Source organism: Rattus norvegicus, chromosome 3, assembly GCF_021556685.1.
Source record: "Rattus norvegicus strain SHRSP/BbbUtx chromosome 3, alternate assembly SHRSP_T2T, whole genome shotgun sequence".
Taxonomy (NCBI): Eukaryota; Metazoa; Chordata; class Mammalia; order Rodentia; family Muridae; genus Rattus; species Rattus norvegicus.
The window spans coordinates 145,832,838-145,973,974 of NC_141536.1; the positions used below are offsets into that span (position 1 = coordinate 145,832,838).

Genomic DNA, 141,137 nt, shown 5'->3' on the forward strand with positions numbered 1-141,137 from the left:
CTTTAAATGGGACTTAATGGGCTGTCCTAGTAAGAATATGAAAAACTTTGTTGTTGAGATTGATTTGAACTGTGCAAACCTGGCCCAAGAGGTTTCAGTGGAGAAGAATTTCAGTTTGTGGCCTAGAGACTGTTTTTGTGGTATTTTGGTGAAGAATGTGGCTACTCTTTGCTCTAGTCTGAGACTCTGCCTGAGGCTAAGGTGAAGAGACTCAGAATAATTGCACTGACAAAGGAAGCCTCAAAAAACTCCAGCAGAGATTTGGTGTCTGGTTAAGTCTCATGAAGAGCGTTTTGAACAAGCGTAGGAAGCTGGGAAAGGAAAAATATAAAATATATGGTTTGAGTATTAAAGAGACCCCAGGAAGTGAAATGGAGCTGAATCCTATGTTTTAGGAGATAACAGATTAAAGGATTTGGGGGCAAGATCCTACCCATCTAAGTTTTGATCCAGGCATGATGGTACAAACCTTTAGTCCCAGTGTTACAGGAGACAGAGCCATGCAGATCTCTGAATTCATGGTCAATAGACAGAAGAAGTTGCAGGATAGCCACGCTTAGGCAGTGAGAGAGATGGAAAACAGAAAGCTGGTAATAGAATAAGGGGGGGGGGGCATGTTCCAGCCCAGCAAGGAGCAGAACATGGCAGCTTCAGCCATGTGGCTCTGGCTGTAGAGTGAAGAATAGAAGGGACTACTGGGACAATTGATGCTGGTTAGATGGAGCTAAGAAATGAGTGGTGATTAAAAAGAGACCAGCAGGGGCGGGAGAGATGGCTCAGAGGTTAAGAGCACTAACTGTTCTCCAAGAGGCCCTGAATTCAGTTTCCAGGAACCACATGGTGACTTATGACCATCAATAATGGGATCCAATGTTCTCTTCTGGTGTGTCTGAAGACAGCTACAGTGTACTCACAAGCATAATACTAATAAATCTTGAAAGAAGAAGAGGAAGAAGAAGAACAAGAAAAAGAGGTGAAATCTTCTGGGAAGTGTTTTTTTTTTTTTTTTTTTTTTTTTTGGAGCTGGGGATCGAACCCAGGGCCTTGTGCTTCCTAGGCAAGCGCTCTACCACTGAGCTAAATCCCCAGCCCCTGGGAAGTGTTTTCTAAGAGCATAAAGTGTGTTCCAGAGATAGATAAGGCTGTACTTGGTGCTGCAGCTGTACTTGGTAATGTGTAAGAATCACCCAGGTAGGGGTTGGGGATTTAGCTCAGTGGTAGAGCGCTTGCCTAGGAAGCGCAAGGCCCTGGGTTCGGTCCCCAGCTCCGAAAAAAAGAACCAAAAAAAAAAAAAAAAAAAAAAAAAAAAAGAATCACCCAGGTGGTATTGGTTTTGAAGGCATGAAGCGGGTCATGAAGAGGCCTGACACAGTGAGAGGCCAGGGAAAGTCATTGGTAAAGGTGCAGCCTCAGTTGTAGTTGACAGCCCAGGACTAAAAGGGTCATGCAAAGGATCTGTGGCTTGGCACCATGAAGACAGGCTATGAGAAGCTATTGGTGAAGCCTAGTTGCATTGGAGGACCCCAGAATATTGGAGATGCCAGTACCATGTGATGATCTCCAAGAACAGCAGCAGCAGTGGAGTAGATCAACCTGAGCTTAGAGTGTTACAGAGCTGGAGAAGTGAAGCCAGCCCTTACAAGGAGCCCAGAAGATCATGTGTGGATCTCAGACATTGAAACAAGAAGCTGTAACATTGAAGTTGCCTTAGAGACCCCAAGATGTTCTAGATGCCAGAGCCGTGGGCTATCTGCTGAGGAAAGCTGCTAACAGGGAGCGGAACCAGCCCGGGGAAAAAGAAGTTTGTTGCAGTCAACAAAGATGAAAAAGGAGCTGGAGTTCTGAAGGCTGCTTTGACGTCAGCCATGGAGATGCCGAGTCTGGAGTTTGCCCAGCTGGTTTCCTGTCTTGCTTTAGGGATTACAGTAAAGTGATTGGATAGATCTCAAAAGAGACTTTGAACTTTGGACTTTTGACATGTGTTTGAACAAGCCTATGGGGGCCAGGGAATGGAATGTGAAGGTTTGTAAATGTTTGGCCCAGGGAGTGGCACTGTTGGGAGGCGTGGCCTTGTTGGAGTAGGTGTGGCCTTGTGGGTGTGGGCTTTAATACCCTTGCCCTAGCTGCCTGGAAGCCAGTATTTTGCTAGCAGCCTTCAGATGAAGATGTAGAACTCTCAGCTCTGGCTGCACCATGCCTGCCTAGATGCTGCCATGTTCCTGCCTTGATGATAATGGACTGAACCTCTGAACCTGTAAGCCAGCCCCAGTTAAACGTTGTCCTTTATAAGACTTGCATTGGTCATGGTGTCTGCTCACAGCAGTAAAACCCTAACTAAAACAGTTCCCAAATAAAATGCATAAAACCTTTGTATTATAAGAAGCCTTAGGGGTTGGGTATTTAGCTCAGCGGTAGAGCGCTTGCCTATTAAGCGCAAGGCCCTGGGTTCGGTCCCCAGATGGGGGCGGGGGGAGCCTTAAAGCACTAGAGCTGGCCAGATATCAATCCTCTATGCTATTTTGTCTATTTCCCTGTCAATAACCCTAAGATATCTCTTGCCATGTTCTGCCTGGAAGCTCCACCTTTTCCTCTCTCTCTCTCTCTGTCTCTCTCTGTCTCTCTCTCTCTCTGTGTCTCTCTCTCTCTCCCTCCCTCCTTTTCTCTCTCCCTCTCTTCCCCCCCTCTCCTGTAGTCTGTCTCTGCCTCAGATCCCAAGCACAAGAACCCAAGCCCCACCTACCTTTCTTCTGCCCAGCTACAGGCTGTAGGCATCTTTATTAGCCAATCACAGATAACTTGGGGGGGGGGCAAGGTTAATACAACAAAAGCTGAACTATGTGAGGATCTCCCAGTCTTGGAGCAACACAGAATTTAGCATTTGAATACAAGCAGCATTAGACCAACCCAGTAGAGAAATGAACATTGTGCTAGGAGCAGATGGGTCTGGTCCAGAGAGATGGGGCCACACTGGCACCTGCATCAGCCTGTGAAGTGTTCTTTAGAGAACTGTACACAGGCGAAAGGGTTCCTGACTTCCCTGCAGTAAAGAATTTCAGGATGAGCCTGTGTGAGGCAGGGCTGGAGTTTCTTAGCAAGAGATTTTTATGAAGATTGGTATAGAGGGGACCGGGAAAAGTGCACACACAAGTGTAAGTCTGGGCTCCAGTGTCTCAGTGGTACCACATACATTATTTTAGCATCTTCTGAAATGGCAAATGGCATTGTGTTGTTGTAAAAATATAAAAAGTAGGGGTTGGGGATTTAGCTCAGTGGTAGAGCACTTGCCTAGCAAGCGCAAGGCCCTGGGTTCGGTCCCCAGCTCCGAAAAAAAAAGAAAAAGAAAAAAAATATATAAAAAATAAAATGCTGTCTTTTTACCAGCTCTAGGTCTGGGCACCGCAGTGTCCCAAGATATCTGCTAGATATCTTAGTCTCAGTCAGCAAAGCCTCTCACCTGCTTTGCTCCATCCCATATCACACTGCTGAAGGCCTCTCTCTGAGCCTGGCAGCAATCTTTCTACCTATCTAGTTCCCAAGGCAGGTTTCCATGTCAGCAACACACATTCCCAACTCCGAGGCATCCCACACATTCTCCCAAATTCAATTCTCCACGTGAAAGACCACACAACACAATAACCTCTGATCCAATTGATAAGATATAATCGCCCATCTAAACATACAAAGCCTGGTACACACCCATCCCCTTAAGAGCATTCATAACAACCTGTAAAGGTAAAGCGTGGAATCTTAACGTCAGCCTCCATGTTGTCTCTCTCCAGCTACTCTGCAGTCTCCTCTCTTCCATTCCTGTCACCTCCACTTCCTTCAAACTTTTCTCCCGCCCATCCTTCCTTCTTGTCCAATGGCAGGCCTTGTTCTATCCTGTACTGGTTCTCACCTGTATTTTACAAATTAAATGGGGAGAAGGTTCTGAGGAAGTCACTTGAGTCCTGAGTAAGTGACTTGAGGCAGTGAAATTAGCATCAAAATACAGATAACTCCAGGGCTAAACACAGCAGCATTGTTTGAAAGCCTTCTAATGTATGCTTTTATTCACCCTCCCCCTTTCTTCCCTATCTATCTATCTATCTATCTATCTATCTATCTATCTATCTATCTATCTATCTATCTGCGACAAGGTTTGTTTGTGTACCCCTGGCTGCCCTGGAACTCACTAAATAGATTAGGCTGGCCTTAAACTCAGAGAGATCCGCCTGCCTCTGGCTCTGGGATTAAAGGCACATGCCAATACCAATCCATCATTTCCCTCTTTTTTGATAAATAATATCATAGGATGATCCAAGGCTTTCTTGAATGGGGTTACAAACTAATAAAGTAAAACAGAATTTGTACAAGAAAGTCATGTCTTTTTACTTGATTGGAGTTTATAGCTTTGTTTATGAGATATCTAGAATGTAGTATGCTTTCACCTGGGAAAGGGGGAAGGCCACACTTAGTCATATACAATAGTGTGGGTCACTGCTATTTTAACTTTATTTGAGATATCACTGTCTAAAAGGAATTCTGACTCTATGTAGGTAACTTTCATGACAAATTTTGATACTCATACTGGAATTTTTGATGCAAGAGGCAAGAGTCCAGGGTGAAGAGACCCTTCTGTTTCCTGCTATCTCCTTAATCTTAGCCATCTTTCTATTCAGGGATGGGTCAAGACTGGCCTATGGAAAACATGCCTTCTACCCAACTCTACCTTCCTTTCCTTGTATCCAATACATTGTTACTTTTTTTTTTCTTTTTTTTTTCCAGAGCTGAGGACCAAACACAGGGCCTTGTGCTTGCTAGGCAAGCGCTCTACCACTGAGCTAAATCCCCAACCCCACACTGTTACTTTTAATGTGCGTGTGCGTGTGCGTGTGTGTGTGTGTTCGTGTGAACGCACACATGCTTTGAGGAGTGTGTGGGCACTTGTGTGTTTTACAGGTAGTGGTTAAAGGGAAAACTGGGTGTTATTCCTCAGGAACTTTCCATCTAGTGTGTTTTGTTTTTGAAACAGTGTCTCACTATGTGGCCCTTGCTGGCCTGGAATTTACCAGGTTAGTTTTGAAGTCACAGAGCTCTGTCTGCCTCTTGAGTTCTGAGATTAAAAACCTGTGCACTGCGCCTGGCTAGGAATGAACATTCCATCCCCACCACCCAGACCAGCTCCACCTTTCTTTTTTAAGATAAGGTCTCTCACTGGTATGGAGCTTGTAAAGTAGTCAGGCTGGTGGGCCAGAGAGCCTCTGAGATCTGCCTGCCTCCACTTCCCAGCACTGGGATTGCACACTACCACACCCACATATTCTGTGGGTTCTGGTGATTAAACTCAGGTCTTTCTGCTTGTGTAGCAAGCACTTTGCTGACTGAGTCATCTTCTCAGCCCTACTACCTCCCACTTTTCACCACTTCTCAATCATCACCATCACATAGAAAGTTAATAATATATCACCCAAAGGATTACTCCATTGATGATAAAGTCCTTAAAATATACTAATTTCTCCAACTCCCCCGATACACCAACACATCAGGCTCTGGGACACATTTCATACCAAAGGACCGAATACCTCTACTTTCCTTCTCCTATTATCCTTGCTTGCAACTGTTGCTGTAATAAAATGCTCCGACTGAAAACAACCCAGGGAGGAGAGGGTTTATTTCATCATACAAGAAAGCCAGAGCAGGGGCTGGAGAGATGGCTCAGTGGTTAAGAGCACTGACTGCTCTTCCAGAGGTCCTGAGTTCAAATCCCAGCAACCACATGGTGGCTCACAGCCATCTGGAATGAGATCTGATGCCCTCTTCTGGTGTGTCTGAAGACAGCTACAGTGTACTTAAATATAATAAATAAATAAACTTTTTTTTTTTAAAAAAAAAGAAAGCCAGAGCAGGAACTCTGTCTGTCTTACCCTCTGGCTTGCTCACCCTCTGGCTCACCCAGTTACCATCCTAAGTGCACTGGGCCCTCCTACATTAAATACCAATCAAGAACATGCCTTTACAGACACAGCCACGGGCCAGTCTGATCGCAGCCATCCCTGAGTTAAGGTTCCCATCTCTTACATGACTCTTAGTTCGTGTCAAGTTGACAGCTGATTCTATGACACCAACCACCCAGGGCCCACAGAAAGCTGCCTTGGTTCAGCGTGTTTGTGGCATCTGCCTTGCACGGGTTGACTGTTGCGCAATGGCTAATGCCGTCTCTCTGAGGCCTTGAGGGACTTGCTTGGCTTTCCCAGCCTTAGCTTCCTTTACCCTTCGATGGAAAGGAGACGTAGCCTTTAGCAAGGCAGGATACTGATCAGTGCGAAGTAGTTGGGATCCAGTCAAAACAGAATAATCAACAGCATGTGAAGGGCTGGGGAGATGACTCAGTGGGTGAGGTACTTCCTGTACAAGCAGGAGCACTTGAGTTCCAATCCCCAGCACCTATGTAAGATGGTGGCTTGCATCTCTAATCCTAGCACATGGTGATCCTGGGGTCCTCCAGGCATCCATTTTAGCAAAAATGGCAACTTTTATGTTCAGTGAGAAACCCTGTCTGGAAAAAAAAACAAGGAAAGAAATAGAGGAAGATTCCAACCTTTGGCCTCCACATGTTCCACCTGCACATCCACATGCACACATATGTGTACACTGTACACAAACCATACACAGAGCTGGGCAGTGGTGGTGCATGCCCTTAATCCCAGCACTCATGAGGCAGAGGCTGGCAGATCTCTGAGTCTGAGGCCAGCCTGGTCTACTGAGTGAGTTCCAGGATAGCCAGGGACACACAGAGAAACCCTGTCTCAAAAACCACCACCGCCGCCGCCACCACCGCCAACAGCAACAACAACAAAACCAAATAAACAAAACCAACCAACCAAAAACCCAGACACAGAGACAAAGAAAACAAAACAAATCAAAGCAGCGCTCACCCTGTCCTGTGTTCTGAGTAGAAACATTCCTATCCCCATGCATTCTCTTTCATACTGCAAACACGCGACTGTGCAGACAGTAAAGCTAGAGACAAACCTGTCATAGAGCTCTGCAGGGAGCTAATGGAGGCATGTGGGGCACAGAGATAAACTCAGCCGGAGTCCTCTCAGGACTTCCAGAGATAAGGAAGTAGCTGAGCCTGAGGCAGCCACACTACACATCTTTCTATATTTGGAGACAGATAGTAACAGGCTTCAGAGTACACACATCAGCATATTACCTACACCACATGTGCCAGCATGCTCCCCACATTACCTGTAGTAGCACGCCAGGGCTGGGCTATACATGTCACACACTAGGTGACTTGAGCAGCAGACATTTATCAGTTCCAACAGCCAGGAGTCTGAAACCAAGTAGTCCGATGGCTCCTTGTGAAGGCTTAAGAGATCTGTTCTACAGCTATCTCAGCTCCCAGGGTTCCATGGGGGAATTTTGTTTTTTGGCCTATAGGAGCATCCCTCCGCATCCTCACATGTGCGTCTGTGTCCAAGTCTATTGACCTCATTTTTGTCTTAAAGTGTGTGTGTGTGTGTGTGTGTTCCTGTGTCTGCATGTTGTGGGAAGGGGCACTCATGCTATGCCAACCATGCGGAGGTCAGAGAATAACGTAGTGGAGTAAGTTCTCTCCTTCCATTTTTACGTGTGTTCTGGAGGTTGGACTCAGGCTCCCAGGCATACGTATGCAGTAGCATCTTGGCTGAATGAGCCAGCTCCTTGGCCCTCTTGTTTGTTTGTTTGTTTGTTTGTTTGTTTGTTTGTTTGATATAAGATTGCTTTATTTAGTCCTGGATCTCCTGCCTTTACCCTTCTGGTGCTGGGATTAAAGGTGTGCCTCCCCCACCCCTCGCCCCTCTCCAAGGTTTCTCTGTGTGTCCTGACTGCCCTGGAACTCACTTTGTAAACCATACTGGCCTTGAACTCACAGAAATCTGCTTGTCTTTGCCTCCCAAGTGCCAAGATTACATGTGGGAGTCACCAAGTCCAGCAGCTGATTTACTTTTATAAAAATCCTGACTTCATAACTTCACAAAGCTCATTTCCTGTCATGACAATGACTACAGCAAAAGGGTAGCAGACCTCACGGCCTACTTGGCCTCCAAAGAATAAGAAGGCCTGGACCACCCACCCCAGCAAGAAGAGGAGGGAGGGGCTGGAGAGATGGCTCAGTGGTTAAGAGCACTGACTGCTCTTCCAGAGGTCCTGAGTTCAGTTCCCAGCAACGACACGGTGGCTCATAACCATCTGTAAAGATATCCGATGCTCTCTTCTGGTGTGTCTGAAGACAGCTACAGTGTACTCATATATAATAAATAAATAAATCTTTAAAAAAAAAAAGGAGGGAGAGGCCCTGTCCCAACTCAGCACCCCCCAGCACCGAGCCCCATCACGGTTTCCATCCTAGACCCTTGGAAGGAGTGGAGGGGCTTAGGGAGCCCTGCTCTCTTGAATGCCATCCATAAGGTTTACTGTAACCCCTTCCCCCACAAAGATCCCATCTCTAAATAGAACCACATTCTGGAGTAGTAGAGGTCAAGTTCCAATGTATTGTTGGGTGGAGGGTATATAACCCATCTCATAAAACATCTTTTTTGGGGGGCAGGTATGGTGGCTCACACCTTTAATTAGGGAGATTAAATTAATTTAATTTAATCAGAGGTAGATGTTATCTCTGTGAGTTCAAAGCCAACCTGGTCTATATAGAGAGTTCCAGGCCAGCTGGAATGACACAGTGTGATCCTGTCTCAAAAATAAAACACCTCCAAACAAAAACCACTGTCTTTACCCATACATATTGGGCCCTTCAGGTCAGTCCTGTAGACATCATCTTTCTTTTTTTTTTTTTTTTTTTTGGGTTCTTTTTTTCGGAGCTGGGGACCGAACCCAGGGCCTTGCGCTTCCTAGGTAAGCGCTCTACCACTGAGCTAAATCCCCAGCCCCGACATCATCTTTCTTTAGCTTTTCTTCACACACACACACACACACACACACACACACACACACGCATGTACACATGCATACACACATATAACACATGCACACACATGTACACACATACACACATGTACACACATGTACACATACACACAAACACACGCTCATATATAAGAATGTTTTGGGGTTGGGGATTTAGCTCAGTGGTAGAGCGCTTGCCTAGCAAGACCAAGGCTCTGGGTTCAATCCTTAGCTCTGAAAAAAAAAATGTTTTGCCTCCATGTATGTATGTGTACCATGTGTGTACTTGGTACACACAGAGACCAGAAGAAAGCTTCTGATTTCCTGAAATTGGAGTTATAATAGATTTTGTGCCAATATATGGGTGCTGGGAACCAAACTGAGGTCCTTTTGTAAGAGCAGCAAGCACTCTTAACCACTGAGCCCTCTCTTGAGACCCTAGTTACTTGCTTATTGCTGTTATGCTCTGACAAAAGAAACTTAGGAAGTTTTGGCTCATGGTTGACAATTACAGTCTGCTGTTGGGAGGAAGTCACAGCAGCAGGAGTTTGGGACAGCGTACTTGAGGATTCATCCTCAGCATTAGAAAAGAAAAAAAAAGAAAACCCAGAAATCCATCTACTCAATTGATTTAGGGGTTGGGCATGGCTTAGTAGGTAAGAGTGCTTGTTGACCAGGCCTGAAGGTCTCAAATACCCAAAATAAAAAGCCAGGCATGGCTTCACATACATCTCGAACGCCAGTGCCAAAGCAGGGTGTCTACAGGATCCCTGGGGCTTTCCCAATCTCAAGGGAATAAGGTGGAATATAATAGGACACCTGATTGACTCCTCTGGCCTCAGCATGCATAGGCACGTGCACATGTGTGCATATGCCATACCCACCAACACCCACTCACCATACACATAATTAAAGGATTTAGGGGTCAGAGCCACATCAGCTGACATGGGACTGAAGGATGAATCCTAGAGATCATTTTATCTGCCAAGCTGAGTTGTTGACTGGAAGCTTGGCAACTGCCCATGTGAACCTATGTGGGACTTCCCAGGAATGGTCCAAGAGCAAGCAAAGAGGAAGTCACAATGTTTTTCTGTCTTCATCTCGGAACTCAAGCTCTGTATTTCCCCAATATCCTATGGGTCACATTGGTCGGCATGGGAGGAGACTGTAAAAGGCTAGACTATCAGGCACCAATAACATCACTGTCCATTATAGAGGCTGGTTACCACTCACTGCCTAAACTCGGCCTCCATTCTTAACTCATTCATCTCACTTAATCAAATACCTGTTATTTGCCTTCCAAACATTTATCACATTATAGATTCTATATCTACTATGTAACTTACTCTGACTATAAACTCCACGGAAATCAGAGATGTTCACGGGTCTCTTTTTAATTTATTACGGTGATTTGGTTTTGTCTGAATTATAGCATGTGAATGTGTCCTACCCCCTTATATTGTAGGTCTCTGGCTCAGATTTAGAACTGAGTTCTAAACAGTGTGGAGACCGTCTGTAATCAGAAAGGAAAATTGCTCCAAGTTCAAGGCCAGTAGGGACTACACTGTGAGACCTTGCCTCAAATCAAACAAAAATCCATTAAAGCTTCAACCTTCAGTGTGTATTTAGGAAACAGCAGGAGGAGGACCGCGAGGAAACCGTGGCTCCGATAAAGCCCGCTGAACGGAATCTGCGGCTGTCCGGGGCACATCGCTTCCGGGTCACAAGGGATCACTTCCGTTGCGGCGGCACGGTGTTACCGGAGGTAAGTAAGTATTCAGGTGCGGGTTACGGGGCCGGAGCTTCCTGGAGGGCGGGATCGGGACGGCGCTACGGGTTACAGCGGCTTCCTGGGGCTGTGGACGAAAGTTACTTGCGATGGCAGTCTGCGTTCCGAGGAGACTGGGACCTTTGCCCGGGCCCTCGCTAGAGTTCTTCAGGGCCAAGGCCCAGCCTACCCTCCGCCAGGTGGAGCCCGGACTTGGTCTGTCGGGTGTGCCCTGTGTTGCTATGTAACCTAGGGCATCTCGCGTTTCCTCTCCCGGTCGGTCTCCTCCTCCGCAAAGAGCGCACATAGGATAAGGATAAGGAGGCTATGAATGTATAAGTTCGTAGGTGCAGTGTGTGCTTGAGAGAAAACTCTTGTCAAAGAGAGGGACGGTGAATGCAATAGCCTCTAACTTATCTGCGGTTTCAGTTACCTGTCACCTGAATACAGAAAGTGGAAGACTCCAGAAACAAACAGCACAAGGCTGGCTTTTACTTGGTGTGTTTTGAATAGCGTGTTGAGAGCTCAGTAGTAGAGCCTTAGTGTGCTTGAGTCCCACATTCAAGCCCCGCTACTGTTCTTCCCAGCCCTAGGAAAGTTAGCGTGATGACGTTTTACCTCTTCCGTCCTTGCACATACATCATTTTGCTTGGAGTAGCCTTCTATATATGCTCCCTACTCATTAGTCACTTAGAACAGCCGCCTGAGTTCAGGTAACCCTTATATCAGCACAAGAGTAGTAATGATAGTCTTTGGGGTTTGCCAAAGCAAACCCAAACACTGCTACTGTTAAGTAAAAAGGTGCTTTTTTACTAAAAGAAACAGTTTTTGTTTTTGCTTTTAATTTAAAGATCCAAAGATCCTTAAGTTAAAATTGTTAAAAAATCTTTGGTGAGAACAAAATGTTTGTTTGTTGTTTGTTTGTTTTTCCAAGATAGGGTTTCTCTGTGTAGTCCTGGCCTTCCTGGAACTCACTCTGTAGACCAGGCTGGATTCACGTCTGAGATCCACCTGCCTGTGTCTCCTCAGTGCTGGGATTAAAGGCATCAGCTACCACTGTCAGGCAAAACAAATCTTATATCTGTGAAATTATGAAGAAGAAACACTTGTGTTGACTATGGTATTGCACCTCTGTAATTTTAGCATTTGCGACTTGAGGCAGAAGAATAGTGAATTTGAAGCCAGCCTGGGCCCAATTGTCAGACCTTGTGTAAAAGCAAATTAGGGTTGGAGCAATGGCTCAGTAGTTAGGGTACTTGCTGCTCTTCCATAGGGCCCAGTTTCCGTTTCCGCTGTTCACATCAGGCAGTTCACGATCACGTCTGGTTCCAGAACCAGGATGGCCAGTGCTTCTGGGACTCTAGGTCATGAGCACATACATGCAGTCACAGCAGCTACTCATAATTAAATATACATCTTTAAAAAAATTAAAAACTGGCCAGGTGGTGGTGGTGCACACCTTTAATCTCAGCACTTGGGAGGAAGAGGCAGGAGGATCTCTGTGAGTTGGAGGCCAGTGTGGTCTACAGAACAAGTTCCACTAGAAGCAGATCCACTAGTCTGCAGATCGAGTTCTAAGACAGCCAAGGCTACACAGAGAACCCTGTCTCAAAAACCAAAACAAGACAAAAATAAAAGTCGGAGCTGGTGGTGCGGCTGAGTTGGAAGTGTGCTTATGTAGCATGCAAGAAGTCTCGGGCTTTATCCGTAGCACCCTAAAACTGGGGGTGGGGGTGTAGAGTACTCCTACACTCCTTGGCTGCATAGCAAATTTGAGGGCTACATGGGAACTTTTCTGAAACATCAATAAGTAGTAGTTTTGCTTTTGTACCTCACATTGCCAAGGTTACAGCCATAGTGCGTAGTAGTAAATGTTTACTTAGGGTAGACAGGGCATCACAGTTGTGAACAGAAGACATGGACAAAGAAAGCCTTACTATATGAAAGCTTCATCCAGGCTTTCCCCTGCAGGAAACAAGAACACAAAGCCACTTGCAGTGAATAGGGGGTGGCCACACAGGGTTAGGGATGGATTTGTTCTGAAAAACAGAATCTCCATAGAGGCTGTAGCTGCCAGTGAAGAAGCTTCTGCTACATTCCCAGCAGAGGAACACATGAAGGTGATTATGAAGAGCCAGCAAGTGGGGAATTGGACAGCAGATGTTGCCGGTGTGTTTCAAATTCTACATACCCCAAAGGACGCCATCATGACCTTTGATCCTTGGATAGAACAGAGAAGCAAAGGCATCCATGCGATTACTTAAGGAGCATGTTCCCTGCAACATTGTCGATAGAATTAATAAGACAACTGCAGATTGGTATGCTGTTAAAGTATTTATTTATTTATTTATTTATTTATTTTTTTATTTATTTATTTTTAGACAGGCTTTCAGTTCTGGCTGGCCTGGAACCCAGTAGATAGACCAGACTAGTTTTGAAATCACAAAGATCTGCTTGCCTCCCTAGTGTTGGGACAAAAAGTGTATGCCACTGTCCCAAGCAACTTCAATGTCTTTTTGAACGGTTTTATTAACTGAAGTTTTTAGGGTAAGAGTCGGCTCTGGCAGTGCCAACAAGCTAGATTTGGCTACTGATGGTTAATATTTTGATTACTGAGATAACTAACAGTGAAGATGAGAAAAGGGGATGTATTCAGTGTGCCCCACATTGGGAAAAGGAAGGAAGGAAAGGATCCTCTGGCTTCCAAGCGCCTCCCCAAGCACTGTCAGGGGGTTAGGCTTGAATAGAGGGGTGGAGGTATGCTATGCAGTCCTGGTCAGGATGAGGCCCTGCCTGTCATCGGTCCATCACCCGCAAGGTGGTCTGATGCTTTGAAAAAAACTGAAATCTTTCTGGACAGGTTTCCCTTCGGACTGGCTTAAGTGCTTCATCCTTTCTCTTTCCCCGTGTGTCTTTGATTCCAGTGCCAGGGACGCAAAGGCAATTGGATCTCTGTGAGTTCAAGGCCATAGAGGTCTACGTGTCTTGTTCCGTGGTGAGATTCTGTCGTAAGCAAACAGAATATCTCCTGATGGTGCTTACAATAACTTTTTTTTTAAAAGTCCTCAGCTGTCACATTCCCCAACCACCATCCCCTCTGCCTCTGACACCCAGCCATCCCCAACATAACTTGGCTTGACCCCCTTTCATGCAGTGTCAGAAGGTCCGCGGCCACCTAATGCTGCCTCACAACACCCACACTTTTATTCCACCAGACAGGCACCGTGGCATCTACTCATCACAACCTGATGGTTTGCTTCTAGGGACTGATCCTGTAGCCTTTATCACAGGGTGTGTGGAGAGGAATTAGGGTTTAGTACTGTGCTTAGTACATCCTCTGGTAAGACAGAACAACTCCGTGGCATCTTAACCTTTTTTAATTTTATGTATGTGAGCACACTATAGCTGTCTTCAGACACACCAGAAGAGGGTATCGGATTCCATTACAGATGGTTGTGAGCCACCATGTGGGTGCTGGGAATTGAACTCAGGACCTTTGGTAGAACAGTCAGTGCTCTTAACCACTGAGCCATCTTTCCAGCCCTAGCATCTCATACTTTTAAATGACAGTAAATGAATCAGTCATATTTTGCAAGATGTCTGCCCTGGAGTTTCAGTACAGCAACTACCAACTGTGATTCCCCTAGGGCCTGCTCACCTCTCCGCTAGACTCTTACCAGTGTTAAACAGCTTTTGGGAATTGTTATGATTGTTCCAATGCAGTATCTACTGATACTTATCGATTCCCCTGCCTCTCTATATACATGCTATGTGGATGCTGCAGCTTGAACCAGGTCCTCTGAAAGAGCAGTCTTAACCACTGAGCCATTCATCTCTCCAGCACTCTGCCTCTTTACTGGAAGTCTCAGAACAGCTTTTGAAACTCTCCTCATCAGGAAGCAGGATCCCTGTCCATAGTCTGTACAGCACTGGGGAGCAATTGGGAGATCCCGAAACCTCTGCCAATTTGAAATCTACATTTTTAGAGTTAAGACTTGATAAGTATTGCAATCCCTACATACACCTGAAGTTATTTATCTTGAAATGGTGGTTTAAAAGTATCTTAGGGCCTGGGAATGTAGTGCAGGTGAAAATGCTTGCCTGGCATGCACGACAATCTATCTGGGTTCAGTCCTCAACACTGCATAAACTGTGGTTCATACGGTGATCCCAGCGCTTAGGAAGTAAAGTGGGAGGTTTGCAATCACCGTTAGATGCCTGCCGAGTTCAAGGCCTGCCTAGGATATGTGAGACCAGCTCAACAAATATTTAAAATCAATTTTAGCTTTATGGCTATTTTAAGATACTGTTGAATCTCTAGATAATGAATGAGCCCGTGTCAGGACAGTACCATTAACTGGAATTTCCATGTTCAGATCTCATTTCTGCTTAAAGCCCTGCCTCTGTACCCTCTCCAGGCTATCACAGTCCAGGCAGCCTTTGGAAGCTCCTCTCGCCGGCCGGGATGGTTTCTCAGAGCACCTCTGTTGTAGATGAGGGTTTTGAGGACTACTTGCCAGTTATTTTGCAGATGTCCCTTTTTCTTGTGAGCAGACTCAGCAAAGGCTCTGAGAAGGAAGGCCGTCAGCCTGCTGTGGATCTAAGAGACATGGTTGATGTTCTCCAGGGTCGCTTGGCTTCTCCTGCTTTTACACTGTACTTCTAAGAGGAAGTCACGATGTCCTTGAGACACTTCATCTGAGATTGTGGAAGTGTATGCTCCACACACACAGACAGAGTGGCTACATAAATAGTTGTAATTCATGCGAGAGATGTGTCTGTTCTCTGCCATAGACTTATCAGCCTTTTCTCTTATCAGTATTTATTTTATACCCTGAGTTCCTCATTCTTGTATCCCAACTTTGGCTGCTAACTCCACACTCTTAACAATTCCCTGGCAATGTTTGGTTTTGCTTTTTCTGTTTTTAAAGCACTTGCATGCTTTCTGCCCCAGGCTCATCCTGTTTATTTCTGCTTAGAAATTAGCCACTTCTGTAAGGACTCCTGGTTTCTTTTATGGAAAGATGGCCCAGAAACCAAGATCTGGACACAAGGTGTGGTCATTGCTCCTGGGACACTCTTATTTCTGTGCTCTCTCAGTGGCCAGAGTATGGTATCTGTGTGTACATGGCTCTAACTATTTCTGTATGTGTCTATATTAAGATAAGTACACTATGCTGATGTCTCTAACCCTCAATTATTACCCTGTGGATGACGGTAGCCTTCCTTTTCTTATCTGGAACCTTCTCCCCACGGCAACAGACCCATTTCTCCCTTTATTCACTTATAGTCAGTTCTGGTGTGTGTGTGTGTGTGTGTGTGTGTGTGTGTGTGTGTGTGTGTTGCTTCACAACTAGACCTAGCATACAACTAGATTTCTTTTGTTTGTTTTTGTTTTTTGAGACAAGGTTTCTCTGTGTAGCCCTGGCTGTCCTGGAACTCAGTAATCCACATGCCCCTGCCTCTAGACGGCTGGGATTAAGGCATGTGTAATCATGCCTAGCTGGGGAAACAGCTTTAACAGGTGGTGTAAAGGCATCTACAGCTCCTTCAGCCTCTAGTTTTAGAGTCGCCTCTTATCCTCAGAGTCACTCATGGCAGGACCGTGTTCTCGCCACCTCTCTAGTGTGTTTAGGATTATCAGATTCATAATGGTGCCGTGCATCCCATTGTGACCATTTAAAGCCATTTGTGTACCTTAAAGCTTCCTCTTTGTGCTGTGACTTTTGGTTTTGACCTTCCTGCTAACGTCTTCTGTTTATAGAGTCAAGCTGAGCAGTTTCCTCCATCCCCTCCAAGTGTTTGAACTTCATTCACAGTTTGTCCATCCATCCTGTTGTTTTTTTATTCAGAATATGTTGTAACCTCAGACTTATACTTCCTTGGCTCCTGTCAGAAGCACTTCTTGTGAGCGTCCTGTTTCTGTTTTTGTCCCCTGGTCTGCTCTCTACACAGCAACCAGGGAGATTGTGGGATTTCTTTGCCAAGCACCCCATAGTGGCTTCACTTTCACCCAGAGTAAGAGCCAGACCCCTTATAATGGTCCACATGGCCCTCCCCAGAGAGTTCTCTCTCCTTCTTACCTTGGAGCACATTCCTGTCCTGGGAACTTTGCCCTGACTGTTCCTCCACTCTGGAATATTCTAACTAGTGGTTAAATGATACTCTCTGCCTTCCTTTTTGGGGTGTGTGTGTGTGTGTGTGTGTGTGTGTATACTGAAGACTGAATTCAGGGGCTTGTGTATGCCTCTGAACTACCTCTGCAGTCATTTGCTCTCTTACCTTAGAAGAAACGTCCCTTTCTTAGCCCTTCTCTGACCACCCCACATAGAATAACATGGCATTTTAGTTGACACTGTATGTGACTATAAGCACTCCCTAGGATGGAGGCTTCATGGCACACCACAGTGGCACCTGTCCACTGCGATCCTCTGCTAGTGCAGCCTTGGCATGCCAGTGCATGCCAGTGTTATTTCATTGGTTAGACAGGGCTGTGGTCACTCTGGTGATACAGTTGTTTTCTTTTCTCAGTATTGCATTGCCAAACCTCCCCCAGCTTGTCTTGTGTTTGTGTGCCCGGTGTGCTGTCCTTTCAGTGAAGTCCCATGGTGTACATGCTCCATCTCCAGCTAAGGTTAGTGTCCCCTTCCTGCTGGACACTTCCTGCCGTCCAGTGTTAGCAGTGGTGCTGCCAAGACTGCTTTTGTACCTGGAGGCCCTTTCTTTTTAATTATTTCCTTAATCTAAATTCTAGGAAGTAAGTTATTCAGACAGAGGATATCATCCATTTTATGACTTGTTATATGTTGGCCTAATGACCACTAAAAGAAAAAAGGCCTAAGTATATTATGGCTTTGGGCACATTTTTTGATGGACTCCAAGTGACATCAACTCTCTAAGAAGTCAAGAGATAAGCTACAGTGTAGCTGGATGCCCACAGTCAGCTGTGTATACCACCCCCAGCCTCCTGACACCTGAAGTTTCCATCACAGTACCCTTAATCTTCAGAACAATGGCAAGACTGAGTATCGCTGCCCTCATAGACTCTCAGGTTTGAGCATGAAGCATGGACAAGGGCACTAAGTTTATGAGGTGCCATGGGAGGAGTGAAGCTTTTTCTTTAGCTTTGGCACTAGGGCTGGTGCCCTGAAGAGCCTTGTCAGTTCCTCCCCTGGAACTGGGCTGGGCTGCCTTGGAATTCACTTCAGGGCCAGCTTAGGAGCTGCTCCAAGCAGTCTGCGTGCCTCCAAGCCTCGTACCTTGTACATGACCAAAGATGGTATCCTTGAGCACCATGCCCCACCTGATTCACTGTAATTGGAACCAGCCGACACGGCTCTTTCCAGAAGCCAGATCCTCCCCGGGAAGCTCTGAGGATGGGGGGCAGGACAGTGAGTGAGGGGTGGCTCCTGCTCTGAAAGGCTTCTAGAATAGACTGAACTGATACGAGAATTGTATATCTTGCTAGCCAAGCACATGACCTTTGGGAGTGACCAGGTCAAAAGGAAAACAATAAACATTTGTGTGGTACCCACTCTGTTTGCATAGTCCGCCATCTTGTAATCCTTATGTGTTTTTCATGTTGGAAAATCATTTGAAGTAGAGGAGCAGCAGGGCCCAAATGGCGGAAAGCCATATGGACAGCCTCAGGGGGACAGGGCTAGTCTGTAGAGCCATGTACTGTATGCTTAGCTAACATGGAGAGGAGAAGAAGCAGGTAAGCCAGACACGAAGGTACGGTCCTGTAATCTCAGTATTCTGGAGTTGAAGACAGCAAGATAGGAGTTCAAGGCCGTCCTAGGCTATGTGGGAACCTATGTCAAAAAGTAAAATGAAAGAAATAGTAAACAGAGAAAAGAAGAGCAAAATTTTGTTTTGCGTTAAAATGAAGCATAAAGTTTGCCTTTTTGGGGGACAGTCTTGGATTGCCCAGGCTGGCCTTGAACTTGTGATTCTCCTTCATCCACCTCCCAAGTCCTGGAATCATAGATGTGAGCCTCTGAATGTAGCTCAAAGTTTTCCACTTCTAGGAATAAATTCAGTGTCGTTAGCCATTTGTATTGCTGTTGCCAGTACTTCTGGAACTTCTTCACACTCCTAGGCAAAAACTCTCATCCTACCTAGACACTGGTTTCTATGGCTGCTCTGACAGTTTATGCCTCGCCCCCTCCCCCCCATCAGCAGCTGTGGTGGTTTGAAGGAGAGTGGCCTCCATAGGCTCATATGTTTGAAAGCTTGGTCCCCAGTTGGTGAACTGCTGGAGAAGGATTTTGAAGTGTGGCCTCGTTGGAGGAGGTGAGCCACTGAGGTGGACTTTGAGGTTTCAGAAGCCCACACTAGGCCCAGACTCTGCCTGCTGACTGCGGGTCAGGATCTAAGTAAAGCTCTTAGCTACTGCTTCGATGCCATGCCTGTCTGCTTGCTGCCATGATGGTCATGGACTGGCCCTCTGAAACTGTGAGCAGGCCCTCAATTAAAAATTGTCTTTTATGAGAGTTGCCTTGGCTGTGGTGTCTCCTCACAGAATAGAACAGAACCTAAGGCAGCAGTGCACACAGCTTCTGCCAGTTTCCCCATCTTGTTACTGACACTTGGTGCCTGCCTGTGCTTCTGATATACTTTTTATAAAACATTTCAACCCCTACCGTGTGCCATCATATCTATCCAAGATCAAAACCAAGCTTCAGGCTTGGCATCGGGTAATTTTACCCCAGAAGCCCTGTCACAAACCCTGCCATCCTGGTTTTGAGACTGAATCTTATTAAGTGTAGCCCATACTGGCTGTGTTTGTAGCACAAGCTGCCTGTGAATTCGTCCAGCTGACTACTGGGATTGCAGATGTGATCTGACTGCCCTCCCCCAGTTGTTTATTTTGTTTTTAATGCTGATTTTTAGGGGTCAGAGGCACACTTGCTGCAGCATGTAGGTGATGGTTGGAAGAGGATTCTCCTTCCATCATGCAGTCCCTGGGATCTAATTCAGGTTGTCAGGCTTGGTGGCAGATGCCTTAGCTAGCTGAGCCCTCTCTGGCCTCTGCTTTGTGACTTACGTTTAATTGTTGCCGCGTGGAAGTTCTTTGCCTATCAGAATCCTAGATCTTTACCGTCAGTGTGATTCACGTCTTCATCCATTCTCTGGGCTGTCTTTCACTCTGAGGAAGGTCCTCTGTGAACAAAAGGTCTTGATCTTTTTTCGGAGTCTAATTGACTTCTTTCTTTTGTAACTTGTGCTTTTGATGTCACATCCGGGAAACCACTGCCAAACCCAGTACCATAGAGATTTCCCCCTAAGATTCTCCTAATGGTTTTATAGTTTGGACTCTTAGATCTAGATCTTGGGTCAGTTTGAATTAGTCTTTGTATGAGGAACAAGGGGACCGGCTACCTCATCGGTTTGTTTTGTGGGTAGACATTATTTGTTGGTACCGCTTATTTAAAACCTGTCCTCTCCTGCCTATGCGTGTTGATTTGAAGCTCTCTGTATGTGTTCTCATGTCAGTAGCTCTGCTTTGATTACCTTAGTTTTCTACTAGTTTTGGACATCATAAAATAAGTTCTCCAACTTTTTTTCCAAATTAAGTTAGATTAGTTTTAGTGGTTTAACAGTGTGCCATTTCAACATATAATCAGCATAAACATTGTTAGTGAGATTGTTTACATTCTTTCATGATAAGTCTTGAAATTTGTCTACATTTAATTTAACTGTCATTTCGGTTCAGACCAGCTGCATTTGGGGCCACATGAGCACCATATTGGGTAGCTCAGAGTTCACTGGTAATTACATGGTATGGCACAAGTCTCCCTTTGAAAACACAAAGGCACCCGTGACACCTGATACTACAGTACATTTGTCTCCTTATTGTTGGGGTGGTAAAAGAAAGCATTTGTAGGTGTCATGATAACGAAGAGGCAAAGGGGGAGGGTAACACAAAAGGCTTGATGGGGAGGGTGACCCTTGTGCTCAGGCTTGGCGTTAGAATAGGGTTCTGAATAGCAGTCATGGTTGGAAGGCTGTTCTGGGCAGATCGCAGCTTCATGGAGGGCTCGGCGTTCTTGGAGAGCCACAGCAGTTCTTCCAGCGTTACCAGGGTATTAAGAATGGAATAGGATGGGGTTGGAGTGATGGCTCAGTAGTTAAGAGCACAGGCTGTTCTTCCAGAGCACCAGGGTTCAACTTACAACTGTCTATAACTCCACTTACAGGGGATCTGACACACAGACATACATGCAGACAAAACACCAATGCATGTAAAACAAAAATGAATAAATCATTAAAGAAGAAGAAAGAAAGAAGGAAGGAAGACAGAAAGGAATGGGAACCAGAAAGAAAGAAAGAGAGAAAGAAAGAAAGGGAAGGAAGGAAGGAAGAAAGAAAGAATGGAATCGGAACCAGGCAGTGGTGGCAAAAGCTTGTAATCCCAGCACTCAGTAGGCTAATCTAGGCTAGCCTGGTCTACAGAGGAAGTTCTGGGACAGCTAGGGCTACGCAGAGAAACTGTCTTTAAAAAAGAGAGAGACTGGAGGGCTGGTGAGAAGAGAGGTGGGCTAAGGTCTGACTGGTCACCCTGTTACCTATCTACCAGCTTTTGTATATAGGCTGGGGCTTCCCTGTATCCACTTTGTCTCTCCATTCAAACTTGTAGTTAGAGCTGGGTATGTCACACATCTGCATGCCAGCCCTTGGGAGACAAAGTCAGGAAGGCAGACAGATTTTGAGTTCAAGACCAGCCTGATCTAGATATCCAGGACAGCCAGCACTACATAAAGAGACTGTCTCAGAAAACAGAACCAAAAACAAAACAAAACAAAACAACAACAACAAAACCCCAATAAACAAACAAACAAATAAAATAACAGCAGCAAAAAGTAATTAGAACTTAGCGCTTTTCTCTGCTTTACTTTTTACTTGGTCAAGTTTTAAAAGGGCCGGGTCTCCCAAGGCTTACACCAGGTTCCAGTTTCCCTTCCTAGCCATGTGGGTACCAATTTCCACCCTGGGATCTCCATCTGCTTTTCTTTCTATCTCTAATATTCTTCCCTCAGATTACAAGTGTGAGTCACTCCACTTCTACCCTGTTCTCATCTCTGTTTACTGAAGACCTGTGGCATCTACAGAGGTCTTCCCTCCCACCCCATACAAGCCCAAATGTCTCCCAGACAGTTTCTCTCCCCATACAGCCTGGCTCCGTGGTTCCCTGTCTGCCTCCGTTCTTCAGTCTTTGGTATTCCTAAGTGTAGTTTCACTAGGTGGGTGACTAGATAAACCGAGTCAGATGGGTAGTTGGTGATCCTCAGTTGGTAGGGTGCTTGCTCAGCATTCCTGAGGCCCTGGGTTCCAGCCCCAGCATTTGGAAGGCAGAGACAGGAAATCCGAAGCTCATGCTCATCCTGGGTTAATAGCAGGCTCCAGGCTAGCCCAAGACGATCGAGACACTCTCTCAAATGCAAAACAGAATGAAATACAGAGATATGCAGGTCTTTATGAAAACATTGGTTGGATATTTTTGCATTTGCTTATTTATTTGTATTAGCTTTATATTCAGAAGACAGCAAACACTTACAAAGTGGAAAGTGTGTGCATATTTCCTCCAGTTAGATTCAAGAGTGACTTATGCCTCTCGAAGTTGCTTCCTGTTCTTGTGTATGTGTGCATGTGCACCGTGGGACCACTCAGAGATCACATGGAGAAACCTGACATTCACTCTTTCCTTTAGAACTTGGTTCTGGAGAGCAGTGAATCTCAAGAGACGCCTGGCAGTGGTGCCTTGGGCCATGGCCTCTGACCTGGATTTCTCGCCTCCCGAAGTGCCTGAGCCCACCTTCCTGGAGAACTTGCTGCGGTATGGGCTCTTCCTGGGAGCCATCTTCCAGCTCATCTGTGTCCTGGCCATCATCGTACCCATTCCCAAGTCCCAGGAGGCGGTGAGTCCTTCCCTAGGACCTTAGCTTTCTGGATGGCAGGCTAGGTTCTTATACCGGGAAAACCACCAGACAGGTTGGCAGGGACTATGCTGGCCCCTTACCAAGTTAGCCTTGTCCCTGGAAGCCTACCTGATGGATCTTTTTCATAGTTTTGTTTTGTTTTGTTTTTTAAAGGCAAATTCTTATTATATAACCTAGGACTCATCCCAAACTCTATCTTCATAAGTCCTGTATGCTAGGTTTCTATTAAGCGCTTATTTTATTTTATTTTATTTTATTTTATTTTATTTCGAGACAGAGTCTAGCTGGCTTTAGACTTGAGGTAGCCTCCTGGGACTAGCAGTGAGCCATCACGAATGGCTTCTGGTAAGACTTTCTTTAGCTCCTTGCTCATCAGACTGCTGAGAGATGTGCCTCTGCCTTCAAGGGGTGTCTCGTACTTGATGATGCATAGTCCCAGTACTTAGGGCAGGAGGATTGTGAGTCCAAGACCAGTCTGGGCTGGTTAGTGAGAGCCCATCTCCCAAAATTGGGTGGGGGGGAAGCAATAAATGTACCTCCAGGAGAAGTACAATATCCAATATGAGTGACTAACTCATCCCTGGGGGAGGGCAGTGTTGTTCCTGCTGCAGACGGGAAATGCACGGATGTCTGCCAGGTGCGGTGGGGAGGACAGGAGAAATGTGTTCTGAGGTAGAGGAAGTGCCTTCGAGGAGCTGGAGCACTACAGGACCGGGCTAGTCCAGGGACCTAGAGATGACAACGGCTACCTCAGAGGGGAGGGTGAGCGGTGCAGTGGAGGAGTAGGCGGGGCACAGAGGGTTTGAAGATACATGGTGACAGGATCACATTGGCTTTGTGTTTGTACACTGCCCCCATTTTCTTCTGATGTTGATTTGTTGAAGAAACCAAGTCTTTATCATCTGTGATCTATACGTCCCGCAATTTGGATGACTGCTTTTCTGTGTGGCTGCTGCTCCCACAGGAAGTTCCATATGAGCACCTGAGGCCGTGCAGTCATTGCTGTACTCATCATGACTGGTGCTGTGGACTTGCTGGTTCACAGCTGAGGTTAGTGTAGGCAGCAACATGGTGTCTGGCTCCTGTGCACTGAGAGACTGTCGTAAGTTCAGATGGTCTCTCTGACCCTGAAGTCTTTGTCCTAAATGGCTGTAGCGTTGGCTGCTGCTCTCCTGAGACTCAGAATCCCCTCTGCAGTGCTAGCTGCAGCCACTGAGTGAGGCTCTTTGTGCTGAGTTCAGTGAGCTATGACGCCGGCCGGGACTGGGAACTGAACCCAGGTCCTCTGCAACAGTAACAAGTCCTCTTGGCTGCTAAGCCATCTCTCTAGTGCCCTGTTTTGATGTCTAAATTACACTTACTTGTTTATTTGTTCATTGGGAGTGTGTGTGTGTGTGTGTGTGTGTGTGTGTGTGTGTGTGTGTGTGCACGCGTACTTGTGTGGAAGTCAAGGACAACTTTTGGAGTTGGTTCTCCCCCTCCACCATGTGTGTTCTGGGATAGAGCTCAGTTTGTCAGTCTTGGCAGCAGACAGTTTACCGTGGGATCTACTCCACTGACCTGGGCTTTATTTCTTTGTTTTGATACTTGAGTTAGGGTCTTAAACCAAGCTGTCCTTAAATTAGCTGTCCTCTTCTCCCACTTTACCCCCCCAAGTGCTGTGATAACAAGAAGTGTGTGCCAACACACCCAGCCACAATATGTTTTTTAAAAGAGAAGTTGCCCCAGGTATAATGGCTCACAGCTATAATTACAGCATGCAGGAAGCTAAAGCAGGAGGATTGCTGTAAGTTTGAGGGCAGTCTAGACTCAAGTAAATTGTCGGCCAGTTTGGACTGTATACAGTGAGACTCTATCTCAGTGGAAAGAATTGGAATTCCTATTGGGTATTTAGAATTCAAACTGAAGACTCGGATATTTTTTTTTCTTTTTTTCTTTTTTCTTTTTTTTCGGAGCTGGGGACCGAACCCAGGGCCTTGCGCTTGCTAGGCAAGCGCTCTACCACTGAGCTAAATCCTCAACCCCAGATATTTTTATTTTGAGTTTATAATTGAATCTTAAAACATTTTTCACATTTGTTTGTTTGTTTAGATAGTTGGTGTGTGAGTGTGTGTATGTGCCACTGTGTACGGAGGACAGAGGACAACCATCAAGAGTTGGATGGTGAGGGTCCCTGGGATTGAACTCAGGTTGCTAGGCTTGGCCTTTACCCACTTTACCCACTGAGCTATCTTGCCAGTTCTAAAGTTCTATCTTTGGTTTATATTGGCAGTCTTATTTCATAGAAAGAGTAACAAAATGACTAATTTGTTCTGTCCTGCTATGTTGGAGGTCACCAAGGCCAACTTAGATTTAGTGATGGACTAGGAGGCCTTGCACCTATGGTTACCGCAGTAAAAGGCTATAGAGAAGGCATGGGATAAAGCTGGGGAGAAACTGACCCAAGTCCAAAAGTGCCCTGACTGGAGCCACAGAGATGTGTCCAGCTCCAACAGCAAGGAGCCCATAGATCACGAAACATTGTCTAGCAAGGAACTCCTTAGAGAGTCTGTGTCCAGGTTGTGTATGTGGGCTGTGTTGGGCTATCTGAGACAGTATCACATAGCAGAGGTTGGCTTACATTCCCGATCTTCCTGCCTCTATATCCCTAATGGAATTTTAGACATGTACTACCACGCCTGGTTTATGGGGTGTTTGGAACTAACCCAGGGCCTCATGCATGCTAGGCAAGCACTCTACCAAATGAGTGACATCCCCAGCCTATAAACATGGCCACCAGCTAATAGTTTTCTTTTTCTGTGACAGTATTGGGCATGAGATCTGGGGCATCGCCTACTGAGAGGCAAGTGTTCTACTAGGCATGAGCTATAACCCTAGCCCACAAGGCGTTTATTAGGAACTGGTCATATAAGCACTTCCTACCGACTGTATACTCAGATTTCAGAGTTGCAGACCGCAGATGTCCAGCATAAGCTGCATTGCTTAATGGGGTAGGCACAGCGCACTCTTACTAGCTGTGGGCATGAAGAGCCGTTAGAGATCCCAGCGCCCAGTGCTGGTGAGGACCAGCCGTGCCAACAGGGACCATCCATGCGGCAGCTTCTAGAAAGATGGCAACTGTGTTTCAGGTTACACACCTACAGTGTGTGATTATCACTGACCCGAGACTCAGGCGGGAAGGTGGGGGAGTTTGCCATGAGAAGGGTGTGTCAGCCTCTTCTCTGTGGATCACTTCACTCTGGAAGACGTTAGGTGCATTTGCTACAGCTTGGTTTTAGTTTCTAGGAATTTTTCTTTTTAATTTGTTTTTGAAATCTTATAAAATGTTTATATAACATTTCCAAACTGTGTAATAAGGAACATTCATAGAAGTTTCCTTTAATCTTATTATGCCCCCACCACTCCCTGCTTCCTCCCATAGGGAGCCATTTTTATTACTATGATTCATCTTTATCATTTTGATTCATTGTTATTAAAGCAAATAAATGCTTGTGTGTTGTGTATATATGAATATTTGTGCGTTTGTGGTCCTTCCTCTGAGGCACTGGGCTGGCACATCATCATAAACCTACTTTCTTCTTCTTTTTTCTTTTCCCTAATGCCTCACTATGTAGCCTTGGCTGGCTGGAACTCCTCTGCATGTAGACCAGACTGGCTTCACGCCTGTCTGTCTCTCTGTCTCTCTGTCTCTGTCTCTCTGTCTCTGTCTGTCTCTGTCTGTCTGTCTGTCTCTCTCTCTCTCTCTGTCGTGCTGAGATTAAAGGCATATGTCACCATGGCCTGCTGTTTCTTTTTGGTTCTTTTTTTTTTTTTTTTTTTCGGAGCTGGGGACCGAACCCAGGACCTTGCGCTTCCTAGGCAAGCGCTCTACCACTGAGCTAAATCCCCAACCCCGGCCTGCTGTTTCTTAATGCACAGCACGTCCTGGGGACTGCACATCTTGGGGTTTGTGTTCTGAAGCTCCTGCTTATGCAGTGGAGAGGGTGATGGGTCCTGGTGCAGTGGGGAACCAAGTCACAGGAGCAGGTATGGTATGGGTCCAGGGGAGGAGGCGCACCAGGTTTTAAGTTTTTAAAAAGTGCCCTTAAGGGGCTGGAGAGATGGCTTAGGGAGCACTGGCTGCTCTTCCAGAGGACCCAAGTTCAATTCCTAACATCCACATGGCAGCTCACACCTATCTGTAACTCCAGTTCCAGGGCTTCTGCTATCATGATACAGACAGACAGACATATTAAAAAAATTAAAAATTACATATTTTAAAAGGTGCCTTTAAGGCACCTGGGTGGTCTGTCAAGTCAGCAGGTGGGTTGTGGGTCTGTAGAAAGAAGAGGCTGGGGGCAAGCAGTTAGGACGTGAAGGCATGTGTCAGAGGACAGTGAAGCCCTTAGAGCATGGAGAGGAAGTCTCCCAGGAGACACAGAAGCAAGATGAGAAAAGGACTCCGAGCTGGCCCTGTGGCACACAGCTGTAATCCCAGTAAACTCAGGACTGATTTGGGCCGCATAGACACTGTCTGCAGCAGGGGTATGGAAGTGCTCAGTGTTTGTAAAGTGCTTGCTGTGCGACATGAGGACCTTAGCATCCACAGTGCATGTGACTCCAGTTCTGGGTGAGTGAGACAGACAGAATATCAGGGCTCGTTCGCCACCAACCTAGCTGAAAAATAGCAAGTTCCAGGTTAGGCGTTTCTTCTCGTTTCTGTACCACATACAGCACGTGCACTTTCTCATGCCCATATACACAGGACAGGGCAGAGCTTGGAGGGGCTCCAGCATGGACAGACTTGTGGCCCATGCTGGTTTCCTCCTCAGTGTATTCGGGGATTTTGTGGATGTCACCCGTAGTCACAGCTCACTTTAAGAACATAGTCCCTGGCCTCAGTCCTCAGCTAGGGCATGCTGTGGGTGTTATAAGTGACAAACCTATTGTCATTAGCTGCCTCTGCTGAAGCTGCTCTGGCTCTCCAGGGATGGGGGTGATAACTTGTTTTATTTGGAGAGCTAGGAAGGGAAGCCATGTTCCGCCTATTGTTCTTAACCCTTTGAAGTGAGCAGAGGCTTGGAGCCATCCCACAGGGTAAGGCCTTTGAGCAAGGAGTTGACAAAGAGCTGAGAAATAAGCTCCCCAGATCATGTTCACTGTGACATACCCCCCCCACCCGGTAATGAAATTTTTTAAAAAATTTAATACATGTCTCCTAAAAACAGCAAAAAATATGTTTTAAGTACATCTCCTAAGTCACCAACAAGCAGGAAGCCCTAACTTTTTTTAGAATAAGAATTCATCGCAGTGGGGTTGGGGATTTAGCTCAGTGGTAGAGCACTTGCCTAGCAAGTGCAAGGCCCTGGGTTCGGTCCCCAGCTCCGAAAAAAAGAAAAAAAAAAAAAAAGAATTCATCGAATTCATCGCAGTAAGTTGTTTTGCTTTTCTTGGAGTTCATGGGCAGGGGACACAGGGAGCTGTCTTCCTAACTGACCTTTACTGTGTTAACTTAGCTTTTGTTTATTTTGTTGAAACAAGACTTCCCACTCTAGCCCATGCCGGCCTTAAACTGATAATAACAGGCCTTCCTGCCTCAGTTTCCTACGTACTGGACTTGCAGGCATGTGCCACCATACAGAAGTGTCTTAGCTGTCTTTGTGAATGCATGTGTGTCTGCGTAGAGGTCAGAGGGTAACTCACAGGGATTGGTTCTCTCTACTGTGTGCACTCTGGGGATTGAACTCCAGTCAGCAGCTTGGTGGTTAAGCAGTTCACCTGCTCAGCCATCTCACTGGCTCCAGTGTTAGCTGGTCAGGAACTCACTGTGTAGACCAGGCTGTCCTCAGACTCAGAGATCTGCCCGCTTCTCTTCTAAGTTCTAAGGTTAAAAGGGTATGCCATTATAATCTACCCTTTTTCCTTTAAAAAAAAAAAAAAAAACAGCTCACTAGGGGACTGGAGAGATGGTTCAGTTAAGATGGCTACACCTAAGCTTGGCTTCCAGCACCTACATTGGGCATCTCATAACACTTATTATAACTCAGGCTCCAGAGGATCCAACACCCTCCTCTGGCCTCTGTAGGCACCTGTATAAATACACGTACACATAAATACAAATAAAATAAATCTTAAACAACAAAAAACTGGGGCTGGAGAGATGGCTCAGCTGTTAGGAGCACTGGCTGCTCTTGCAGGGGACCTGGGTTTGGTTTCCCAGCACCCACATGGTGGCTTATAACCAACTCCAGTTCCAGCAAGTCCCATCTCTGTGGGTACCAGGCATGCCCATGGTATACATTTAAACAAGGAGACAAATCACTCATACACATAAAATAACATACGTCTTTTAAAAGTTAAAAAAAAAAACCCAAAACCAAAGTCTTCTCAGTGGGTTAGCAGTAGTGGGGATGATGATGATGATGCTAGCATAGAGTAGTGAACCACGTACTGCCGTAGGCTAGCATATGGCCCCTGGAACGAGGGTTCTGCCACCAACTTCCTTCTGTATGTTGCCATGAGACAGCCTCCTCCCCTCCCACAGCCGGTAACTAATGCGCACAGTGCTGAGTGTCTAACAGCCGTCAGGGGTGGAGGAAGAAGGGGGCTTTAACTGGAGGACAAGGGAGGTCTTAGGGAGCCTGGGAAAGTAGGGGCAGCTTGTAGAGGCTCCCTATGGCCTGAGGGCAGCGGGAGGTGCTTGGTAGAGGACGATGCTACAGAGGTGGGGGAGGGGCCGAATGGGGTGTAGAGCTCAGAGAACAGTGCTGCTCTTTGCCGTTTGCTTAGGGCAAAACCATCCTCTTGCTCGGCATGTAGACACAATTATTAGTGGCTTTTTGGGTCAGAAGATAGTATTTTTGGCTCCAGATGCTGGGAAAGCCTTTGAAAAGCAAAAGTGTCTTTCCTGTTCTCCAATAAGCTGATTCCTTACAATGGTTTATACATGCCTTCAGCGCTTCAATACCTAAGAGATTATTTGAAAGCTCTTTAGGAGCTAATGGGGGGCAGGGGAGAACACATATAAATGCTTCCCACACCACCCCCTTCCTTTTCAGAGGAAAAACAAGAACCCATTGGCCAATGCAAGCCAAGCCTCTGGAATCCTAAGCCAGATGGAAGGTTTTCCCATTGACACCTCATTACGCTAAGACCTGAGAAAACAGTTATTTGCTCCTGACTAAGGCCAAGGTCACACAACCCAAGTATTTTCCTGTAGGCTGAATTCTAAAATATGAGGTAACAGGTCCTTAGACACAGACAAAACAGCAAATACATTTGTCTTTCAAGCCAAGTTTGGTTATATGGAGCATGGTAAAAAAGAATCTAAGGGACACTGGTGACCAGCGTGTAAAGGCCCCAAGCCTTTCCCAGTTCCAGAACCTGCATGATCGAAGAAGAGAACTGATTCGATAAAGTTGTCCCCTGACCTTACAATGTCACACGTGTGTACACACACACAATAAATGAATGTAGTAAGATTTAGGCTGTACATAGTGGCACACACCTTTAATCAGAGCGCAGCGGCAGGTAATCTCTGCAAGTTCAAGGCTAGCCTGGTCTATGTATTCAGCTACAGGTATGTGGTGAGACCCTGTCTCAAAAGGAAGATAAAATAAAAAAGATTTCTGAGATAGCATCTAGGCTCTAGAAGAAAAGAAATTGATTTTTGATTCTTGCCGTGAGCCAGGGGCTGGGAGTGTCCTCACTTTGTGGTTCTGTACCTGTGTGGGGACATCTGGGAAGTTTTTGTAGTCCTGAACTGACTGCCAGAGATGCCGAGTCTCTTTTTCAGAGGGTTAGGTCAATGCTTACAACATGCCCAGATGAAACTAACATGTATCCTGGTCTAGCCCTTAGATTCTTCTGTAGCATAAACTAATTTTAGGAGGACGGGTTAAGTTTGAAATGATAGCTTGATATTACAGGTTGAGAAGGGAGCTGAGTGGTGGTAGTGTATGCTTTCAATCCCAGCACTCAAGAGGAAAGGCAGGCAAGTCTCTGAGTTCAAGGCCAGCCTGGTTTACAGAGCTAGTTCCAGATAGCCAGGGACACCTGGGAGAAAGCCTCTCTGGAAAGAAAAAATAACAACAAAAACAAAAACCAACCAAACAAGTTGGGAAAGGAAACCTGGGAGAAGTTAGAAGACTCTCATAGGGCCATTTCCTCTGCTCCCTGACTGTGGTGAGATGACATCTCCCACAATTTCCCTCTTTCAGCTACAGCATCCTAGGGAGGCTGCCTTCCTGCTTGGCCCAGTTCAAAGGACTCTGGAAGGAACCGTATGGCTGGCCTGCTGAGGACAGCAGTCGTCAGTGGGTTGGGGCTTTAGAGTGATGGCTGGGATTGAGGAGCGGAGATCTCTTCCTCTAAAAGCTGGACTCCTGGGGAGCTTATGTGAAACTCCCAGAAACTAGAGGCAAACAGGTTCTGCTTACCATCTCTGCCGGGCCCAACGTCCTCCTCAGAGGGGTTCTAGCAGGGCTGCCTTTAGGCTTCTGGGGTTTGTGATGACATTGGCAAGCTCACTGGTATTTTTCTGGGGAGGTCTGTGTAGGTTTTCCTAGGTGAGATGCAGCATCTTAAAGGGCAGCGAGCCACACGTACTGAGGCCGATCACTGAGATCCTGTGAGTTTGAGGCCAGCCTGGTCTGTATAGCAAGTTCTAGGACTACATAATGGGAGCCTGTCTTAAGGAAGAGAAGAAAAGAGAGGGAGGAAGAAAAAGAAAAGAAAGAATAGTGAGGGAGTGCGGGTGGCTACTCTCTGCCCTGTCTGGCCTGAGCTTGCCACCCAGGTCTCTTCTGGTTCAGCTTCTGCACAGAACGTAGAACCTGTTAGTCCTACGTGAGGGGTCCTGGCTCTGTTCAGTACCTTCTGTAGCAGGCAGTACCTTCTGGCCACTCTCCATGAGTTTAGATTTGGCTGAGCTAATCTCAAATATTCCTGACTTTTCTCAGCAACCAGCTGCCAACACTTAGAAGGTGGACAATTTTGCTTGCTTACATCTCTGTCCGGGTCTGCAGTGTTAATAAGAACTCAGTGGCCTGGTTCCTGTGGCTTCCCACACAGACATGGTATTGGCTCATTAGCTTGGGGAACTGGGGATCTCAAGGCAGTTCCTGCCTTTCCCACGGTACTGACTTCCTTCTCATGTCCTGTGCTGAGTAGGAAAGATAGTTGCTGTCAGCGTCCCTATCACCAGGGTTTATAGCTCAGGGCCATTTCCTTGCTCGGTTACTTTACAAATCTCATGGAGGGTCTACTTGACCACGTGCTCTCCTGGGGAACTCACTGGCATATAGTGAGTGTGGTGACATTTTTTTTTTTTTTTTTGGTTCTTTTTTTTTTTCGGAGCTGGGGACCGAACCCAGGGCCTTGCGCTTCCTAGGTAAGTGCTCTACCACTGAGCTAAATCCCCAGCCCCGAGTGTGGTGACATTTAATATGCTGCCCACAGAGCTGTCCCTTCCAACCTGAAGCCTGTAGTGTTCGGAGATCTAAAAGCCCTTCCTGAGCTCTGGGTCAATGGCCAGAAAAGTTCTGTGTGAGAGCCTTGAGTTTCCATGCGCAGCAGGGTCACCATAACGGTACAGTTAACTTGAACAAACATGTTCCCAGTCCTGGCATCCAGGGACTAGCTCACAGAACCACCTCTGGTTCTGCTGCCATGTAGTTGGCTTGGGAGGCAGGTGTGCTTTACTTAATGACATGTTCCTGAGATGCTGTGTGAGCAGAGTGAAGGCATCATGCTTCCACAACCGCCAGGCTGCGAGTGTGTGCCAGCTCACAGGGAGGGTAGACACACAGCACACAGACTGACCAGTGGGAAGGACCGAGAGAGAGGGGGGGGGGGAGAGAGAGAGAGAGAGTGTGTGTGTGTGTGTGTGTGTGTGTGTGCGCGCGCGCGCGTGCATGCTCATCTGTGGGCCTGCTTGTCTTTCTCAATTGCTTATTGTGTTGTTTTTCTTAACTAATTTTTATCTTATTTTTTATGTATAAGAATGTGTGTGTGTGTGTGTGTGTGTGTGTCTATGCACCATGTGTGTGCAGTGTTCATAGAGGCCAGAGGAAGCTCTGGATCTCCTGGATCTCCTGGCATGGGTTACAGATGGTGAGTGCTGGGAATCCAACCCAGGACCACTGCCAAGATCAGCTCTTGGCCAACTGAGCCCTCTCCCAGCTCCATTCTCTTTCTGCTTTCGAGATGAGTTCTCACTGGACTTGAAACTCAGCAGTTCAGCTGCACTAGCTGGCCAGCAAACCCCAGGCATCTTGTCTTGGCCTTTCTAAGGCAGGATAGCAGGTGTGTGCTACCATGCCCGATTCCATACCTGGGTACAGGGGATTTGAACTCAGGTCTTTATGCTACTACAGCAAATGCTTTACCGACCACCCCTCCCAGATTGTTTTTTCTAACACAGTTCCACTTACCTGCCAAGTGTCTTGGACGCTGTGTGTGTTTGGCATAGTTGAGCCTTGTGAACAGCCTCCCCCACTCCCCATTTCATCTGCTATCAAGTCCTCGTCTCAGGGCCACTCTCACTCCATCTCTACAAGGTCAGTTTAGCCCCTGGCCTGCCTGGCTCTACTCAGGCAGGAATGATGTGTGGGAAGAGACAGAGCACCAGTGTGAGGCAGGCTGACTGACTGGTCAGCGTTCTATGCAGTCCTAATCTTGCAGAGCCACAAGAGGAGAACTCCTGATGGCTCTAATGAGATAGTTCCAAGCAGCGTGCTACTTTTTCTCCCTGGACTGTTTTCAAGGGAGGAGTGACAGTGTTGAAACGGGACACTATTCTGTCTGGTTTGCAGGCACACAGCCATGGAGAGTTGCACAGTGGAGACAGCAGGCTTAATCCTTCTCTCCAGCACTGCACAGATTCCGCTCCCTGGGCTTGGCCCATAGCAGCAATTTTCTGACCTGGTGGTCTGCTCTCTTGCCACCTTGTTATGGATAGGATTGTGTCCACGAAAGACACTTCTATAGGCCCAGAAAACACCTGGCAACAGAGGGTTTTTTTTTCCCCTTAATTGCTTCAGACGAGGTATGGTGCCCCCAGACTGAAAGGTGAGGCTGTTGGATGTGTAGCCTGTACTTCCGGGGCTTGTCCCAGCCACACACATCTGAAGAGAAGTTAAGTCACTCACCTGCTGAGTCATTCCTGTCAGCTGAGAGGGAAAACCACCCCTGTACTGCTCAGACCCGAGGACCCAGATCGCACTGTGACAGCCACCTTGGCTTCCCTGTAGTTTGCCTACAAGTTCTCAATGTCAGAGCTTTGGCTTCCTTGCCAGCAAATGAGGCCCCAGTGGCCTCTTTATCATCACGAGGCCCAGTGAGCAAATGACTGGAGTGTACTGGCTCTTCTGCAGGCCCCTGTGAGCACAGAACTTCCCATACTGGACACACATGAATAGACAGTGAGTGCTAAGCCCCTGTCACAGTGGATGCCAGCAAGCGATGCCAGTGGCCCTGAGTGAGAGCGACCTGGATGGAGACAAGGCCAAGGCTGGAGTAGACTACCATCCAGAAACCACACTGGGTCTTTTAAAATCCGTCTCATACAAAAGATCAGCAACATTTTAAAATCTGAAAACAGTTCCAGTCCTGACTGTTGCCATCATTTTAGGAGAAGAGGCTAGAAGCCATGTGGAAGATGAGGCGAAGGGAGGATTTGAGGGAAGGATGCAGAGCAGAACACATAGTGGTTGGGACGAGCAAATCTAGAAGCTCTTGGAAAGTAGAATAAACAGGCCTTGGGGACAGATCGGTGTGGGGGCATGAGGGACCAGGGAGAACTTAGAAATGAACTTGGGCAGCTGCATGGGTGGCAGTGCCAAAAGCTGAGGTGGGGGTGGGTATGGTGAGGACGAAACAGCTAATGTGTGAGAGGCATGACAACTGTGGTGTATACACACCCCCAGAGGAGCGCTTCCACTGCAAAAGCAAGCACGTCTGCACCGTTATCCTGCTTTTCTGAGTCCTCCAGGACCACTGGTCACAAGGAGGCTACAGACAGAATCTGGAACAGACTGGTCTTCTCATTCTGGCATGGGACTCTAGGGGGGCTGCTAAGTATAAAAAACTAGATTTTATAGTTAACGACAAAGCAGTGAGAGACATATATCCTAGCTCTGCTGCTCATCAACCGAGACCTCAAGCCAGCCCTGGTCCTTTCTGGGTGCTGTTCCCTGTGTTTATAGCCTGAGCCTATCCTGGCACTTTGTCTAAATGAATGGCACAGGGCCTGACTTGCTAACTAAAGGCAGTGTTGGGGATAGTATGGCCGTGGTGTGACTGCTGTGGCTGGTGTGGCCGTGGTGTGACTGGGGTATGGCCGTGGTGTGACTGGTGGCAACACTGGAGGCTGCACGTATTTGATCTTAAAATAGCTGTTCCTCTGGGGCTGGGGATTTAGCTCAGTGGTAGAGCGCTTACCTAGGAAGCACAAGGCCCTGGGTTCAGTCCCCAGCTCCGAAAAAAAGAACCAAAAAAAAAAAAAAAATAGCTGTTCCTCTGAGCACATAGAAAACAAGAGAGCCTGGCCCTGCCTGCTCCATCATTGCATTCCCTCCCTTGTCCAAGTAGCACTGTCCTGCAGATGGCTTGCTGGTGAGACAGCCATGAGAACATGTCACCGTAAAGGTGCCATCCAATGAAGGAAGACATCCAACGTCGGCCTCTGGCCTCCACACACGTATATACACACATATGTATACACGCATACCTACAGACACGCATACACATGACCACAGGCCCATGTGTACACCATACACACAGTATACATGTCTGTGGTAGAGTGTTGGTGGTTTTATAAAGTATCTGGACACTTTCGTAAAGGAATGCAGCAGAGAAGGAAGGCTGGGCAGTCATTATAAGTAGCATTTGTTGTTATTTTTTTAGTTGTATGTGTTCCAATAGTTTCCCTGCATGCGTGTAAGTATATCCCTCAGAGGCCAGAAAAGGATGTCAGATCCCCTGGGTCTCCAGTGGTTAAATACAAGTGATTGCGAGCTGCCACTTGGGTGCTGGGAGCTGAACCTAGGTTGGTTATAAGAGCAGCAAGTGTTCTTAACCACTGAGCCATCCCTCCAACCCCAGACATATGTTCTCAAGAGGGCGCGCCTGTTACTACAGGTGTCTAGGAAGCCCTGCCACCTGACTGTGGCACTGTTAGGCTGCTTTAACTGCCTTCTGGGTATGGGGCATGAGGCAATACCCCCTGGTGAGGCCTAGGGTGGGGGACAGTGGAGAAACCCGCACCTTGGAAGCATCCTTCGGCAGGTACAGGAGGAGCAGAGGCAGAGGTAGGGCAGTGGCTGAATGGAAGGCAGGGAGGGGCTCAGATGCTAGAGAGTGGCTGAGTCAAGACAGAGAGAAGGTTGGGTCAGCACACCTTGAGACCTGTTGCAAAACAGTGAAAGGAGGACCACTGAGACCCTGGTCACTCTTCCTGCTAGAGGAAGGCCAGGTTTCTGGAAAAGATGCCATGTGACCTGGGATGGTTGAGTTGGAAGGATACGGGACATGCCCATGCTAGTTATCTGCTGTATAGTTGACTGGGGGTGGAGTCCCAGAGCCAAAAGGGGCGAGGCAGCAGGAAGAATCTCTGTAGCATGAAGCCGCATAGGACAGCCACTAGGCCGCTATACCAGCCCCCACTGCCACAGGCTGGAGCTCCGAGTAGCAGCTCAGAGACCTGGGCAGGCCTCAGTAAGCTCTCTGGTGTATGCCTGAGTTCTGCTCTGGGCACCTAGAGGCAGCTGGCTTCCAGGAAGTGTGCAGGTGCTGTAAGGACGGCTCTCTGCTCCCAAGACCCACAGTGACATTGACATCATATCCTGCTGGGTTTGCCTTAAGCATGAGCTGCCAGTGGACTCTGCAAGGGTGTGCAGTTGTCAGCCACTCTTCTGGGACTTGATTTTGTTTGTTTTTCTAATTTTTTTTCTTGGCAAGTGATATTAAATAATAGTGTTGGGGGACTTTGGACACCATTGAGTTCTGGCTGGAGGAGGCCCAGCAGCTTGGAGGATGTGAGCTCCAGTCCTGAAGCCTTCTCATAACACCCACAGGGCCATTTCCCTGAGCTGCAGTTCCTCCCCTTGCAGGAAGGAGGCTGGGCCCTGGGGACCTAGGTAATGCCAGAAAATAAAATTAGCTAGAACCTGGGCTCAGCAAATTCAACACAGATGTCTTAGTTAGGGTTATACTGCTGTGAACAGACACCATGACCAAGGCAACTCTTATAGAGACAACATTTTATTGGGACTGGCTTACAGGTTCACAGGTTCAGTCCATCATCATCAAGGCAGGAGCATGGCAGTGTCCAGGCAGACATGGTGCAGGAGGAGCTGAGAATTCTATATCTTCATGTGAAGGCCACTAGGATCAGACTGGCTTCCGGGCAGCTAGGATGAGGGTCTTAAAGCCCACATCCACAGTGACACACCTACTCCGACAAGGCCTCACCTCCTAATAGTGCCACTCCCTGGGCCGAGCATCTTCAAGTCAGCACGGCAGAGGAACCTCTTTGCCTTCCAGAGCTACGAGGTAGCCTTAGTCTGCTTTTTAATTTTTTTTATTTTAGCTGAAGGGGGTTGAAGGCTAGAGAGATGGCTCAGCAGTTAAGAGCACTCGCTTTGCTTGCAGAGGACCTGGGTTCAATTCCCAGCACCCACATGGTGGATCACGGCCATCTGCAGCTCCAGTTCCAGGGGCTCCAATACCTTTTTCTGACCTCTGGGCACCGAGAACACATATGATACACAGACATATATACAGGCAAAACACACATAAAATGAAATAATAAATCTTAGAATAGTTTGAAAAAAATATATCAAGGGGCCAAATGCAGACAGCAATTTTTCCCAAATTAAGTTCCAGCCAAGGCTACCCAGTGAGACCTTGTATCAGGAAGCAGAGGCAGGTACACCTTTCCCCATGCTGTGCTGGGAATGTTGGCCTTGAATACAGGACAGTGCTCTTGAGTCATGGGCACTACAAGGGGACACAGAACTGCTATCATTGTGTGTATGAAGTACCCAGGAGGAGCTGGGAGTCCAGATTCCATGGGAAGTCACCCAGCTGACATGGGTCTTGAATTTAAACTTGCTTTCTTTTTTTTTTTTTTTTAAGATTTATTTATTTTATGTATATGAGTACGCTCTAGCTGTCTTCAGACACACCTGAAGAGGGCACTGGGTTCCATTACAGATGGTTGTGAGCCACTGTGTAGTTGCTGGGATTTGAACTCAGGACCTCTGGAAGAGCAGTCAGTGCTCTTAACTGTTGAGCCTGTTATGTGTTTTTGTTCATGTGTATATGTATGTGTGTGCGAATGTGCATGTATGTCTAAACGTGTGTGTGTATGTATGTGTGTGTATGAGACTGTGTGTGTACTATGGAAGAGTGTGTATATGTGTGCATATGTGTGTGAAAATGTTATTTAAGTATGTAGGTGTGTGTGAGTGTATACAGGTGTTTATGTGTAAGTGTGTGCGTATGTGTGCGTGTGTTTAGGTATGTATGTGAGTGTGTAGTGTGTGTCTGTGTGTGCAGCTGTGTATGTGTGTGAGTGTTTTGTGTATGAGTGAATATGTATGTGCGTGATGTGTGCAAGTGCATAGGAGCCACAGAGCACATGTGGAAATCAGAGGACAATTATGGAGTTAAGTTTTCCTTCCACTGTTATGTAGACTCTGGAAATTGAACTGCATGGCAAGTGTTTTTGCTACTGAGCCATTTCACCAGCCTGGCATGCATTGTTTTAATTTCATTTGTTTGTTTGTTTTATTGCATTTATTTATATGTTTATTTGTTGCATGGGGGTTATGTGTGCCACGTGCACTTAGAGGTCAGAGGACAGCACAATTTTGGCAGTCCGTTCTCTCCCACTCTGTGGGGCCATTGGGCTTGCTACACCCCCCCCCCTTCTACTCCCCGCTAAGCGATCATGCCACACACCCCACCCCCACCCTGACATGGAATTAAACACTGCAGACCAAGTGCAGCTTGAAGACAAAGCCCAGGCTGTCTGGCGTCCCCTGGGCCAACCTGCTTTTTGCTTCCTTTGGGGCCATAGCACTCCTCATGTAATCACCAGATGAGAGGAATACCAGATAGGAGCCATTCCAGATTCTTCTCTGGCCTGAGCAGAGTGGCCTGGGGCTCAGCTTGTTTATCTCCCAGTGAGGCCAGACCCAGATCTGCAGCTCTGACTGCCTTTTTTTTCAGCAGCAAAACCTTTGTTCCAACCAAACATGAGGGTGCACCATGGCTATAAAGCAGAGCAGAGCTGCCCCAGCTACTGAGGACCTGGGCTTCTGGTCTGAGGCTGCCTCTGACCTCCCACAAGGCGCCTCCACCAGACCCTGTAGCACTCGGTGCAGTGATAGCTCACCTGCCAGCTGCCTTCTTCACCCTCAGCCCAAAACCTGGGGAGTGCCAGCCACAGTAATGGCCCCACAGCCAAACCTCACTAATGCTGTCCTAGCCTGGGGCATCCTGACAGCCACCGGGCCACCAACCCTGCTGGTGCTTCCTGTGACTTCACCTCCCCCACTGCCCCAGGTGTCTGTCACCTTACATCTTACCTTTTATCTTACACATAAAGCATGGGACTGAAGTCCCACAGGCCACTGGACTGGAAGGTAAAGGAGCCCAGATGCTGCCTGGTGCCAGGTACTTTGAGACCCTGGGCTGGGAAATGATCCTTCCCTTGTGTCTCCATGGTGTGCTTCAGTTGACAGAATCCCTTTGGTCAAGCTGGATTCCTCTAAACAGTACTCTTTTTTTTAAATCACCACACAGGAGGCAGAACCGTCTGAGCCCAGGAGTGCAGAGGTGCCCAAGAAGCCCAAGGCTCCCATCCCTTCCACCAACAAGAGGCCAAAGAAGGAGACCAAAAAGAAGCGGTAGACTCAGAGGCCTGAGGAGCCCAAGGCCCTAGCCTTGGGGACAGCCCTCCTGGGAACCAGCATCCTGTTTGCTCTCAAAGACTGTCTCTCTCCTTGGCTCAGAGTCTGAGATGATTGAAACTCCCTTGACTGCAGAGATCTGAGCAGTCGCTAAGCCCCAGCTGTGCAGACCACCACTTCCTCTTCCTTCTCTCTTGTGGTACACAAGAGATTCCCGAGACCAAGCACTGCTCTGAGGGTTCTGAAGTCAGATCAAGCTCACAGGGCAAACTATTCACATTAGTCCTCTAGCCCAATGCATCACTAAGTGTGGAATTGTTGCCTAAGGCTGCAGACACACCCTCTCCCATGGCTTGGCCACATTTGTTACTTCTGTATGCACAGAACTTCTCGTACGTTCAGGTCAGGATGCATGGCTCTGCAGTGTGGAGCTAGCCCACTCACTGCAGCAGCCAGGTCCTGAAGATGTTGGGGGTTGGTGGGGGAGGGACAGTCGAAGGCCTGGGCCCAGTGATGCCTGCAGGAGAAGGTACTGGCTGAATGAGGCCAGATTTCCCGAGCACAGCCTTTGTAAGCCTTTGAAGTAGGCTTGTCACTTTCAGACCAACCTCTTTGTAACCCATTTTAACATTCAAAGTGCCTTTGACTTCAGCCTGTCCTCCCCACATCTCTCATTCCCTGACCAGTAAAGGAAATGATGTGGAGAAGTCAAAGCAAATAAAGTGTCCCGCATGCTGAGCCTGCCTGTGTAGCTGCTGAGGAGGGAAGCGGGCAGCCTGGGTCTCTTCTGAGGGTGAGGGGAACACTGTCCCCAAAAAATGGGACAGTGGGGGGAGAAAGGGCAGCTCTGGTCAAAGCAGCCCTCCAGGCCAGACCACTCTGGAGCGGTTGTTCAGAAAGAGTCCAGTCAGTGGCTCCATGCTATCCTTAGTTATTGGAGACCCTTGCAAATTAGTTTCCACAGGGTCCAGACCCCTATCTCCATCGGTCCCTCCTGCCAGAGGACAGTACTGCAGTCCATAGAGATTCGAGAAGTATAGTACAGTATAGTACCATACAGTGCAGTACAGTGCAGTACAATACAGTGCAGTACAGTGCAGTACAGTACAGTACAGTACCATACAGTGCAGTACAGTGCAGTACAATACAGTATAATACAGTATAGTACAATACAGTACAGTGCAGTACAATACAGTACAGTGCAGTACAGTGCAGTACAATACAGTACAGTGCAGTACAATACAGTACAGTGCAGTACAATACAGTATAATACAGTATAGTACAATACAATACAGTACCATACAGTACAGTACAATACAGTGCAGTACAATACAGTACAGTGCAGTACAATACAGTATAATACAGTATAGTACAATACAATACAGTACCGTACAGTACAGTACAATACAGTGCAGTACAATACAGTACAGTGCAGTACCATACAGTACAGTGCAGTACCATACAGTACAGTACAGTGCAGTACAATACAATACAGTACAGTGCAGTACCATACAGTACAGTGCAGTACCATACAGTACAGTGCAGTACAATACAGTACAGTACAGTGCAGTACAATACAGTATAATACAGTATAGTACAATACAATACAGTACCATACAGTGCAGTACAGTGCAGTACAATACAGTATAGTGCAGTACAATACAGTATAATACAGTATAGTACAATACAATACAGTACCATACAGTACAGTACAGTGCAGTACAATACAGTACAGTAGAAAGTTTTAAGACTCCAGGCAGCTCTGATTATAGAGCCTGAATCAGCTGCCCAGCACAGGCCCTGAATTTGGTGCCCCTAACACCACAAAGTCAGGACAACAGGCTCCCTTGCCTGTCAGATCCTTTCCCAAGTGTCATGGGGGCTGCTGAATCACTTGGGTATTGACACCTGTCCATTTCAGGTGCTAGTCCAGTCCTGAGACACCACAGTGGAAGTGAAACCCAAGCCCAGAGACTATGCAGTTTAGTGGTATTTAGTGTATTGGGCTGTGGGGTCCCTGCTCTACAGAGGGATTTGACAAGGCCTCTGAGAACCAGGGACATTCTGGTTGGCAAAGGGCCACTTTACAAACACAAGCACACAGGGCTTCCGCTGAAGTCTTCTGTTTGACAGTCACCTCTTATCCCAGGCTACCGAAACAAGGAGCCTTTGTGGAAACCTTGGTGCACCTGGCCTGGTGGGCGACGGACACACAAGCAGATGTAGAGTGGAGTCTATCAAGGGGTCACAGCGGGTTCACTGGGAGCCCAGCTCAAGCGCCATTCAGACCAAAGTTTAGCCAAGATGCCTGGCCAAGTGCAAGTGACCAGCCAACCAAAGACTTGGCAGGAATTGAGAGCTAAGGGGTTATGGTAGGTATGATGCCAGGCCACTATAGCTCTGTCCTCTGAGGGAAAGACCCTCTTGCTCCCAGGAGCAGTTCTACCTTGGGTCCATCTCCTTGTGTTGCCTCAAAGGCTGCTCCCGAGATCCCCCTAGGACTCATGACTGCCATGTTTCTCATGCCCTCCTTCCTTCCGTACTGTGGCAGAGGTGAAAGCATCAGCTTTCATGAGTCTCTTCTGATTCCTACTCATCCAAGGGCCTGGGAGACACCCTTGCCTCCACCTTCTGCCTGGCCTTCCCAAGGCTGAGCTCCAGGCTCCAGCTTTCCTGAGTTACCTGGGGTTTCTGGGACAGAGAAGCAGAGGGATAGCTTGATCATCAGAGGCTATGGGTGGAGGCAGACTCATCCTATGATCCAGTCTGCAGGCTGGGAAGCTGGAACTGAGGCCAATGGGGAGTAAATTCCAGTCAGAATAGAAGGCCTAGAACCAGGAGCAAGAAGGGGATGGACGGCCCAGCCCCTGAGCCAGGGTGGGGGTGGGGGATCCAAGCCTCCTCACCTTGTTCTATTTGGCACTTGGACCAATTAGACAAGGCCCACCCAATGGGGGAAGCCTGCTCACTTCAGTCAGTAGTGAAAAAATCCTCGTCTGTCTGGGAACAGCCTTGCTGCCTACCCAGAAATAGTCTAACCTAGCATCTGAGGATCCCACAGCCCTGGGGAGTTGATGGAGTAGCCATCACACTGCCCGGTGCCAGCCCTTCCCAAACATCTCTCCTGACCTGACCCGCCAATATCTCCCTGTAAGTGCCAAAGGCACCACAGAGAGGATTCCTGGGCTCTTCACCAGCGTCCCAAGTCAGCTGGTCAGAAAGCTCACGGTCTTCCACCTTTATGGAGAACATGTCTCCTTAAAAAAAAACAAAAAAACAAAAAAAAGGGGTTGGGGATTTAGCTCAGTGGTAGAGCACTTGCCTAGCATGCGCAAGGCCCTGAGTTCGGTCCCCAGCTCCGAAAAAAAGAAAAAAAAGAAAAAAAAGAAAAAAAAAAAAAGAGAGGCTGAAATCAGAGGATCCAGGTTCAGTTCCCAGCATGCACCTGGCAGCTCACAACTGTAACTCCAGCTCCAGGGGGTCCAGTGCCCTCTTCTGGCCTCTGAGGGCATTAGACAAATACATGGCATACATGCATACATGCAGATAAAACACTTGTGTACATACATTTTAAATTCTTGTTAAAATTGAAGTATACAATTCAACTTTATGTATATAGAAATACATACATTATACATAACGACTGTAATCATGCTAGTTATATATAAAACCATCACACTCAAGAGTGAGTGCACGGGGGTTGGGGATTTGGCTCAGTGGTAGAGCGCTTGCCTAGCAACCGCAAGGCCCTGGGTTCGGTCCCCAGCTCCGAAAAAAAAAAAAAAAGAGTGAGTGCATGTGTGTATACGTGTGAGGGGTGTGAGTGTGTGTAAGAGAGCAAGTGAGTGTACAAGTATTTTGAACACTTAGAATCTGCCTCCTCAGGACATTTTAAGCACACACAACACCATGACCTGGGATCAGGATGCTACATGTTAGACCTCTGGAATTCAGTCATCTCGCATAATTGAAGCTTCGTACCTTTGGCCAGTATCTTCCCGTGGCACAATCCTCTCAGCCCCCGGTATGCTCCATTCTGCTGTCTGTTTGACAAGGAAGATTATGGTATCCTGTATTTGCTTAGTCCCTACATCATCCTCTGGTACCCTTTCTGTTGTTAGAAATGGCAGAGTCGGGGCTGGAGAGATGGCTCAGCGGTTGAGAGCACTGACTGCCCTTCCAAAGGTCCTGAGTTCAAATCCCAGCAACCACATGGTGGCTCACAACCATCTGTAATGAGATCTGATGCCCTCTTCTGGTGTGTCTGAAGACAGTTATAGTGTACTTACACATAAAATAAATAAATAAATATTAAAAAAAAAAAGAAATGGCAGAGTCCTTCCTCCTTCCCTTCCCTCCCTCCCTCCCTTCCCTTCCCTCTCTCCCTCCCTTCCCTTCCCTTCCCTCTCTCCCTCCCTTCCTTCTTTCCTTTCCTCTCTCCTTCCTTCCCCAGCTGCCTGAGTTCTGGGATTATAAGCAAATACCACAATGCCTAGCTTTTTTTGGTGTTAAAATGTGTTCTGTTCAATTATTTTCAAAGCCACCTTTTCTCTGTTTCTTTTTGAAGCAGAGTCTCACTGTGCAGCCCTGGCTGTCCTGGAACGTGCTATGGTCCAGACTGGCCTCAAACTCACAGAGATGGGTCTGTCCGCCTCTGATTTCTGGGTGCTGGGATTAAAGACATGTATCACCATGCGTAGCCTATCTTTTGGAGCCATTTACCCAGGGCCTTGCGCTTGCTAGGCAAGCGCTCTACCACTGAGCTAAATCCCCAACCCCCATTTAAAAGTTTTAACTGCTGACAGGTACCGGGGTTCTAACTCCTCCTTGTCCTTGCCAACACTTAGCTTTTTCTTGAGAGAACATCATAGCAAGTGCGAGGTAGCTGGCCTTGTTTACACTTCCCCAACAATGGGAGTCGAGGGACTTCCAACGCGCCCGCTGGCCACGGGGAGACCAACTTTGGAAAAGTGTCTGTTGAGGTCGTTTGGCCATTGTTAAGCCAGACAAATGAGCTTTTTTGCTACTGGATCTCGTGCATGCGATCTTAGACCTTGGCCCTTTATTAACTATGACGTGCAACTTCACCTTTCTATAGCACAACTTCCATCTCCTTTCCTCGCTCGTGAGCCTTCTGTGGGACATTGTGCACACGTTTGCTTGTTCCTTGTCACATGGGCTTTTCTATCGTATCCAGATGGGGGGTAGACATGGGGGTGCACACCTTTAACTCAGGAGCTGGAGGCAGGCAGATTCTGAATCTGAGAACTACCTGGTCTACACCATGAGCTCCAGGCCAGCCAAGGATACATAGTGAGGCCCTGTCTCAAACAAACACCTGTTGCCAAGGGTAATGTCGAGGAGCTTTTTCTCCTCCTCCTCCTCCTCCTCCTCCTCCTCCTCCTCCTCCTCCTCCTCCTCCTCCTCCTCCTCCTCCTCCTCCTCCTCCTCCTCCTCCAAGTTTCCCTTTGTCAGGTTTTATGTTTCAGACTATAATCTGTCTTAATGGGCTAGAGAGATGGCTCAGGGACCTGAGTTCAGTTCCCAATACCCAAGTCAGACAATGGTTAACTCTAGCTACAGGGGAGCTGGCCACCCGCTTCTGGCCTCTGATGGCACCTGCATTCACGTGCACATGCTCACACACAGACACTCAGGCATGAAAATAAACTATTTCACGATGAAGTTTGTATATCTGGTAAGAAGAGGGAGGGTCTGGTTTCACTTCTTTGAGTGTTACTGTCTTACGCCATGTTTTGAAGGGAGACGCATGTCTCTAGTGTATATTTCTGGTGGCCTCATTGAAGATTAGTTGATAACATGTACTTGAATTTCCTTCTGGCTCTATTCCACTCTCCTGCTCCATTTTATATCATCCTATTTTTATTATTACAACCTTGTACAGTTTGACTTGGGGGCCCATCTGGCTTTGTTTGAACATCTGGCTTTGTTCTTCTTGGAGATACTTCAGACTATCCAAAGTTCTTGGCAACATAGGAATTTTAGGGTGACTTTTTTCTTTTTTGTTCTTTTTTTTTTTTTTTTTTCAGAGCTGGGGACCGAACCCAGGGCCTTGCGCTTCCTAGGCAAGCGCTCTACCACTGAGCTAAATCCCCAACCCCGGGTGACTTTTTTCTATTCCTATAAAAAAAAATGAATTTTGGAAAGGATGACACTGAATCTCTAGGTCACATGGGCTAATGCCAACATTTTAAGTTTTATTAATTCTTCCAGTCCATGAACATGGGAACTCTCTCATTGTGGCTTGAAGGATCCACAGGCTTGCATGTGGCTTGTCTCCTAAGGGCTCCCGTAGAAAGCCTGGTCCCCAGTATGGTGATGTAGATAGGATGTGATGGAAACTCTCTTTAATACACAGGCCAAGTGGGAGCTTTCTCTGGCCTGGGGGGAAGGGGGCGTCATCATCATAAGGAAATGTTTCTATGAACTGTCATGAGAACAAGTTGTTAGAAATGCCCGAGCCAGCTTCCTGAAGCCCTCTCTGGCTTCATATCTGTTGCGATAAACCCGTTCTTCCTAAGCATGGTCCCACCTTGATGTTTCCAGCTACAGTGCTAAGCAAGAAGCCAAACTGAGAGATCACGTCTCTCATTAATCCACTCTTACTTGGATAAAGGACAATTTTCTCTCCCGAACTACAAGGGCTGCAAGAGTTATTCCTCCCAATCTCGGATTTTCAGGCTCCAAACTCTGATCTAAATAAACTTCTTTGTAAAGTAGCCTGCCTCGGGTATTCTGTTATAGTATTAGAGAACATAGCAATATAAAACGTATCTTTTGGGGAACAAGGGTTGCTAGGATTTGAACTCAGAGCTTTGCGTATGGTAAGCTCATGGTCTACCAAAACGCTGTATCCCAATGAGCCAAACATCTTAAAAAATCTTGAAGTTACCCTTGACTCCTCTGTCTTGGTTGATCCTTAAGTATCTCCTTGCAGCTTAAAATTTAGAACGATCCCCCTGTCTCACCATTTCCTGCCACTGTTGAAGTCTGGCCTACCATTATTTCAGCCTGAATATTGAGCAACTTCTTCTCAACATAGCAGCTGGCAACAGCCTAATAAAAGTTGTGAGACTAGGGGGCTGGGGATTTAGCTCAGTGGTAGAGCGCTTACCTAGGAAGTGCAAGGCCCTGGGTTCGGTCCCCAGCTCCGAAAAAAAAAAAAAAAAAAAGAACCAAAAAAAAAAAAAAAGTTGTGAGACTGGGCCAGCAAGGGGGCTCAGCAGGTAAAGGTGAGTGGTTCCAAGGCTAACCCGAGTTTGATCCCTGGAGAACGCATGGTTGAAAGGGAGGACCAACTCCAGCAAGTTGTTCTCTGACTTCTACTGTGTGTGTGCCTGTCTCTTCTCCACTCAAAATAGATAGATAGATAGATAGATAGATAGATAGATAGATAGATAGATGATAGATAGATAGACAGATGATAGATAGATAGATAGATAGATAGATGATAGATAGATAGATAGATAGATAGATAGATAGATAGATAGATAGATAGATAGATGATAGATAGAAGTGAGAATTTTTTAACTTGTGAGATCATGTCTCTCACCCACTCCCATCTCCCTCAGATAATAGCCCAAAATTTTCCCTGGAACCCAGCAAGGCTGCAAGGGACACTTCACCTCCTTTGACTGCTCCCCAACTCTACCCTATTTTTACTGGCTTCTACCTTCCAAGATACCAAGCAACCCCAGCTCAGGCCTCTTCTGCCCCATGTTCCCACTTCCTTTACATATGATGTCCCGAGACATCTGCGTTCTAATCCCCAAAGCCTAGGCCAGGGTGTGGGGTTGCAAGTGTAATCAGGCTAAGGATTTGAGCAGGGGACACTAGGGTATCCAAACAGCCCAGTCTCATCCCAAGAGTCCTTACAAGAAAGAGAAAGGAAGATGGAAGTCAGAGAGTGTGTGACCCAGAAGCAGAAGTTGGGGCTGTGAGCAAAGAGCATGGGCTGACTGAGGAAGTCATAAGATGAGGTGTAGAATTCCCAACACACCAGAGAGGAAGTTTCTTCTGAAAAAGCCATCATCTTGATTTTCACCCCGAAAGACCCACTTTGGACACTTTATCTCAAAGATTACAGGTGTGGTAATTCAGTCCCGATCCTTAATACCAGCACCTTAATGCAAGCACGAGAATCAGAAACTAACGGTCATCTTGACTATGTTATGAGTTCAAGGCCAGTCTGGGCTACGTGAGACCTTGACTCAAAACAACGACAAACCCCCTGGGCCAGGGAGACCGGAGTTCAAATCCCCAGCTTCAGGTAAGAGGGGGAAAAGGTGTGACAGTATTTTTGTAGCTCTAGCATCCAGGGCAGGTGAGAGAAGTGGAAGGAAGACAAGACTGTGGGGCTCACAGGCCCCTAATATAGTAGGGACATTGAGATCCGGGCTTAGCTAGAGACCCTGTCTCAAAAACTGAAGTGGACACAAAGAAGAGAATCAACGTTAATCCAGGACTTTCTCCCTCTTGCGAGGAGGGGCATGAGTAGTTGCCATAGCAAAAGTTATGCTTTGTTATGCTGAGGGTCACCACACAACGTCGTTCACACTCTGAATTCCTAATTCCAGTCCTAGGCCTGTCTCCCCAAGGCTGCTCACCTGTGCGATGGATCTTAGCTGAAGATCAGGTCCAGTCTCTCACAGAAGTCTCTGAATCCAGGGTCAGGCTCCTGGGGAAGACTCTCCAGCCCCAGGGCAGATCCGGGTGGCATCTCTCTAGATGTGCAGAGCAGAACATCGCTCTTAGTGTCTGCTTATGTACTGTTCAGTGGGTGTCGCAGGGTTCTAGGCTTCTGTTTACCTTGAGTGAGGGACGTCACTGGGTTCTGGTTATCAGGTGCAGCCTTGGGTGTGGTGGGGATCCTGAGGTGAGCTATTTTTACATGTCTAAAATGCATATTTTACCGTGCTCATTACATGCAGATTTATTTTTATCATTTTAAGCTATGTGTTTATGACTGCGTGTGGATATAGACACACGAGTGCATGTGCCAGCAGAGGCCAGACGTATCCAGATTCCCCCTGGAGCTGGAGTTGCAGCTATGAGCCAGCTGATGTGGGGGCTGGGAATTGAACTTGGGTCCTCTGGACGAGGAGCACATGCTTTTAACCACTAGGCCATTTCTCCAGCCCTAGTCTGTGACTCTCACACACACATATGTACAGGCTGGCGCACCTCCAGCCCCACAAAGTTCCAGCTCATTCAGTAAAGTGCTTGCCATGTGAGTGTAAGGAAAGGACCTAAGGAGAGTGGATGCGGTGGTTTTCAACCTCCGTGTATACACGCACACATGCACGCCCACATGTATGTATGCACACACACCTATACCTGTGCACACATAAATATGCATGCTAGGCCTGTACATATACAAGAGTTCTAAATAAAGTGCAAGAAAGGAATTCACCGCTAGTCATCAGGGAAATGCAAATTAAAACCACAATGTCCATCAGCACCCTGGACTGAGTAGAGTCAAAAAGACAGAACAGGCCAATTATGGAGAGGCTGGCATGGCGGCATGGCTGCCAGGACTGTGAAGAGAGCAGTACCTCAATAAAGCACTGGGGAGTTCCAGGCAGCTCCACGGACCTCCCAGCTCTGCATTCTGCCCCGAGGCATCACCTCAGCAAAGTGAAAACTGCTGCCCACAGAGTCTTGTGCTAAATTCATGGAATGTTCATGGTGGCCTTATTGACAAAAGTCAAAAGCCAGAAATAGCTAGGGTGTGGTGGTGTATGCCTTTAATCCCAGAATTTGGAAGGCAGAGGCAGGTAGATCTCTGAGAATTTGAGGCCAGCTTAGTCTACATACTGAGTTTCAGGCCAGCCAGGCTACATAACGAGATGTTTTCTCAAAACCCAAAACCAAGTCAAACAACTGGAAACGTGCCAGGTGCTATCAAAAACAGAATTGTCAAAGGCATGATGATACACATCTCTGTCATCTCAGTACTCAGGAAGTTGAGGCAGGGGGATTTTAAGTTTTAGGCCAGCCTGGGAATACACAGGATGAGAACCCGTCTTCTCATCCCACTTCCCCATTCCGAAAAGAAAAAAAAAACAATTTCCCTAAATAGGCAAAATGTGGTATGTTTAAAACCAATGATAAAGGATCTAAATAAACCTGAAAAAGGTTTTGGTGAGTACAATAATTCAAGCACACGCACACGACACATACTTCCTGTTTCTAGTCAAATGGCTGATAAAGTAGACACCACTACCCAGGATGCCTCGAGGAGGAAGGCTGAGGACAAGGCTTTCTGGAGGGATCAAAACATCCTAGGGTTGGAAAGATGGCTCAGTAGTAAACACCTTTGCTCTACAAAGCTGTCCTCTGACCGTCACGTGAGCGCTACAGCATGCACACACCTGCATTCGCATGCTTACATCCTACATGACAACCACAGTAATGATCAGTCTACGTTCTTTATGTTGACCGAATGCTGACCTTTTGCCTCCACATCAGCTGTCCTCAACAGACCTTCATCCTAGGGCCAGACTCTAAGTCAAACGCTCCACTCTTTGCCTCCTCAGCCTATCTCTGAGGCTGATTTGCTTGCAGGTGAGGAAACCAAGGCTCAGACACACCAAGCAACTTGCCTTGAGGAACTTGCTTGAACAAAGAGCTTAGTGCTCAGGTGATGGTGACTTCATGCCTCTGGGCCATCCCGTTCCCTCCATCAGCCCTTGCTCTGTCCTGAGGGTTTGCTATGTTGGCCGCTGACTAGAGACAAGCTGACTAGAGACAAGCTCAACGCAGCCACTGAACTCATAGGTGTCAGAATTGTATTGGGACCCGGAAAGCCTGGAGAAATGAGGCTAAGGTCATTGTCACACCTGCCTAGTTTGGGGAAGGGAGCTGCTGAGAGTGTAGTGTGTGTATGTGTGTGTGTATGTACATCCACGCATGAGTTTATGCACATATACATACACACACACACACACACGTTACACATGCACACACGTACATATGCACATGCACAAACACAGTTTTGACCAGGCTGGCCTTGAACTCAGGGATCTCCCTGCCTCTGTCTCCCCAGCACTGGGATTAAAAGTGTACAAAACCAGTGCACAACTGCTTATTTGTCTATTTTTTTAAAAAAAGATTTATTTATCTAATGTACACTGTAGCTCTGTCTTCATGTACACCAGAAGAGGGCATAGGATCCCATTACAGGTGGTTGTGAGCCACCATGTGGTTGCTGGGAATTGAACTCAGGACCTCTGGAAGAGCAGTCAGTGCTCTTAACCACTGAGCCATCTCTCCAGCCCTTATTTGTCTATTTTTGATGAAACTCGGGACCTCCAGCACACTCGGCAAGCACTCTGAGTTATAGTCCCAGTCCTAAAGTTTCTTTTTTATTTTTTATTTATTTTATGTGTATGGGTGCTTCGTCTGCATGTGCACCACAGGGACGCAGTGCCCTCAAAGGCCAGAAGAGGGTTTCCGGTTAGAGGAACACCCGTGCTCAGTGAGTTCTGACTGATTAGTACCCAGAACAACTAAAGAAGTCACTCTTGTTTTGTTTGGTTTCATTTTATTTGTTGTTTATTTAGACAAAGCCTCACTTTGTAGCCCAGGCTATCTTGTCATCTCCCTCTTCCTGACTCAGTTCTTCAACACTGGGATTCCAGATACGCACTGCCACAAAGGGTTTCTAAGCTGTTTTGTTTGTTTTGAGTTTTTGAGAAAGGGTTTCTTGTGTAGCCTTGCTATTATCCTGGAACTTACTCCGTAGGCCAGGCTAGCCTCAAATTCACAGAGATGAGTCTGCCTTTGTCTCCTGAGTGTTAGCATTAAAGGCATGTGCCAGCTTTCTAAACTGTTTTTAACTGCACACAGTGGGTCTGCTATCACAGTGGCTGTGGTCATGCTCAGCCTCTTGTTTAAAGAGTGGTGATGTCACCGCTCTGTTAGTGTTTTCGGAGGACACTATCCTGTGTTTTGAGAGGACTGAGATGAACAGTCCTCACAGAAATCGTCTCATAGGAAGGAAATGCATACATGTTCAGCCTCCACAGTTTCTGTCCACCAAGGAGAGGCTCCATCCGGGAATCCCTTTCTGTCCTCACAAGTTCCAGGATGGGATTCGTGATCTGTGTTTTCCTGGGAACTGGCGAAGGATGCCGTGGGTGAGTCATCTTTGGCTTGGCGTGTTTCACTCCGAGAGCTTGGGGTGCTACAAGATGACCAATAGCCTCTTGAGGGCCTCCCTTCCCCCACAGGCTGCAGCCTGTGAGTTCCTGGAACGGAACAGTGGCTGAAATTCTGGAGACTGTTTGGGCCAGCACAGCTCTGAATGAAGACCCAGATGTCACATTAATGAGGAAGGGGATGTGGGACAGGGCAAGGCCATCTAACCATGGACCACACCTTACAAACTTCTGCTAGAGGGAGGCCTAAAGTCCTCTTGCTTTCTTGTCACTCAGGGACTCAGTTTTCATGTCAGTTCTTGTTCTGCTTCCCAAATCAGAGGCTGACTGAGGCCATTAGCAAAGGGCTGAGGAGCTTAGGCACCAGGGCTGTCGAACCACACACCAAAACCCTTTCCTCCCAGACCGCCTTCTAGAACTAGGGGTGTGACTTTCAGTTGTTTCTTGCTTGCTTGTTTGTTTGTTTTAATTTGGAGGTCAGGGGATGGGGGTGGGGATAGGATTTCTCTGTGTAGCCCAGGCTGTTCTGGAACGCACTCTGTAAACCAGGCTGGCCTTGAACTCAGAGATCCACCTGCCTCTGCCTCCCAAGTGCTGGGATTAAAGGTGTGAGCCACCACTGCCCAGCTCTTAACTTTCAGTTTTCAGGGCCAGGAGGTGACAGACAATCACAACAGATTGGGGCAGGGCTGGAGAGATGGCTCAGCATTTCATAATGCTCTTTCCCAGCACCCACACTAAGTAGCTCATGACTGCCTGTGACTGCAGTTCTGCGGGAATCACATGCCTTGGGCACCTGTACTCGTATGCACACACATGTACACACATACCCACACATATACACAGAATGTGGGATCGTTTCTTTGCTGACAATTGATGTGGGAGGCTGCCCCTGGATAGATAGTCTTGGAGTGTATAAGAAAATTAACCGGGGCTGGGGATTTAGCTCAGTGGTAGAGTGCTTACCTAGGAAGCGCAAGGCCCTGGGTTCGGTCCCCAGCTTCGAAAAAAAGAACCAAAAAAAAAAAAAAAAAAAAAAAGAAAAAAGAAAATTAACCAAGGGCTGGAGAGATGGCTCAGTGGTTAAGAGCACTGACTGCTCTTCCAGAGGTCCTGAGTTCAATTCCCAGCAAACACATGGTGGCTCACAACCATCTCAATTGGGATCCCTCTTCTGGTGTGTCTGAAGACAGCTACAGTGTGCTCATATAATAATAAATAAATCTTTTTAAAAAAAAAAAAAAAGAAATTAACTGAGCAAGCCAGGAGGGGGACAAGCCAATAATCCTGAAGTGGAGGTGGCACAGACGTAGGCTGCCCAGCTGGAGGGTTGAAGTTCAGTAGCCAGGAGACTCTGTCATTCTGACATATGTGTCCTTATCTCTGAGTCCTCAGAGGCAACATGGCTCTACCATGGAGACTCTGGGCTCTGACCAGGTCCCTGAGAGCCTAGTACCTAGAAGAATGAAGCCCACTTGTTCCCTCCACCCTTCTGTTCCCATCCCACCAGCATCCGTAGGTCTAGCCTGTCTTCTGGATACTTATTGGACATCTTCCCTGAACTGGTACTTTTTACAGGTTCCTCCCAGAGGCCAGTGAGATAGGAGAGCCCGGTGGGTGCTGTCTGGCTTTCTCACACTACTCACGGTATCGCATTCTGGCCTGTTTCCTCCTCAGGGGAATGGAGCCAAGAGCAGTACCTTTCCCTAAGGGCAAATACCCATAAAGCACGTGGTACAACGTGTTCAGTATTAGCTTTTTTCAGTGTCCAGTAGGTTTGACCTTTAGAGTTTGGTCCAAACCTGACTCTGACTCTTCCCTTACAAGAAGAGGGAGTCCTACTCAGGCCCCCCACCTCAGCAATTGGCAGCTTCCTCCAATCCCCCCGAAGCCTGAGGATCGGTCTCAAGCCTTCCTCTCTGAACACCCACTCTCCTGATCCACCAGCCAGCACGGGGGGGGGGGGGGGTGGGGGAGGTGTGCTTCTTCTGAATGCACTCGAATCACTCTCTCTTCCTCCTCCTCTGCCACTGATGAGCCTCTGTCACCCACTACCGGAAGACTTCCCAGCCTTTCTGCTGGCCTCCCTGCCTCCACCCCCTCCATCTGGCTGTCATTGGGATTTTTCAGAAACAGACCCTGGGACATGTGACCACAGACTGCCTCTTCATTTACCATCCCCAGGGACTCAGCACTCTGTCCCTTCCCACAGCCAAGGCCCTCCCTCCGGTCTTGCTAAGGGCTCCAGCTTCATCTCCTACTGTTCTCCCTCCGCCACCATCTAGGAAACCAGTGCAAAAAGGCCTGAAGGCCTCCCTCTTCTCAGATCACCACGTGACCCTGGTTCTCATCCCTCAAGCTTCCCAAAGTTGTGATCCTGAGGCTTCTCCCTGACCTGTCCTCAGAGCCTCTCTCCCACCACCATTTCAAACACCAACCTGTAGCCTCCCCAGGAAAGGAGAAAGTCCAGTGTTTAGCTAGTGTGTGCCCAAACTAAAGTCTACTTTAGACTACTCCCAAGCCTTTGGCCTAAGGGCCAGAGCCAGACTTGCTTCATCCTCTCTGACATGGAATTTGCAGTGCCTGGCAGGTAGAGGGGCCTGGCTGGTGTAGCATCTGGTCTGAGGTGGAGCTGCCCAGGCTTGCCCTCTTCTTTCTCCTGGGGGCGAGAGTCTCCCTGTTGAGACAGAGGGCTCCACAGAATTTGAGGAGTCAAACAGTCCTGCCCTATGGCCTTGTAGGCCTGCATGCTTCAGAAATGGGAAGGCAAGGATGAGCCTTCTCAAGGGCCAGGGAGCTAATTGGACTATCGGATGGTTTCACAAGGCCTAGTTATTGGGGTTGCAATGGAAAGTTGAGCACAGGCCACAACCTGGCTTAAGTTTGGGGTTTGGAGAGGACCCTCCCTGCTGGTTCTGGGGCATCTAAATGCAGCATCCATCGTCAGAGCCGTGGCCCTAGTTTTCTGTAGACAGATCTGGCCTTCCTCCAGCCTCCTCAGGGATTCCCACCCTGCGGCTACTCCCTGAGCTGGCAGAGGCTGTGGAGAAGGTGAGGTGAGATACAGGGCGTGGCCCAGGACGTAGTGGCTGGCTGGGTTCCCACTCTGAGAGCCAGAGCTGATACATAGCCTCAGGTCAGGGCTGAGCTTGCCTGGCACCGTTCCTGCCGTCCAGGGGAATCTAGGGTCAGATTCTTGTTCCAACAAGTCTGGTCTGTGTCTGGATGTGGTGTGAGGAGTGTTGGAGCTCAAAGCTAATCAGGGCCCAACCTCTACCCTGGCATTCCTGACATGCTGGAACAACAAGATGGGTCACCATTCATTCCTTGAGAGATGCAGATGTGGTCCACAGGCTGGGACTCAGCCTTGGGGACCCAGAAAGGGCCCAAGAGCCATCAGGAGCTAAGCAGGGAGCAGATTGGCAGAGGAAAAGCAGGGAACCATACACATGTGAAACAGCCGGTGAAGGTGGAACCAGGCTGACCAGGCCCTGTGGGCATCTTATATAGGCCTGACTTTGGGGAAGCACAGAGACACACTGGAGGAAAAGGGCTTCGGAAGGGGACCTGGGGCATAGCTGCTTGAGGGTTCTGCAAGGGACCAAGAGGCTGAAGTAAAGTACATCTTGGCCATGTCAAGCCTGATCCAGAGAGGATGGAGTAGCTATCCTTGGTGAGGCCAGAGTGAGGAGAAGGGGCTGGAGGCTGCTTCTCCTCCAGAGCTTCAGAGGGACAGTGCCCTGGAGGCAGGGTGAGGTGTAAGAAATGAAAGTTGGGGTCGGCTCTGAAGTTAAGAACACTTGCTGCCCTTAAAGAAAACGCTGTTTGGGGCTGGAGAGATGGCTCAGCGGTTAAGAGCACTGACTGCTCTTCCAGAGGTCCTGAGTTCAATTCCCAGCAACTATATGGTGGCTCACAACCATCTGTAATGGGGTCTGGTGTGTCTGAAGACAGCTACAATGTGCTCATATTCATTAAATAAATAAATATTAAAAAAAAAATAAAAGAAAACGCTGTTTGGACTCCCAGTACCCACAAGGTGGCTCACCAGCATCCATACCTCCAATGCGAAGGGACCTGACATGATACACTCTTCTGACTTCCCAGGCGCCTTGCGCAGATGTGACACACAGGCATGCAGGCAGGCCAAACACTCACGCACAACAAATAAATAATTCTAAATTTTTTTCGAAAGTAAATATGATGGATGGTTCATTTTCAAAAATACCTCGGGTCAGCTTAGATCAAGCTATAAATGGAACGAAAACATTGGTTTCTGATAATGCCTGTTTGCCTAGCTAGCTATCCATCTCCACTCAAATTCTGCCAGGAAGCCCTCCCACACCCCCGTCTCAAATGAGAAGCTTATTAGAAAAAAATAACCAAGAGCTGAATTGGCCCGCAAGGTTATGCGTCTGATAATCTTTAAAATAAACTAGGTGCAAAACAGAGGGGACCCCCCCACACCCTAACACACACACAGTCTGTTGGTAAAATGACAACTGTAAGCTACGGAGGGAGAGGCTGGACCTCCAGGACTCTAGATTGTGCCCTCGTGCGCACTCAATAGAAGAAAGGAGAGGAAGGATCACCTGTCAGGGTCTATGACCTGTTCTCTGCACTCAGTCAGTGTGCCTGCCATTCTAAGCTGACACCTCAGCCTTGCCAAGTCTCTACTTATTATGAAGCGAGGACTGTAGACACTAGCTGGCTGGTTCTTGAAATCTCACCTTCTCTCATGGTCTTTCCTCCCCTTACCTGTTTTTCTTCTCTGCTGGGCCACCTAAACCCCATTAGTCTCTTCTTTAGCTCATGAGAAATTGGACTAAAATCCAGAGAACTCATGGTACAGGGGGGCCTCCCCAGGCCAACAATAACAATGTCTTTGCCCCAACATGGGGCCAGGGCCAAGGATACTACGACTCAGAACTTGTTCCTTCCCAGAAAGTTTGTGGATGATGACAGGGTGTCCAGGGACATGGGGACGGAGTAGAGCCAGATCCTAAGACCTCACAGAAAACCGAGCAGAAGAAAACCGAGCAGCCCCAAGGATTTCCTGTCTTCAGCAGGTGGATTGAGACTTAGAGCAAGAGAACTACATTTCTCTCCTAGGTATAACTGAGGGACCTGACCAAGGGAAGTAGGGGGTGGAGTGGGTGGTTTGGGTGGTGGAGGACACTGGAGGACTATGGCCCCTAGGAAGGTAGGGCTATGGAACTGTGAGCATGCCATGTGTTTGGGCACACTAACCAACTGGGTTCAGGCAGTTTATTTTTATTTTTAGGTTTTTTTTAGACAAGAGCCTCACTACGTATACCAGGCTGGCCCAGAATATACAGAGATCCTCCTGCCTCTGTCTAGTAGGTGCTGAGATGGGAGATGTATACAACATCTCCTAATTTACATCTTTATCATTAATTTTTGCAGTGCTGGGATAGCATTTAGGGCCTTGAACATATGAGTTTTCCCGCTGAGCCACGTCCCTGGGCCCCCTGAAGCTTCGCAAACAACATTGTTTTCTATGGTGCAAAAACTTAAGCTCAACATAGAGAGCTTTATTTATTTTTTTTTAAGATTTATTTATTTATTTTATGTATGTGAGTACACTGTAGCCGTCTTCAGACACACCAGAAGACAGTATTGGATTCCATGACAGATGGTTGTGAGCCACCATGTGGTTGCTGGGAATCGAACTCAGTACCTCTGGAAGAGCAGTCAGTGCTCTTAACTGCTGAGCCATCTCTCCAGCCCGAGAGCTTTAAAAACACATAAAGAGCTTTCGTTCTCCATTCACATTCTGTCTTAGTGAGGTGCTGGGGGCACAGCCTGTGACAGGTACAGGCCAGAGGATCAGCAGTTCAAGACCATCCTTGTGTGAGGCCAGCCGGAGAAGCCAAATTCCGGTGGCTAGAGAGATGGCTCAGGGCTTAAGAGCACGGGCTGCTTCTCTAGAGGAGACGGGTTCAATTCCCGTACCCACCCACATGGCAGCTCACAACCATCTGTAACTCCAGTTCCAAGCATCCATGACCCATGGTACACACCTATATGCATGCAGGCAAACATCCACACACGTGAAATAAAACGAATCTTAGAGGGGTTGGGGATTTAGCTCAGTGGTAGAGCGCTTGCCTAGGAAGCGCAAGGCCCTGGGTTCGGTCCCCAGCTCCGGGAAAAAAAAAAAAAAAAAAAAAAAAAAAAAAAAAAAAAAAAACAAAAAAAAAAAAACGAATCTTAGAAAACAAAACCAAAACAAGGCAAAAAGCTCAACACAAGAGAAGCGAGTTACTAGGCTCACCTCAGGCGCCTGCCCTCCCTCCAGGACAGCAATTAGGAATACTGTGTTTATGCCTTCTATTTTCCCCTTGGCCACATTTTAAAAACACACGAATGGAGTTATATACAAGATTTTAAATTCAGGTCTACTATCCCAGGACTGAGACATGGGGATGGCCATGAGATACCTAGGCTAGCCTGAGATACCTAGGCTAGCCTGAGATACCTAGGCTAGCCTGAGATACCTGAGAGCCCATCTCAGGCAACTGGCACAGAGGCCAGATGGCTCAGTGGGTAAAGGTGCTTGCCACCAGGCCTGCCCACCTGAGTTTGATAGAACAAGATAAGTGATGGGTGTCCTTCGTGTTTGGTTTTTCCTGGAACTCGTTATGTGGGTCAGGCTGGGCTCAAACTCACAGAGATCCCCCTGACTCTGCCTCCCAAGTGCTGGGTGGGATTAAAGGTGTGTTTTTACCATGCTTGATCAAAAAGCCGTCTTCTGAATCCTTCAAGAACAGGAATGCATACACCCATATAATTACAGAAAGTAGATAAAATGTAATAATAATAGTAATAATAATAATATTAAACCATTAATCATCCTCAGTAAGCAAAGGAGAGAAGCCAGGGTCAGGCAGGATTCAAACCTAATTTCCAAAACTGCTCTCTCTCTCTCTCTCTCTCTTTTTTTGGTATAAAATTAAGTTTATTGGGGGATGAGAAAGGGTGTGTGGGAAAGAAAGGGGAAAGAAAGGGACAGAAAGAAGAGAAAGAAGGGAAGAGGCCTTCCAGGAACACGGGGTTGGGGGCAGAGAGCTCCAAAGTTGTTTTTAACCACACCGTTCAACCACCTGTTGGCCCCACTTCGTGGAAACCCGCATGGGAGCCCGTGTGCATTTTTACTGCTTCTTCATGGGAGAACTTTGATGGGGTGGGGTTAAGCCGGTGTGAGTCAGAGCAGGGTGGAATGGTCTTCCTTATCTGGCCCAACAGATACATCTAGGATCCCCGGATGGGGACCTTTTTCCCTGACCTCTGGAGTCAATACTTGCCTGAGAGGGTAAGGGGCCCATTAAGGCCACCCTGTGAACAGGTTACAGAAGTCTGTGGTCCTCAAACACACAGGATGTAGTTTGGTCAACTGCTGCCATCTGTCCCATATGGGGGCCAACGAGCAAGTCGTATGGGTAGACATGGAGGAGCCTCTGTGGAAGACTTTCAGGAGGGGCCCAGGGCAACCTTAGACCAGCAGAGGCAACGTGGGAAGTGGAAGGGACCTACAACACACACTCAGTATTTTGTTTGTTTGTTTTGAGACAGGGTTGCTCTGTGCAGCTCTAGATTGTAGATGTTCTGGAACTTTCTTTGTAGACCAGGTTGGACTCAGAGATCCCCCTGCCTCTGCCTCCCAAGTGCTGGGATTAAAGGCGTGTGCACCACCACTGCACAGCTACGCTTGTTTTTGAGACAGGCTGTCACTATGTAGCCCTGGCTGGCCTTGAACTACTGAGATCCACCTGCTTCTGCCTCCTGAACACTGGGATTAAAGATGGGCTACCACTGACCTTTAAGGGAGGAAGGCTGAGCGTATCGGAGGATAGAAATGAGACCGTGGCAAACTTCGTCAGCAATGGGCCAAGGGTAGCTGGAGAAGGGTAGCTGGAGAAGGGCGGGAGGCTCTAGGCTCAGCCTCTGGTGCCCCGCCCCCAGCCTACCTGCTAAGCCCTGAGCTAGAGCAGAAGGAGGAAGCTGGACTCCCACTCAGCTGGTGAGTGGGAGTCAGGGCTCAGCTTTCCTTCCTAACAGGCCCCGAGTTTCTTCAGCCCTGGTGCCTGCCCCCAGCTCCATCCAACGTCTTCCATCTTGTCCATTGACTTAGGCAGTGGAGAACCCAAGATCCTGGAGAAAGCTGAGGCCGTGAGGACCAGTCCTGGAGAATCCTAGGGTCAGTGACTTGCTGTGTTTCCTTGTTTTGGGAGCCATATTGTGGCTGGGCTAGGGATGCAACCATCAGGTCTTCATGGGGGCACATTCCTTTCCATTCTCCAAGACCCTGCCCAAAAGTCTCTTATTGGGAGGCTCTCTAGAAATTGCTACCACAGTCACAGGAAAAGCGGTCCTTCACCGTGCTCCGGCAGTCCCCCAAACACACTGGAAGAGCCCCTGACCACTGAGCACCCATTATGAGTGAGGCCTTAGCAGTGTCCCACAGTAGGGCTCCTCACAGCATTGTCCGGAAGTGATGCTACCAAAACCTCCTTCCTGAGTCTTTCGCCCAGCTGCCTGGAGCTCTGAAAGTCACATGATGCACAGATGGCGAAGCCAGGCCTCCGGGACACTGAACCCTCTGTTCAGTGTTTCCTCTTTCATGCTCGGAAATCCCCCAGAAGTCAGGCCTATATCCTTGGAGAGCTCGTTCAGACCCTTCCCACTGTGTTCACTACCATGAGACCCTGGGTTGGTTTTGATAGGAAAAAATCTGAGCTAGCGAGGGGTACCTTTGGCAGGCCTGCACCAAGGTATACACCTAAGGAACTCCACCACGAAACAGATCTGGAGTAAGAGGCTTGTTGGGAAGTGGAGAAGGGTGGGGGCATGGGGGAGAGACAGAGGCAGACAAGCGGACAGACAGGGTGACGGGGAGAACAGAGAGAAGGGAAAGGGAGAGAAGTAAATGGGAAAGGCAAACATCTATGTGCGCGCGCGCACACACACACACACACACACACACACACACACACACACACACACACACACACACACAAGGTCAGAGAGGGATCTGGGGTGGCTGCAGGCATTTTTATCCCCAGCACACACCTGGCAGAGGCGCCTGACGGCTTAGGTCCCTGAGAGCAGACCAGTGGAATCGCCTGTGTACTAAAAGGTCTCTTGTATACAGTAGGCAGCTAATAAGTTCTTGTGACATCGATCCTAAGTTCTAGTCTAGATTCTATTTTGAACTTGCAATATGATCTCGGGCAAGTCAGTTTTCCAGTCCTCAGTTTCCCCAACTGTAGAAGGAATGTTTAGAGACAGCTTCCGCTGGCTAGTTTGGTGTCAACTTGACACAAGTTAGAGTCATTTTGGGAGAGAGGACCTCAACTGGAAAAATGCTCCCACCAGAGTGGAAAGCATTGGTGCATCTTCTTAATCAGTGATTAATTAGTGCCCTTACCTCAGCACCAGCTCCTGCTTCAAGGTTCCTGCCCTGGCTTCCCTCGCTGACTGAAACCTGTCTCCTCTTTTGCTCAAGAGTCTTAAGTCCAGAAGTGAGGAGATGCCATTCCTTGTGGAACCACGCCAGGAACACAAGTTAATTAGCAAGGTGCATTGGGAACACTGACCTGGGTCACCTGACCTGAGCATGTCCGGTGTGTCCACTGCCCAGCTAATGCTCTCCCAGATCTCTTTGGGATGCAGGGCGGGTAGGATCTCTCGCCCTCCCTCATGGGGAAAGTAGAGAGAACCTATGGAGGTGCAGACACAGGCTGGAGGGAGGGCGGTCCTAGGTGGGTTTCTCCTTCAGGTGTGATGGGAGGGAGGCCCAGAGGCTCCCAGCAAGAGGACTCTATGGCTACAGAGTTTTGGGCATGCCTGACTTCTGCACTCCCTCACGGTGTCACCAGCCCTGGCTAGAGCCTCTTTTCTCATCCTTTCCAGGGAAAGACAGTTATCTCCCCTTTCCTAGAGAAGAACAAAGGACTGTTCTGAGACTCCACACACGTAGGCACTATCACTGAGCGCATTGTCTTGGTAATTATCTCCCCGCCCCCACCCGGAATCCCCCCACCCCCTGTGCCCTTTCAGGTTTCTAAACTGCTCTCACTTGGGGGGTGGGGGGGATCTCAGCTCTTGCAGCGGACTTCCGGTCTGCCCTCTGCCCTCCTATCAGGCCTGAGGTGGGGGAGGGGATCAAGGGCCTGACTTCTTTCACGTTTCTTCCCACATTCTAGAGGAAGGAGGCCTGGGCCAGAGATCTCCACCCCTCTGCTCTGGGTGACCTTGGGGAGCTGTCTGACCCTCTCTGGGCTTCTCCTAGGGCTTTAGGGAGTGATAGGATAAACAATTATGTTTCTTGGTACTTGGCCTTCATGAGGGCCTGGTGGGATGGGGCATCTCCCTACTTTCCCACGAGCAAATCTAACCCCCCCTTAATACTGGGGACCCTCATGCACACTAAATAACCAGGCTGCTAATGAGCTACAGTGAAGTCATGTTTTAAAATTTATTTTTACTTATTCGCTTTACGTCACGCTCACTGCCCCCCTCCTGATCACCCCCTCCCACAATCCTTCCCCTCCCCTTCTTTTCTGAGAGTGTGGGGGCTAGATGCATCCTCTCCACTGAGGCCAGACAAGGCAGCCCATACATATCCCCCATACAGTCAACAGCTTTTAGGAGAGCCCCCGTTCAGGATCCACATGAAGACCAAGCTGCATTTCTGCTACGTATGTGCAGTGAAGCCTATGTCCACCCTGTGTATGCTCTGTGGTGGGTGGTTCAGTCTCTGAGAGCCCCAAGAGTCCAGGTTAGTTGAGTCTGGTGGTCTTCTCGTGGAGTTCCTATCCCCTTAGGGGCTGCAATCCTTCCTCCTCTTCTTCCATAAGAATCCTCAAGCTCCATCCACTGTTTGGCTGTGGGTGTATGACTCTGAGTCAGTTGGTGGGTGGAGCTGCTCAGAGGACAGCCATGCTAGACTCCTGTCTGCAAGCATAACAGAGTAGCATTAATAGTGTCAGCGATTGGTGCTTGCCCTTGGGCTGGGTCTTAAGTTGGGCTGGTTATTGGTTGGCCGTTCCCTCAGTTTCTGCTTTATCACCAATCCTTGCACTCCTTGTAGACAGGTTAAGTTTTGGGTTGGAAGTTCTACTTTTCAATTTGAGGCAGGCTCTCACTAGGCTGCTCAGGCCGAGCCTTGTCCTCGTAGCCGAGGCAGGCATTGAAGTGTGAGTCTTCTGCCTTGGCTTCCTGCATAGCTAGGTTTTGATCCCAGTTTGCTCCTTGGTTAGTGAGTAGATGGAGGCGTGACCTGCCGGTGGCCCATGCTTCTCGGTGTCAGCCTCTGAAGAAATGATGGTCAAGACTGGCTGTTTTCTGACTCACAAGAGGTTGGCCTCATTTCCTACATCTCTTCCATGGCTGTGCTCTCGGGTGCGTGTGCTCACAAACATACTCTGCATCTGCCTCACCTGTGTTCCTGCTCTCTGGACAGACCCGCCATCGGAATAAGGGTCCCTCTACCCCTCCCTGCCTTTCTATCTGTCCCATCTACATTTCTCTGCCTCTCTGCTCACCCTCTGAGCTTCCACTTCTATTGGGAGGAACGTCTCTGGAGCGTCTTGGCTTCTCCCTGGGTCACAGGAAGGGCCCAAAGATTCTTGGGACTCACCCCAGGCTCATCTTAACTATTCTCCTAGCAGGTATCTCCTACACTCCGCACTGTTCTGTGCTCCACTGGCACCGTCCTACTAATGTTTGCAGTTGTGAGAGTTTGTGCAGCCCCGATCCTCCACACTCCACACGACCCCTCTGCCTGCATATTCGCCATGTCCTACTTTCACGGGTAACCAACTCTTGAGACTGCACAGGCTGGGTTAGCCCCACCACACAACCTTTAGCCCCCTACGCTTGCCCTGCCCCTTACTTTGGGCTCTTCTAGCTCAGTAGGCCAGGCTCATTCACTGTTCTATCCCAGACCCAGACCCTGGTATCTTCTAGAAGCTCAGTAAGTACAGTGGAAGAGAGGACGGGGGTTGGGGGGTGGGAGTGGGGAGCACTGTAAAGCCTTTGACCAGGTGGAAGGAAGGCCAACCTCATCTAAGAGCCTCAGGGTAGAGCCTGCAGCCTGCCCATCTCTCCACCTTATCCCGTAGTTTCTATCCTGGTGGCTTCATGTAGCTGATTCATAGAGGCCATGAAGGTTATGGTGGGACTGGGTCAGAATTCCTTGGGAAGGCTTTGAGCGGTCTGGTTTCCTAGTCATTACTGGGAGGGTGAGCTAGGCTCAGGCTGGGCTCTGCAGATTAGCAAAACAAAACTCCTAGTAAGGATGAGCATTGTCCCTGATCCCTTGAAAGGGACAGCCTTGATCTGGGTTCACTGGAAGGTAGGGCCTTCAGGATCTACAGTGCCTCCATCTTGTACCCTGCCTTTAGGCTTTTACTTCTGTGGAGGAAGGAAGGGCCTGAAACAGAGCACTGAATACAACCAGTGCTTTAAAAAACAATGTCTGGGGCTGGAGAGATGGCTCAGTGGTTAAGACCACTGACTGCTCTTCCAGAGGTCCTGAGTTCAATTCCCGGCACCCACATGGTGGCTCACAACCATATGTAATGGGATCTGATGCCCTCTTATATGTCTGAGGACAGTGACCAACAATGTACTCATATACATAAAATAAATAAAATCTTAAAAAAAAAAACCCAAAAAACCCCAATGTCTACGTCATGTGTGCACGTGTGTGGGTAAGTGCACATGTGTATGCACACAAGGAGGCCACAGCAGGCTGTCCGGTGCCTTCTCTGGTTGTTCCTCTTTATTCCCTTGAGGCAGGGACTGCCACTGAACCGGAATCTCACTTTTTGAGCTAGATCTTCTGGCCAGGGAGCTCTCGGGATTTGCCCGTCTCCACCCTCTACTCTGGGGTTTCAGGTGTGTGGCCGTGCCTGGCTGGAGATCCAGACTCAGATACTCACGTTTGCACAGCAAGTGCTCTGACGCACTGGCACACCCTCCACGTCTAGATGTGTTTACTGTCCTTTTTGACAACATCCACACACGTGGAGTCTGCCAAAGCTAGGCAAGAGGGCTTCTGCCTGTCTGTGTCTTCGCATCTGGCAGCCTGAGATTGTCAACAGTTTGAGTGAGGCCAGTGTGAGCTACAGAGGGAGACTTACCTGGGGCTTGGGGGTGAAATGTTAGTGTTGCTGCTGGGATCTTCCGAGTCTGGCCCCATATGTTTCATAACACCGATGCACAGACACGAAGCAGTAAGTGGCTGTCTTACTAACACAGAGCACAATAAGGTACCCCATTCATTGTCTGCCGGGCCAGACCAGCAACCCTCCCTTAGTAGTCTGCAACGGGATGAACGTTCCCATTTGACTGGTGAGTAAGGAAGGCCCGAAGAAGGAGAGTCATAGTCAGTGGCAGAACATTGGAACTTGTACTCTCAGAGTCCGTGGATGCCACGTCAGTGTGTTTTCCACCGCCAGCTGGCTAGTGACCACTCTATGTTGGGCATAGGCCAGGCCATGGCTCCTGCCTTCAGGGTACAGACACACCCAGAATGGACTTGGGTTGTGTCTCTATCAGGGGTGTGTCTAGAAGCATGTCCTGGAGGACATGGCCCTTACCCAGGATCCTGAAGGCCTGGGAGGATGGGGAGGCTGGTGGCAGGAGTGGGCATGCCTGGTGGGGGTTACAGTCTGAAGCCGGGAGGGATGGTTAAGAACAAAGGGTACTCCAAAAGCTCGACAAAGAAACCATTGTGCTGGGTGTTTCCTCTTAGAGTCTCTGATGTGATGTTACCCTACGCTCAAAGCTAGAGGCAGCCCAGTTGTGAGGCTGTGTCAGCAGCAGAGCCAACACCAATCTTCCATGAAAGGTTGCGAGAACTTATCGGTGCAGAGGTACCTCACCTGTCTGTCTCCCCCTGGGAACCTTAGCCGCTGTGCAGGCTTTTGGTGTACTGAGGCTCAGGGGGAAAAACAGCATACTCTAGGTCATGCATATATTTGCAAAATGGTAGAGCAGAGGCTTCAACCTTAGCCCCTCGGTCCAAAGGGGCTTCGAAGCTTTCTATTTTCTTCGTTCTAGAAACCCCCAGACCTTTCTGTTGAACTTCTGGAGAAAGAACCAGCTCTCTGGAAGAAAAAAAAAACAAAAACAAACTATTGAATTACTTGTCAAATTCCCCCATTTCCAAGGAGAATGTACTTCCTCTGAGGCTGACACCAGGTGACCAGTCTGACATCACCAAGTGTGGCACAGGGAAGGACACCTACCGCTCACTCTCTAGAGTCAGCCCCTGAGCCTCACAGGAAGAGTATCCACCCTCCCCCTCAGACCAGAGTGGCTAGTAAAGGCCATTAGACAAGACTTAGGCATGGAGGAGGGAGGAGAAACCTGCTCCTCCAGCCAGAGCCTGCCCAGGGGAGTCCTGGGAAACTGCCGTTAATCTTTAAGCAATGCTTGTGAACGGGAGTGACTAGTTTGCCTGCTGTTCATGAGGAATCCTGGGCAGTCCCATACCCTTTTCTGGCCATACTCGCTCTCATCTTAGCGGCCCTCAGATCTTCGGTCTTGCCCACTCCTGCTTCATAACAGAGGGGGCCGGAACAGGAAGCTAATGGACGGAACACACCCCGAGGCACCTGGCCTAGATGTGAACTCAGATCAGTCTGACTCAAAGCTTTGCCCTTTCCTGGTCTCCTGGGAGACATAGCTGTACCCTGAGGCTCAAGCCTCTCACATTCTCGGATGACAGGGGATTTGCCCTTCAGGAGGGATCTTTGTCAGAAGCCCAGGCCTATGCCACATGAACCTGGTTGGGTCTCAGTTTCCTGTCTGTGAGATGGAACTACTTTCAAGGAAGGAACATGGAGGTGGTGGATAGCTGGTCAGGCCCATCTTTTCAGAGAGAATGGGAGGAGTCAAAGATGCTCCCAATGGGCAACCCTGGAACCTGGTGGTCTTTGAGACCAGCCTGAAGCCACATCCCATCCCGCTTGCCCCATTTTTCTTCTCCTGCCATCATCAGTGGTTGGCAAGACGCACTGCCCAGCAGATGTACACGGTCTCCTTATGCACTGAAAGTGAATTTAGGCTTGGCCTAATTGAACAGGGCCTGCAAGTTCCTGCCCTGCATAGGCAGAGGCTGGAGGCTCCGCAAGTTCAAGGCCAGTCAGCCACATAGTGAGCCAATGTTTCGCCTTTTGATACATTTTAATAATACCGCCTCTCCCCCTCACTCTTTCCCTGTTCTTTGGTCCCAGTCTCGGGCTAGAAACACTCAGGTCAAGGCTGATGTGGCCAGTGCCTCAGTTTCCGCGTCTGCGGGCAGTGCTAGCCACCGGTGCTTAGCTCAGGTAGCTAGGGTGGAACCCTAACGTGGTCCCGGGAGGCCAAGCCCCACTCGTGGCTTGGGGGGGGGTGCCCCCGCGGGCGGAGCTGCGGGGTGGGGGGGGCTGGGTGCGGGAGGCGCGGGCCCGGCTCGCGCAGCAGGTCCCCCGGGTCGCCGGCGTGGCCCGGGTCCGCGCTTCCTCCTTTCTCCGGCTCGCCGCGGCCGCGGCCCCTCCTCCCGCGCGCTCCCTCCCCCTCGCCGCCGCCGCCACCGCCGCCGCCGCCTCCTCCCTTTCTCTCGGTCTGTCTCTCCCGGCCCGGAATCCAGCCGGCCGCCCCGCCGGAGCGGCCAGGCCGCCGCCCGCCAGCGCCGCGCGCCCCGCTGGGGTCCGCCCGGGCGCGTCCGGAGCTCGCGGTCGCCGCGCAGGTGAGCGCCCCCGCCCCGCCGGCCCCGCGCCCTGCTGCGGGCTCCCGCCCTGCCCACTCTCCGGCGCGGCCCGTGAACTGCCCGCCGCGGCCTTTTGTTGGGATGCGCGGGGGAGGCCGGGCGGGGTGCGGGGGGCACCGGAGCGCGGGGACCCTCGGTCGCAGAGTCCCAGGCTCAGTTAGGCCACATCTGAAAACCCGGCCGATCGGCGCCGCCCGCGATCGCGGCTGCCGGGCCCGGCGCCCCCGGGCCCGGCGCCCCCAGCCCCGAGTGGGCGGTGGGGGTGGGGTGGGCGTCGGGGACTGGGCGCCTGGCGGGCCACAAGACCTCCTTAGGTCTCATTGGGGCCTCGGGTAGGGCCTGGTGCTGCTGGCCTAGAAGAGACAGGGCCACCCTTTCCCCCCCAACCCCCAGCCCCCAGTCTCGCCCCTGCGCAGGCCCAGCGGCCGATGGGCTCAGAAGTTGGCAAAAGTTTTGAGGTTTCACTACCGCCACCAGGTCCGCTTGCCCACCCAGGCAGGTACTGAAGGTGAGTTTGTGCCCCGTACTAGGACCACCACTTGTCATGCTGTGTGTCTTGGGGACAGCTGCCTAAGCTCTCTGAGCCAGGGCCTTCCTCAGTGGTATGTGGATCTGACGGGGACTGCTGGGCTGGTGTGAACAGAGGGGACTCACTCTGAGTATCCCTTAAATCTTTGGGGCATGCAGATTAGAAAGGTGGACAGAGATGTGTGAGGCTTATAGGGCCCTGAACACGGTTTTCCCAGCCTTACAGACTGTCCAGTAAAAGCAGTGGTGGTGGGATCATCTGGGCGGAGGTCAGATTCAGTTACTAAAGTGGATGTTGGGGTGGGTAGGGTTCTCTTCCCAACCTTATGGAGTCCAGGTATCTAGGTTTCTCGTTTTCCTGAGTGATCTGAGCCAGGTACTAACTATCCTTAGACTCTTCACATCAGCCCTCAGGTGACTGTCCCCCTGCACTTGGGCAGCTCAGGACTAGGCATGTATGGGGGTGGGTTGGGGTCGGTAAATGAGCCCCATCCTGGGGCTTGGAGCTTGCACAAGATGGTTGAGGTACCTGTGGCACAGTTGCCTGCAGAAGTGGGTAACTCCATGCTTCAGAGGCTGCCCTAAAGCCCCTCCAGAAGACTGAATGTAGTCAGGACAAGAGTGAATGACAGTCAGTCCTGTCAGAGAGGATCGATCAGTTGGGTTGTGATAGGTACCTCAGTGGTAGAGCACATGCTTAGCCTGTCCGAGGCCTTGGCTAGCTGAGGAACCACTGAAAGGTAGATAAATCAGTAAAGAAAACGGAACAGTAATGACCAGAGCTGCTGATATCCAGCAAAGTCCTGGGGCTAGCTTTCCTGAAGAGCTGTCTGTCTGCCCTTTAACCTGCAGTGACTTTTAGGTCAGTCCCAAGGCATTGTTGGAAAAGGCTCCCTCCATGTCTTCTGCACCTGCAGAGACATAAGGCCCTACTGGAGACGGGGTGTGTCTTGGTGAGGTAGCCTTTCCACAAGAGAAGTGATTTACAGTGTGTCACCTCTCAGCTGACCTCCTGTCTACATCCTGGGGTACAGGCTGAGAATGAGTGCTAGGAGTGCCGTGCTCCACCCCACCCCCAAACTCATGTTCTTCCTCCTTCGTCCCAGCCTTAGGGCAACCCTATCTCTCCCACCCCATCTTCTCCTGTCTCCCATGTCCTCCCTACTTGCCTACCCCCAGCCTCCAGCACATTGGCTGGCTCCTGTTTGGGGTTCTTCCCTGATGGTCATCTGAGGGTCAGGGTGGGGATGGGGCGTGTCTCGATCCTCTAAGCCCCCAGGATCTAGGAAGGACATCGTTAAATAACTTTTGTTCTTGCTGTCCATCTGGTCCTCTGCTGGCTTTGATCTCGCATTGAGCACATACTATGTATCGGGGCCTGGGAACTTGGTTGAGCAGCTTTGTGGTAGGAGGAGCAGACAGCTTCCTGGAGGAGGTGCTTGAGCTGGGGGAAGCAGTGGTCAACCAGCCGAGAATGCAGCTGGCCCAGTGTTCTTCCTTTCCATTCAGAAGGTCATCAGCCTGGGGACTTGCTGGAAAACTGTGAACAGATCCCTGGCTCTTAGAAACTGGAGTCTGGGGGATAGGCCGTGTATCAAGCAAGTGGCCAGATAAATGAATATGTAATCGTGGTTGTGATAAGGGCATGGCCTGGGGAATGGAGAAATCCTGAAGGAGGAGTGGAGGAGGTGTCTGGGCGTGAAGCTAGGGGAAGGTGTGCCAGGCAAAGAGAGGTGTATATGTGCAAAGGCCCTGAGGTGGGGGGAATGTATAATTGTAGAGAACCAAATGAGATGGGATGATCTAACAGGGCCTGCTATCAATAGGGCTGCTCCCTCTGAGGGCCCCTGGAAGCCTTCAGAAGGATCTTGGCTTCCCTTTTTTACATAGGGAGCTGACAGGTATCCTCTGTGTGAACCAGATTAGCTGGAGGCCAAGGCACAGAGCTAATGGAATAGATGTGTAGTCTGGACTCCCATATTCTGTGGGAGCCCTGATCGGGTCTCAGGAAGGGAAGGTGTATGAGTCTAGGTTTTGAAGGTACAGTAGGAGTTCAACCCAGAAAGCCAGAAGCATGAGAGCCCAGGAAGCACAGTTTGGGGGTGGGGATTGGGGTGGGGAGCAGGGCTGGTCAGCCAGGAAACCAGAGATCATACTCATGCATCTGACAGGCCTGAGTTCAATTCTGGCCGTTGACCATCCTGTTTGCTGTGTGTCTTTGGGTCTTTCATTGTATCTTTCTGAGACTCGGTTTCTTCTTTACAGAAAGACCAAGCAAGCATTCCTCCTTTTCCAGGTAGGGTTAAGAGAAGCCTCTGCGCCCGGCATTAGTTAATGTTCAGAAAATGGGTCCTGTTTGCTGTGTGTGGCATTGGAAGCCTGTTATTATCTCTGGGCTCAGCCTTGCCATCTGTGTGGCCATGGCCTCGAGTGGGAGTTGACATGGGTCTGCAGGTCCCATTTGGGACAGGGCTTGCTAGAAGTGGATGTTCCTAGTAAACCGAAGTACTGTGTTGAGCCACCTTCTGAGGTCCAATGTTCGCTTCATGGGAAACAGTGCTGTGATAGATTGATAATGTCTGCTGTGGACAGAAGCTTAGCAAGCATTGTCTGTGTGCTATGAGTTTGTCATTCCTGATCTCTCCAGACTTTCTCTCTTCACCGTGTGTGTGTGTGTGTGTGTGTGTGTGTGCGCGCACACGCGCGCGCGTGCGCGCGCTGGGGCTAGGAAGAACATGCTAATGCCTTTTTAATGGAGGACTGTCCCCACCAGTTAGCCTGCCTGTGAGCATAGCATGGCCAGTTAGCTCTACTAGAAGGCTAGGCAATTAGGGAGAATCCCAGAGCAGGAAGCCAGAAGCCCCATGTTTCCATCCCTCGCTATGGGACTTTGGGCAAGTGACTTCCCCCTAGGACTACTCAGATGAGTTCTAGAAAGGAGAAGCTGGGAGCAAGGAGAAATGGAAAGATTGTGACTTGTTTCTTCCTGTTGGTCCTCAGAGTCCTTACCGTGGAACCTGAGACTGGGTCCTGCCTGGGGTTGGGTGGGGCAGGGGATGTCTGGGATGGCAACCAATAGCACCACTGAGTCTGACACTGGGGCCTGCAAACAGGGTTGGAGCAGCACCAGGAAGCATGGGGATCCTGCTGGGGCCTGATAGCTTCTTTCAGGCCATTCTGTCCAACTTGTGGCCTCCACTTGAGTTTATCTGATGCCACTATGTTCTCCAGAGCTGGACCACAGCAGAGTGACCCACTATTTCTGTTTCCTGTCCTGGAGTGAGTAGAACTTTTATTCCTGTTTTTATGGGAGAAGAACAGGAGCAGGAGTCTTCACTGCGACCAGTGTCTTTCTGCGGCAGAGTATGGGTTCCCTGACGTCCTGGTTTGCAATCATGGCTGGTGGGTATTGGATGGTCCAGTTACATGATCTCCTTGGTAGTAGTAGGGCCTAGGAAGACAATTGGCTCTGGGTTTGAATTCTGATGTGGCAGCCCTTTTGCTGCGTCTGATGGTGGGGAAGTCAACTGTTCTAAGCCTCAGTTTCCCCAATCTGAGTAGCCCTAGCATATCTCTGGGAAGGTGGCCTGACTCTCAGGTATGCTAGTGTGTGTCTAGTGCTTGGGCGCAGGGCTCATTCAGGGTGTTTTCATACTGTGAGGGAAGGTGATTCCGTGGTGAGCCAGAAAGGCAAATTGATCTGGGAACCCTCTGGGCTGGGACCAGCCACCTCGCCTGTGGTTGTCTTGTCCTGTGCATCTAGGAGGGATCCCATTGGTTGCAGCCTGCCAGCTCCATCTAGCTACTCCGAGGCCAGCTCCCATCTCTCCACGTCCCCCCTAGAACTTCATCACATGCCCATCCCGTGACTCGAAGTGCCCAAGAACCTCCTTACCGTGTGGGGTCCTCCCTGTGAGATATCTGCTCTCTGGGTAGTGGGTGCTTCTCATGCTGACCTGGGTACAAGCTGCACTTCCCTTGTTTCTGGTGGAGGCAAATGGAGGCTCAGAGAGGGTTGGGGCCTCTGCATGTCTCCTGGAGATGTCCCCAGTTCAGACAGAGTTCCTTCCTGAGACCCAGCCTCTCTCGTCTGTTGTGTCTCTGTTGTGGGTTACCCCGCAGGCGCTCTGAGCCACTGGCTGGTTTCCTGTCTGCTTTTGCCTGTACAGGTCCTGCATTCCTGTGAAGGTCCCCAATTCTTTTATTGGGGGTGAGTCTGACACAGGGCCTGGCTGTATAGCCTAGACTGAGCTGGAACTCATCTCTGGTCCAGCCTGGCAGGAAGGAGTGACTCTCCTACCTCTCTTTTCTGAGAGTTGCGGTTTCAGCATCCGCCATCTCTGCTGGCAGGTACCCCACTGTTGAGCAAGCCCTCCCACAGCAGAAGTATCCCTGGCTCTCCCCTCACCTTCTGTCTTCTCCCTGCGCCTCCTCTACCCTTTCTCTATCACCCTCAAGGCTCCATCTCTGGCAGATAGCACCTCTAGGCTGGTTTTCTCTGCTTCTAAGGGAGAGTGTGGTAATTACCACTCCTGAGGGCACAGCACTTTATAGTTTGCAAAGCACTTCTATGTAGTTACCTGCACACCCCAGCAGGGCTGCGATGGAGACTGAACCCAGTGATCACCTTCATCACAGATGAGGAAGCTGGCCTCAGGTTGGGCGCCTGCTGGGTGCTCTCCCTGCTTAGGCAGTTAGGATAACCCTATTCTCCTGAGTCTTGGGTCTGTCTTTTCCTATGAGTGCCTAGATGGATCAGAGAGGTTAAGTGACTTGCTTGGGGTCACATAGCCTTGAAGGGGTGAAACTTGGAGGTTCCTTCTGAGGATTCGGTGAGAGGCAGATCACACCCCCTTCCCACCCTTCTGAAGAAACCCACGCAGCTGGGTTGGTAGATGGTGTGACAGACAACATCTCACTGAGGTGGCTGCTCCTGGGCAGGGTGGGACCCCTGTACTTCCCAGGTGGCCCTGCTGTGCCCTGTGGACTTTGTTCCCGCCTGTATCTGCTGGGCAGGTAAATGGCTTCTCCCTCGTCCACATCAGGAGACAGCAGCTTTTTCCCTTGGGCTGGGTCCCTAAATATCTTATGCCTGTAGGAAGTTTCCCCTCAGTGGCCAAGGTGGTAGGAAGGGGAGAGTGTCCAGGCAGAGGATGGTGTGATCAAAGGCAGCCTGGGGCCCACAGGGGTATTGTGGGTAGAACGGTTCCTCACCGCAGGTTTTGCCTCCTTCGCCCAACCCCCACCCCTCCAGGTGCTCCCAAGGCCCGGAACCAGATGAGCCACTGTTCTATTTGGGGACAATTCTGCTGTTCCCATTTCAATCCTGTGCCCTAGTTTTAGAAGCAACGTGGGTTTGGTTACCAGTTGGCCATTTGCAGGCAGCTCCCCCACCACCCACTCTGCCCACACCTTAGATCCATGGGCATCATGGTCAGAATCAGCCTTGGCTGCTTTTGGTGTTGCCTGGGACTCTGCCCCTGGGCTCCTGGAGCTCTCCATGCTTAGCAACTGATGGTGTCTGGGCCACCTGTGGGTGGGGGCAGGGCACAGGAGGCTGCTCCAGGGCTCTGAGGGGAGATGTACTTTGGAGGAGAGGACAGTGTGATCTGTCTCGGGGGCACTGGAAGCAATGCTCTGGAGCCAATTACAGACCCTGATGTTTGCTCTACTGTGACCTAGGTGACACAGGAATGATGGCGGCCTAGCAATGCCAAGGAGGCTTCGGGGAGGAAGGTCACCAAGGTCCCTAAGGGTAAACAAGAGATCCTGAGAAAGAGAAGGGTGAGGGCGTCTTAGACAGAGGGAACCCAGGAAGTAAAGTGTGTGTGTGTGTGTGTGTGTGTGTGTGTGTGTGTGTGTGTGTGTGTGCATCGCCTGCGGCTGTGGAACTTGGGGTCGTTTATACCTGCTGAGAAGGAGCCTAGTTCATCCTGCACACTCAGTGTTGTGGGAGCAGGGAAGGCATGGTTGGTAGAGAACAGAGAAGGATGAAGTGGAGCAGGGGCTTAAGACAGGGATCAGAGCTCCTGACTGGGCAGAGGACAGAGGCTGGCCTTCTGAGGAGACTCATCAGGGCCTTGTGATGCAGCCTGTGAGCTTGTTATGAGCGCTGGGAGCTGGGGTTGGACCTGGTGCCTTCTGTGGACCCCAAAGCATATGATGTTTACATACAGCCTGATGGGGTGGAGGCCCCTGGGAAGATGGCTGTATCCAGTTCTGTGGATCATGCCTGGCTCAGGCAGTGTGGCCTTGCAACAGTGGCCGGGGGCGCCTTGCTGAGTGGCTGTGTCTAGGAATATCAAGAACCTGGGTCGGGGTGGGGAGACAGGGAGGGATGCCTCAGTTTCCTCTTACTGCATCTCTTGGTAACACTGCCCCTCAGGAAATGGGGTGTCCTATGATGGGTACCCCAGGCCACCTAAAGTGGACTCTGGTCCCAGTCCCAGCCTCCTTCCTTTTGGGTGAGCCTCCCAGGGCACAGTCCACCCTCTCTTAAGCTCCTGATAGTCTGAGGGCTATATGGACTGTGGAACCTAAGAGGCCTAGCTTTGAGGCCTTACACTGATTCCAGCTGGGAGAGCTTGGCTAAGTGATTTTTCCCTTCCTGAGCCTCAGTTTCTTCCCTCACAGAAATAGAGGATGTTCTCTGGAGGGTTGTGTCCAGTGTTGTACAGTCCTGGGAGAGCCTGGCTCAGAGCCACAGCCTTGCTGGGCTGCCAAGGGGCAGCTTCCGGGCGCCCTGAGCTCTTAGCTCCAAGGACAAAGCCCCTTTGTGGGGAGACAGATGGAGCCTGGGAGCTCCCTCCCTGGGGAGCAGGGCTGTATGCTCCTCCTCTGCACTCCCTCCCTTGGGAGAAGGAGCTTTCTGAGGTCAAGGGTGGGATTGCATAGCCTGGCTGCTCTGATGGGGAAGCTCAGCATCTCTCTCCCGTCTCAGCCAGTTTTCAGGAGCCCAGGCATCCCTGGCAAATCCAGACCCTACTATGGATTCCCTGCGCACCCAACATTCATCCTTCCATTCCCCATCCATCTTCCCATTCGTCCCTCTTCCTTCTGCCCTTCAACCATGCACCTTCCCCTTACTGGGCCAGTGCTCTGTGCCCACACCATCTGCTCTGTTCTGAAAAGGTGTTCAAAACTGTCCCAGCCAGGCACTGGTGTTAACGCGACACTGACCGTCAGCGAGTGTCAGCTGTGAGAAAGTGGAAGTGGCCCTGTGCTCATCCAGAGATTGCTGCCGTCAGAGTGAAGGTTCATGCCAGGAAAGAGGACTGGAGGCCCTCTGGCAGGGCTGAGGGGGTCCTTAAGTCCCCTGGAAAAGTTGACTTTTGAGCTGAGACTGGGAGAGAGGGGAGTTGGCTGGGGTGGGACCATTGAAGCGCCTACTGGGACAGGTGTCCTTTGTCCTGAAGACCCAAGGAAAGTGAGGGAGTGAGTTGTGGAGAAATGGGGGGGGGGAGTAGACTCTGGGCAGAGAATGGCCTGTGCAAGGGCTCTGAGGCAGGAGCATGCTGTTTCCAGGGAAGGGGGAGCTATTGACGTGGGCAGTACAGGGAACTGAGGGGAAGGTTAGGGCTGGTGTGGCCCCCAGTAGGGACTCAGAGCCTTTCATTTAGGGGTAAGACGCATGGGCCAGAGGGTTCACGTCAGCATCTCTGCTCCAGAATGGGAGAGGGAAGGGACACTTCCTTCAGGGAGCTCAGGGAGTGTTTGGAGCTGGGACTGACAAGGTTCAGAACCTGGCTACTGAGGATAGAAAACCGAGGCTGAGCGTGGCTTCTCCTTGGCCAGGATCACATAGTGGGGCAGGGATCTCAAGGCCTAGGGGACCTATGGCTTTACACAGACCCTGGCCCCCAAATCCCAGACAGCAATATTAAAGTATACCCATTTCTGTCTTGGGAAATGGAGTCTGCTCAGTTGGCCTCCGGGCTTGACAAAGCTTGACTCCAACTTGCTGAGGGAGCCCAGCCTCAGTTTCCTCTGCTCGTCATAGTCTCTCCCTCTCAGCCCTGAGGCAGAGCCTCCTCACTGCAGGTGTGTGAGGGCCTGCCCATCCAGGGCCTGGCTGGAGCCGGGCTGGGCTTTCAGATATCTCAGCATCTTGGGGTCGAAGGTTCCTGAATCAGAGCCAAAGCCTCTCTCCATATGGGGAAACAACTGAGAAGGGCACCACAGTTTGTAGAAGGCCTCCTCACCTGGCACAACAGGTCAGCATTGTGAGCCAGGTCATTTACTGCCTAGCCCCGCCTCCCCTTCCCTACCCCCTGCTCAGGCTCCACTCACTTCCGGGCTTTGGCCTCTCTGCACAGGGGTTTGCAGCTTCTCGACATTGCGATACAACATTGTCATCTATGTCGTTCATGCTCCAGGGAGTCCTTTGAGTTATAAAAACAAAACAAAACAGGTGTGCGTGTGTGTGTGTGTGCGCGTGTGTGTGTGCGTGCGTGTGTGCATGTGTGTGTGTGTGTGCGTGTGTGTGTGTGTGTGTGTGTGTGTGTGTGTGTGTGTGTGTAGTCTTGTTGAAAGTAAGCTACCACTTTGTGAGGTTGCATCTGGCTGGTCTGGGGCGCTGCAGCCTGAGGCCTGCAGGGTGGACACTTTAGATGTGTAGGTTTAGGAAGGGATCTTGTTCTGCATGGCACAGGTCAGGGGCTGAGGTCCGGCAGTGAGCTACAGCACCAGTCTGTCTGTCCTGGGTGTGTGGTGTGAGCCCCATTTTTCACTTGCTTAGCTTCTGTCTTCCTTCCCCTTTCCAGGGCCAGCTGGAGCCTGCAGGCTCTCCCCAGTGGCACTGGAAGAGCTGGTTTGAGGCTTTTCAGCCTCCAGCGTGCTTGTACTGAGAATGCAGGACCAGGCATGTTCTGACAGCCATGGCCCTTGGATCCGCTCCCCCATTCCTGCCTCACTCCTTACTCACTTGGCAAACGCTCTACCCCCACTCCCCCCACCCAGCTCCCAGCCCAGGCCTGTGCTGGGTGGGGCTTGGGGACTGGAGTTGCTTTATATTTTACATTGCAGGCATAAGTTGGGTGGTCAGAGCCTCTGCTGGGACTTCATGCAGGGAGAGCAGGGCTGGGCCTCAGCCTTTGGGGATGGATAGACATGTGGCTTAGGCTACCTCTTCTTCCTGGGGAGGTTCTAGGTGGGCCCAACCACCTCCCTAACCACCCAATCACCTCTGTCTCTCCACTCATCTATCCTGCTATCCTGCCATCTTCCATCCACCCACCCATCCATCTATCCATCCATCCACCCACCCACCCATCCATCCATCTGTCGGTCCATCCATCTACCTACTTACCTAATCACCTACCTTCCTGTCTGTTCCTCAGTGGGGCCCATCCATGTATCCATCCATGTACACATCTACCCAATTCGCCCATCTGTTTACCTGTTCCTTCTCCTATCCGTGCATCCATTCATCCATGTACACTGGGCACGTCTGTGTGCTGGACAATATTCTGGAGGCTGGAGACACATCAGAGAACCAGCTGGACTCAATCCCTGCCTTTGCAGTGTTTGCTGACTGGCAGGGCGGACAGAAAACCAGCAAACAAGGGATCAGTGGGCACCTCTGTTAGAGGGAGCCAAGTGCCATGGACCCTATCTATATAAAATGGGTAGGGGGTTTGATATGCCCGCTGGGTAATGGACGGGCTGCTGCTGTACCTGCATTGGGGAAGGTGCTCACACTGAAAGGCTGGCTGGCACTGGGAGTGGGGTGGGCTTACAACTCTCAGGGGTGGAACCCAGGGGGAGAACATGCAGACGCCCTGAGACAGGTGGGGATGGAGCATGCTTGGAGTGTTGGGGCCGCAGCAAGAAGCCGGGGTAATGGAGTGGAGAGGGAGATCGTGGAGGGAGAAGTCCTGAGGGGCAGAGCTCGGTGCCCAGGGTGACGAGGAGCAGATGGGTGTCTGTTTGGAATACTTGGGTACTCGGGCATAGCTCACCATGTAGTGTAGCCATCTTCTTTCTGTATGGAGGAGGCATAGCAGACCCTCTGCTCCCCCTCACATCATGCGAAAGTAAATCTCTATAGTGTTCCATGTTCAATATATGTGTTTCTGTGTACCTGAAAATTTATAATCTACCCAAAGTCTGCCATTCTTTCCTGCCAGCTGCCTCTTTCCTCTCTTGGTATAGTTTGCTGGTGAGGACGTTGGCTCATAAGGCCAGCCTGCCAGTGACTATGCTGACTGAGCTCAGGGCCTAGCACTTAGTAGGTGGCCAGAACACAGTAGCCACTGCTCTGATGGACTTTCTGGGCTTTGGGCCCTATCCTTGGGGCTCCACTAGTTGAACTTACTTCATTCTCATGACCATTCTTCAAAGTAGGCTGTTTGTATCCTGATGGTGTAGGGGAGGGGACAGGCACAGAGGTAGAGAAACTGCCAGGGTCACATAGTAAGGAAGGGCCGGAGCTGGGTTTTGAACCTGGGTCGTTCAGCTCTTAATCCTCATGATGAGGGAGGGCTTGGCCCAGGTAAAGAGGACTACCTCTTTTTATGGGTATGGATAAGTGAGGTTGGGAACGACCAGGAGCAGCCCCTGAGAAGGGAACAGCATGTGGAGAGGCTGGAGGATCATCTAGGGGTGAAGCAATGGCAGGGGGTGGAGGGAGGTAGAGCAAGCAGCAGGCCCCCAGACCACTGCCCTCATATTCAATATTTTCCTCAGTTCATGGATAGCGAAGGAGACAGCACCTGTGGGCTAAGGGGTGGGAGGAGGAACTTAGCACTCGGGCTTGGCCACTTGGCGTTCCTGCCCACCCATGTCCCCAAGGGAGATGCCACCTGGGTGTGGGCGGGGAGGAGGGGGCACCATGTTCCCAGAGTCGAGAAGCAACCAGAGCTGTTGGCAGGGAACAGCGGGCACCGTGGGCAGGGGCCGGCTGGCGGCCCCTCTCAGGGCCCATCCGCCTGCCGCTAGGGAGGAGGGGGCTGCCCAGCTGACCTTGGAGAGGCTGGGGTAAGATTAGAACTTGTTACTTCAGTGTCCAACCAAGGTCACTCCGTCATCCTGAACATGTCAGAGACTTTGTGCCCAGATGCTGGCTTCGGCCCAGATGAAATGTGGCCTGTCTAGGGTCACTCAGTGATGGTAACTCCTTGAACTCATGAATGAACCATTTTGGCCTGTCTCTTAGTGACTCCTCAGCTCCAACCTCACCTCCTCTACTCTCCAGTGTAGAAAAGAAGGGTTTCCTGGTCCCCAGGCAGTTTCCCAGATCCTCTCTTCAGATGTAAAACTGTGAAGTTGCAGACTACAAAGAGACTCCTGGGGGTAGTGGCAACCACAGGAGGGTCTGTCCCCACCCCAAGCTCCCATCTCACCCAGCGGTTTGCTGTGGAGCTGTCCATGTGCTGGGTTCCAGGAAAGACCAGCCCAGCCACAGGCTCTTTTCTGAGAGCCTTTGCAGCCTCCAGGGGCAGCTTACTGGCTGGAAAAGCTGGGGGGATTGTCACAGGAGTCACCAGCTGTGGCAGGATCTTAGACTCACCTGCTTCATCTGTAAAATGGACTTAAGAATTTCACATGGGCCTGATATGGTGGCACAGACCTTTAATTCCAGTGCTTGGGAGGGAGGCAAAGGCAGGTGCATTTCTGAGTTCAAGGTCAGCCTGGACTACTTGCTGAATTCTAGGCTAGCCTGTGCTATGTAGTGTGACTCTTATCCCTAGAAAACTCATAAAATGAGCTGGCATGGGTTCTCAGCTAACAGGCTATGTAAGCACCATGTAAATGGGAGGTAAAGGCAAGCACTCAGAACTTCAAGGTTATCCTTAGCTACGTAGTGAGTTTGAGGCTAGCCTGGGCTTCATGAGTCCCTGTGACGGGACTCAGTAGATGCTAGGTAAGTCTCAGTCATCACTACTGTCGTGGGTATTTTCTTAGCCCTTCGTCCTCTCCACATTGCTAAGCCATTTGTGAGGATTACGCAGGTAAGCAGGGCGTTCCCTCAATCACACTAAAGACAGTCAGGGCGCAGGTGCCTGTCCTCGGGGAACTTCCCCCAGAATGATGATGGTGTAGAGGGGGCCACCCTCCTGTGAGATGGGTGTGGGGTGATGTCCTCTTAGGTCCTTTTCCCTACCACAGGTGGGCACTGCGGGAGCCTGTCTGAATGTCAGCTGGGGGCCCATCCTTGAGCCCCAAAGGCTTCCAAGCTTTCGCTTGCTGGCTGAGAGGCTAGAAGGAGGCTGTGGTGCCTTGGCTTCTGGGGCCTGAAGTGTGCACCTGTCTTTCTGTCTAGTCTTTGTTCTCCTTTGGAAAAATGAGCTGACCCAGGAGCTTAAGACCCTCCATGAGATCATCTGGGACCAGTGGCCTTGGAAAAGGCTGGAAGATAGCTAGGCCTCAGAGATAGCTCAGGCCCTGACTTAGCTTCTTTGTCAGACATGGCTGGGTGTCCCTATGACCAGGGCCTGGGAGAGCTGGGGAGCTGTCCAAAGGAGTCGGAGGAAGGCCCCTAGCCAAGGCAATCTGTAGGCTAGTACACTGCCCCTGAGGACAACACTAGGACATCCCCAAACCATGAGGCTCTCCCAACCTGGCTGGGCCCTGCACTGCCCAGTCTGCCTGCCATGTCCTCCTACTCAGTCGTTCCTCCGTGGCAGACACCCTGCTTCCCAGTGCTCAGTGGTGCATCTGGTGTTCCTGGTCCTGCTGAGAACAGCCTCAGAGATGACGGCAAGGGCAGACACAGGCCTGGCTGGCGTCTTCATGATGGGTGGGCCCTGGGGCAGGGGCCAGACAATCCATGCTTGTTCCTAATGCTGTCTCTTAGTTGCCACATGACCTCAGGCAAACAGCTAACCCCCTTTTGGACCCCAGTTTTCTCATCTACACAAAGGCACCGGTCACACAGGGATAGGGTGGAGCGTCTTGGGCTCATGCATGGTGTATTATTTAACATGGTGCCTGTCCCTGGGAATCACTCTCCTCTGAGAGCCTCCAATTTAGACAGCTTCTGGGGCTTGTCCTCTGGGCTAGGGGAGAGTCGGGAGAGTCGAGAGTGCTATGTGGTCACAGCACACTCTCTGGTTTTCCCTTTGTGGCCAGCTGGTGTGTGGTAAGCTTTTCAGCCCAGTGACCTTTCTGGGATGGATGATCCAAAGACTTCATTTTCCAGAGACCCTAGCCCTACTGTGGGGACCTTGTTGCCCTGCGTGGGGCTGCCTCTGTGGGAAGCCTGCCTGGTCTCTGCTGTTGGAGCACTCACTCTGAAGCTCTGGGTGACTGCACAGTCACCTGGTGTCCATAGTAACATTGATCACGGGCAGAGAATGTGGCTTAAGCACAGCCATGTGGAGAAGTCACTGACAAACATCCTTCCGCAGGACAGAATACAGAGGCCAAGAGTGCTGAGTGACCTGTGTAACCATGACAGGCTGAGCCGGGATCTGAACAAAGGCAGGTAAGCTGGGTGCGATCCAGTCTCATGTTGGCTGGTCTGCATTAAATGTGTCCTCGAGGCTAACTTCAGCTGGCTGGGTAGCTCTCAGCTCACTATGTAGCCCAGGCTGGTCTTGAACTCACCATATAACTGTGCGGTTGTAATTTGCTAAACAGTGTCTTTTAGTGGAGTAGCAGGTATATGTGCTACCCTCTCCAGTTCGCCTCTTTCCTCCCAGACTGGAGATGATACTAGATTTGAGGCAAAATTATAGAACTATCAGTTTGCCAATCTGTCAGGTGAACATTGATTTCCAAGATGGCTTTAAAAACTGTCACAGTGATGAGATAAGTTCCCACGGGATTAATCCATTTGAAGTGGTCCATCGCGTGTTCTTGTCAGAGTTGATTGGCTCTGTTCACTTAGCATAATATTTTCAAGACCCACTTAGTTGGGGCATCATTTAGCCAGTTGTGTCAAGACTGCTTGTTGGGGTTGGGGATTTAGCTCAGTGGTAGAGCGCTTGCCTGGGAAGCGCAAGGCCCTGGGTTCGGTTCCCAGCTCCGAAAAAAAGATCCAAAAAAAAAAAAAAAAAAAAAAAAGACTGCTTGTCAAATAACACTTCATTGTGTGGATATGCCCTATACCTGCCTCTGTCCTCTGGGTCTCTCTGTGGGGGGTGTCGGGGTGCATGCCCCCGTGAGCACATGTAGAGGCTGGAGTCTGACATCTTCCTCAGTCACTTGTCCATCTTATCTTTTGAGGTACTGTCTCTCTCTGAACCCGCACCTCACTCTCTAGTCAGGAAGTCCCCAGGGTCTGCCTGTCATGGCTTCTATTGCTGGAGTCACAGGCATGTGCTGCCATGCCTGACTTATAGAGTGCTGGACGTCTGAACTCAGCTCCTCAGGGTTGCATAATGGATGGCACTTTACCCATACCACCGTCTCCTCAGCCTGCGTGTGTGTGTGTGTGTGTGTGTGTGTGTGTGTGTGTGTGTGTGTGTGTGTGCGCGCGCGTGTGTATTAACACATTAAAATGTTTTTGAGGGCTCGTGAAATGGCTCTGTAGGCAAAGATGCTTGCCATGGAGACTCAACCTGAGTGCGAGGCCTGGAGCCCACATAGGAGAGAAAACTAACTCTTCCAATTTGTCTTCTGACCTCCATGTGCACACAGTGGCGCGTGCGCCCCCCAAACACACACACACACACACACACACACATACACACACACTCACCTACACACACACTCACACTCACCCACGCACAGATGAACACTGAATGCAAGGGCTGGAGAGATGGCTCAGCAGTTATGAGCACTTGCTGCTCTTCCAGAGGTTCTGAGTTCAATTCCCAGTGTGCATGTCACGGTAACTCAAATTTCAGGAGATCCAATGCCCTCTTCTGCACGCCTTGGGCACAAGGCATGCACACGCTACACAGACATACATGCAAGACAAAGGGCTCACATAAAATAAATCTCAGAAATTGAATTGTAGGGCTGGAGAGATGGCTCAGGTTAAGAGCACTGACTGCTCTTCCAGAGGTCCTGAGTTCAATTCCCAGCAACCACGTGGGGCTGACAACCATCTGAAATGGGAGCTGATGCCCTCTTCTGGTGTGTCTGAAGACAGTGATAGTGTACTCATATAAATAGAATAAATAAATCTTTTAAAAAAAAGAAATTGAATTGTAATGAAAACATTTTTAAATTGACATAAAATATGTGTTTATAGATAACACATGATTGATTGATTGATTGATTGATTGATTCTGTGCTGAGATGCAACCTTCCCTCACTCCTGCTAGGCAATTAGTTACTCCACCCTAAACCATAGCTGTAGCCCCTGTGTGTTTTATAATGGTCAAACCCATGTGAGCCCGTCTCCTCAAACACTCTGTTTCTCTGTGTTCTCACATTCAGGATTAGTTCTTGCAGTTTTCTAAAGTGTGCAGTGTATTGTTATTTACTGGCATCCAATGTTCACACACAGGCACACAGGGACCTCTTCAACCCATCCAACTAGAGCATCCTGCACATTGGTCAATCTCTCTTCATCCTCTCTTTTCTCTTTCCTCTTCAACCTCTGGTAAGTACTGTTCTATCTTAGCTTCCATAATAACAACATTTTTTTTTTCTTTTTTTCTTTTTTTTCCGGAGCTGGGGACCAAACCCAGGGCCTTGCGCTCGCTAGGCAAGCGCTCTACCGCTGAGCTAAATCCCCAACCCCAATAACAACATTTTTTAAAAAGATGTATGTATTTATTTCTTTATTAATATATGTGGGTTTTTTGTCTGTGTGTACATCTGCACACCAGAAGAAGGCATCGGATCCTATAGAACTATAGTTATAGACTGTTGTGGGCTGCCATATGGGTACTGAGAATTGAACCCAGAACCGTTGAAAGAACAAGCAGTTATATTTACTACTGAATCATTTCTCCAGCCCATGATATCAACTTTAAAAAAAAAAGTTTATTTTATTTTAAATGTGTATATGTGTGTGTGTGTGTGTGTGTGTGTGTGTGTGTGTGTGTGTGTGTGTGTGTATGTGCATGTGGGTACAGGTACCTGAGGTGGCCAGAAGAGGGCGCCATTCCTCTGGAACTGGAGCTACAGATGGTTGTGCGATGCCGCATGGATGCTGGGAACTGAACTCTGCAAGAGCAGCAAATACTCTTAACTGCCAAGCTGTCTTTCCTGCTCCCACAATAGCATTTTTTAAGGCTCCGCCCTGGCAGACACTTGGGCTGTTCCTGGCTATTATGAATACTTCTGTGGTGAACTGGATCTTACCGTGTCCCTTTAATGTACTCGTTTTATTTTGAAATTGTGTGTGCATGCATGCATACATGTATGTGTGCAGTGGTTTTGTTTTTTTTTTTTTTTTTGTTTTTTTTTGGAGTTTGAGAGGTGTACAACAGGGCAGGCAATCTGAAGACCTCAGGTGCCAAGAGGAGGGAGAGGGATGAGAGTAAGGGAAAATCGTGTTTCTGGAGTAGGAGGTCTAGGATCCAGGTGGGCTCTGTGATGGACATCCGCCCGCCAGCTGCATGGGGTTAGGGATGATGTGAGGATGCCCAAGACAAACAGACTTCCGGGTGGAACTCAGGCCATGGGTGGGCACAGAGGTGGGCTCTAAGCCTGGTGTTATGCCTGTGGTTGTACCCGGCGTGTGTGCAGTCCACTCACATGATCATCCATTGGTGGACATTGGGTTGTTTCATTGTGGGGCCACGGCGCATGCTGCCCTGTGTGCTGTAGGCTGTGGGTTTCTGTGTGGTTGCATCTTTTCATTTCTGCCGATGTGTACCTGGGAGTGGAGTTCCTGGATGGCGTGCTAAGTCCCCATTGAACCTTTTTTTTTCCAGCTTGGTGAACCTCTGAGTTTATTGGGCTTACAAAAGCATGGCTGAGGGGTTACATATAGGAGTGTGGGTGACAGCAAAACAGATGCATCACTAGAAAATATCACTTCAGCATACATAACAGCTTCTCCATACATGCCTGGGCCGAGTCCAACCCCCTCCTTAAATGAACCTCCCACATTCTGTATGCTCTAGCACTTGTTAAGAATGTGTACAGCTAGGCCAAATTAAGTAGGGAGAGTGGGCCCATCGAGCCTTTTAATGGAAGGCCAGACTGTTTTTTCAAGTGGCTGTGTCACTGGAGGCCCCCCAATAATAGAAGAAGGTGTCCCCATGTTCCTGACAGTGCTTGGTGCTGGCTGCCTTTCTGATGACAGATGCTCTGTGGGCAGGACACAGCATCTCACGTGACTGACTTGCCTTTTCTCGTGGGTCCTGGCGATGAGCTTCTGTCCATGTCAGCTGCAGGTTGTTTCTTCTGGAGGAGAAACGCCTGTTGGCATCCTTTGTCCATTTCGAAGTTGGGTTTTGTTCGTTGTCCAGTTGTACCCATAGGTCCTCGCTCATGCCAGGCAAGTGCCCTGCCACTCAGCCCTGCTCAGGTTTTCTTTTTTCTTTTTAGCTTTCACTTGTGTATTCGTATGTGTGGTGCGCATGAGTACAGGTTCCCCCCCACCCCACCTCCCCGGGCAGCAGAGGTGGTCAGGTTCCTTGGAATGGAGGTACTGGTGGGTGTGTGCTGCCTGTCGTGGGAACTGAACCTGGATCCTCTGCAAGGATAGCAAGCGCTCTTAACCGCTGAGCATCTCTCTAGCCTTAGACACTTTATTAAACACTGGTGTGTGTGTGTGTGTGTGTGTGTGTGTGTGTGTGTGTGTGAGAGAGAGAGAGAGAGAGAGAGAGAGAGAGGCAGAGAGACAGAGACAGAGAGAGAAAGAGAGAGAGTGTGTGTGTGTGTGTGAGAGAGAGAGGCAGAGAGACAGAGAGAGAGAGAGAGAGTGTGTGTGTGTGTGTGAGAGAGAGAGGCAGAGAGACAGAGACAGAGAGAGAGAGAGAGAGAGAGTGTGTGTGTGTGTGTGTGTGTGTGTGTGTCTGTGTGTGTGTGTGTGTCTGTGTGGTGTCCAGATGTCAGTCATGGCAGTGTGTGTGTATGTGTGTGTGTGTGTGTGTGTGTGTGTGTGTGTGTGTGTGTCTGTGGTGTTCAGACGTCATGGCACAGAGAAAGCTTTTGGGGTTGTTTTGCGCCTTCTAGCATGTGGGTCCTGGAGTGAACTCATATTTTTAGACTTGGCAGCAAACCTTTCCCCATCTGAGCCCATCTTGATGGTCTAGGTTTCCTTATATCATCTAGATAGAAATCCCTTGTTACATGATTTCGAAACATCTTCTTCTGTGTTTTGGGTTGTCTTTTTTTGGACAGGGTTATCTTAGTCTCATTTCCTGTTATGTGACAAAACACTCTGACAAGAACAGCCTAAGGGAGAAAGGATTCTGGTTCGTAGTTCAAGAGCATACTCCATCATAACAGGCACATAACAGGGACACTAAGGTGGCAGGAGCTTGACCCAGTGATAACATTGCATCCACAGTTAGGAAGCAGAGAAGGTGAACAAAGGCCAGCCTCCAGTCTCCACTCACACAGTCCAGGATCCCAGCCAGGGAATGGCGCCACCCACAGTGGACATGTCTCCCACTTCAGATAAAACAGTCAAAATTATCTCTCACAGTCTTCCCCACTATCTCCCTAGTGAGTCTAGATTCTATCTAGTCAACAATTAACACTAACCATAACATGCCTTACTGTGTAGCCCAGGCTAGCCTCCAATTCACGATCCTTCTACCTCAGCTTCTCACATGCTGGGATTCCAATCTTGCTACACCTCACCTGGCTCTTCTCTTTGCTTTCTTAAGGGTGTCCTCTGGAAGAACGTCAGGATTCTAAGTTAGGATAAGTAGGAGCTTATTTTCCTTCTGTTATTGGGTCCTGAGTGCCCTGCATGAGAAATCGTTGGTCTCAAGGTCTTGTGGCTTTTACCTATATTTCCTTTCAGGTCTTTGTTTCTTTGAGACGGGGCCTCTTGTAGCCCAGGCTAGGCTCAAGCTGATATCCCTGCCTCTACTCACAGGGTCCTGGGATTAATGTGTGTTCCACCAGGCTTGACTGCCCTCATGCAGGCTTTTTGTTTTGCCTCAGGGCTCAGGCCTGTGGTCTGTTTCAAGCCATTTTTGTGTTGGAGGAGGCTATCAAGTGTTCTGCTGTCTCTAATGGCCGCTCTCCTGTGTCAGCAGCCTTTGTCAAAAGACTACTGTCACTACTGAGTTGTCTTGGTGCCCCGGTAATGCCATCTGACTCTGAGAGTGTATTTGTTTTCTGAAATTTATTTATTATTATTAATCATGCGTGCATGCATGCACGGTCCACGCAGATGTCATAGTGCACTCGTGGAGTTCCGAGAACAGCTTCGTGGAGTCAGTCTCCTGCTTTTCTATGTGCTCTGGGGATTGAACTTAGCTCATCTGGCTTGTGAAACAGTCACCTTATCCACCGAGCCATCGCGACAGCCCTGAAGCTGCTCCATAGGGTCGCAAGACTGTGCGTGTCACAGTCAACACTGTTGTGATGTCCTCAGGTCTATGGTATGTTTGAAGCAGAGACTCGTGACGTCTCAGTCTGTGTTTTCCACTTCAGGATGGTTTCGACAATTCCTAGTATATTGGCTTTCCACATGTATCTTAAAGTCAGGCTGTCAGCATTCGTAGAGAAGTCAGCTGGGCCTCCCCAGTTGGTCGGGCAGGGTTCTGCCTCCCCAGTTGATCCGGTGGGAGAAGTGCCATCTTTTGTACACAAGTACACAAGCTTGTGTTTGGGGGTGATCCAGAGGTTCCTTAGCTGTCACTCCTGTCATTTTGAGACAGGTTCTCTCACTGACTTGGGGTTCTCTCAGGAGGCTGGACTGCTGTAAGTGAGTCCCAGGGATCTGCTTGTCTCTGCTACAGAGCAGGGCTTACAGGTGGTGGGTGCTGGAGCACAAACTCAGGTCATCATGATTGTGTGGCAAATGTTTTGCTGATGGTGTTTGCCAGCTCAGCCTTGTCATCTGACCAATATTTGCTCTCATAACCTGTGGACACGGGTGGCCTTCCCTTAATTAGCTTTGAATTTCTTACAGCAAGGTTGTAACCTTTGGGAGCTTAAGTCTTGCCTTTCTTTTGTTGATGGTATGGGATGTTCTTACTCTCAGTTTGGTTTATTGGTTGCTAGTGTGTAGAAATGCATTTCTGTATTTTGTGAGACAGGGGATGAACCCCAAGGCCGTCTGCATATCTGATGAGCACTGTACCGTTAACCCACACTCCAAGCTCTATTTAAAAAGGTTTGTGTATTAGTTAGGGTTCTCTAGAGTTATAGAACTTACGGAATGTCTCTATATATTAAGAGAATTTATTGTAATGACGCATAGTCTGTAGTCTAACTAACCGTAAGATGGGCAGCTGTGGATGGGAAGTCCAAGAGTCTAGTAGTTGCTCAGGCCCACGAGGCTAGTTGTTTCAGCTGGGTTTCTGTAGAACTGGGTTCCAACAGATGTGCTGGGACGTGAGTGCAAGCAGGCGAAGAAGAGTGAATCTTCCTTCTTCCAGTGTCCTTATGTAGGCCTCCAGTGGGAGGTGTGGTCCAGTACAATGACAATTGGATCTGGAACGTGCGTTTTCCCAGGCTGACCTTGAACTCAGAGATCTGCTTGCTTCAGTCTCCTGGGATTAAAGGCATGTACTACCTTGCCTGGGCCTAAGCTTTTTATGGCCACCATGCCATAAATCTCTCCAAGTCACGATCCAGGTCGGAAATTTATGTCTTCCAGCCTCAAGATCTAGATCATAGCTGTGCCCACCATTTCTGGATTGTAGTTCATTCCAGACATAGCCAAGTCGACAACCAGGAATAGCCATCACAGTTTGTAAAATCTTTTTTTGTGTGTGTGTGCACATGTGTGCATGTCCATGGCATGTAAGTGGAGGTCAGAGGACAACTTTTGGGAGTTGGTTTTCTCCTCCTCCCATGTGGGTCCTGGGAATTGAACTCAGGATGTCAAGCTTGGCAGTGGACGCCTTTACCCACTGAGCCACGCACCTCACGAGCTCTGTCTTTACAGGTTGACCCTGTTATGTGCGACCTTCCTGAACTCACTAGTTCTGAGACTTTTAGTAGACTCCTTGGAGTTTTCTCTGAGATCATGTTGGCCCAGCATGGTGGTATGTGCTTGTAATCGCAGAACTTAAGATGCAGGAGAATCAGTTTAGAGCCAGTGTTAGAGTTCAAGGACACCTTGGACTACTTGAGACTGTCTCAAAAGTAAACAAGCAAGCGAGCAGACCTATAATGTCATCTGCAAGTAGACATAACTTGACACCTTCCCTTCAGCCTGTAGGCTTTGCCCTGTTACTTCCTTCCTCAGCAGCCCTGACTGAGCCCAGGGTACAGCTTCAAACGGAAGTACTGCTAGGAAGGGACATCTGGGCTTTCCTATCTGTCTGTCACCATTAGCACCACACGAGCTGTGGCTTTTCTAGATGCTCTGTGTCAGGTGAGGGAGTTCCCCATTTGTTCCTCCATCTCCCTCACGCCTTCCCCTCCCTCCTCCTCTCCCACTTCCTTTTCCTGTCCCCCCATTCTTCGATAGAGTCTCCATTAACATTGCCCGTGACTGCCTGGAAGCTTGTGGTTTTCTGCCCCTGTCTTGAGTGCTGGAATCTCAGGTATGGCCCACTCCTTTTTTGTGTGTTTGTGGTGAAATGGTGTGGGGTTACGTCAGACGTCTTTTCTGTGTGTGTTTAGATTACCGCACGTTGAGATCATCGTGTGGTTTTGTTCTGTAGGGGGGTGAGTGTGTTAGTCACTGGTTTTTTAAAGAGGGAGCGTGGCCTGGTGCTGGTTCTTTCATATATGTCTGAGCTGTCTGCTTGCTGTCTGTAGGCAGTTTTTAACCTCTGGAGTCCGAGACGTCGGTTTGTCATTTTTCTTAGGGTGTCTTTTTGCAGTTCCAGGGACACTGGCTTCATGGAGTGAATTGGAGAACTGGCCTTAACTATCCCTAAGTATCTGGCCCGATCCATCACTGAAGCCTCCCCGTCATCTGGCTGAGGTCAAGAGAGTTCACCAGCGAAGCTGTCTGGGCCTGGGCCTTTTTAAGGGAAGTTTTAAAATGACTAACTCAAGGCCTGGAGAGATGAATCAGTGGTTAGTGACGCTTGCTACTCTTGCGGAGGAACTGGATTTGGTTTACGATCCCCTCATTGGGAGTCTGTCACCTCCTGTGACTTTAGCTCCAGGTGATCTGACACTTCCTTTTGGCTTCCATGCCACACGTGCAGACACAGGCATACACAAATAGAACAATTTACTGATTTGGGGCCAACATGATGGCTCAGAGGATAAGGCCACTTGCTGCCAAGCCTGATGGCCGGAGTTCAGTCCCTGGGACCCACATAGGAGAGATTTGAATCCCACAGGTTGTCTTCTGAGGGTGAGCCTTGAGCCTGAGACTCCCCAGCCTTCTCACAGACTTTCATTTCGTAGCTCAGGCTGCCCTCGCATTCCTCCAGCCTCAGCCTCCAGGGTGCAGGGATCACTGGCACCCTCCCTGACACCTGCTCATCTTACTCCTGAGGTCTCTGCCTTCATGCCAGCCTAAGGGGTAACCTGAGCCTCTCTCTGTCTCCTGTTCAGCACCTAGCAGAGCTTTACTGTTGATCTTCCTGCCGTTCTCCGGCTCTGTCAGCCCCGTGCTAAACCCCGCTATTCCTTTTCATTCCGTTCACTTTGTGTTTACTTTGTTTTGACTGTGGCGGGTCAACATATGGAGACCTCCGTTCTTGGCAGAGACGTTTACCCTGCAAGTTCTCTCCAAGTTCCCTGTTTGCCGCAGCCTTTGCTGTGCTGGGTTTTCACTTTCTTTTCTAAGTGTTTTCTAATTATTTTAGTGTTTTCTCCCAAGTTAGTCTCCGCCCATGAGGTCCCCTGATATCTTTTTTTTTTTTTTTTTTTTTTTTTTTCGGAGCTGGGGACCGAACCCAGGGCCTTGCGCTTCCTAGGTAAGCGCTCTACCACTGAGCTAAATCCCCAGCCCCCCCTGATATCTTTTTTATTGACTGATTCTGCTCCGTCATGGCTGGAAACCATGATTTGATTTCTTTTAAATGAATTGAGCCCTGTTTTCTGGCATAGCGTATGGTCTGACTCGGACGACGTTCATCCACCCTTGAGGAGAATGTGGATCTGCTGTTGCCGGGTGGCCTCTGTGGTTCCATTCGCCTTTTGTCTGAGGAGTCTTGTGGTGTGTAAGGCTCCCTCAGGAACTGTCTGTGGGTTTTTTGTTTTTAATCTTGAGTGAGCTCTTTATATATTAAAAAACTCTTGTTTATCATAGAGTTGCAGTTTTTTTTGTTTTTTTTTTGTTTTTTTAAGTTTAAATTTGTTTATCAAGCCAGGCAGACTCTTTTTCTATAGGTGGGATCTTTTTGTAGCTTGGGATGGCCTTGAACTCACCATCTTCTTCCCTCAGCCTCTTGAATTCTGCGTTGACAAGTGCGTGCCTCCTCCATGCCTGGCTACATTGTGATTTTTTTATATGAACTGATTTATCTTTTTCTTCTAAAGAAACTTAAGTCTTTAAAAATATTACATATGATAGGCATGAGGATGCATGCCTTTTAAACCTAACACTCACGAGAGGAGGCAGGAGGATCTCTGTGAGTTCAAGGCCAGCCTGGTCTAATGGTCTAAATGGTAAGATTTGGGACAGCTGGGGCTGTCTGGACAAGAGAGACCTTGTCTCATAAGTAGAATAAGATCAAATAAAATAAAATATAAAATAAAATAAAATCAGGCCCAGACAGATGGCCCAGAAGGTAAGAACACTGGCAGCTTTTACAGAGGACCTGGTGTTAGTTTCCAGCACCCATGTAGTGACTCACGATTGTCTGTATTCTAGTTCCCAAGGAGCCCAGTGTCCTTCCTGACCTCTTTGGGCACAAGGCACAAGGTGTACATTTGTACATAAAAGCGAATATCTGTATACCTAAAATAAAAACGTATTTTATAAGTCAAAGCCTGTTTTTGAGACAGGCTCTCACTACATTGCTACGGCTGTCCTGGAACTCGCTCTGTAGACCAGGCGGGCCTTGAACTCACAGAGATCTGCCTGTTTCTGCTTCTTGAGTGCTGGGGTTGAAGATGTGCACCGCCACCAGCCTATTAGGACTTTTGCTTGTTTGATTTTTGGAGATAAGGCCTCACTATGTAGTCCTGGTTGGCCTGGAACTCACTCTGTAGACAAGGGGTGGCCTTGAACTCACAGAGACCCTCCGCCTCTGCCTCCTGGGTTCTGGCATTAAAGGCGTGTGCCAGCAATGCCTGGCATCTCGTTAGGGATTTTCCCAGGCTCACACTCAGCTTGAAGGCTGTATAGGAATAATGCTTGTTTCCGGTGCTCTTTTTCATTTCAATTTTTGACACTGTTGGTGTGTGATATTATGCTGGTTTTTAGCTTCCTGTCATGCATAATTCACTTTGCCTGTGATTGTTTTTCCATGTGTTCTTTTTTTTTAAAGGTGTGTTTTGTTTTGTAATTATGTGCTGTGTATGGGTATGTACCCAGTAGTACAGGTGCCGTGGAGACCTCCAGAACTGGGGGTACAGGTGTCTGTGGGCTCTCTAAATCTAGGCGCCAGAAACTGAAGGTGAGGCCTCTGTAAAAGTGCTACACACTCTTAACCTCCGAGTCAACCATCCCTCTGCTCAACAGAGCGTATGACCTTGCCATCTCAGGCCTCCGTCCACACGATCTACAGACGATGACTCTGACTTCTTTTCCAGTCCCTACCTTAGTACTCGATGAGGCATTGGGAGGTCTTTGATGAAGAGAGCAATCGAAGAGAGGTCAGAGGTCGGGGCTGGTCTTCCATAGGCATGATGACGTCAGCAGATACTCTCGATTGCTTCCCACCTGCTAAGCACTTTGCGAGCACCACTACCCCGGGTCTTCCTTACCACAAGCTCATTTGAGTAGGAACTATCATGCCATTTCAACTTTGGAGGGGTAAACTGAGGCTTGCCTAGCCTGTGTGTCTAGAAAAAGCTGAGCTGGCACCTGCCCTGGCATTGTAGCTCCAGGCCTGTGATTTCCTTTCGGTGCTTGTTATGCCTGGGGCGATGGGGGCATCTGCGTGGTGGGCAGGGCCCGGAGGCATAGCTGGCACCCTTCATTTCTGTTGCTGTGGGCCAGACTGCTGCTTCCCCTATGCTGTAGGGACAGTGACAATCCCTGGTGAGCACCTGCTTTGATGTCAAGGCCCCGCCAACCCTTCTTACACTGTTTCTCTGTTCCCTGTAAGGACAGGGTTCATCAGAAACCAATTCCCCTGTCACACAGATTCTTAATTCCAGATGTCAGGCTTAGTGTATAATCACCTCTGCCTTATGTATGAATGTGTGTGTGTGTGTGTGTGTGTGTGTGTGTGTGTGTGTGTGTCTGTCTGTCTGTCTGTCTGTCTGTCTGTCTGTATTGTAATGTTGGGGATGGAACTGAGGGCCCACGAGTGCAGGGCAGGGGAGCTTCCTCTGCTGAACCATACCTGAGTCCATGCCCATTTGAAAGGTGGGAGTCTCCCAGGGCACCATGGCAAGATTCAGTTAGACGCAAACCTGTGCCCCACTCCGGTGGTGTCTTCATCACAGGCCTGCTCCACCTGGCCACATTCACCCTAAGAAGAAGAAACAGGTCTTCAGGGGAGAAGGACTACTGTGAGCCTCCTAGAGAGGGAATGGAGTCCTGGGTGGTGGGGGGCTGGGCGGTGGGAGCTGTACCCAGAGCAGATCAGTGGACTCTGGGCCATCCACTTAGTCCTCACCACAGGGGGATTGTGGGATATTCTCGAATGTTCTTAAGTACTCAGTGGTCTTTGGCTGCTTGCCTAGGGAGCACCAGACCTCAGGTTTCATCCTGGGCACTGTAGATAATAACCGTTATCATGAGAAAGTAATGTCCAGCTGTCACCTGATGCAGGATACGAAGTAAAAAGGGGACTTTTCCTTTTCCATCCCATCCCCTTGTCAGATGAAACATTGCAAAGACTTGGGGATTCTTCCAGAACTTTCTCTAAGCCTCCAGCATGTGTATATGTGTCTGCACGCACACATGTGCAAAGCTGTCATACTACAGCAGTAGATCCTGCTTGCCCAGTGCCTGGGTCATCTCCACCTCTGACAACCTCGTGGGGCAGTTGGTGAGACTGAACCCACTTTGCAGATGAGAAAAGCAAGGCACTATCATGCTAGTGCAGGCCACGATCTTTCTCTTTACCTTGACAGTGAGGCAGGAGTATCTCTTCAGACTATGTTGAGCTTTGGCACTGCCCAGTGTGCTCGGGGCCAGCAGGCTGTTTTTTGTTTAGACTCCTCTGATGGGCACTCAGTTATTACTGGTTTTCTGGGGACAGCCATTAGGTTTGTGTGTTTGTAAAGATGCCTCTGACTTTAGGGTAGGTAGAAGGGGACACCATGGTTGTGTCTTTGAGGATGGTGGGGCTCCTTTCTTGAGGGATGGCGCTGGGTTGAGACAGGTTGCATCAGAAGAGGGTTCTGGAGTTTCCTCTGGGTTCCGTGCTGCAGCAGCTAGCCCCAGAGCCAGTGCTCTGCAAGTATTTGGTGGGAGGCTGAGCTGTACAGGGGTGGGGCAGAGTTAGGGAGATGCTGGGTTAGGCAGGACCTGGTCTGTTGGTGCTGGGCTGTGGCAAGGCATGTGGGAGCCCTTGCTGTCGTGGAATTAATCAGGAGCCTGTGGTCAGGCTCCCGACCCACAGGAAAGGGCTACCTTCCTTTTGTGACCTCATTTTACATCCTCCACTGCTTCCCTTTGGCCCTCAGTGACCTATCTCTACCTCTTAACTTGTGAGTGTCGGAAGAGATGGGAGCTCCCTCAAATGGGTGACTCATGGTGACTGGGCAGATATCACACCCCTACTCCAGGGAAGCTTGAGATCATGGCTGTTGCCATGACCACCTTCATCTTTTAACTCTCATGCTGTGTGACTTCAGGCAAGTTCTTGAACTTCTCTGTGCCCAGGCTTCCCCACCAGTGAACTAAGGATGCTGTGACCTCTCATGTGTACACAGAAGCACTCATGCCTCTTGAGTGCGTGCACATGCAGACACACACAGACACACAGAGATGTGAACATAGATTTAAACGTGGGACTAAATAGAAAGAGACCCACATTCTAGGTGCTCATGAGAATCCAGTGTTTTCAAAGAGCTTAGAGTGGGGCCCAGCTTCTGGAGGGTTTGGACACAGACACCCAGTGGTGACTGTAACTCGACCCTTTCAATGGCTGAACAGGGTGGAGCTTTGTCTGGTTGTGCCCAGTCTTCTATTTATTTTGCAAACGTTTCCAGACAGCTGGTAACAGCCTGTCTATTATGGGTGCTGGTCAGAGGGAGCCTGGATCTAAGAACCTTGGTCCATAACGCCCTTGAGGACAGCAGTTCCCAAGTCCACGTGGTCTGGTTACCATCCTCAGAGGCCGGGACAGGCCCTCCAAGTGTTCCTCTCATCCATTCCCTGTGGTCCCGTGCTGAGGACCTGTGCACAGAGGTTCCACACTGTCGCCTGCAGCAGCCTGCCAGGTTCTTCTTAGAGATCTCCAGTCACATGAAGCTGCAGAAAGAATTCCAGGATGAGTCGATATAAAGCAGAGTTGAGTTTATTAAGAAAGTATTTTAGAGGAGGTGAAGAGATGGCTCAGCGGTTAAAAGTACTGACTACTCTTCCAGAGGACCTGGGTTCAATTCTCAGTACCCACATGGTGGCTCACAATTGCCTGAAACTCCAGTTCCAGGGGATCTAACACCCTCACACAGACATGTGCAAGTAAAACACCAATGTACACACAAAAATCATTTAAAAGACAAAGAAAAGACTGTTGGGCTCAGTCAGTAGTGTGCTCACCTCGCACACATAGGCCCTGGGTTCCATCTCCAGCACGGATGAACAGGACTCGGTGGCATAAACCTGTGGTCTTGGCTCAGCACTTGGGGGAAGTAGGCAGGAGGGTCAGGTGGTTATCTTCATCTAAAAGCAAGTTCAGGGTCAGCCTGAACTACGTGAAACCCTGTCTGGGAAAAATAAGATGAAGCAACTGGAAGGTCTTTATGCCAGCATCTGGGCTCACCATGTTTGACCTCTCATGTGTACATAGAAGGGTGCACACACATGCAGACACACACATCAATGTGTGCGACTCCTCATGTGTACACAGAAGCATGCATACCTCTGCAGTGTGTGCACACACATGCAGACACACACATCAATGTGTGCGACCCCTCGTGTACACCTCTGGAGTACATGCACATGCACACAGACACACAGATGTGAACATAGATGTAAACTTGGGGCTTAATGGAAAGAGAGGCACATATGAAAAGGGAAGGACCCCAGATGCTGTGACTTCTGAGGCCCCCAAGTCTCTTCCCAGGTTTGGAGGCTTTTGGAATTACACTGTTCAAAGGGCTTCTAAGGGACCCTGCTTCGTGTGTCTCCCTTGTATTTTGCCTGCTCCCTGTCTTGCTTCTTTTTAAGGACTCACCTGGTTGGCCTTGAACTCTCTGTGTAGACCAGACTAGCTTTTAACTCACAGGGATCTGCTTGTCTCTGCCTCCTGACTGCTGGCATTAAAGGCATGTGCCACTGTGCCTGTCCTCCTTGTTCTCTTAAAAAGAAAAGATTTATCATTCATGTGTGCATGTATGTGCACAGGTTTGCACAGATGCATGTATCTGTACTTGGAGGCCGGAAGAAGTCCTTGGATCCCTCTGTCTCAGTTTCAGGCATTTGCCAGAGGTCAGGCTTGTCAGGGTGCTAGGATCTGAGCCTGTCTTAACCACTGAGACACATTTCCCTGCCAGATGAGTTTCTGGGGTGATTCTGGGTACCCTGGGGAGGATTACAGAGTGACCATGAGACCAGGGGACAAGGGGTGGAGCAAGGGCCTCTGACTGCAAACAAGGATGGAGATTCCTAGAAAGTGGCAGGTTCGACTGGAAAAGGAGAATGTTGCACTCTAAGGTCATGTAATCCTGGGCCTTAACCATGATCCGTTGCTAGTTAGGTATTTATTTGTTGTTGTGTGTGCTCGATATGTGTGTGTGTGCACACATGTCACAGCATGTGTATAGAAGACAACTTTGGGGAGTTGGGTCCCTCTTCACTGTGGGTCAGGCTCCACAGGGACCTTTACCGGCTGAGCCATCTAGCTGGCCCAACTTTGGTCCTTATTTGAAATACCCCTGTACAAAAGGAGAGTTATCTGCATTTGCAGAGTCCATCGCTTGGCTGGAACTACTGCCTCTTGGCTGGAGAAAGACTCGGGTAGTGTGGCTGAGGGTTTCTTTACTCTCCCACAGTCCCGTGTCTCTGACTGCCCTCGCACCGAGGGCACAGAGGAGTGTGCTGCAGTCACCCCTGGGCTGCCCCCTATCTAGCTGTCTTTTTAGACACCTAATATCTGAATGGCAAGCATTAACTACAAGCCTCTTCCACAGACAGATCCCACCCCACACACAAGCTAGCATTGCAACCATGGCCCAGGCCCCCCACCCCCGGCTTCGCCTTAAATGTTCCTCTTCACTCTTCTGTGTATTGGGGAGGTGCATGCTTCCTTGGTTAGTGTAAGGTCTCAAGCCCAGGGGCTGTATCCTCAAAAGATGTGCACACGTCTTCCAGGTCTGGCTCTCCCTCTCCAGGCACATTTGCCAGGAGCCCATTCTTGACGCCCTCCAGCGACACCATGGGGACCCACCATGTACACTTGGGTTCATTCTAGAGAAAGCTCTTGCAGATAATTCTTTGTATATTGTAAATAGGTTTTGTTTTAAAATCTGTTTTTATGTTGTGTATTGATTCTCTCGGTCCTTCTGGAGTGGCTAGTCGAGGGCCTGACTGATATCCTGGAACTGTACAGCTGCATGGAGGTTGAGTGGGTGAACTGGGCTGCAGGGAAGCCCATCTGTTGGCAGACCTCTCAGGACACTGAGTTTGTCAGTGCTGATGGGCACTGTGACCTGGAGGGGATGGGTTACCATGGAAACAGGCCTTCCCTGCATGCCCACTGCTGGCCTGACCTCAGGAATATCTAGTGATTCTTTGGGGCATTGGGAAGTCTTCCTGGCCCATGTTCTCTGAGTCTGAGCCTGGGCCACACCCCAGTGTGCACCTCGGCATCTCTGAGAGTGTAGGACTGACTGCTGCACCCGGGTCCCCATGGGTAGGAATCAGAGCTTGGTACCGAGAACAACTGAGGAGATTTGTCCCCATCAGGGTTCTTTGAGGACATCCAGTCTAGTGCCGAGGCCTCCTGCAGCCCAGAAGAGTGATCGGTTCTGACACCCTTCCTGTGGCACGCCCAGAAGACATGCCAGTGACTGCTGCTGTGCAGGGGGACTCCTGCTATGGCCCCGTTTGGTCATGTCATAGCTCTGTCACATAAGGGGAAGACATGGGACAGGGGCAGTGCCCATACCAGTTTAGACTAGATAGTTGACACCAGAACCAGGAAATTGAGTTCCAGAGCCTTCCAAACCACTGTGCTACCCGCCTTCCTCTCACTCCCAAGATCTTTGCAAAGGTCAAAGGGCACTCTGGCAGGCGGGGATCCCGATTCTTTGTGTGAGAATTCTGACGGTTTTCATGTTCACATCCCCACAGAGTCTCTGCAGATGCAGATGCAGATGTTGAGACCCAGAGAAGGGGAGCTGCTCGCCTAGGGATACGTAGCAGGAGAGGAGGAGCAGGGCCTTTAAGCCAAGACCCGGACACTACGGCTGGTGTCTGTGCCAAGCCCCCAGACTGCTCCCCTGATCCACTGGGGTAGCCCTGCTACCTACCAGGTGAGTGGAGATGAGAGAGGGGAGCCCCCAGCCCCGCTTCCTGGGTTGAGCATGGATGTGGAGGCTAGCAGGCATTGGGTGCCATGAAGCCTTCTGCTTGGTCCCTCTGTGTCGAGGTCTCAGGACCTCTCAAACTTTCTCTCCCTTTCATCTTTCATTTGGTTGTTTATTAAGCACCTGCTGTGTACCTCACTCTGTGCGCACCAGGAATTAAAAGGAGAGGGGGTTACATATAGCCAAGGCTGGTACAGTAGTCTGGGGGCTCCTGAAAGGATTTGGAGACCCCCTTCTAAAGGATATGACTTGAAACATTTTTGTTGCTTGCTCTTCCTTCCCTCCCTCCCTCCCTCCTTCCCTCCCTCCCTCCCTCCCTCTCTCCCTTCTTCCTTTCTTCTGTGCGCTTATGGGAAGGCATGTATGTGAACCACGAATGTGTGAAGGTCAGACGTCAGAGGACAGCTTGCAGGACCCTTTCTCCCATCTCTCTCTCCACCATGTGGGTTCTGGGGACTGAACTGAGGTCAGCAGGGTTTATGATAGGTGCCTTTACCTGCTGAGCCATCTCCCCAACCCAGGAAGTGACTTTGAGCTGAGAGTTGAAGTAAACTGATTGGGGAGATGTCTTAGTAAGGGTTATACTGCTGTGAACAGACACCACAACCAAAGCAACTCTCATAAGGACAACATTTAATCATTTAATCGGAGCCGGCTTACATATTCACAGGTTCAGTCCATTATCATCAAGGTGGGAACATGGCAGCATCTAGATAGGCATGGTGCAGGAGAAACTGAGAGTTCTACATCTTCATCTGAAGGCTGCTGGCGGAATACTGGCTTCCAGGCACCTAGGATGAGGGTCTTATAGCCCACACCCACAGTAACACACCTACTCCAACAGGGCCACACTTTCTAATAGTGCTGATCCCTGGGCCAAGCATATACAAACCATCACAGGAGGGGAAGTTGTCAGGGAATTTGCAAAGGTCTTGTGGCTGGAAGGCCTGGCCATCTCCTCTTCAAGCCACTATACTGCTGCTTCAATTAACACTTTTAACACCTTTCCCCCAGTGTTAGACAACTTGTCAGACATGTATTCATTCAGCAAAACTTAAATGAGTCCCTCCTATGTGCTGGGGACACAGATATGACTCGTGTCCCTGCCTATGAAAGACTAAAGCTGACTTTGGGTCCTGCTGGACCCAGGGCTTTGGACTGGTATATATGTCTTCTATCTGTAGCTGTGTCCTAAGGCGCCAACATCTCATTTTACAGGTGAAACTGTGAGACGAACTCTCCCAGGGTGGCAGGGTCCCCTTCTCAGGACCTTAGTCTGCCTATCTGCTTAGTGGGTAGGGTGTCTTGTCTGTTCCCAGATCTCTCCTCTACCTGGGGGATTTCTGTCGCCCCCAGCCAGGGCCATGGGCAGCAACAAGAGCAAGCCCAAGGACGCCAGCCAGAGGCGCCGCAGCCTGGAGCCCGCGGAGAACGTGCATGGGGCAGGTGGCGCCTTCCCTGCCTCACAGACACCAAGCAAGCCTGCCTCCGCCGATGGCCACCGCGGGCCCAATGCCGCCTTTGTGCCCCCCGCGGCCGCCGAGCCCAAGCTCTTCGGAGGCTTCAACTCCTCGGACACTGTCACCTCCCCACAAAGGGCGGGGCCTCTGGCAGGTAGGCCCTCCTCCTTGCTGAGTGTCCCAGAGCTGTGGTGCACCCTTTCTGGGTTCTGGGGACTTGGTTTTCCAGAGGCTGCGAATGGAGAAGGGCTCGTAAACTGGAAAGCGGGGCTCCTGCCGCTTTGGGGATGCCAGATTCAGAGTATAACGGGTTCCGAAGGAGAGGGTTGTAGGGGACCCCGAGACCCGGAGGAGAAGGACCACCATGGACTAGCTGCCACCTCCCGCCCAGCCTTTGTTCCTGGCTCTGTTGTGTGGTGGCCCGAGTGCGCCCCTGCGCCCTCTGCTGGCGCTGCGTGGTGCGGCAACCCTGCCGCCCAGGGGCTGAGCAGGGTGACTCATGCTCCTGCATACATGGCTACACCCACACGAGCAAATCCCACGCTCTGACGGAGCCATACTCACGGCTGCACACCCGTGCGTGCAAATCCCGCACTCGGACTCAGCCACACGCACGGCTGCACACCCACTCGTTCAGATCCCACCCAGACTCAGCCATGCTATGTGCCCACATTGGGCATGTCCTCGCACTGAGTGGAGACGACAACAACAACAAAAGGCCCCCAGTGTTCCTAGAGACACACCTAGGCTAGACGCCTGCAGTGCGGAGCACACACAGACACAGGTGTGCATACAACCTCGCCCCCTCAGGTGGGCCTGTGCGCCTGCTTGCACGCAGAAAGCAGACATGGGCTAAGGTTCCCAGCCCCACATCCCACCACAGACCCTTGGACAGGCTGCCCACTCCCTGCCATGCAGCCACACACCCATTCGACCATTTGAGAGGCGTTTGTGGAGCCTTGGGCAACGGAGGGTGGGCTGCAGGAGTCCAAGGAGCAGCCGTGGGTGAGGGGAGAATCAGGAGAAGAGTCCTGAAGCTTTGCACCAAAGCCTTAAGTTGCCAGGCACACATATAGGCGGGGCTTAGGGCACCTATTGTGTGCTGGGTCTGAGTGCAGAGCAAGGGAACCTGTTCTCTGGGGCTTCTGCTTGTGTCAGTAGACATATCAGATAAGGAGCACCTAGTCTGCAGCCCGGCAGGGAGGCACAGGCTACTTAGCTCCCTCTCAGGGACAGGCTGGTGAGTGAGAAAGGCAGCCTCCCACGCCCACCCCCTGCAGGGTTCTGACACCTCCCATCCCACTCTGCAGGTGGGGTGACTACCTTTGTGGCCCTCTATGACTATGAGTCACGGACAGAGACTGACCTGTCCTTCAAGAAAGGGGAGCGGCTGCAGATTGTCAATAACACGTGAGTGGATGGACGGGGACTGCACTGGGAGCGTGGGTCCATCTATACCCAGAGCTGCCGGCAGAGGGCGGTGCAGAGCCTACAGGGCTGCTTCTGCAGTTGGTGGGTGGTGGTCCTCCCTAGACCCCGACTAGTCTCCTCCCTTGTCCTGGGTCCTGTCTTCGCACCTCAGCCTCTCCTTCTCTCTGCTTCTCTCTCGCTGGCCCTTAGGAGGAAGGTGGATGTCAGGTGTGTACCGAGGCCAGGTAGAGGGGGATGCTTCGCTGAGGCTGGGGACTGCTCTCTGCATGTGCTTCCTCCACTACCCCTGTGTGTCTCCAGCTCTCTCCCTGTCCTTTTAGCTTATCCTGCATCCCACCTGTTTGATCCGACCCTCCATTTTCTCCCCACACCTTCCCGTTAGCTCTCTTCCTCCCTCTTCTGGTGTGTGATTCCATGACTGGGTGCCAGCTACTTGCAGGACCCAGTGTATTCTGGAGGCCAGGGAGGGAGGCAGTGTGGTGGGGAATGGGTTACCCCAGACTAGGCCAGGGGTGGGTAGGAGCAGTCTGGGGTCCCTGCAAGATGACCCTGAGAGAGGGGGCTGTCTCTATCGGACTGCCCATCCAAGGAAGGACAGTAAGCTACTGCAGGTAAGGGTGGGCAGTCTCCCTGGGAGGGGGGCAGCTGATGGTCTGTGCTGGGCTGAGGACCTCTCCCTGGAGCAGGTAAGGCTTGGGGACTTTGATCTGAGCTGTTCTGGAGGGTAGAGAGGATCCGTCAGAGAGTGCTCCCAAGTCCTGGCTAAAGAGGTGGGTTTTCCATTTCCCTGGGCGTGTCTCGGTGCTCATACCTCCTGATCCTTGTGCATGCTACTCCGTTTGCCTGAAATATTTCTTCTCCTGTATCCACCTGGTGAACTCCTATTCACCCCTCAAGATCCAGGGTGGGGCTGCCCTCCCTGCAAGCAGGTGCCATGTGCTGTTCTGGCCACTCTCATTCATACCCCTCCATCTTGTTATCACTGGTCTTGGGGGCAGCAGTGACGGGGGAGGGGCTGCTCTAGTTTGTGAACGAGGAAACTGAGGCTCAGAGTCATGAAGGCCCTTGTCAGAGGTCACGTGACTGCCAAGTAGTAAGCCCAGAATGGAGCCTGCTCTCCTTTCTCTGGACTGGCACCTGGGGAGGGGCCTCCTCAGTACCTCCTTCAGTGGCCAGCGCTCCTTCCATCCTCATGGGAAGCCCCTGAGTCCCCATGTCCCCAGCTGTTGATAGAATTGGTGGCCAGGAGGAGAAGCGGTGTGACCCTGGTGCTGAGAGGATAGTTGGCTCGCCTGGAGTCACACGGCCGACAGAGACAGAGCTGAGGGAAGGAATACCCACAGACCTTGAAGGGTGTGCCGGGTGCTTGACCTACCCACCCTGTGGGGACACTCTGCACAAGTGACAGGAGGCAGGAAAGGCTTGGGGACATGGACTCTGTGTCTTACTCTGGGGTCACAGCAGCCTCCACTCCTTTGGGGTACAGTTTCTTTCTCCCTCTTTGTTGCCTTTTAGAATGGTGGGGACCTGTGCAGCCAGGCAGTTAGAGTCAGTCACAAAGGAGTCTTATCCACTGGAGGCCCCGGGGTGGTGGATTGGGCCACAGGGCTGCTGCTGGGACTTCCTGACCAACCCCTGCTCTACCCAGGCTCAGAAAAGTTCAGGTGTCAAACAGTTCTGCCTGGCGGTAAATGTCATTACTCTCAGGTCATCTTGGCCTGGCACCTCTTCCTAGCTGAGATGCTGGGGCCCCTATCATGGGAGAGTGCCAGACCCCTGGCCAGCCAGTCCCTGGCTACCCGAGGCATAGGTCCACTGAAGCCTAGGTGGTCATCCCTACCCCAGCCTGAAGCTATGTCCACACTCTACTTGCTAGAGACTAAATATTGCCTCCTTTATAAATGTGAGCACATGCCCAGAGAGGGCATGCTATTTGTTCAAGGTCACACAGTGTTTCTCCAGGAACTACTGAGCTCTGGGGGGCCGGGGCAGTACAGGCAGGCACACTAGGAGCTGTGGTTTTAGTGCTTCCTTCCTGTTTAGCTCTTGTGATAGCAACAGTTTTATGCGTATTAGCACCTACTCCATGTTGGTCTGTACACTGACCTTTGACCTTCTGGGAGCCAGCGAGGGAGCTCAGGCTTCAGATGGGGGCGGGAGCAGTGGGATACTTCTCTGTTCATTTTCTTGGAGAGGTATCCCCCAAACAGGCCAGTGAACCCCTAGGGACCCGTGGGCTGATGTCAGGCTGTTTTGCTAGCTCTGGCTATAGTTTGGCCACCTCATTCTGTGGTCTCTGATGTCAAACCTGGGTCCCATCCTGGTACAAGCCTGTCTTCTGTCCCAGTCCTCCTGTCTCCCTGTCTCTTGTCCCCTGGCTTCTGGAGATTTGGAGAACTTGCATTTGGCTGTGGACATTAGGGACCCCTGATTTCAGCCTCTCTCTGCCATTGACTATGCGTGTGGCTTTGGGCAAATCATCTCCTCCTCTGTGCCTCAGTTTCCTCTACTCTATAAAGAAAACACTGGTCTCTCTTAGTAGAGTGACTGGGTTTTCCACCTCTCTCAAATATAGTTTCCTCAGCTAGGGTGGGGGCCTTGCCTTCTTTTTTTTTTTTTTTTTTTTTTTTTGGTTCTTTTTTCCGGAGCTGGGGACCGAACCCAGGGCCTTGCGCTTCCTAGGTAAGCGCTCTACCACTGAGCTAAATCCCCAGCCCCGGGGGGGGGGGGGGGGCTTGCCTCCTTCCTTGTTGGATGGTGTCTGAGGTCAAGCCGGACGGAAATGTGTGCTAAGCAAGGGTGGACCTTTGGGTGCTGGGTGAGCTTGCACCTTGCCTGTGTCTGTGTCCCTCATGACTCCACTCACACCCTCTTCACTGCGCATGTCCATTTAGAAGGGACCCCTCTGGCCCAGCATTGGCCAAGACAGAGTCTGATGCTCTCCCCGCCCGCCTCCAGCCTTTCCTTCAAGCTCCTCCAGCTCAGCTTGCTCCTGGCCTCAACTTCTCCATCTGTGAAGCTGGGCAAACACGTGCTCAGACCTCCAGTGCCGTCAAGTTGGGACTGTGTGACTCAAGGCCAGGACCTTTCTGTCTCTGGACCAGGGTGGGATGCTGTGTAATCTTCTCAGGATCAAGGCAGGGCCAAGGCCACCAGCTGAATAATTTGACCCTCATCTTGTCTACTCCCCAAGCCTTGCATGAAGAGCTGCAGAGTCATTGAGCCTCATGGTACCCACAGGGAGGCACCTGGCCTGGCTGTGTGACCTTGCACAGAGCCCTTTGCTTCTCCACCCTGTCTTTCCGTCTGTACAGGGGGTGTGGGAAGGGCTGGACCCTAGCTCCCAGGCCTTGCCCTCTGATCTTCCCTCAAACATCCAACCTTCTCCCCGTCCCCTTTGGTTGCTTTGGATGTGAGGTCTCTGGCTGCCCCCTACACCCCATTCCCAGTGTCCCCAGCACTGCCTGGCTCTCTCGCTCTCTCTCCCTTGCCCCCCCCCCCCCCATCACGGCCTCTCACCACCCCCATCTCTGCCTCTTCTCTCCTGTCGGGCTCTCGCTTGCTCCTCCCTCCTCTGTCTCTGGACCCCTGCTCCAGCCAGACCTGGTTCACATTCAGATGGCTGCAAAGGTACTTCTGCCCTTCCCCCTCCTGCCCAGGCCCAGAGCCCGAGCCCTGCTGGGATCCCTCCTCCTTCTTGCCCTCCTCCCACCTCCCTCCCCCCTCTTCCTGGGGCAGTTAGTGTAGAGGGTCCTGAGCACTGGGCTCAGCCACCTCTGTTCCCGTGACTTGCTGTGTGACTTTGGGCATGGCCCAGTTCTCTCTGGCTTCACTTTCCCCACAGACAGGGGTAGGCTGCAGGAGGAGGCCTGTAGTTCTGTTAAGGACTTTTAGGAGTGAGCTGTGATTTGGGACAGGGGCAAGCATTGCTTGTTTGAAGGGATGGGACTGAATTATTGCTGGGCCAGACGGGCTAGCCCTTGTCTCCATTGGGCGTTAGGGCTCTCAGGGCTTGGGGAGACTTTGAAGGTCTAATCTGGCATCTGTCTCATGTAAACCTTGCTTCTCCCTTCTCCTCCCCGCAACAGGGAGCTTCCTCTCTCCTAAGGCAGCCCTTGGCACCTGCAGGCCGCTGTGCACTTCTGGACAGTTCAGTCTTGGGTGGGATGGGGCTCAGTTCTGCTGAGGTTTTAGGCGCCATCCCTCTGGGTCAGTGTGTCTGGGAAGTAGAGGTTCCAGGCCAGTTCCTGCTGGCTTGCTGTGTACACAGGCTGCCCCTGCTTCCCTTGCTACAGAACCTGGCCATGCACCTGGGGAAGTCAGGGTCACCGACCCTGCTCCCCCGGTGACATCATTTTTTGCTCCCTCCCTTCTGCTCAGAGAGGGAGACTGGTGGCTGGCACACTCGCTGAGCACCGGACAGACCGGTTACATCCCCAGTAACTATGTGGCGCCCTCCGACTCCATCCAGGCTGAGGAGTGAGTATGTTGTTCGGCTATGGTCTGCTGCCACTGCCACCCCTAGTACAGGGTCCTTTGTGGGCCTGAGTGGGCAGCAGGTTGGCTACCCTGAAACCCCAGTACCCAGGGCCAGCATTGTGGGCAGCGAACCCTGGTCAACAGACACACTTGTCCCTCCCACTCCAGGTGGTACTTTGGCAAGATCACTAGACGGGAATCAGAGCGGCTACTTCTCAACGCCGAGAACCCCAGAGGGACCTTCCTCGTGAGGGAGAGTGAGACCACAAAAGGTATGCTTGAGCACCCCTGTGGCTGGCAGAACTCAGCTTCGAGGGTATTATTTGAGCTGGGTATTGGAGAGTGAATCTGAGTTTGGTGCACGGGATGGGGAGGGGAGAGCCTTTCAGTGGAGGAGATAGCAGGAATTAAAGTTACCGTGGTACTTGAGGAAGACTGAGTGATCCAGAGGTGGCTTCCCTCTGGCCTCGGTTTTCACACAGGGAGTGGGTACAGGTTGCCAGGGATGTGACACAGTTGTAGATGTGTTCTCAGGATGGGAACAGAAGCAGTGTGCCCCTCTGTTTCCCTTTTCCTTTTCCCAGGGGCCTTTTCTGGCCTTGCCCTTCCCCCACAGACTGTCTCCGCTCTGATTCTGTCCTTTCTCCCAGCCCATCACCATGGCAACCAAGCCAGGCTGCTTCCTGTGGGCCTGGGGCTCAGCAGGAGATGGAAAAGTGCTCGTGCTGTGCCCCCTGTGTGCTGTGCACAGTACACGATGATGGGTGTGTGTGTGTGTGTGTGTGTGTGTGTGTGTGTGCGCGCGCGCGCGAGCATGCTCCTGCACTGCTGGGCTTGGACGGTGCTGCTGGAGTGAAATGTGGTGTGGCCTGGCTCCTGGGGCTTGGGGATATGTGGCCACAGGGCATAGGTATGGCCACCAGCCTGTGCCTTCTGTGTGCACATGAAGTGGGCAGACTGTAGGAAACATGACTTCCCAGTATTGTTTGAGACAGGTTGAGTGTTACCAGAAGATCATCATATTTACCTGCAGAGGTTCACTGGGGCTCCAGGGACCTCCTCAGCGGGTGGTGGGCAGTCCTTCCGCTCAGCACTCCCTACTACCCAGCAGGTCGCTCGACCCTGTGCCCCACCTCTATCTGAGTTGATCCAAGCTTTATTTAACAAAGGTTTCTGTTCAGAACATTACCAGCTGCAGTTCTTCTAGGCTCCAGAGAGGCCAGGCAGGGGCACAGCCTGCAGGCCACACTCAGAATGTACCTCCTGCCCAGGGCTAATTACTCCCATGTCCACATAACCAACCCAGTGGCTACTCCTGTCTGCTCAGCTGGTGTTCAGTAAGCAGATGAGGACAGAGTGGGCATACAGAGAGCGCAGTAGCCAGCATTTATGGAGTGCTTGCGGAGTATCCTATGAATCTTCACAATAGTGTCATTGTGCAGGGGAGGAAACAGAGAGGACAAGCTACGGCTAGTTAGGGTCACACAGTTGTGAGCACATTTGGGACTCAGACGTCTTACCAGGGCTGCGAGTTTGGGGGAGGGGGTCTCTGCCATTGGGGGTTTTGTGATTTGCCTGGCTGTGCCCGGAGCCCGCTCCTCTAGGCACATTAGGGGCTGAAAGAGAGTGGAACCAACTCACTTCCTCAAGCAAGAAGCACACTAGCAGGGTGCCTCGGGGTCTCCTCCCTGTCTACCCACAGGTGCCTACTGCCTCTCTGTATCCGACTTTGACAATGCCAAGGGCCTAAATGTGAAACACTACAAGATCCGGAAACTGGACAGTGGCGGATTCTACATCACCTCCCGCACGCAATTCAACAGCCTGCAGCAGCTTGTGGCTTACTACTCCAGTGAGTGTTCCCGGCCGCGTGGGGACTCACCCAGGGGAGCAGGGTGCCACAGGGTGTGCCTCCTCACCCCTGGAATGCCTCTACCCTCCCTGCCTCTCCTCCATCTTCTCCTTTCTCCCCTCTCTCTCCGCCCAGCCTCTCCTTCCTCCGCAGCTGGCTGGTGAGGAGGGGGTCTGCCTGGAGCAAGCTAGAGGGGAGGGGCCAGAGGCTGGTGCTGATTGTTTCTGCAGCCCTAAGACTGGTCTGAACCGGTTCCTGGGAGAGAAGGAGGGGGAGGCTTCTTTGACAGAGAGCAGCAGAGCCGGCGTGCGGGTGCGGGCGCGGGTGCGGGCGCGGGCGCGGGCGCGGGCCGTGTGCAAAGATGGGCTTGGTGTGCACCCTTCTGTGCGGGGGCTGCCTCCTCGGTCTGGGCCTCCAGCCTCTCTAGGACTAGCTGCCCTCTGTCCGTCTGCTTCTACTCTGGGGACCATTTGATTCCCAGACCAAATCCTCCAGGAACCTTGTGATACAGTTCCAAGGCTCCAAGCCCCGGGGGCCTTTACCTGCCGGTTCCTCCAACGTCACCTGCTGCTTCCCACCTCCCGGCCTCTCTTCCAACCCCTCAGTTGATCTTGCCTTGTGCCCTGGCATAGGTGATGTGCTGTATGGGGTGCCACCTAGTTACCCCCCCAAATCAAGGCCAGGAACCTGCCTTCCAGGGCTCCCAAAGGATTACTAAAGCCTGCTTGACTCCCCACTCCCAAACTATCCTCCGTGGCATCTGTGTGCTGAGATCTTGCTAGGTGACTGGGGTGTGGGTGTGGCCTCCCTAGAGCAGGCTCTCACACCTGTTCCTCACTGGCTCTATACTCCCAAATATGGTGGGTAACTGAACGAATGAGAGATTTGAGCAGGTGACTTTTGTGCCACAGGCCCTTGGGGAATAGAGGTCTACAGGAGGGTGTCTGCCTGTCCCCAGAGCTAACGTGCACACGATGCCTAGGGCCATACACACAGGACAGGGAGGCCAGCTTGCTGTGGGATCCTGCCTGAGCCCCATTTCCTACTTCCGTCTCCAGAACATGCTGATGGCCTGTGTCACCGTCTCACTACCGTGTGTCCCACATCCAAGCCTCAGACCCAGGGCCTGGCCAAGGATGCGTGGGAGATCCCCCGGGAGTCCCTGCGGCTGGAGGTCAAGCTGGGCCAGGGTTGCTTCGGAGAGGTGTGGATGGGTAAGGAACACAGCCCTGTCCTCATCCCAGCTAGACAGCTCAAAGACCTGAGTCCCTGCCTTTAATTGTCTCTGCTGAACAACTGGGCTCTGGTTTTGTTTTGTTTTATTGCCTTACATTAACTATGCAAATTATTACGTTTTCCCTGTGACATTTTCAAACTCACCTGTAATATACTTTGCTCCTCACCCTCACCCCCATACACACTATGACTCAACTAGGGTCAGCACTGAGGGTGGGCACCTGACTCCTTGTAGCCCATGCCGCTGGAGACTAGGGCATCTGGGTACCAAGAGCTGCTGGGGACTGGGCACCATGGTCCTCAAGGGCCTGAGTGAGTGTGGCCAGGTCTCACACCAAGCCTCAGCCTCCTGATGTGAACACGGGGTTGATGTTAAGCTTCAGGAGGCATCTGCATGTTAGTTCAGCACAGAGAGAGACAGTGCTGTGCGGAGGGAGTAGTGGGAAGTAGGTGTCCGGTCTCCCGTCTAATTGTGCAGCCGTTGGGAGGCCCTTGGGACAGTCACTGAGCTGTCCTAGCCAAACCCGGCTCCCCTGCTGTCAGCTGCTTTCTGCCCACCCAGGAGGAGTAAGGGGACTGTTGGGACTTAGTGGCCGTTTCCACTTCACTGTCTTCTTTTCAGAGGGCATTAGAGGGGTTGGGCCAGGTAGGCAAGGGACGTCCTGGGTTGTGAGGAGAAAGGGCAGATGGAGAGGCCAGCTTTAAAACAGACCAAAAGGAAGGTTTGTACAGAGCCTGGGTGAGCCACAGTCTTGGTCCTTCTCAACCTTAACTGTGATTCTTGGTATGTGGTGGGGATCTGAGGACTTGCCACTTTTTCCTGGAGTTCTGCACAGACCAGCAACCTCCAGGAATGCTGGCCCTACCCTCAGACCCCGCCCCTGTGGCAAGGAGGTCTCCCAGGCTGGCCTGTCTGTTCCCTGTCTAATGCAGCCCAGGTGCTGAGCTGACCTCTTGTCCACTGTGACCTCAGACACAGCCCTCCCTCTCCACTGAGCCATGTTCTGGTTGCTGGTGCCTGGAGCACTGACCGCCCACCCATCAGGCTGCCTTCTTCCTGGCAGCATTCCTAATCAATCAACATCCTAGTAACAGTTACTGTTCATGAGCAGACTCCAGCCCCGGGAGGGGTCGCCATTCCTAAGTGGGAATAGAGTCTCAGTGTAGTGTCTGGCCTTGCCCGGGCCCATGCCATGAGTTCAGAGGCAGGGATTGAGACAGACACCCATATGGGCTAGCCTGGGTGGTCCCAGTGTGACATAATGGTGGCCTGTGCTGATGTTGCTATGCCCCTCCCCCACAGGGACCTGGAACGGCACCACGAGGGTTGCCATCAAAACCCTGAAGCCAGGCACCATGTCTCCAGAGGCCTTCCTGCAGGAGGCCCAAGTCATGAAGAAACTGAGGCATGAGAAGCTGGTGCAGCTGTATGCCGTGGTGTCAGAAGAACCCATTTACATTGTGACAGAGTACATGAACAAGGGTAAGGTCTGAGCCCAGGCTGACCTCTGCTCAGATGCCCACACGGCAGACTGAGGGTAACTTATTCCTTACCCCAAACCAACCGGATGAGTGGACAGCTGTGTCAGGGACTGCCTCTCTCCTTTCGTAAAGAATAACAAATCAACTATTTTTTCCCCTAAAAGACGTTTCTTTTGTCCCTTACCACTGACAAGATCCCTGTTGTTGCTGGTGTGATGGCACACACCTATAATCTCAGTGCCCATGGCTCTGAGGCAGGAGGATCTTGAGTTTGAGGCCAGGCCGGGTACATAGCAAGACTGTCTCTGTCTTGGCAAACAGCGGTGTGGGGCTGGGGGTGTAGCTCGGTTGGGAGAGTGCTTGCCTGGCATGCACAAGGCCCTGGGTTTGACCTTAGGTGTGATCTCCAGTACCACAAGGCTAGGCATAAGACACAGACCTGTAATCCCAGCCCAGGGGACGTAGAGACAGGAGGATCCAGAGTTCGAGGTCGGCCTCCGTTGCACCTTGAGTTGGTTTACGTGAGACCCTGTCTCAGAACAAAACCATGTATAGCGTCCACATTACCCCAGAGTTCTCTGCTGGACTTAGTGATGTGACTCAGCCCCAGCCCCAGGTAGCCACTGGCTCTCCGGTGCGGCCCTGATAAAGCAGTTTCTCTCGGGCTTTACACATAATCTCTTGCATCTTACAACCCCTGTTGTGTTGTCTGCCTGACCGCCTCCCTACCCGCCTTACCACAAGTCCTTGCTCTAACTCCCTGCAGTGTTGGCCTTTGAGCAGGGGGCCAGGTTCTGGGAGCCACAGTTTCCTGCACAGGGAGACTTAGACAAGGCTAGAGCTGGGTCTCTCTCTCCAGGGAGTCTGCTGGACTTTCTCAAGGGGGAAACGGGCAAATACTTGCGGCTACCCCAGCTGGTGGACATGTCTGCTCAGGTGAGTCTCCTCCTCCACCTTCCTCCACCCTTAGCTCTCGAGACCAGAGCGCCCCCTTCAGGAGATCTGCCTTCATTACACCAGAGTCTCACCTTGCAGGTGCCTGGGGTGGTACCTGGGAGTCAGAGGGGCACAAACACGTAATGAAGAATAAAAATAAAACATTAAAAGTTTAAAATGTACTACTTCCATTTGCTAGATGAGGAAACCGAGGCTCAGAGAGGGGACTTAGGACAACAGGCAGGATCTAGCACGCCCCTGTGTCTGTGGGGCCTCCTTTTTTATATACTCACCTGCCCCCCTGGCTGCGTCTTATTGTGACCTCCCATTGTCCTTTGCTCTCCCCTCCCCCACTGAGCTCCGGTCTACTTTTCAAGCCAGCGCTGTTTATTTTAAGCTGAATGAAGTTCCTTGCTTGAACAGACACAGGCTAGGCAGGGTGTTTGAGTGACCAGCCCGAGGCACCTGCTCACAGCACAGGGATGGGTGTGGTTAGCCCCTGAGCCAGGCTCTCTCCGTCTTTACAGATTGCTTCAGGCATGGCCTATGTGGAGCGGATGAACTATGTGCACCGGGACCTCCGAGCCGCCAATATCCTGGTTGGCGAGAACCTGGTGTGCAAAGTGGCCGACTTTGGGCTGGCCCGGCTCATAGAGGACAACGAATACACAGCTCGGCAAGGTGGGAGTTCCTGGCGGTTATCTGATGGTATCGGTCTGTCAGGTGGGAGTGAGAGCAATGCCCCTGCAGCAGACTGGTATCGATAGCCGTGCTTTCTTGCTTGTAGGTGCCAAATTCCCCATCAAGTGGACCGCCCCTGAAGCGGCTCTGTATGGCAGGTTCACCATCAAGTCGGACGTGTGGTCCTTTGGAATCCTGCTGACTGAGCTCACCACTAAGGGCAGAGTGCCCTATCCTGGTGAGGAGCCTGTACCTGTGCCCCTGACCTTGGCCCTAGGGCAAGCCTCACCACCACCACCCCAATGCTCCCCCACATCACCCACCCCTGGGCTTCCTCTTTCTAGGCTGGATGTGTCTGTCAAAGAGGCTGATCTCTGATCACAGGCTGCCTCTGGTCAGGACTCTTAGCCTCCAAGACAGTGTTCTGTACAGCATAGGGTAAAAGTGGTCTAGGCTGTGCCAGTCTCTGGAGCCATCTCCTCATAGCCCTCTCTCTGTTTGTTCATAGGGATGGTGAACCGAGAGGTGCTGGACCAGGTAGAGCGGGGCTACCGGATGCCTTGTCCCCCCGAGTGCCCTGAGTCCCTGCATGACCTCATGTGCCAGTGCTGGCGGAAGGAGCCTGAGGAGCGGCCCACCTTCGAGTACCTGCAGGCCTTCCTGGAGGACTACTTTACGTCCACGGAGCCGCAGTACCAGCCCGGGGAGAACCTATAGGAACTGTGTGCACAGAACTGTCACCTCTAGGCTTTTGGGTGTCGCCTCCCTTCATCCTCTCTCTGGGGCTGAGTTCCTCTGCAATGCCCCTTTTGGAGCATGGAAGGGCTTCAGGGACGGGGCAGCCTGGAAGGACAGGTTGAGGCTGGTACAGCGACTGTCCCACGCCTGCCATGGCCACAGGCTCTCTGTGCATTCTCTCTGGAGTCGGCCTGCTTCATACTGGGTGACGAGCCGAGCTGGGGGCGGTTTTCCAACCTCAACCCACTCTACCCACCTGGCTCCTCCCCACTTTCTAAACCCTGGGTCTGTTTCAAGCTGGCCAAAGAGCCTTTCCAAAGAGGAATAAGGCCCAGCCCTTGGCCTATATGTACTAACTGCCCCTGGTCATCCTTGTTGGAGGCTTCTGGGTGGAACATTGGGTCTAGAACCCTCTCCCATGGCTCTCAGGCTAGACAGCCCAAGACCCAACACCAGTTGGGATAAGTGTCAGAGTGAGCACTCCCTCAGCCCTGTCCTCACCAAGGACCCTTGAGATCACCAACACATTACCCTCATTTCTCTGTTGGAAAAACTGAATCCAGGAGGGGCTGGGACCTGTCCAAGACCACGGGCAGTTTCGGGTTGAGGTGGGCTTGGCACCTGGTGCTCCCTCTGTCTTCCTCAGGAACTAACGAGAGCTGTCCTCCAAGGGAGTGGGCAGGCTGAGGCCCGAGAGTGGCTTCAAGTTGTCAGGGTTCTGCTCTCACTGATGCTCATGGGTCTATCATGGGGGAAGAGGCAAGCAGGAGGCTGAGCCCGGCGTGAGGGGTAGGAAATGACGGTGTGGAAGAGGTGCGTCACAATGCAGCTGGGCTTTGACCTTAAGAGCTGGCCGTGAAGTGGAGTGAGCGCTCAGGCTGCAGAGGCAGTCAGGTAGAAGAGGAAGAACTAAGAAGTGGGGAGCCCCGCTCCTCAATTTGTCCTGATCATTTCAACACCCTGCGCATGCTCTTCTGCCTATGCTGGGATTCCCTAACTCACAGGGAGGGAGGGGAGCTCCCCGGCTGGGGAAAGGAGGGAGACGATCCTTACTGCTATGCACCAACACTGACCCTGCCCTCTCTAAGCTAAACTCTCTGCCCCTGTGACTCTGGCTTCTGCCATTGCTCAGCCCCTTTATAGATAGATCCACAGCTGGGTGACCAAGGGGAGCACGGCCCTGGAACAGCAGACAGCTGACTGCTTGGTCCCTGGCTCTTCTGCCTAGCCTTAGGATATGTGGTAGCTTCTCTCTGCCTCAGTGTCCCTATCTGTAAGGTGGGCAGTTGGTGATTTGTGGCATTTCAACCAAGGACCCCTGTGTGTGTGTGTCTGTGTGTGTCTGTGTGTGTGTGTACACATGTGCCTGTGTCTTCCCTTGTGTCCATATTTAACGTGTAAAAACATCCCTACTCTGTCCCCAGACATGGCCATTTCACAATTACCCTATCACAGCAATAATGTCCCCAGCGCCGGGGATCCGAGCCAGCCAGGCCCTGCTTGCAGGGAAGGATGCCAAGCAGGGCCTGCCCTGACATTTCCACTTCACTCCCATGGTCTCCTGCCCAAGTCTCCCCATGCACCTGGCGAGTCTAAGCTTGCCACCCAATTCTCCCTACCCAACTCCAACTGCCCAAGGACCTTTGTGTAAGGTGGCCTCAGCGGTCCGGTTTTCTCCTTTTCTTTCTTTTTAACAGTGTTTTGTAGATTTCGGATGACTATGCAGAGGCCTTGGGGACCCCCAGCTCTCGGCAGGGCCTGGGGATCCCACATTCCATGGCCCAGGTGTGGGGGAGGGTTACCCAGACTGGTTGTACATACTCTGCATACTGTCTGATTAAACACGAACAGACCTCAGTTTGGCCAGCACTTTATTGAACATGGATTGTGTGTGGGAATAAGAGGAGTCCTGGCTGTGAGGGAAGATGGAGTCCTTGATCCCTGCAGCTAGTGACTTCCAGGCCTGGGACGGATCAGATAGGACAGATGCAGCGTGTCTGCACTTACTTGAGGATCTGGGGGAGGCACCCAGTTCAGGGTAAGGATGTTTGTGAGATTCAGGCAGCTGGCAGGAAGGAGCAGAACTGCCCAGCATGCATGGAATGTGTTTCTGGGTGATCTCAAAGGCAGTGGTTGGAATGTGTGTGTGTGTGCTCTGTATGTGGTATGTGTGTGTGTGGGTGGTGTGCTATGTGCGTGGGGTGCTGTGTATGTGGTGTGTGTGTGTGTGTGGTGTGCTGTGTATGTGGGGTGTGTGTGTGGAGTGCAATGTGCTGTGTGTGTGGTGTCCTGTGCTATGTGTGGTGTGGTGTGAGTGTGTGTAGTGTGATATACAGTGGGTGTAGGGGTGTGGTGTGTGTGTGCTGTGCTCTGTGGTGTATGTGTGTGATGTGTCAGTGTGTGGGGGCATGTGGTGTGTTGAGTGTGGTGTGTGTGTAATGTGGGGTATGTGTGTAATGTGGGGTGTGTGTAGAGGGTGTGTGTGCTGTGTGTTTGTATCTGTGTCATGTGTGGGTGACTGTGTAGGAGTTAACCCATGCAGACCTGTCCTGGGAGAAACCAAGCCACCTTCCTGGCCTTGCCGGCCCATCAGGAGACCTGCAGTGACTGACTTCCTCCTGAGGACACCTGGGCCTGCGAGAGTGTCTTAGCTGCTCAGTTAAAACCAGGACACTCCTCAATTCCTTTCACAAACCAGGGCCACAGTGGACACCTGAGACCTCCCCATTCTTCCCACTCATTCCAGCTGCCCAAGGACCTTTGTAGGAGACGGCCTCGACTGCCCTGTTCTTTCTTTTAAAAATGTTCGTGGGGGAGCAAGGAGGGCGTGGACAGAGACTTATGGCTTGTCTTCTGCTTCCTTGTGGATCTTCTGTTCTCAGAGTTTGTGTGATCCTGCTGTCTGTGCCTCTCCCCCTCCCTCCCTCTCCCCTTCTCTCTCCCTCCCCCCTTCTCTCTCCCTCTCCCTCCCCCCCCTCTGTGTGTGTGTGTGTGTAGGTGGGGTTGGGTGGCATGGAGAGTTCCTATCTGTCTCTGTGCAGTGTTTTCTCTAACTTTCCCTTTCCAATAACAGTCTCTCCTCCCCGTCGTCCTCACACATTTCCAGCTTCATATTCATGGCCTGGTCTTGTTCTACTCTGAAAATCTCTCATCTCTTAAAATCTAGAAACTCCTACGTTCAAGACCCACCAGAGGCCATAGAACACCCTGCAAGTTTTCTCCATGCCTCGGAATGGTTAGGAACTGTCATGTCATGGCTGTTCCCCGAGCTCCATCCACTGGACTGGGTCCTGGGGGTCTGGGTAAGAAGCCCCCAGACCTAGTTCATGGGGAGAAGTCTGTGCAGGGAAGGGAGACAGTGGTCACTTCTCTCTCCCCACAGTTCCTTCTCTGGTTTCCAGTTCCTCACTCTGGCCCGTAGTAACGTTGTTTTCATGGGGCTCTCCCTGTAAGGGAGACAGGGACAGGTGCAGACAGCAGAGGAGGGAGCTGTGGCTTGGCCTGGGTTTTTAGCTGCTTCACTGGCCTGCTTCCGGGGAGCTTGGAGCCCTTTCTGTTGGGCTTGCTCCTCTGCATACATTTTTCTTCCAGGAAAACACTTCCCTGTGGCAAGAATAACGACGTGTCTTCCTTCTTGCAGAGTAGGACAATTCAGAAAAGCACAGACAAGAAGCCAAAACCAAGTATCACTCGTACCCCAGACTCATCTGCCCCCCTAAGGTGTGTGCAGCATTTAGCTGCTCACCCTTTTTCTTGTCTCTTTGGTCTCTTTGTCCCTGTCCCTTGGGTCCTTGTATACTGGCTCACATTTGAACTGCTCATCATCAGTTCCTTTATAGAAAAACTCACGAGTTTCAGCCTGGGCTCAGCACTGCTGCAGCCCCCGCAGGTGTGCTTGTGTGGTGCTGTGGTAACCGCTCATGGCTTGCAGGCCAGCTCTCCGTACCAGGATATCTGTGTGCTCCTGCCTTGCTCTGGGGGATACACTGGCCTCCCTGCTCTCAAATTCATAGCCACTTCTCTCTCTCTCTCTCTCTCTCTCTCTCTCTCTCTCTCTCTCTCTCTCTCTCTCTCTCTCTGTGTGTGTGTGTGTGTGTGTGTGTGTTCGTTCCTAAACACGTAAATGCAACCTGCTCAGTCTGTGTACTGTTTGTTACTCGTGTATCTGTTCTCAAGGCTGACCACTTGATCATGGACAACCAGTTGGCGTGCTTTCCCCTGGGGGAAGGCTCTCTCAGTGTTCCCTATTTACCTGAGTTCTTTTCGTAGGATTAAGGTTCCGTGAGATGTCCCCCTTTTGTGTTAGCACATCTGTTGGTGTCATCCTCGCTCAGGTTCTGTTTAGGCAGCCATGTTGATGAGACTTCATTTTTTTTTTTTTTTTTTTGGAGCTGAGGACCTAACCCAGGGTCTTGAGCTTGCTAGGCAAGCGCTCTACCACTGAACTAAATCCCCAACCCCCAGACTTCATTTCTGACACTGCTAGGAGACACAATCTCATAGCAAACTCTGTCTCTCTGCCTCCTAGTTGTTCTGTTCCCTCTGCCTCCCCAGTGCTGGTACTAAAAGTCCTGTGTCTGCTGGAAGGTGGTGGTGCACCTTCGATCCCAGCACTTAAGAGGCAGAGGTAGACGGATCTCTGAATTGGAGTCCAGCCTAATCTACAGAGTGAGTTCAGGGATAGCCAGGGCTACACAGAGAAACCTTAAAAAAAAAAAAAAAAAAAAAAAAAAAGTCCTGGTCACCATTGTCTTTCATTGTCTCATACTCGGGGTGGTGTGTGTATGTGACATCTCTCTGGCTCTTATTTCTCTGACCCTCTTTTACCCCAGCAGATCTGTCTCTCATTCATTCATTCATTCATTCATTCATTCATTCATTCACGTCACAGACAAATGCACATGACTTTGATGTCTGCTGATCTGCAAGGGTGGTCCCACTCTCCATCCTGTCTCCTACCCTGCAGGCCTGGGTTTCTGTAAAGCTCTTCAGCCCCCTGCCCCATCATGCCGCCTTCCCTCTCTCCTAGCTCCGGCTCTGGGGGTCACTGCCATCGGCTGGTGGGGTGTGGGGGGTGGGCGGTTGTTTCCTTTTACTCCCATGGTTTCTCCTGAAAAACATTAACAGTGGAGTGGCTGTTCCTACCCAGCTGTGTGTGAAGGAGGGAGAGGGACAGACAGAGGCCCCTGTCCACTCTTCCTTCCTCTCCCTGCCCCCCAGGGAGCTGCCCAGTCTCGGTGGTGTCAGCTTTTACAGACTGTGTGCATGCGTGTGTGTGTGCCTGTGTGTGTGCTCGGTGTGGGTTAGGGGGGCTTCATTCACCGTTTCCTGCCGGTTTCCAGGTCTCCCTCCTCCATCCTGATTATTCCAGATGTGCGGGCCTCCCTCCATGCTGCCCCTCCCCCTTCCCCTCTGTTTTTACAATCTGAAAACCCTGGAAGCTCTCCTCAGCCTCCCTCCTGCATGCTCGGAACATTTTTTCGTCCAGTCCCTCCCTCACGGTTCATTCATTTGTTCCTTTGACAGATTTGTATGGAGTCCCCAATGTGGTCCCAACTGTGACTTAGGGGCTAGGAAATAAGCCAGTCCCACCACCCACCTTCTGTCTAAATGACGAGACAGGGCAGATGCAGAAAAGGCCTATTCTCAGGAGAATAGAGACGTCCCAGGCCCTCCTGAGCTTGTCTGGATGGGAGAGTAGAGCTCCAGGAAAGTAAAAGTCTGACTACGCTTGTGCGTGCGTTTGTGTTTGCATGTGTGCGAGCATGTGTCAGTGTGTGTATGTGTGTGTGTGTGTTTGTGTTGGTGTGTGTATTTGTATGTGAGCATGTGTCAGTGTTTGTGTTTGTGTGTGAGCATGTGTCAGTGTGTATGTGTGAGCATGTGTTGGTGTGTGTGTATGTGAGCATGTGTCAGTGTGTGTTTGTGCTTGTGTTGAGCATGTGTCGGTGTGTGTATACTTGTGTGTGAGCATGTGTCTGCATGTGTGTGAGCATGTGTCAGTGTGTGTGCTTGTGTGTGAATATGTGTCAGTGTGTGTGTTTGTGTGTATGAGCATATGTTAGTGCATGTGAGCCTTATATGTCTCTGTGTTAGCATGTATGTAAGTGTGAGCTTGTGTCAGTGTTTCTGAATGTGAGCTTGTGCATGTGTGTGTGTTTCCCTGGGTCTGGACTCCGTTTCCTTTCCTAGCAGCACCTGAGCTCCCACAGTGCAGGTGTGTGGATTCCCTGAGTTGTATGTGGACTGTGGTACGTGTGTGGTGTGGCTGCGTTTGAACAGTGTGACATGTGTAGGGAGACGGCAGCAGTAGGTGAGATGTAGTGCGGTACAGAGCGTGTTTGGTGTGTGTGGTGTGGTTTGTGATACACAGTGCGTGCGGTGGGGTTGTGATATGACTGTGGGTTTGTAGGGTGTATGAGGCATGTATGCAGCCTTGGTGGTGTCATGCTGAGACTGTCCTGTGCCTGGATCCAGCAGGATTGGTGTCAAGATCCCTTTCATGGCATGGACAGAGATGGCTCCATGTTACCTGGTTCATACATTGCCCCTGCGTTCAGCCCTTACTGCTGTGGCGTGGGGAGCTCTCTGTGTTCTGCCTCCTCCCTGTCTGTTTCCCAGTCTTTCTTTGTCTCCCGCGTCTCTGCCCCAGGTTACAGCCCTGTGTGTGGCTTGCTCTGGCACAGATTAGTTTCAATGGAGATGTGATTGCAGAGCCCTCCCTCCTGTGCCAGCATCCTCTGTGCCTCTCGGTGCTCTTCATCCGTCTCTGCCCACTCCCACTCCCAGCCTTGTTCAAGTCCCCTCAGGCATGGCCTCTTGGGTCAGGCTACTGCCCTGCTAGTGTGCAGCCGCCGCCCCCTCTCCCTTCGCTTTGGGGTCACCGCCATTGGCTGGGGAGTTCTTTTTCATTCCCGTGCTCTTCAGAAAGGGTTTATTGTGAAGCAATTGTTGCTGCCGCCATGTGTCTGACTCTGTGAGAGTGTGGGGGGTTGGGTGGGGTGGGGAGACAGGAGAAGGGTCCCTGCAGGCCCTGCCGAGTGGCTTTCATGCCCATCTCTATGGCCCCTGCATACCCATCCGGGTGCTCAACACCTTTTGTCCTCCATGTGGCCAAGAGCAAGTGCGTTGGAAGCTTGAGACGCTGAGCCTCTCTTGTCTCGCCTGTCTCCAGGGCACTTCTGAAATCTGCCTTGTGTGTGTGTGTGTGTGTGTGTGTGTGTGTGTGTGTGTGTGTGTGTGTGTGTGTGTGTGTCTGCCTGGCAACATGTCATCTCTGCCACTTGCTCTAATGCTCTAATCCTTTGTCCCACTCTGGGGTAATTCCTTTTACCTTTTCTTTTGGTCAACACACACTGAACAGCTCCTGTGAGGGTGTGGGTGAGCCCCAGCTGCTGTTTGCTCTGCTCTCTCCTGCCTGCCTCTGCCTTTGCTTTGCCTATAGGCTCTCCCGAGCCTCTCCCGGGGGCCTTTTGGGGTAGGAGGGGGCTCTTCCAGGATTTGTCCAGGGTTTGCTTATGCTCTACTGATGTGTTCCAAGACCCCCCTGCCCATCCTGCTGTCCTGCTGTCCTCCTGTTCGTCCAAGAGTTATTTTAAACCTTTTTTTACTTATGTATTTAGTGTGTGTATATGTGAATGCAGATTATCAGGTTTGATGGCAAGCGCTTTTATCTTCTAAGCTATCTCTCCAGACACTTATTCGTATTTTAAAATTATGTTGTTTGTGTGTCTGTGTTGGGGATAGGCGAGTATGTGCCAGTGTGTGTATGTGGGGATCAAAGGACAACGTGTGGGAATTACTTCTCTTTTACTTTGTGGGTCCTGGGGACTGAACGCAGGTCTTCAGGTTTTGTGCTAGGTACCTCTTCCTGCTGAGCCATCTCCCTGGCCCTCAGGAATTAACTCCAGGCTCCTATTTGGAGGCACAGTGCAGGGTCCAGGCACGCAGGGCCCTCACACGCTGCCAAGCTCTTCCTTCCAGCCCTGTGTCCCTACCCCACAGGCTACCCACTAGTGGGCCTCTCCTTTCCACACTGCCTGCTAAAGAAAATTGTGGCCTCTTCTTGCAGACGACAGTCTGCTCTTTCTCTGGGTGTGTGTTGCTTTTATCCTGGCCTTGCTTACCTGGATGAGGCGAGCATCCTCACATGTGAACCCGCAGTTGTCACGCTGTCCCATGCATGTGTGTCACCTTGCTTTTCTTGTCTCTTTCACTTTAAAACAAGGTATAGCTTGTCAACCACGGAATAATTGACTCTGAATCTCATGATTGCCCCATCTTTTTTGACATTTGTTTTAAATCTCAAACTGCTAGGGTGTTTTTAAAGAATATTTACTGAGTTACTTAGGAGTGGTGTGTGGTGTGGTGTGGTGTGGTGTGTGTGTGTGTGTGTGTGTGTGTGTGGTGTGTGTGGTGTGTGTGTGGTGTGTGTGTGTGTGGTGTGTGTGTGTGGTGTGTGTGTGTGTGTGGTGTGTGTGTGTATGGTGTGTATGGTGTGTATCTGTGGTGTGTATCTGTGGTGTGTGTGTGTGGTGTGTGTGTGTGTGGTGTGTGTGGTGTGTGTGGTGTGTGTGTGTATGGTGTGTATGGTGTGTGTGTGGTGTGTGTGTGGTATGTGTGTGTGTGTGTTATGTGTGTGTGTATGGTGTGTATGGTGTGTGTGTGTGTGGTGTGTGTGTGTGGTGTGTGTGTGTGGTATGTGTGTGTGTGTGGTGTGTGTGTATGGTGTGTATGGTGTGTGTGTGGTGTGTGTGGTGTGTGTGTGGTGTGTGTGTGTGGTATGTGTGTGTATGGTGTGTGTGGTGTGTGTGTGTTATGTGTGTGTGGTGTGTGTGTGTGGTATGTGTGTGTGGTGTGTGTGTGTGGTATGTGTGTGTGTGGTGTGTGTGTGTATGGTGTGTATGGTGTGTGTGTGGTGTGTGTGGTGTGTGTGTGGTGTGTGTGTGTGGTATGTGTGTGTATGGTGTGTGTGGTGTGTGTGTGTGTTATGTGTGTGTGGTGTGTGTGTGTTATGTGTGTGTGTGGTGTGTGTGTGTGTGTGGTATGTGTGTGTGTGGTGGTGGTGGTGTGTGTGGTGTGTGTGTGGTGTGTGTGTGTGTGTGTGGTGTGTGTGTGTGTGTGTGTGTGTGTAGAAGCACATATCCCCTGTGGAATGCAGAGGACATTTTAATTTTTTAATTTTGATACAGGGTCTCTTTTATTTTATTTTATTTATTTATTTTTTGATACAGGGTCTCTTAATGTAGCCCTGGCTGTCCTGGAACTCTCTCTGCAGACCAGGCTGACCTTGAACTCATAGAGGCCCACTGCCTCTGCCTCCTGAGTGCTGGGATTAAAGGTGTGTATTCCTCTCCCTAGCAACTCAACTGGTCTGGAACTTATAGTGTAGACCAGGCTTGTCTTGAACTCGAAGTCATCCTCCTGCCTCTGTCTTCTGAGTGCTTGTCTTGGCACCTTTTCTGCTGTGGCTTCTCTTTCAGGAGCCTCTTTGTCTCTCTTCACTCAGCTCACATTTTTTCAAACATGGCTCTGAAAGTATCGACTCCCTCCCGTCTCTTGTCTCTTTCTGCTCTCTCCCCAAATTTCACTGAATTCTGCCTCTATGCTGTGTGTCAAAGAGGGAGGGAGGGAGGGAGGAGAGAATGGATGGGCTCCTCACCATCTCCTTCCCTCTCTGCTTCCCCAACCTCTGCCTCTGTCCCTGTGTCTCCCACCACTCCTGGGCACTCCCCCTAGATACTCTCAGGGAAGCCTGGCCGGGTGTCTCAGCTGTCACCTCTCTCATCACATCACTTCATTTGTGGCCTCTGAGGGGCAGAGCAGGTTTCTGGCCTCCATCCTTCCTGCCTTCCACCTCCTTTGGAAACTCCTGGCTCCCTGGTGTAGCTGGCTTTGAGTTGGGATCTTGGCATCAAGTCTCAGACCCACGTGCATCCTGACCTGTCTTTCCTGCCCCCAAATGTCCCCTCAAACCCCACATCATCCCCGCTTCTGGAAGATTTCTGGTCTGGATCTCCTCGGCCCCTGACTCACTGGACTTTCCGATGCCCCTGACATGCGGCTCTCATGAGCTTGTGGGCCTTCTCCCTTCTCCTCACCCTGCCATAATTGTCCACAACCTCCAGGAACACCAGCCTAGACTTCCCTACTCCAGGATCCCCTTCTTGTTCCTTCTCCTTGCCCACCAGCCCTGTCCCAACTCCAAGGCTCACCGTAGGAACCACAGCAGTGTCCATCACCCAAGTCCAGGTTTCCCAGCATTCCTAATCGACTTCTTCTAAACCACCCCACTTTTGTGTTGGCCCTGCCTACAGGCCCCTACTATAGCCCCTGCCACCTCACTCAGAACCCCAACTTCACTGACATACCCTCTATGGCCTCTTTATGAGTTCCCCCTAATAGATCCTGCCTCCCCTCTGGGGTGTGGCTTCCCTGTCACATCATACAGGGTGTACCCGAGGTCTCCCTTCACCAGGCTATTCAACAACTGACTAGTATCTGTGGGGCAGCCCTGAGAGGTAGACATTTGGCTTGGGCTGGAGAGGCAACACAAGTGTTCCACACACTCCTCATCTGAATCTCCCAACATCCTCTGCTTCCCTTCCCTTCCTTTCCCTGCATCGTCCTTGGGGTGTGTCTGGTGTCTGAGGAAGAGACTGTGAGACTGGAGTCTATCACCTCTGGGTGTTGGACTTTATCTCTGTGGGTTAGCCATACATACAACTTGCATGTGTCAGTGGGCACATGTCTGGCACTCCATGTGTTGGGGTGTAGACCTGGCTGTCCATATTTGCCCATCTTTATGTGGGCCACTGGTCATTCTGTCGGTGCAAGTGGTGACTTGGGTATCTGTGTCCTCCTGTCTGGGTGATCCTGTGTCCTTCCTTTTCTCTGTGGTGCACTCACCACCCTGCTACCCTGCCTACTCCTTTGCTCTGGCCTTCTTCCTTGTAGCCCCTCTCCTGGGGACTTTGCTAGAGGGTCTGCATGTCAATATCTGTGCCTGGCGGCCTCGCAGGCAGGCGAAGTGCGTCACAGCTCTGGCTGAGGTGGCTCAGCGTGGGCTCAGCTTGTGTGCGTCATCCTGAGCCCTGGTGGAGTGGGGGTCTCGCCTTGCCTTGAAGCTCCGGCTCTACTAGCTCCCTCCCTCCCTCCCTCCCCCTCTTCCTCCCTCCCTTTTTGTCTCTCTCCCTCCCTCCCTCCTCCCTCTTTCCTAAGCTTTTTCTTCTTTCCAGCCTTAGTCTGTGCCCTCTTCCTTCTCCCCAGAGCTTCTCACTTTGCCTCCTCTGGTTACCCCTGCTGCAGAGCCAGTGTTGGAAGAGCTTTTGGGGTTCATCTGAATATTCCATCGAGTCCCACAGAGGTGGAACTGCGTGGGGCTTCTCAGGGTCTTTTTTCCCCTTTTCCATCTGTTCTCCCTAAAGTCTCCAGAGAGCCTCATCACAGAACCCAATTCCCAGTATTGGCCACACGTACAGGAAGACTCCAGTTCTTCCTCGTCTCCGGCCTCTTCTGCCACTAGCCCTCATTTTCCCTTGTCCACCTTTCCTTAAACGTGACAAGCTGCTCCTACCTCAGGCCCTTCGTACGTGTGGTTCTCCCTGCCTGGAACCAGTTGCCAGAGGCTTGCCTGCCCTCACTTGCCTCCTTCTGCCCTTCAGAGAGGCCTTCCCTAGAGTCCTTGCTGTCCTCAGCAAGACACTCCCTGTCTGACCTCATTGCTGTCAACGAATGCACCCCTTTTAGGCGTAGTCTCTGTCTCTCACATAAGCCTCTTCCTCCCATGTTGCCTCCCCTAACCCTCCACTAGTTCTCAACCTCCAGTCTGTCCCTCCAGTCTGTCTCCTCAGGGACTTGCTTCCCAGCTCCCTGAGCCTCCACTTGTCCAAGCCCCGGGGCCTCCACACTTCTCATGGTACCGCCCTCTTGCCCCTACTCTTTGAATTCCAATGTATTTTGCTATTTCTTTTTTCAATTAAAAACTTCTAAATCTAGATGAAATCCACGCAACTTGTAATCAGCTTCTGGAAGTGAACAATTCGTAGCTTTAGAACATCCCCAGTATGAGGGGACACTGCCTCTCATCAGTTCTCCTCCCCGCCTGTCCCTCATCAGCACGATGGCTGTTGGACATCTATGCTGGACATACCATGTGACTGGTGGGCTCCGGCTCTCCCCTGTGGGAGACTGGGACTGAATGATCCAGGTCACCCAAGCTGGCTGTGGACTGTGGCCCTCTGAAACTGTGGCTCCTTCCCCATCCACCTCTGTGTACTCCCCTGGTGTCACTGCTGTTCTTTGCTGGTCTCTCCTGCTACCCTTGGCTGGTCACCTGCCCTGATCCCTCTGTCACCCTCTCTAGACACCAGCTCCTCCATGGTACCCTTGTTTGTCCCTCCTACTTCAGCCCATTCGGTCCCTTGAAGCTCTGGGGTGGGTGCAGTTCAGGCCTTAGCCTGGCGGTGGCACACTTTCCACACCTCGCCCTCCTTTGTTACCAGCTGGGATGGGATGGTCACCAGCTTCCGGATGGCCAGCCACACACCTTGCCCTCAGGACCATTGTACCTGCCATCTTCCCTGACCTTCCTTGGGCTACCATCTGGCCGCCAATTCCCTCCTCAAGCCTGTGAGTTTTTTCTGATGCCTTAATTCTCTGACGCCCATGCAGTTAGCATCTTCCCTCTGAGGTGTCCATCCCTAGGGAAGAGCTTCCAGAACAGCTTCCGCCATGCTGTGTGCTGAAGGCATCAGGCAGTCTACCAGGGACCCAAGAACTGATTAGTGTTCAAGTGCCAAGAGGGGCTTTTCCTCAGTTCCCGTAAAGAAGGCCATTGGGTGAGGAGGTTGGAGAAGAGGGAATTGTCTTGGGCCAGCCTTCCTCTGTGACTGTCCCCTTTCCCATGTCTTAGTGTTAGCTGGATAGCTCTGGACACCTTGGGTGAGCTTCAGAGATGCATGTGTGGGCAGGACATGCTGCTGCACACTAGGTCTCCCTTCTCTCAGTAGGGCCATCTCTCTGCCTGTCCATGACTGTACTGACAGCTTATCTGCCTTCAGTCTTTAAGGAGAGGGATTGAAGGAGGCTTGTGCGGGAGTCTCTCTAGTCTTCACCAGGGGATCTTGTTTTTGTTCTCTGGGAGCTAGGCTTTTATCTTCCAGTCGTGTGTGTGTGTGTGTGTGTGTGTGTGTGTGTGTGTGTGTGTGTGTTCACAAGTGCTTCTTTCCTCCATTTCTTCTGTATATATATAAGGCGTTGTTTGGGAGAGCTGCAGTACCAACCCCCCCCCCAATCCCCAGCTCCCAGGCTCCTTCCCTTTGCACCTGCGCGTCCCCCACTCCTCTTTCCTGGCTCTTGGTGTGCGGGCTGAGCTGTCAGCACCTCTCCTCGCTCTGTCTTCAGTCTCTCTCTTTCTCAGCTCCCCGCTCTTCCTTCTCCTCTTGGCCTGTCTCCCTCCAGCTCACTTTTTCCAGATGTGCCACATCTGACTGCTTTGAGTCTCGTGGGTCTTTACTCATTTCCCTGGCTCAGGCTCTGTCTGTTCCTCTTCATCCAGTGAATGCTGGCTCGTGTGTTTGTGTGTGTGTGTGTGTGTGTGTGTGTGTGTGTGTGTGTGTGTGTGTGTGTGAGAGAGAGAGAGAGAGAGTTATTGTCTCCTTCCACCACCACAAGCACACACACACACACACACACACACACACACACACACACACACACACAGTTTGCTCCTGAGTGCCAGGCTCCTCCAGGTAGCTGTCTTAGAGTCCTGTCTTCTTGCCTGTGCCCTGTGCCCCGCTGTGGCTCACTCCTAGGTGGTACCAGGTCTTCCATACTTTTTCTCACACACATCGCCTCTTCCTCCTGAGCCCCGGGGCACAGGATCTGGAGCCAGAGATGTGCACCAGTCATTGCCTTGGTAGCCATCTCTCCCTCCTACCCCCAGGAAGCCCCTAAACATCTCTCAATCCACCCTCTTGACGACTCCCTTGAGAGCAAACTGACCTAGCCAAAGAAGACCCAGCCTGGCTTCCTCTGAGTCCTCCTTCCTCTGAGCTCCCTTTGTGGATTGGAAATGCCCCACTCCAACCACATCAGCCTTAGGATGTGTGAAGAACAGAGCTACCTTCCTGGCCTAGGGGTTGGGGTGGGTATGTGGGGGTGGTTAATCACCCCGTGCCCCCTACACACACACACACACACACACACACACACACACTGTGCACTTCTGCTATTGCAAGTTTGATTCCTAGGCCTGGCAAACAGATCTCAGCACCTTTTTCTTTCTGCTCCTCCTCTATCCCTGCTCCCAGGGCATCCTTTGCATCCTGGGGCTTTGGCTTCCAGAAGACCCTTGCCTGCCTTGACTTTTGGCTCAGACTAGGCTTAATACTGCAGTTGAGCCTGAACTCCAAGGGAGCAGGCTGCACCCTAACCTAGCTCAGAAGCCTGCACAGAGGACAGATAATCAATAAACTCTTTCTTTTGTGGAGTGAGTGCTACATACACGGGATCCAGGGCTCTAGGCCTTGTTGGTATGCTTCCCTGCAAGTCTTCCTCTGTTCAGTCCTCCCACACCCCCATGCTCCTATGCACAAGTGTGTGTACACTGATGTGTGTGTGTGTGTGTGCTCCGTTTATTTTCCAGGAAAACTGGAGCGAAAGGCACAAATCTATTTCTTTTCCTTATGCTGGAACATGTAGGAGATACAAATTGAAAACCAGGAGATTCCTGGTGTCCCTTTCCCAAGTTGATGGTCCCTGCCAGTGGCTGCAGCATCAGCTGTCAGTGCATGGTCAGGGCTGTGTGTTCAGCTCCACCTGCCTGCCTCTCTGCCTGGTCTCAGGCTGTCTTATTTTCCTCCCAGGACTATGTCCCTCTCTACCTCTGTCACAATTGCTGCTCTGTTGTCAGACTTTCTCCCTGCTTCAGTCTGCATTCATCCTGGGTCCCTCCTCATTCATTTCTTCATTCACTCATTCAAGTCTCGCTGAGTCCAGCCACCACTCTGGAGTCCTAGCAGGACATTGGAGTGCCTGTGTCTGTATGTCTTGATCACCATCTGCTTGTTTTTCTTCTGCCTCCCTGTCTCTGAGGCCCTTCTTCACTTACATTGTGTTTGTCCCTTACTTACGTGTGTCCTCTCTGTAGCTCCCTCCCCGTGAGCTCTCCCTGTCTCTGTGTAGCACTCAAAGGTACTTTTGCTATTCAGAAACTAGAACACAATTTTCTCTGAATTGGCCCTGAGCACAAAAGGCTTTGTTACCTCTGTAATAAGAAAAGCCCACACAAATCACAGCCGTCACCACCACGAGAGAGCCGTTGTATTGTTGTTACTGGTTTGTGCAAGGTTGGAGTGGTATAAGGGCTTGTCTGTCCCTCCCCAGCCTTCCCTCCCTGCTGCCCCCTCTCTATTCCACCCTTTTTCTCCCTTAGAGATTTCTGGAATTTCACTCTCTCTGCTCATGCTGTGAGCCTAAAGGATGGTGTGTGTGTGTGTGTGTGTGTGTGTGTGTGTGCGTGCGTGCGTGCCTGCCTGCCTGCCTGCCTGTCTGTCTTTCTGCCTGTCTATCTGTCTGCCTGTCAGTCTGTGTGCCACCTGCCTCTCCCACTCCTGCTTCTGCAGCCCCCCTGTGGGCTTTGTTCCCGCTCCATGGACAGCTTCGTTCTTTGTGAAATGACATTTATTGTTTTTCCTTCAGCTTCAGACAGAATACGTGTTCACGGTGGGGAAAAAGTAGAAAATAGCAAAATGTGTGTGGAGGAGAATATAAAATAAAATGCCTCGGTGGCCACCTCCCCATGAGGAAGGGCCGGGGGGCTCTGGGGTGCCTCAACGTCGCTTCATGGGGGCCTTTGCTTTTTTTCTGCTCCCCACTTACGCACCCCTGCTGATGCATTTGGGGGCCCTGGCATGGGAGGAGGGCTTTGTCTGAAGAGTTCATCTGTGACTCCTCTCTGCTGCCTGGGGTGTGTGTGTTGGCAGGGGGATGAGAGGGGGAGCTGGGCTAAAGAAGCAGAGGTGACACCCCCGAGTGGCTGTCTTCTCCTTCCCACTGTGCTCACTGCTACAGAGGTTCAATTGTGCCCTCCGTGTCACCCTTTGTTCTTTGCAATGGGGAAGAGCATTGAGGGACTGAGGCTTTAAGGTGTTAATAAAAGATTCCCTGGAGTGTCTGGGTGGGAGAAGCTACTCACTGCTTTGCCCCTGAAGGGGGCTGCAAAGTGCCTTCCTTTAGGTTCCCTGGGAGAACTGCAGGCTCTCCATCTGTCCCTGTCCTTTGCTGGTCCCTCCTCAAAGATCTCAGCTCCACCTTGCTTTGTCTCTGCCAATTGTTTCAAGGTTTCAGAGTCTGACATCCTGGCTTCAAACCTTGCTCAGGTCCTCAGGAAAGTGACACCTCTGGCACAGCGTCTTTGGCCTGCAAAGTGGGGACAGGAAGGGCTTTAAGAGCAGACATGACAGCAGTGGGTCCCAGCCATCTGTCCTGTCCCCTCCTCACCTTTCTTAAACTGTGCTGCCTTTTTGTTGAGGCAAAATGGCTCAGTCTAGTATCCTGCCCTGTCCTATGTCACAGCTCAGTGGCATTGGAGTTCCCACACGCCTAGCACATGTCATTCCAAGCCCTCAGACAGCCTTCTCATAGGCATGCTGCCTGAAGTAACCCTACGCTTTAGCACCCAGGTGTGGGGAGCCCTCAGGAACACTGGCTTCTGCCCCCCAAGCTTGGGCTGCCCTCTTTCCCAGAACATTTCCCTGGAGTCTGGCTTCTGACCAATTCCCTTGTCCTGGCTTGGCCCTGGTTGGTGTGGGCCCCTTCAGTAGCCTGTGGTCTGCTTGGAAGTGTCTGGTATACAGAAAGCGCCAAGGAGGAGGGCAGTAGGAGCTCTGGAAAACAGAGGTCCTCAGCTCACTGACCCTGAGCCAGCTCCGCTCCTTCCTGCCTCCTCAACCCTCCAGGAAGACCCAGACTAGCTAAGGCCACTCTTGATAGGATTTCAGTCAGCAGCTGGGCGATGGGGTGTGGAGTTGGCACCAGGCAGGTCTGCATTTCAGGATCACCACGGCTCCTGGCAGGCTCCTCACTCAGCCTCAGTTTCCCCCAGACTGGATGAAAATTGACAGTGACCTTTGGCATAGTGGAGGAGGGGATCAGGATGATTACACAGGACTTAGATGACCACCTTGCATGTGTCCACTGCTTCTGGATGTTTGCTCTTGTGCTGTGCACGTTTCTGCCACCGACCCTGCCCTTTCAGACTGGGATCCTACGTCCATTATTCTGTGTGTGTGTGTGTGTGTGTGTGTGTGTGTGTGTGTGTGTGCGCACGCGCACGCGCACACACGCCCGCCTGCCCGCACACATGTGAATTTCTGCACCATTTATATGCTGAGTCCTTGGAGAAGAAGGGGTCATCAGATTCAAAGGAACGGGAGTTCCAGACAGTTGTGAGGCACTGTGTAGGTGCTTAAAATTGAACTTGGGTCCTCTGCAAGAGCAGCCAGTGCTCTAAGCCTCTGAGTCATCTCTGCACACCAAAGATTAAAGAAAAGTCATATGTTTGTGTCTCTGTGGGTACTGTGTATGTGTGAGTATACCTGCCAAGGACAGAAGTCTCTAGATCTCCTGGAGCTGGAGTTTGTGAGCTTTTAGGAACCAGACTCCAGTCCTCTGCACGAGTCTCAAGCACTCTGAATTGCTAAACCACTGCTTCAGTCCCCACACCAGCCTTTCTAAGACTCTGAGTGCCCTAAAGGGCAGGGAAAAAATCACTGAGAACAAGAGCAACTTGGCCTTGGTGCCAAACACCTTTAATTCCAGCACTTGGGAGCCAGAGGTAGACAGATCTCTGTGAGTTCAAGGCCAACCTGAGGTACATGAGGACTCTGTCTCAAAAAAAAAACAAAACAAAAAACAAAACAAAACAAAACAAAGAAACGAACCCAGTGAATTTCCCGCATACTCACTCACTTCATGCAAGAAACGCCCCGACTGCCTTGTTGCATGGTATGACTGTGTAGTCCTCAGCACGGGATTATGGGTAGCATTGGTGTCTCCATTTTATACACGAGGAAACTAAGGCTCAAAAGGGTTAAGTGATGTAGTAGAGGTGAGACTGAATGTAAGCCAGAAGATAATAAGGTGTACAGAGAGATGCGGTATAAGGCCACTCAGAGTGTCAAAGGGTGGAGTGTTTACTTTGCATCTCCTGCCCAGACCCGGGCCCAGGCCCCTGGACCTTCACTGTGTTCCTTCCTGTTGTGCAACTGATGCCCAGGTGCTGGGCTAACCCCTCAGTCCTTCCCAGAAGTCCCCAAAGACAAAAACAAAACACAAAGCCAGCTCGATCTGGTTTCTCCCACATTGCTCTAAACCTACCACTCTGCCTGTTTAACAATCCCCTCCCTCTCCAGCTCTCTCTCATTAGCGCCTGGCCTCACCACCCACAGGGGCTGTAGTCAGAGCCGGAGTCATCCTCGACCCCTCTACCTCCTGCCACCCACCACCCATCTGTCCTACTTGCTGGGATTCTACCCCCCCCCCGGGGTGCTCAGCGCCCCTGCTCTGGCCCCATCTCCACCCTCACCCCTCCACTTCTTGCTCAAACACCTGCTACTTCCGTAAGCCCCTTCGTCTGTAAACAGCAGTGACAGCATGTTCCTCTTGAGATGTCTCGGGGATTAGTCAGACATGGAGGCGCTCTGTACAGCAGGGTCGGGTGCGCAAATCGTGGCTGTTGCTAGAGATTAAAGTGCCAGTATTATCAATGATTCCTCGGCCAATGAATGGGTGACCCCGAGGGCATGTCATTCTCTCCCCAGAACTCTCACCCACCCATCCACCCCCTTTCTCAGAGAAGGTGTCTTGATCTCCTTTGAACCAGGCCTTCTCTTCTCTGGAGCTGCAGGCTACTCTCTCCCATTTTTGAAAAGCATCCCTCGCCTGACTCCAGTTCTCCCAGGAGATTGCCTTTCTTCCTCAGAAAGGCTTTGAGAGCCGGCACCTTCCTCTACCAGCCTCTTCCAGAATTCCCCACAAGGTTAAGGTCATCCTGGCACCCATGTTGACATTTTAGTCAATTTTTAAAATTTTTATATTTACTTATTGAGTGTGCATGGGTATCAGTGTGCCGCTGTGCATGTGTGCCCAGAGGACAATTTGTAGGTCCATTCTGTCTTACGATATGGGTCCCAGAGTTTGACTTAGGTCATCAAACATGAAATCAGGTGACTTCATCTGCTGGGCTAGCTTTCTGGTCCTTACTCTTTTATTTTGTATTTTTTTTAAACAGTTCAGGCTGGCCTCGAACTCACCACCCACCTATCTCAGCCTTCTGAATCTTGGGATAGCAGGCATGCACCATCACACTTGGCTCCTAACACATTTTCTCCTTTTGGACTCACAGCAGCATTTTATGGGGCGGGAGTATGTGTCTTTACATGTTTCTCTCTCTCTCTCTCTCTCTCTCTCTCTCTCTCTCTCTCTCTGTGTATGTGTGTGTGTGTGTGTGTGTGTGTGTATACGTGGGCATTCATGCACATTAAGGCTAATGTTAAGGGCCTTCCTCTACTGACTGTCACCTTTTTGCATTTTAAAAGATTCATTTATTTTTATGTGTTTGCGTGTTTTGCCTGCATGCATGCATCTGTACCACGTTTATGTCTAGTGTGTGTGGAGGCCAGAAGAGGATGTTGGGTTCCCCAAGAACTGGAGTTACAGATGGTTGTGAGCCACCATGTGGGTGCTGGGAACTGAACCTGCAAAAGCAGCCAGTACCCTCTTGCGGCGCCATCTCTCCAGCTCTCTGCCTTCTTTCTGAGTTAGGGTCTCTCAGGGAACCCTGAGCTTGCCCATTTGATTACACTGCTAAGCAAAGTTCCAGGGACCCTCCTGTCTCTGCCTCCCCAGAACTGAGGTTGCAGTCATGTGCACCGTGCCTGGCTTGGCTTTTGATGTGGGGGCCGGAGATCCCAACTAGGTCTCAACTAAGCCCCTTGCCTGCACCTTCAAAACATTTTAAAGCTGTTCTCAAAATCTAAGACCCCCTTTTCCATCTGCCCCCGTTCCTTCCATGGCTGGCCCCTGGAGGAGAGCAGGGGACCCCCTTTCAGCCCTGTAGAAATGGGAGAAGCTCATCGCTCACTCCTCTCTGTCTTTTCCTCAGAACTCTTGGTTCACCCAGTCTTGTGACTTGAGCCTCCCTCCCAACACTTTTTGTTTTCTAAGACGTGGTCTCACCCCTTCCAAAATGGTCCTGAAGGTCACTCAAGGTCAAGGTCACTCTAGGATGGCCTTGAATTGCTTATCCTCCTGCAAGCTGGAGCTAAAGGCACACACTGACATGCCTGGCTCATGACCATTGCAGGTTGAACCCAGGGTTCTACATTCTGCCGACTGAGTTGCAATTACACCCCCCAAGCCCAGCAAACCTCTTAGGGGCAACTCCCACCCTGAGGTCTGAACCCCAGACTTCCATGTCTTACTGCCCCACAGACATCCATGTGGGACCTATAGCACCTCTAAATGAGCCCCTGGTTTCTATCTTCCTCTCCTGATCCCGCCCCAGCTCCCCTAGGTCTGGGAACCTTCACAGCTAGTGCCCAAGCAGGTTCCATGAGTTCACTTCCAACACAGCATCCCTCACTTCCGGTACCATGCTCCCAGCCTTCCCTATCCTTCTCAGCACCCTCTCCTCTGCTCATGGTTTCAGTGGCCACTCAGATGAGGATGTCTCTAAAGCCTTTCCATCCTTACCCTGATGCTGGGGCTCTTAACTACAGAGTCAGCATTTGCATACTTGGTGTTCCCTTCTGGGGTCCATGTGCCCTACCACAGAGGAGACACCCTGTTGTATTATTTTTGTTGGTGTTGTTCTGGGGATTGAACCCAGGGCCTCACACATGGGCTGCTCCTCAGCCTCCTCTTTCTGTATCTCTCCTTTCCGTTCTGAGACTCGGGCTTGCTAAACCATGCAGGCTGGCCCGGTACTTACTGTAGCCCACGGAAGTGGTTCTCCTACCTCAGCTTTGCCGGTGACCTCTACCATTCTTAATCCTGCCCTCTCTACCGCCATAGTCTTCCTCATTGGGGTGGACATCTGCTTGACTTTCACGGTGCCCCTATGGCTCTTTGTCTTACCTATGCTACTCTTCTGTTACCTGAGGTGACTTTCCTGGACTGTCTCTCGCTCATCCTTACCTGGGATCATGTCTTTGACCTTGTTACAATAACAGCTCGGCTTTGAAATCGCAGCTCCAGCCTCTTGCTCCCAGCCGTCATTGTCATCTGTTGCCATGAGCTGATCTTCACTCTCAGCAAAGCTTCCGTCCACACTCATCTCTGCTTCTTCTTTCCTTAGCTCCAGCCTTTGAACCCCTCCCCACCCCCCTTTGCTGTGACATTACTCTCATCAAGAATGCCTGGGGCCTCCACCTGGGGCCAAGTTCATTCCCTACTTCTCAGCTCTCATCCTCTCTTCTCTCATCTTCTCCTCCTGGAGGTGATATCAGATGTGGCCTGTGACTTCCTCAATCTCAAACACTCGCTTTTTCCAGCGCTTGTGAGCCTATGTCCTCTGAGGGGTCCTCCTTAGGCTTTGTTGCTGGACCTTGATGCAAGCTCAGCCTCTGGGCTCCTGGACACTCTTGCTCTCAGGCCCTCCCTGGGCTGGGTAGGCACCACCACTGAGCTACATCCCCGGCCTTGCTTTATGTTTGACACAGGGTCTTGCTACACGAACCAGGCCAGGCTGAATTTACTATGGCGTCCCCTTGAACTTAGAACAATACTCTTGTCTATCTCCTTCATGAGTTCCCTCTCCCCCTTGTTTACACCCTCCCCTTTGCCCAGTGGTTCCCAACCTTCCTAATGTTGTGATCCTTTAATACAGTTCTTCATGCTGTGGTGACACCGGCCATAAGATTATTTTCGCTGCTACCTCACAACTGTAATTTTGCTACGGTTAAGAACCATAATGTAAATATCTGATATGCAGGATATCTAATATGCAACCCCAAAAGGGTCTCGACCCACTGGTTGAGAACAGGCGCTATCCAGTCACTAACATGGCGCACACGCCTGTTCACTGGAGAACTCCCTCCCTAAACTCCAAACTCTGCTGCCATCAACTTCTCTGAGGTGTCCACTGAGGCCTCGCAGTCACCATGTCCAAAGCTGAGATCACCCTGTCCCTTGTAGTCAGCCCTTTTTTGAGTTGTTCCCATTGACATCTCAGTGAAGTGACAGGATTCCAAAGTCCAGGACATCTTCCTGGAGTTCCCTGTTTTTTCATAATTCATGCCTGTGTTCCTCCTACTTGTACTTCACTCAACTGGGATACCAAAGTCCACCAGCTACATACTACATTACCTCCTCAGCTGAGCCCTTCTCACACAAGCACTGTCATCTCTTAGGAACACCAACCCAACCTCCTCCTTAGCTCCCTAGCTCCCTGCTTTTACTCCAGCTGCCAGTCCAGTCTCCACCCAGAACCAGGGGCTCTTGTCAGTCAGATCATGTCATCTAATGCTCATAAAATTCAGATTTTGTGTTATTTCCTATAAAACCTGATCAGACCTGTCTCGTTCTCATCTCCATCCCAAACTGCCTTAGGACTTAGCCCTTGTGGCTCTTTCAGGTCATAAGATTTCCCAGAAGTCCCTGGGACTGCCCTTCTTCAGTCATTCAACATAGACACTGACTGTATTGTCTGAAGTCACCTGCCTTCTTCCCTGCTGCTCATCTCGGTTGAACCCTCTGGGGTTGAACCCTTCATGAGGAGCATAAGAGTGTGTGAAGGCACATGTGTGCCTGGGGGTACACATCTGTGACTATCCCTCACACCTTGGCTCAAAAACCTTCTTCCTTTTTACTCCTTGTATTTTGGTCTAACTTTGTCATTCATTCATCTGTTGCTTTCCACCATTATTTCACCTTGAAATATTTTGCTATGCTACAGGGTGTGGTGTGTGATGTATTTGAAGGTCATACACAAATCTTTTTTATTCTGGGCTTCTATCTGAATTTTCATTTTGCTTCGGAGTTTTGAGACAAGGACTCATGTAGCTCAGGCTGGCCTCATACTCACAAGAATGGCTTTGGATGCCTGATCTTCCTGCCTCAGCTTCCCAAGTACTAGGATTCCAGGTACTGCCACCACCCTAGTTTCTTGTCAAATTCTGTCCTCATCTCTGGATTATGCCATCTTCTTTCTCATCTATCTAAAAATATGCTATCCACCCACTAAATAATCCATCCATCATGTGTCCTGCCCATTCATGCGTCCATGTCCACACATTGTCACCGTCTGTCCACTCACTTATCCATCCATTCACCCAACATGTAACAAATGCTGAGGTCTGTGTCAATCAGTGAGGAACAGATATGCCCTGTACCTGCTCAGAGCTTCCCACTTCCCTCCCACTGCTGCTGCCTCGGTCTTGTTCCAAAGCTCCAGTCTCTTTCACAGGGGGACTCCAACTCTTGGGCTCTCACTTCCTTTCCAGTGTTACTTGGGCTAGGGCTGGCTCCCTGTCTCTAGATGGGCATTGTTTGTACTTTGTCCAGCTCTTTCCTGATTGAGCCGCACAAGATGGTTAATTACCTGCTTCGTATCAGAACCTGGCCAGTCCCATGTATGTGAGTGCGTGCATGAAAGTGTGTTGTCTACTGTCCCTTCCCCCTCACCTTTCGCCTGCTTTCATGACCTGGGTCCTCACTGCATGTATTTCCTTCTCTGTCCCTGCCTCCCATTCTTGGTGCTGGCAATGCAGCAGGCCGGATCTTCCTGCTCCCAAGTGGGAAATTCAAAGCCCATCTCCAGCTGGCTCTGGTGCCACAAGCCCCCCGGCATATGACAAGTTCACTGCATCACATCATTTCCGTACTGTGATGTGTCTCTTTCCCCATTCTCATTAGTGCTGAGTATCATTGCCTGCCTGGGTCCGCAGCCAGGAGCCCCAAGTCATCTCTGAGTTGTCACTCTCCTGCCGCCTACAGCTCATCTGTTCTCCTTCCTGGATAATCTTCTTCAGAGAGCTGCTCAGTCCCTATCCCACTGTCTCCTGAGCCCCTAGTTTAGAAAGTCAAAGTCCAGACCCCTGCATCTATCCTCCATCCCTCCCTCCATCCCTTCATCCCTCCATCCTCTGTCCCTCCCTCCCTCCCTCCTTCTATCCACCCACCCCCTGGGTAGAAAGGATGACATTTTCCTCTTGGCCAGAGTAACTTTCTCCTTCTTCTCTCTCTTTCTTCCCTCCCTTCTTTTACTTTTTGTGATGTGTGAATATGTGTGTGTGCACACGCACACGTGTGTGCATAAAGTGCACATGCCATACACACCTGTGGAGGCCAGAGAACAATCTCAGGTATCACCTTCTGCCTGTCTCCACCTCCTCTGTGTCATGCTACTACGTGTGTTTGTTTTTAACGTGGGTTCTGGGGATTGACTCTCAGGACCTCATGTGTGCAAATATTTCACCAACGCAGCCACTCCCCAGCCTCCAGGGCCACTTTTTTGTACCTTCTTCTTTCATGTTCTCTTCTGTGCCTGTTGTTCATCCTGGTGATTCAGAGACCCCTGGCCATGCAGGAAGCCCCTTGTGTATGTCTGCAGCCCCTCCTGTTGTACCTCCTACCACCCATATGATGCCTAGTAACATTCTAGATTCACCAAGACAAGACTGGTCAAGAATCCTGGTCCTCCTCTGCCTACTTGTCTGCCCCCCATTGAACTGCAGCATTTCACCAAACCTTCCTCTGGCATTTTTCTCCACATCTTCCTTCGCACCACCCCATCTCCTTGGCCAATATAGTCACTTGGACTACACTGCCCTCTTCCCCGCCTCCTGGATCTTCTTATCTGGTACCATACTTATATCTCTCTTACTGTGGATGAGTTCTCCTTCTTGGCCCATCTCTCTCCTGTCCTCTCTCCTTCTGTGCTGGTGTTGAGGTGGAAAGAACACTTAGGTTCAGCGTTTCCCCTCTCCCCACCCACCACACTGCTCATGTAGGCCCCTCCACCAACTTCCTATCTCATTCCCCAAGAGCAGCCAGGCACACCTTGGTTGTTACTTTCATTGCAGAAAGCCCTTCTTCATCTCCCCAGTGATAGGTGGATACATCAAGCTCCTCAAGCAATTAAAGCTTCACATACGAGGTTGGTCTTTTCTACTTTCCCTGCACTTCCCTCCCCCCAACCTCCAGTCTTCTCTTCTTAAGGAGAAACTATCTTATTTGTTACAGAAAGTTCACCACACACGGTGACCTATGTGTGTGTAAGAACTAGGGTCCAATCCCCAGTGCCACCAACATAGCAACAAGAACAACAACAAAACCCAAACCAAATCAAATCAAACCAACCAACCAGTCATCCAAACCATTAACACATACACACACACACACACACACACAGAGACAAATACACACACTCTTATAAAACAGCTACAATCACACCCAATAGGCATAAGCTGCCTTCCTCCTGAGCTCAGCAATGAGGCATGGCTGTCTTTGACTATCCCTATTCAATACCACACTGGACACCTGAGCCTATGCAACAAGGCAGGAAAAAGGAATGAATGATTGTAAAAACTGAAAAAGATGAACCAAACGGGGAGGGATGTTATTATGCACACAAATAACTTCTAGAGACTCTATGAGGGGATTAAATCTCCTAACACTATTAAATAAATCAACTGGGTCACAAGAAAAGGATCAATATAAGAGTTAACTTTAAATAGAGAAGTAGCATCTCCTTCAGGAATCACAAGGTGCAATACTGAAGTCCTGTCAGAACGTCATATATTTTTAAAAATTTTTAATTTTAAAGATTTATTTTTTCTTTTATGTGCATGAGTGTTTTGCCTGCATGTTCCTGGGCCTGGGGAGTTCAGGAGAGAGCTTCAGATGCTCAGGAAATGGAAGGCTGTGAGAGACTGATGTTGGTGCTTGGAATCAAACCGAGGTTCTCAGAATGAACAGTAAGTGCTCTTAACCTCTATACCATCTTTCGAGTCTCTCTCTCTCTCTCTCTCTCTCTCTCTCTCTCTCTCTCTCTCTCTCTCTCTAAAGAAACTGCTCCAGGTTGTATAAACTATTCCCTTCTTGGCTTTTGCTCTCAAGGCTCTTTTGGCGCCCTTCTTCCTTGATGGCACCCAAATCTTCTGCTGCCTGGGACTACAGAAAAGAAGGACATGGGCTTCTGCTCTCTTTCTGTGGAGGGACATCTGGGTGTTTCTGCATTCTGGCCATTGGAAACCAGGGCTATGTCCCCCAACCCCTGGTTCTGCTTCGCAGGTTCGGGAGCCCCCAAGTCCATGTGTTTACCCGTCTCTCATGGTCTCTCGGTGTTCCTTTTTCTCTTCTTTCCCAAGACTCTGCTTCTTCCTCAGCTTCCCCCATTCCCTTTGAAGCTGGCCTAGCATCTGTTTGTGTGTGTGTGTGTGTGTGTGTGTGTGTGTGTGTCTGTGTGTCTGTGTGTGTGTGTGTGTGTGTCTGTGTAGGGTGGTGTGTTTGGATCTCCACCTGAAGGCTCCTTCTTCTCTCATTAATGTTCTGGCTTTTTTCTGAGGGGAGCGGGGAGCTGGGGGGGGAGGGAGAGGGAGACGGAGAGGGAGAGGGAGAGAGAGAGAGAGAGAGAGAGAGAGAGAGAGAGAGAGAGAGAGAGAGAGAGGGAGAGAGAGAGAGGGAGAGTGAGAGAGGGAGAGAGAGAGAGGGAGAGTGAGAATGCTCTGGCTTTTTAATTCACACACCACTGAACCTCTCTGCCTCTGTCTCACTCTCTCACTCAACCCTGTTCTCTTCCACTCTCCCGAGAAGCATGACATAGCTGCTCTCTGAGTCTGGGTCATCCCTACTCCCTGTGTGTAGGGAGAGGATGCGTGCACAGCTGCCATCCTGTGACTTCTTTCTCAGGTTTATGGGGTTTCCCACCATTTCCACACACTTGCACAGCTTGATCCTGACTGGGTTCTAGCTCTCCCCTCAGAGACTCTTCATCTACCTGCCTGTGTGATCTGTGCTGGAGGCTGCTGTTTCTCCTTTCTCTCCTCTCCTAAATACCTTACACAGCCTCACATCTCAGGCACCGGGTGCTTTTCCTGGATCTTTTCCTCTTACCCTTTCCCTGGACTCCTGGTTCTGTCCACAAAGTCCTCTGCATGGGCACTCTGCTGCCTCCTGTACCCCAGGCCCAGCTGCCTCCCTCTCCTCCCTGCCACCTGCGGGCTCGTGGGGGCTGGTGCGGGCTGGTGCCAACATTCCAACCTGCCCTCCTTCCTTCCCCCTGGACTCATTTCTTGTTTCCCACCCAGTTCTCATTATCGAGGAGCGTCACCACCACCTGGGACTTCACAGCCTGGAGCCCGAGTCATCTCTGACTCCATTTACTCTTTCCACCCACCACCCATCTGTCTCTCCTTCTTGTCAAGTCCTCCTCTAAGGGGGGTCTCGGAAGCCCCCTCCCCACTCCAATCAATACTTGCCAGAGCTCAATCATGAACATTTTGATAGATGGACTATTCATCCCTCCACCCACCACCCACCCATCATCCGTTGGCTCATCTGCTCACCCAACAAAGTGTCACTGAGCACCCACTGGAGCAATGTTGAAGACACGGGTCCCAAGGACCACGTTCTGCAGGAGAAAGAAAGTAGACCAGCTGTTGCCATACCTACAGGGTGGCTGGGTTGACTTTGTGTTACTAGTACAAGGCAGTACATGACCCTTGATTTGTGCTTGTACACAGACGGGTGCTGTCTATCCTGGATACCTCTTCAGAGCCTTTCCTACCTCCTGATGCTTCCCCGTGATGCCTATGTGGATGCTCCCAGCAGGGGAGTGCATCTCTCTGTCTCTCCCTCTGTGACTCCTCCATCCCCAGAGGATCAACACCCTCTCCTCAAGCCACTCGGATGCCCATGGTAGCCAGACCCGGTGTGTCCACTGCCCCTCCTGGCTCTGCGTGGCTGTACGGACTCACAGACTCATTGAGGCAGGACAACCTTCCTTCCTCTTCCCTCCCCTGCTTTTGCGCT

At 50.5% G+C, this 141,137-nt stretch overlaps 2 protein-coding genes and 2 long non-coding RNA genes across 52 annotated transcripts; 3 read left to right on the forward strand and 1 right to left on the reverse strand.

Moving 5' to 3' along the window:
- The first annotated feature begins 10,664 nt into the window (after window positions 1-10,664).
- Window positions 10,665-40,277, forward strand: Manbal (mannosidase beta like). 4 transcript variants are annotated; one of them, XM_087653936.1, is made up of 3 exons: window positions 10,665-13,017; window positions 22,413-22,620; window positions 39,433-40,277. In XM_087653936.1, exons 2-3 carry the CDS (start codon window positions 22,471-22,473, stop codon window positions 39,538-39,540), a joined length of 258 nt encoding a protein of 85 aa, XP_087510062.1. In that variant the 5' UTR covers window positions 10,665-13,017; window positions 22,413-22,470; the 3' UTR covers window positions 39,541-40,277.
- A 7,276-nt stretch (window positions 40,278-47,553) lies between these two features.
- On the forward strand, window positions 47,554-64,390 carry LOC147995777 (uncharacterized). Its single transcript, XR_015684749.1, has 5 exons — window positions 47,554-47,829; window positions 59,877-59,942; window positions 61,251-61,368; window positions 61,658-61,750; window positions 63,415-64,390. It is a non-coding gene; the product is annotated as an uncharacterized LOC147995777 (long non-coding RNA).
- Window positions 62,204-72,165, reverse strand: LOC108350508 (uncharacterized). 2 transcript variants are annotated; one of them, XR_015684747.1, is made up of 4 exons: window positions 71,932-72,130; window positions 71,046-71,487; window positions 64,894-65,862; window positions 62,204-62,701 (listed from the first exon to the last, which is right to left on the reverse strand). It is a non-coding gene; the product is annotated as an uncharacterized LOC108350508 (long non-coding RNA). The 2 variants fall into 2 exon arrangements; XR_015684748.1 differs by lacking the exon at window positions 71,046-71,487 and having other exon boundaries at window positions 71,932-72,165.
- Window positions 66,992-114,956, forward strand: Src (SRC proto-oncogene, non-receptor tyrosine kinase). Of its 45 annotated transcripts, XM_087654708.1 has the most exons (17): window positions 67,337-67,487; window positions 67,902-68,016; window positions 81,386-81,462; window positions 83,437-83,532; window positions 98,569-98,750; window positions 100,161-100,418; window positions 101,575-101,674; window positions 101,885-101,902; window positions 106,076-106,174; window positions 106,343-106,446; window positions 107,877-108,026; window positions 109,085-109,240; window positions 110,566-110,745; window positions 111,604-111,680; window positions 112,208-112,361; window positions 112,468-112,599; window positions 112,870-114,956. In XM_087654708.1, the coding sequence occupies exons 6-17, from the start codon at window positions 100,169-100,171 to the stop codon at window positions 113,076-113,078; spliced, it is 1,629 nt and encodes a 542-aa protein (XP_087510834.1). In that variant the 5' UTR covers window positions 67,337-67,487; window positions 67,902-68,016; window positions 81,386-81,462; window positions 83,437-83,532; window positions 98,569-98,750; window positions 100,161-100,168; the 3' UTR covers window positions 113,079-114,956.
- Window positions 114,957-141,137: the final 26,181 nt, after the last annotated feature.

Bases quoted from the DNA above. Each gene is read 5' to 3' on its own strand.
- Src (XM_087654718.1), top strand. From the start codon at position 100,169: ATGGGCAGCAACAAGAGCAAGCCCAAGGACGCCAGCCAGAGGCGCCGC. The intron at 100,419-101,574 runs GTAGGCCCTCCT...CCCACTCTGCAG, and splicing joins AAGGGCGGGGCCTCTGGCAG to GTGGGGTGACTACCTTTGTG. The intron at 112,362-112,467 runs GTGGGAGTTCCT...TCTTGCTTGTAG, and splicing joins CGAATACACAGCTCGGCAAG to GTGCCAAATTCCCCATCAAG.
- Manbal (XM_087653936.1), top strand. From the start codon at position 22,471: ATGGCCTCTGACCTGGATTTCTCGCCTCCCGAAGTGCCTGAGCCCACC. The intron at 22,621-39,432 runs GTGAGTCCTTCC...ATCACCACACAG, and splicing joins TTCCCAAGTCCCAGGAGGCG to GAGGCAGAACCGTCTGAGCC.